We start from the raw sequence: 127,936 nt of genomic DNA on the forward strand, positions 1-127,936 counted from the left end.
CATTAGCTGATATCAAATACAAGAAGTTCCACTACCCCACTACCGGAGTAAGTTTTAACAATAAGAGAGAAGAATTGAAAGAATTAAAAATTGAGACCGCATCACAAAATTTGCATGCAAATGTCCAAACAATTACCTTTTTACCTGAATATTAGTGTCATGGCTATAAAATCTGCATTCTTCTTCACACAGCTATGCAAATTCACATGCAAGGCCATGACAAATAAAATCATTGAATCCTTGAACTATAATTTGCAGAATTTTTGTTCTTTTTTCACAAGTACTAGCAGTGTTTCCAACTTCTCAACCATATCACAGAATTCATTAATTGATATCAAATACAAGAAGTTCCACTACCTCACTACCGGGGTAAGTTTTAACTCGACCTGTAAGACGTAACATTAAGAGAGAAGAATTAAAAATTGAGGCCACATCACAAAATTTACATGCACATGTCCAAACAATTACTTTTTTACCTGAATATTAGTGTTTTGGCTATAAAATCTGTGTTCATCTTCACACAGCTATGCAAATTCACATGCAAGGTCAGGAAGAATGAGAACAACCATGAAATGGATCACATGATTCTCAGGTCGTCCCTTATTGGTGAAAGCGATGCTGTTGCAGCCATCCCCGATCTCTCCATGGAGAACTGTTTCAGAAAGTTATTGCAGTGGGAAAAAAGGGGGTCTGCATTCCCCCAAATATTTGATATGCAGTACAATATCATTTTCCCATATGTGGAGAGAATTCATTTCCGACACTTTCAGGTGTGGTTTCCCCAGCTTCAGTCCCATGCGTGTTACATTTCCCTCGACCGGGCCAAGAATGCCAAAGTCTGGAAAAACAAGCTGCACAGAGCTAAACAGATAGATAGATAGATGTTGTGTCACAGCAGCAGGTTGTCAAGAAACTGCACAAGAGCAATAGTGGACTAAAAAAAGTATAACTATCAACATTAGAAGAGAAAAAATTATATTTTAGAAAAATATAACACAACAAATAACACAAATTACAATACAAGTACAATACAAATAATATAAGTATACAAGTATGCAAAATTTGCAAAGAGAAACAAACCAGCAGTGGATGGTGTTGTAGTACCAAACCAGTCCACTAGGTGTCACATTTAGGCCACTTTGACCATGTGAACGTCTCTTTCAACATCATGCTTTACCACATTTATTCAAATGTTTGTTGAACCCACTCAGTCCAACACTCACAAGCCCCCTCCAGCTCCTCTCCAGCACACCTGAGCCACAGGTGAGGGCTTCATGCTGACTGGCTGAAACAGATCTACATGACACAAAGGAAGAGCAAGTAAGTAAGTAAGTAAAATTTATTTATATAGCGTTTTTCCTCACAATGTGCTTCACAAAATGACCATAAAAAACAAAGGAAACCAGTAAAACCTATAAAAACACAGAAGACAAATAAAAACAGGAATAAAAAAAAAAAAAAAAAAAACACAAAGCAAAGTTATCAAAAGACAGTGACAGCCAGAACATGGTTGGTTTACGACCTTTCAGGAAAAGCTTGCCTGTACAAGTATGTTTTTGGTTCCTTTTTAAACATGTCCACAGTAGCAGAGACTCTCAGGTCCTGTGGAAGAGCGTTCCACAGCCTGGGAGCAACACACTGAAAGGCTCTGTCACCCCTGGTTTTTAGCCTAGGACGAGGCACAACCAACAGACTCCGGTCTACAGACCTAAGAGACCTGTTGGGTACATGAGGATGAAGCAGGTCACACACATACTCTGGTGCCTGACTATGGAGAGCTCTATAAACCAAAACAAGGACTTTAAAATGGATTCTATAACTGACAGGAAGCCAGTGCAACAAGGCCAAAATAGGGGTGATAGAGGCGGGTCATTGACAGGCTATACTTCCATCAGTAAATTAAGAATGCCTTTATACTGAAATGTAATGGGGTTGGATGTATTTTTCCTTCTACCAGCAAAAATGGTCTCAGGCGGTACGCGCTCTACTCGGTTCTCGCCCCGTCACTGTCGGTTGCAGAGTATAAAATATGGACCGCATGCTTCACTTTAAAATGTCACATCCACAGCTGTAGTGTCTAAAAACTGGCCTGTGATCCAACTCGAGTCCTGATGCGAGAGTTTAAGAGACAGGCAGTTCACTGATGTTGATGATGAGGAGCAACGAGGAAGAATGAGGAGTTCAGTTGGTCCTGCAGGCCGCCGTACGTACCGCAGCTTCTCTTACCTCCTTGTTTGTCCGTATGTCTGTACGCAAGATAACTCAAAAACTAATGAACGAATTTAGATGAAACTTTTTAGAGGGAATGGCAATGAGTGATGAATGAGCTGATTTAATTTTGGAGTATCTGGGTCAAAGGTCAAAGTCAAGGTTTCTCATTTTGGGCAGTGTGTTTGGGCATCAAAGCAGGACGCAGCTGGGGTGTGTGTGTTGTGTTGATGTGGTTTTGCAGCATGGTGGACATGGTGGCTAAGTCTGACTGCTCCTGTTTGTCATGTTTTACATTTACTGTTAAATCAAGAGAACAAACAAACAAACAAAAAAAAATAGTGCTGATGTCTTGAGATATTCTGGACCTGCTCATGCTGCTGGAGTTACTGAGCCTGAAATGTCTGAAAGTTGAAATTCAAACTATAAAATAATGGTTAATTACATGTAAGAATAGAAAATAATCAAATAGAAAATTGCAATTCAGCATGGATCCACCTGGAGCCAACACCACAAACAGTATTTTTTGTTTCTTTCTTTCTTTTCCCTTTCCTTTTTTTTTTGTGTTGAGTAACAAGTTGTTTAAAAGTCCATGCCAGTCACATCTGAGGGAACCGGCTCCCTCCCTCACTCCCAAACTCCTGTGCTCTCTCACAGCTTCTCTCCCCCCCAGGAATGGAGGGATTGTCCCGTAAACGTGGCAGCAGAGGGCGGAGGAGGAGGAGGACAGGAGCGACGGCAGGAACTCACTCTGCTTTTGTTTGGTTTCTGTCGTGCGGGGCGGCTCTTTGTTTTTAGGGCAGCGCTGACAGAGGGATTACTCTCTGGATCTTTAAATATCAGCGTACACCCTCCCTGTTCTCCTCTCCTCTCCTCCTCACTCCTCTCCTCCTCCTGTCTCCTGCCTCCCACCCCTTCCTCTCCTCCCATTTCATCTCCTCTGCTATCACCGTCCCTCCTCTCTCATCCTCTTGTCTCAGCTTCCTTCCATCTTTTCATCTCCTCTAATCTCTTTGCCTCTCCTATCCTGTCTTGCCTCCTCCTTTCCTCTCCTCCTCCTCCTCCTTTGCTATCCCCTCATTTTTTTACTCTCCTTTCACCCGTTTCTCCTCTTCTTCCCCACTTTCCCACTCTCCAAATGCCACCCCACCTCCATTCATTCTCTCCTCCTCTTAAACTCTTTATACTAGACTCTTAATCGAGAGAGTGTGTTTGAAGCAGACGGCATTTACTGTCATTACCAAGGCCTCTGAGTCAGTGCAGTGTGTGTGTGTGTGTGTGTGTGTGTGTGTGTGTTGTCTGAGCTGATGGGGGTAGCGTGGTATAAAGTTGCCACGTAGCATAAAGGGCTTTATGATGCCTTTTTTTTTTAATGCACGGGAGTGGAACAGATGACACATGTAAAACATTTCCCTATATATATATATATATATAGATATAGATATAGATATAGATATAGATATAGATATATAGATATTGTGACGGCCTCCTGCCTGGCAGGGCCTGCTGGGTGTGGTTATGTGTTTCCCCCTGTCTGTTGTTGTGTGTGTTTCTCCCTGTTGCAGGCTGCTGGTGGGCGGAGACTAGTCTCCCCAATTGGGAGCACCTGGCCAGGCTCCCAGGGGTTAAAAGGCCCCCTCTCCTTCCCTCATTCTCCCTCTTATCCACCCTGATGGCACCACGTTCTGCATTTGGTTGGCTTTGGCCTGTTTTGGTTTTGTTCTTCTCACACAACACCCCGCACTCACCATTTGTTCACACATCCATCGGCAGACACACTGACATTACAGATTCTCACACTTCATCACTTTAAAATGGTTTTGGTTAATTTATATTAATAAATCTTTAATTCTTTACGTTAAACACTGTGTACCTCCACTTTTTGTCACGGCTCATGAGCCGGGTCGTGACAAATTGGGGGCTCGTCTTTTCCCGGTTTGTATAGAGACTTTGGTAATGTGGTTGAATTGTGAATTAGATCACGCATGTCTCTTGGTTTGTTGTTGCGAGTGTGCGCTGATTACTGGTTTTGGTCCTGGTGTGCGCAGCCAGGTACGCGATCGGTAAGTAGTGATTTGTGAATGGGCTCCGAAGTTGTGAATGAGCTGACGTCATCGGGGTTCCCACAGCGCAGCTGTTGTAGAGCGTAATTTGGAAACCTTGAGTGGTTGTTTACGCACTCTGTTGGAGTTAAACAGTGTTTGGTAAGTTGTTTAATGTTTAAAAGTTGGTTGCTTTTGTTGTTTTGCATGGTGCTGGGGTATTAGTGAGAGTCGGCTGGTGCTGAAGGTTTTTTTTCGGGTGTGTAATCCCCTAGATAGGTATAGCGGCGTTACCCCTTTGGGTGCGTCGAGTTTATTGTTTTCACTAGTGTTGCAGTGAACGTGGTTGGAGCAATTGCTCGGGAGCACGGCCGTGGTTTCGGGGGAGTTGCCATTCATTGGTCGCTTTTCCGTGCCAGCGGTATTTAGTGCATAAGTACCCGCCGCGGGACTGTATGAAGACTAGGGATGAGTGGAGCCAGGTAAGTTTACAGTAGGCAGGTAAGATAGAGGGGATTGTGCGCTCTTTTGTGGTTGTAGGCACCGTGCTGACACTTGCTTTTGCCTCCTTTGTTTGTGCAGGGTGGTTTGGATTTAATTCTCTGGTTTGGTGTAAAATGGCGGAGATTGTAGATTTTGTTAAAGCTCCATCGGAGGAGTTTTTGGATAAATGCACCAAAGATCAGCTGTTAAAAATAGCAGAGCATTATGAGGTGGATGTGCCTGACAAAAGGTTAAAGGACAACATTAAATGTATTGAGGGCAACCTTGTTTGATGCGGGGGTTTTGGCCGTAAGTGAGGAGCAACCTCCCAGTGGTCCTCCCAGTCCGGTTGAGACCGCTGGTTTGCCTCCACCGGCTGCCGCCGGTGGGTTAACATTTGAGCAACAGAAGGAGATGCTCACGTTGCAATTGGAACACGATCGATTGAAGCAGAAGGCGGAAATTGAGAAAGAACTGGCAGTTGAAAAACTACGCTTTCAGTCTGAACAGTCAAAACTGAATTTGGAGCAGTACAAGCTTGATTTGATTAAATGTGGTAAGTTGCCTGTTGACAGTGTTGCGGAGCGGGAGAGTTTCTCCGGTAGCTCTGGGACGGACAATGGTTTTGACATTTTGGGTAACTTGCGTCTGTTGCCAAAATTCAATGACAAGGATCCGGAGACGTTTTTCGCTCTGTTTGAACGGGTGGCGGACACGCTGAAGTGGCCGGAGTCGGCTCGCACGTTAATGCTTCAGTGCGCATTGACTGGGAGAGCGCAGGAGGCCTACTCCTCGTTGTCTTCTGTTGACTGTCAAAGCTATGTTGTTGTAAAATCAGCTGTCTTGAAAGCTTATGAGCTTGTTCCCGAAGCTTATCGCCAGCGTTTTCGGACGTGGGTAAAAGGAGATAAGCAGACTCATTTGGAATTTGCACGTGACCTGACCGCGCACTTTACGCGCTGGTGTTCTGCTTTGAAGGTAGAGAACTTTGACCAACTGTGTGATTTAATTGTGCTGGAGCAGTTTAAGAACTCAATTCCTGAGAGTATTGCCACGTACATCGGCGATCAGAAAGTGAAAACTGCTGCTGCAGCGGCTGCTCTAGCCGACGACTACGTTTTAACTCACCGGCGTAATCCAAGGGAGTTACGCGCGCACAGTGTTGGTTTTGTGGAGGACGCAGGCGGCCCGTTTTCTTCTGCCCACACAGGTAGACCTGACATGAGAGACCGTGGCATGAGAAATTCTGATAAAGTCTGTAATTTTTGCCATAAAAAAGGGCACTGGAAGGCCGACTGTTTTGCCCTTAAGAACAAGTCTAAACAGACTGGTCCTGTGGGACAGGCAAAGGGTGCTTGTTTGGCTGTGTCTAAGCCTACGTTGTCTGCTGTGCATGTGGTAAGTGCTGAGAAGCAAGCGAAAGCCTTACCTGATGAACTTGATTCGTTCCTCCCTTTTGTGTCTGATGGTTTTGTTTCCTTGGTAGGTAGTGCTGTTAAAGTCCCAGTGAAAATCCTGCGGGATACTGCCGCTTTTGATTCTTTCATCCAGGCCTCAGTGTTGCCATTCTCAGAAGAGAGCGACACTGGGTGCTCCGTTCCTGTCTTGGGAATGGGCATGAAAGTGTTGCAGGTGCCGCTGCATAACGTCATGCTGCATTCGGATCTCTTTGAGGGCCAGGTGGCTGTTGGTGTGCGTCCGGCGCTGCCTATCCAGGGCATCACACTGATTTTGGGGAATGGTGTGGCAGGAGATCGTGTGTGGGCTGATGCTCCGCCGCCACCGCCTCTGGTGGTGTCATCTGTTCCGCTAGTGAGGAAGCAGCCTGATGACAGTGAAGTGAACTTCCCAGACGTTTTTACTGCTTGTGCGGTAACGCGCTCTATGACGAGTGGCAATTCAGATGTGTCTGGTGTTGAGAAGTTGGAGGCTGATGTCTCAGAGTTGTGTGCATTTTCTTTGTCTGGTGTTCCTCTGGAGATTTCACAGGAGGACCTGAAGGCTGAGCAGCGAGCTGATCTCTCTCTGGGAGAGTTGTTTGAACAAGTGCTATCTGCAGAGGAGGTAAAAAATAACTCACGGTGTTATTTTATGCATGGTGGATTGTTAGTCCGGAAGTGGGTGCCCCACGGGGACAGGTTCATTGGAGACCCCATCATTCAGATTGTGTTGCCTCGTAAGTATCGTGAGTCTGTGCTGAAGCTGGCCCACGATGATGCTGGGCACTGGGGTGTCCGGAAAACCTACGACCGGTTGCTGCGGCATTTCTTTTGGCCGCGTGTGAAAAAGGATGTTGCCGCTTATATTAAAACTTGTCACACCTGCCAACTCACTGGTAAGCCCAACCAGGGTATAGCACCTGCTCCTCTGTTTCCAATTCCAGCTGTAGCGCAGCCTTTTGAACATGTAAAAATTGATTGTGTGGGTCCACTCCCTCGCTCTCGTCCTGGCGCAGTTTACCTTCTCACAGTGAGGTGTCAGTCCACCAGATACCCAGCTGCTTACCCGCTGCACACGATTTCTGCTCCTCACTCTGCGGCAGCAGAGGTCGAGGATGGGTTGCCTGGGCTTGATTCTGACAGAAGTTGTTGCAGAAATTTTTCTGAAGTGGTAGCGCCACTTACTGATTTGCTGAAGGGTAAAGTAACTTTTGTGTTGTCCCCTGTTTGCCAACAGGCTTTTGAGCATGTAAAAGCGCTTTTGACTAATGCTCCAGTTTTGGCGGCCCCGCGGTTTGACCGTCCGTTCTCACTCCAAGTGGACGCTAGTCACGTGGGAGCGGGCGCAGTCCTCTTGCAAGCTGACGATCTTGGTTTTGAGAAACCCGTGAGCTTCTTTTCAAAGAGATCCAACTCCTACCAGTTAAACTATTCCACGGTAGAGAAAGAAGCGCTTGCACTCATTTGGGCCCTGAAACATTTTGATGTCTATGTGGGATGTGGTGTTGTACTTGTTGTTTACACCAACCACAATCCCTTAACCTTCCTTAATTCTCTGCAATGTCCAAACCAGAGTTTAAGAAGATGGTCTTTACTCCTGCAGTCCTACTGGCTAGACATTAAGTTCATCAAGGGTTCTGACAACGTGGTGGCAGACGCGCTGTCCAGAGCTCCTCAGTAGGACTGTAATAACTGTGTAGCAACCTGCATGTCCTCAGTGTAACTTTTCCTTGTGCGTAACTTTCCCTTTCTTAAACTGCTTCTTACTGGTACCAGGTTGCTGGGGGGGGGGGGGGGGGGGGGTACAAGTGCTGAGTTGCACCCACGGATGAAAAATGTCAGGTTAGTAGTTCGTTTGAAAGAAAAAAAAAATGTATATATGTGATAATTTATGTCTAGCTTGCAAGAACTTATTTAACGGTTAAAGGTACTTTGATTATTTGTGGTTCCGGGGTTGGGACCCCTTTCTTATGGAGGGGGGTGTGACGGCCTCCTGCCTGGCAGGGCCTGCTGGGTGTGGTTATGTGTTTCCCCCTGTCTGTTGTTGTGTGTGTTTCTCCCTGTTGCAGGCTGCTGGTGGGCGGAGACTAGTCTCCCCAATTGGGAGCACCTGGCCAGGCTCCCAGGGGTTAAAAGGCCCCCTCTCCTTCCCTCATTCTCCCTCTTATCCACCCTGATGGCACCACGTTCTGCATTTGGTTGGCTTTGGCCTGTTTTGGTTTTGTTCTTCTGACACAACACCCCGCACTCACCATTTGTTCACACATCCATCGGCAGACACACTGACATTACAGATTCTCACACTTCATCACTTTAAAATGGTTTTGGTTAATTTATATTAATAAATCTTTAATTCTTTACGTTAAACACTGTGTACCTCCACTTTTTGTCACGGCTCATGAGCCGGGTCGTGACAATATAGATATAGATATCTATATAATGTTTCTGTAAAGAACTTTGAATTACCTTGTCTTGAATTGTGCTTTATAAATAAACTTGCCTTGCCTTGCCTTGCCTATATATAGATATGCAAAAATCAAAAAAGGAAAAAAAACGAAAAATATATCATATTTCACAGTCTCAAGACTATAATATAACCTAATATACATGAATAGTGAGAACCTGCTTATAATTAGACTTGTTGAGATGAGATTATGTGCTTTCTGCAAAATAAATGAATAAATGCCAGAACAGAATTTTGAAAGGTTACTATATATATAGAAACTTTTTAACTCACTGTTTAAATATCTGTTCTGACATTAATTCCTTATATACCTTATTAGTGCATATCAAATCAGATAATGTGTGATATGCATGTGTAAACAGAATAATTCAAAGAACTGGTAATTGACTTTTTTTTCTTGTCTTTGTGTGTTTAATCAACTTGTGAATTTTTATAGTGATATCTGAAAGAAAAATGTTGAACCCCTTTCCCCTGTGTGTTAAAAACAGTGTTTTTTGGTATCATATGGTGATATAGAGGTGATTTTCAAAACTTTCCAATGGGATTCCTTGGGACTTTTTCCCCTCACTCAGGACAAACTGAGGATACAAAATCAGTTGAGTTTGCTTCTCTTGCACTTTGTCCTAGGGTTTTTTTCCTAAAATGACTGGACTATAAGAGAATGCCTTCAAACTGTGCTTTTTTTTTTTTTTTTCAAATGTGTCACAAAGCTCTTCATATCAAGTCTTTTCCCTCTAAGCGATGCTTCACAGAGCGTGTCGAAAACCAGGGTTTATGTGGAAATTAAAGTGAATGCATGGAAACTTTCCAAAGCGGCATACAGAGCCCTTTCACCGGAGGAGCTGCTATCGCTTGCATCAGAGATATGAAGCTCGGCCGCGCTGCGTTTTTTTTTTTCGACTCTCGGTGTCTCTGGAGTTTCACAGCGGCTGTGTGCTCAGCGTCCGCCCTGCTGGACGAACACAGGAACTGCAGCACGCATTTTCCTCTTTCACCTATTTTGGGAAAGTGTTATATACAGTGAAAGGTCAAATATTTGCGTAAGTTGTGTTCACAAAGAGAGTCTGCTGTAGCGCACACACACACACACACACATACTCAAACTCACATCCACACACACACATTGTATCCAGCGAGTGTGTCTGAGATCGTTTTTCTCTCTCTCTCAGTGTGTGTGTGTGTGTGTGAGAATCCAAGCAAAGCCAGCAAAGCGTCATGTCTGCCTGTCCAAGTTTCATCACCAGTTTCTTGTTTTTGAGCGAGAGAGAGAGAGCGAGAGCGAGAGAGAAGAAAAACTGCTGGGTTCAAACCCTGGCTTCGGTGCTGCTGCCCTACTTCTCTTCATCATTGTACTCACTCAGTCTACTTTCTGGATAAATGCACAAAGAGCAGGAAGAAGAAGAAAACAAAACAAAACAAAAAAAGTCTGAAATTGGTTCACAATGTCAGCACTTTGTTTATTGTTTCAGAAAGGACATAAAAAAAACTCTTGCAAGGACAGACAGGAATTAATTATTAGAGAATATTTGTGAGTGTTTCTGGTGTGTGACTGAGTTGTCATTCTCATGTCTGTGTTTATTGACTAGAAATACAAAAAAAAAAGCAATCAGTGGAGGAGGAGGTTTAAATGACACTTTTGCACAATATTAAGAATTTGAATATACAAACATTATAATGACTTATTATATTTACGCGCCTGTCCAGTCAATCAGTTAACAATTATCCACCAAGATGCCTGTTACAATAAAAAAACAAACAAACAAAAAAACAGTAACTATAAATCACAAATCAGCCAAACATGTTCTCAACACTTTCAGGTCAGAGTTTGTTTCTGAGAAACTGGCAGCTCAACCACAAGAGAAGAACCAGGTGACCACAAACCAAACGCAGGGAGGAGCGGCTCAGTGAAGGTGGAGCTGAAGGTGTGCAGGAGTCTCAGTCTGTCAGAAGAGACTCTGTAGAAGGACAGAGTCCCAGCAGAGCGGTCCAGATACACTGCTACTCTGTGAGATCCACGGGGACGGACAGAGATGCTGGTGGACTTCCTGTTGTGTCTGACAGTGTAGCTGTAATCACGGCACCTCAGACTCCAGGACTGTTCATTGTTTCCAAGCCGAGAGTCAGCACCACTTCTTGTGATTCCTCTGTAAGTCACTGCTATAGAAACCCATCCACTCCACTGGACCTCCCAGTAACATCGCCCAGTCAGACCTTCTCTACACAGAACCTGAGGCCTCCAGTTAAATCTGTCTGGGTGACGAGGATACGACTGCTTCTCTCTCTCCATCGTCACCTTCCTGTTGTCCTCAGACAGATGGAGCTCTCTGTTCGCTGTGTTTGGATCCAGTGTGAGATCACAGGCATCTGATGGGGAGAAGACACACAACACACCTCAGAAAGCATCATTCACTCACACTCTCTTGGCTCTCATAAGGTTATTATAGTTTTGCATTTTTCATTAAAAATCAAAACTAATGTCATTTTACACTTTGTCTTTTCAATTTTTTTCTCCTTTTTCTCATTCAGGTTTTTTTTTCTCTTATGTCTCCCTCTCTTTTTCTCTACCTCTCTCTGTCCTTACCTGCCCCCTACCCTCTTCATACACCCCCCCTACACACACACACACACACAGACACACGCACGCAAATGCACATGCACACGCACACACACACACACACACACACACACACACACACACACACACACACACACACAACAAAAGTAAACTACAATTGATTTGCTTTCTTAATTTTTGTTTCTCCTTATTTTCTGTGTTGTTTTGTTTGAGTTCCTGTCTGGTTCTTTCTTTCTTTCCACATCTGTTCAGTCCTGTCTTCTCCTTTTCTAAAATGTTTTCTAATGTTGTCACTCTCTGCACTCGACTTGTTCACCTTTCTTTCACTAATAAAGGAACAAAAAAATACCAGGCTTATGATACAGTGGTGGAAAAAAGTTTTCAGACACCCCATGCATTTGTGAAATATTGCATTAAGAATCACTCTTAGGTCTTCAAGTGCAATTTCTTTTAGTCCAGTCACAACCAAAATACTGAACAAATCCTAAAAAAGCCATTAAAAACTTCAAATTGATTGGTTCCTGGGTCATTTTGGTACCAGTGATGAAGGACGTTCTTTTTATTAAAAGACACAATTTTTGTTGCCAAGCTTGGTGTCTATATAAAGCAGCACATCTGAAAGTTCTTCAGACACTAAAATGGCTAAAACAAGGAACCTAACGCAGGAAACACGCCTGAAGAGAAAGATTCCACTGTCAAGAATTTAGTTTGGTTAGTTTTTCTGGTAAACAATAAACAAAAAAATATAATTTGTATTTGTTTGTATCTGTCTAATGCAGCCACACCTTTTGAAACACAAAAAAGATTTTTCCACAAATATTTCATGATAATATTTGAGATTGTGAGATTGTGTCAAATTTTAAGGGTGTCCCAAAACCTTTTCCACCACTGTGTGAGACAAATCGAACAGAGGAAAACTCATTTTTCTCTGTAATTTGAAAGTTGTTTTTAGTCATTGTAGCTTTGATTGGACACAGCAGAGAGAGACAGGAAAGGCCGGGGAGAGAGACGGGCTGCCCTGCAGCAAAGGGCCTGAGGTGGGATTCAAACCCACGACTCAGCCTGGACAAGCTGGAGCTCTGCAGCACATGAGCTACCAGGGCGCCCAGGTTTCTGTCATGTCAGCTGATTTTAGCTGCTGTTGGAAACACACACACACACACACACACACACACATATAGTTTCAGCTCGCTCACATTTTCTGTATTTGTAGTTAATGTGTATGTAATTTTACTATATACATAATTTTATTCAATATACACTATATTACCAAAAGTATTCGCTCACCCATTCAAATGATCAGAATCAGGTGTCCTAATCACTTGGCCTGGCCACAGGTGTATAAAATCAAGCACTCAGGCATGCAGACTGTGAAACAAGACATTTGTGAAAGAATGGGCCGCTCTCAGGAGCTCAGTGAATTCCAGCGTGGAACTGTCATAGGATGCCACCTATGCAACAAATCCAGTCGTGAAATTTCCTCGCTCCTAAATATTCCACAGTCAACTGTCAGCTCTATTATAACAAAATGGAAGCGTTTGGGAACAACAGCAACTCAGCCACGAAGTGGTAGGCCACGTAAAGTGACGGAGAGGGGTCAGCGGATGCTGAAGCGCATAGTGCAAAGAGGTCGCCGACTTTCTGCACAGTCAATTGCTACAGAGCTACAAACTTCATGTGACCTTCAGATTAGCCCAAGTACAGTACGCAGAGAGCTTCATGGAATGGGTTTCCATGGCCGAGCAGCTGCAGCCAAGCCACACATCACCAAGTGCAATGCAAAGCGTCGGATGCAATGGTGTAAAGCACGCCGCCACTGGCCTCTAGAGCAGTGGAGACGCGTTCTGTGGAGTGATGAATCACGCTTTTCCATCTGGCAATCTGATGGACGAGTCTGGGTTTGGAGGTTGCCAGGAGAACGGTACATTTCAGACTGCATTGTGCCGACTGTGAAATTTGGTGGAGGAGGAATTATGGTGTGGGGTTGTTTTTCAGGAGCTGGGCTTGGCCCCTTAGTTCCAGTGAAAGGAACTTTGAATGCTTCAGGATACCAAAACATTTTGGACAATTCCATGCTCCCAACCTTGTGGGAACAGTTTGGAGCGGGCCCCTTCCTCTTCCAACATGACTGTGCACCAGTGCACAAAGCAAGGTCCATAAAGACATGGATGACAGAGTCTGGTGTGGATGAACTTGACTGGCCTGCACAGAGTCCTGACCTGAACCCGATAGAACACCTTTGGGATGAATTAGAGCGGAGACTGAGAGCCAGGCCTTCTCGACCAACATCAGTGTGTGACCTCACCAATGCGCTTTTGGAAGAATGGTCAAAAATTCCTATAAACACTCTCCTCAACCTTGTGGACAGTCTTCCCAGAAGAGTTGAAGCTGTAATAGCTGCAAAAGGTGGACCGACATCATATTGAACTCTATGGGTTAGGAATGGGATGGCACTTAGTATGAGTATGAGTAAATAGTATGAGTAAAGGCAGGTGAGCGAATACTTTTGGTAATATAGTGTATATTTTCTAAAATCCCTTTCTGTGTGTGTGTGTGTGTGTGTGTGTGTGTGTGTGTGTCTCAGTACTCACATCCTCTCAGGCTGCCAGCTGGAGTCCAGTCTTCTACATGTTCCAGCCTGTAGGGATGAACACAAAACCATCATCCTCTTCATCATCATCATCATCATCTGCAGGTCAACTCGAGCACATGACCCCAACACACCTGTGGCTGCTCTGATTGGCTGATCTCTCTCTGTCTTTCTGTCCAGTCCTGAGGCCACTGAGCACTTTGGATTTTTCCCAGGAAATGCTGCCTGCACTGACTGTGTCCAGCACAAGAACCAAGCAACCAAGCTGCTCCGCCTGGACTGACTCCACCCCTCTAGGACTGACTCCACCCCTCTAGGACTGACTCCACCCCTCTGCTGACCTCAGAGGACTGACTCCACCCCTCTAGTGACCTCAGAGGACTGACTCCACCCCTCTACTGACCTCAGAGGACTGACTCCACCCCTCTACTGACCTGAGAGTCTTCAGTCTGCAGTTTGGACTCTCCACCAGAGCAGACAGCAGCTCCACTCCTGAATCCTGCAGCCCGTTGTCACTCAGGTCCAGCTCTGTCAGATGGGGGTTGGACTTCAGAGCCGAGGCCAGAGAAGCACAGCTGCTCTCTGTCAAGCTGCAGTCTCTCAGTCTGAATGAAGAATAAAAAATAAACTATAAGACAGGAAGAGTGCAGAAGTGTCACTCCTCAGTGAACTGGCTCCTTGTGCTCTGAGAGCTTTTTCTACTTCAGTATCTAGTTATTATTATGGATTAGCCATGTTGTCCAGCAGCCTGCTCACACTGATACAGGTATTCATTTTGTAAGAAAGTGAAAATACTAAACAATAATAGGCTAATTATTCCTAAATAAATGAATATGTTGTTATTTGAAAGTCTGGTCCCCACAGTGTCTGCCTAAAAAAAACCCTTTTGGACAAATGGAGTTGATGAGCCCTGATGTGTTTTATTTTCTTCCTCACATCACAGCAGAGATCTGGAACCGATGGCTCACCAGGGGCCTCATGTAAAGGGTGCATACGCACAAAAACGTGGTGTACGTCCTTTTCCACGGCTAAGTTCAGATGTATGAAGAGTGAAATGAGCGTGGAAATGTGAGCCAACTTCATGGCTGGCATATGCATGTTTCTACAGCTATTGGTCCTTTGACTTAGAGGTGATGCTGGGAAACTGTTGATAATGTGAAAACAATTAGTCCTCTGATGGGCACATCTGAGACACATGAACAATTAGCACTGATGAATAATTAACACACACGCATGTCTAAGATTAGATTTGTGGATATAAAAACACGCCTAATATTAATCTCCCTTGAGTATTGAGGATATGCGCCCCCAAATATGATCCTGTCTTCACAGCATCAGTACCAGTCTGTGGTTCAAGTTAGTGACTTGCTGTTTTTTGCTGGTTAAACTAAACTTCAGAGCTTTCTGACCGGCCCCTGATTGTCTCTGTGTGTAAAGTACTCATGTCAATAAACCCGTGTGTCGGGCGTCCCGGTGGCTCACTGGCTAAGAGCGAGCACCATGCAGTAGTGGTTTTGGTAGGAGTAGAAACATGGAAGGGCGCAAGGGAGTAATTTCGCCTAGGGCGCCAACATGGGCAGAGCCGCCACTGGAACCAGGGCTCAGTCCTGATCGCAGAGACCAGGGCTCAAATCCGACCTCTGGTCCTTTGCTGCATATCATCCCCTTTCTCTCCCCTGTCTATCTCTACTGTGACTATCAAATAAAGCAGAAATGCCAAATAAATAAATAAATAAATAAGCCTGTACAGAATATTACATGTTCACACATCATTAAAAAGTGCAGTCTGACCTGAGAGTCTTCAGTCTGCAGTTTGGACTCTCCAGTCCAGCAGACAGCAGCTTCACTCCTGAATCCTGCAGCTTGTTCTCACTCAGGTCCAGCTCTGTCAGATGGGGGTTGGACTTCAGAGCCGAGGCCAGAGAAGCACAGCTGCTCTCTGACAACCTGCAGCTCCGCAATCTGAATAAAGAATAAAATATGTAGCTATAATTTCCAGTGTTTGGGATATTTATCAGTCAGAGATTTTTCAAAATATTTAAAAAGGAAAGACAAACCAATGAAATAGTTATTATAACAACTATATTAATAATAATAATGATAATACTAATTTATATTTACATTACACCTTTGAAGCAAAGTTCCAAAGTGCTTTACAAAACCATCAGAGTAAATGAAAAGATAAAGATAACACCTGAAATGACAAGACATCAAAATATGAAAAACACAAATAAACAGACAATGAAAGCAAGAAATGATAAAAGGTCCAAAATGATTCAAATTCAGTGCTAAATATGGTAGATGTGAAAACAGCCATAGGTACGTCCATAAATACCAAATGAATGGCTCAGTGAAAAGTCCTCAGATGCCTTCAGTCTACCATCTTCTCAGAGTAAAACTGGAGAACAAGAGCTTCTGCATCACATGACACCAGCACCCAGTCTCTTGACCAATCAAGGCCAAAGTTATGAGCATTTCAACAGACTGACCAGGTGATGGCAGTAGAGGTGGGCCCATCAATATATTGATATAATATGGATACAGTGATATGAGATCAGATATCATGTGGGATTTGGGATATGGTAATATCTTGTGGCATCAGTGTTGTCCTCTCCTGCTTTTAAAGGCTGCATTACAGTAAAGGGATGCAGTTTTCTCAACTTATTAGACGCTCCTCGCTGCTCTGTTATTGGCCTCAGCCTGCTCGCTCATCATATCCATATTACTAATGACTGTTTAGCACTAATTTACACTTTCATGAAAGCACCAACCAGTCATCCTAACAATATCCTCACAATATGGATATCACAGTATTCAGTCAAAAACATGGTGACAGTCGACTGTGTTCATATGGCTCAGTCTGAGGGACTAGAGACAGAAAATATCCTGAAATATACCAAATGTTCATTTGGCGTGGTCGTCTGTCAGCCTGCAGAGTTTAAACAAAGTTTTGCATGGGAAGGAGGTGAGCTGTGAAAAAGGGTGTGAAGATACGGTGGCCGAGAAGTGCAAACCAATATTACAAAATGTGAAACACTTTTACAAAGTTTGAGACAAATTTACATTTTGGAAAACATGTTTACATATCACAAAACAAAATTTCATTACCAAAACACTTTTACCAGTCCTGAAACACATTTATGTTTCGGAAAACAAATTAACAAGACGCGAAACACTTTTACAAGTGCTGAAACAAATTTACAAATTACACAAACCGGAAAGGGAATGTACCAAAGCCCTGATTGACACGGACTTGACACGGAAGTGAAAAAGTGCCCGGTCAATTTTGGTTTTTGTCGTCAGTTGTTGTGTTGGTGACCGAAGATGGGCATAGGAGAGTTTGTTAGCGACACAGAGCAGGCAGGGGAGCCAAATATGCTGCAACAGTGCATCCAGTATTTTAACGAGGGGCACTCGTATGCGGTTATTGTGAACTTAATGTCTAGTGTGCATGGTGTACACATCAGCTTGAGGTCCCTGAAAACCAAGCTGAATGAAGCCGGGTACTACCGCAGGAAGCAAACTGTAAACTCCGTAATTAGGGCCATCAGATTGGAACTTCGTGGACCAGAGGCCTGTATCACGAGCAAGCTTAGTTTTCCCTGGATCTCTCAGACCTATCCGGCTACACTAATTGAGATCATGGTGTTCAGGGATAACCGGTATCACGACGCTGGTTATCAACTCGCTCATTCGATCCAGGTTTGCCTCATAAAGAGCCGTGAACGCGCACGTCTAAGGGGCGACAAGGAAAAACGCACAGCGTATGTCACGGCGGAGGTGCAGCGTATCATAATGGAAAAGGATGAGGAGCAAAAACAACATCTACACACTAAATCGAACACCGCGGCTGCCGCGAAGAGAAGGCGGAATGCTTGGCAACGAATTGCCGATGGTGTAAATGCGCAAGTTACACAACAGCTCAAGTCCACATCTGACGCTGAAACCCATGAACTCACTGCACTGCACAGATGTGTGTATGACAGATATAGTTGAATTCCCCCAGGTGTAATTCCCCTCAGCTGTCAATCAGGCCCATTCTCTCACACAGGAATAATTTGCCCCCCCAAAATATTTAGAGCTAATTAATTGTGCCATTTTAAATGTCCCTAAAATGTTGTTAAATGCCTCTAAAAATACTTTTAATTATTAAATTCCCTTTAATGATCTCTCATTTCTGTTTTCCTCTCCTACAGAGTGTCAGCTCTGTATAGCAGGCAGCTGTTAGCCAGGCTGAAGCTGCTTCACATTACATCACATTACATCACAGCCTTTCTCTCATACAGAGAGTCGTCGGCAAAATCTAACGGATATGACCGGTCCAGGAAAATCCTTTCAGGCCGTAATTCTCTCCTCATTTGGACTCATCATTCAGGGGGATCCTCAATGATTGGGCAGGCCACAGTTTGGCAAACAGCTGATTGGCCAGGGGGCGGTGCTTTATGTAGGATTCAATCCTAGGATAACGCCTTAATCCCACTGCGTGATACAGGCCTTTGGACAACTGTTTGGCTACCGCAGTAAACCCCGTCCACATGAAAAACAAAACTGACTCCACTGACTCACGTATTGTTCACAATACGGACAAAAGAGCACCCGGTTGCTGTCCATATTGGGTGGCCATGAAATCCACTGCCACTGACGACAAAAACCAAAATTGACCAGGCTCTTTTTCACTTCCGTGTCAGGTCCGTGTCAATCAGGGCTTTGGTACATTCCCTTTCCGGTTTGTGTAATTTGTAAATTTGTTTCAGCACTTGTAAAAGTGTTTTGCGTCTTGTTAATTTGTTTTCCGAAACGTAAATTTGTTCGGGACTGGTAAAAGTGTTCTGGTAATGTAATTTTGTTTTGTGATATGTAAATACTGTATGTTTTCCAAAATGTAAATTTGTCTCAAACTTTGTAAAAGTGTTTCACATTTTGTAATGTTGGTTTGCACTTCTCGGCCACCGTATGAAGATGATCAAAATAATAATCAATGAAAAACAAGAGGTCCTAAAGGTTTAGTTGAGGTTCAGAACAGTTACAAGACAACAGTTACCATGAGGGAATGTGATCAGGATGGTAAAAGTTGGACATATCAACTCCATCCCATCATGCCTAATCTGTGAAAGATACCAGAATGCAATGATATGCCCACATGGGATTTTTGTCCTTGATGATAAATCAAAGAAAATATTGGAATCCTTTGTGAATCCATAGTTGGACCAAGACCTCCATGATGGTGTCCTCTATACGTTCTGTGGAATTACCACAATAAATATCAGATTCCTACAGACGAAGGCCATTTGGACCCCTGCATGTTGAAATAATGTACAATATCATCACTCAAGTTCACAGTTTTTCACTTCAACACACAAGGATTGTGTGAAAATACACTTTGAGATGTTAGCCTGTAAAACTCCTGTTCAGCTAACAGAATATTACATGTTCACACATCATCAAAAAGTGCAGTCTGACCTGAGAGTCTTCAGTCTGCAGTTTGGACTCTCCAGTACAGCAAACAGCAGCTTCACTCCTGAATCCTGCAGCAGGTTCTCACTCAGGTCCAGCTCTGACAGATGGGGGTTGGACTTCAGAGCCAAGGCCACGATTTCCCAATGAGTCTCTGAGAGTCCACAGCCAGAAAGTCTGTAATTACAGATTTAATGTCAAATCTGTGATTTTCTTGTGTTTATATAGGGTTATATTATAGTAATATTAAACTGTATTACAGGATACAATTTTTTTTAAAGGTGCTTCATGTATAATATCAGAAGAAACCGAGCAGTAGAAACCTGATGCTCAAGTTCAATTATACAGCAAAAACTCTGATTTTGAAGTATTGTCGGGGTGAGCTGCTATTAGGGCCCTATAAAATCCGTTTTATTTTTTCCCAAATTCCGTTTTATTTCTTTCCAAATTCCATTTTTTCCGTTTTAATTTTTGGAATTTCCATTTTTTCTGTTTTAATTTTTGGGAATTTCGTTTTTTTACCTTTTACTCTTATTTTACTACCAAAAAAGTGTGTGTTTTTAATGTTAATGACTAAAATGTTAATGACTAAAATGCACACAAATGAAATAGAAATTTCCTTAAATTAACTGAGGCAACAAATAAACAACACTTTATTCATTTATTTAACAATTACGTTGTTCTAGCAATAAAAGGTGAAAATGTTATGTTATTAATGATTGAACAAAAATCACAAGAGGATCCATCAGTAATTATTTAACCTGAGGGTTGATGTTGGGTCAATGCATGCACACATTTAACTTAAAAGATTGTCAACCGAGTGTTGACCATTGTACGTACAGGCTATTCACATGAACTTACGAATGACGATGTTTAGGACCCTGCAGTCTCTTACATCAGTGGTCTGTTACGTTAAATTATTTGTTTTAAAAATGTAAATTACTTATCAAACAGACCTAACAATTCAACTAAAGATGAATGAGCAGTAGTATGCATGTGATAACATAGATTGAAAAAAAAGCCGAAGTGAAACCTCTTCTCTGAATAGACAAGCTAAGCCAGTGTGCTGCTGTTAGCCAGTGAAAATAGAGCAGATCTGAGCAATCTGCATCTGACCAATCAGTGGTCAGATGCACCAACACTGCTGCAGGTGAGGAGAGAGATGGCTTCTAAGAGGCATTTTGAATCTGGAGCTAAGAGGAAAAAAAATCAAGAGGAAGCTTGTGCTTCACTTGAAGTGGGTATGTTGTTGAAATACATGTAAAACTTTGTGGTGCTGCATAAACACCTCAGCTGCTCCTCATGATGAGATAGAAGGGAGATTACTGTCAGTCATTTGTCTGCATATGCATTCACCTCTGTGAAAAAGGAGTGGTAAATTGACCAGCTGGTGGTCATATATTAGGTTAAGTTTAGAGCCTATCAATAAAGAAGATCAATTTAAGGCTATCTGAATTGAATTTATTTAATTTGTAACACACATGCTTGTTTAGTTCACTGACCTGTTTTCAGATATTTGCCAGTTGAAGTTCCTTTTTTTTTTTTTTTTTTTTTTTTTTAGGAAAACATCTTTTGTTAAAATATTTTTTTGAAATTGATGACTATTTGAGACTCATATCTATTTATTTATTCTAGTTTGAAGTTATTTTTTTAGTTGACTCATACAGTGCTGCTTATTCCACTTACAGTACTTTCTTCTTACTAATAGAGCTTGTCAAGTTTAATGGAATATCGTTATGCCGTCATTTTATTCCTATTATACATCTGGGATTGCGTGGTCGGCGGGAAGTGTGTGTGTGTGTGTGTGTGTGTGTGTGTGTGTGTGTGTGCGTGTCGGTGTGTGTCTCCAAAAAAAATGCCACTTAGGGCCCCAATTTGGCCAGGGGTGGCCCTGATCTGAATATTTAGAGCACTACATATCTTTATTGTATTTCTGATGGTGTCAGGTATGGAAGCAGCTCTACACTGTTTGTATAATGTTGATTTCACATCAGGACTAACCGAGCCTTCCTGCAGTTCCTCACAGCTGGGATCAGTCTCAGTCGTCCCTCCAATGATGTGTCATACACCTTCAGGTCCAACTCATCCAGAACCTCCTCTGACATCTGCAGCATGTAGGCCAGAGCTGAGCACTGGATCTCAGAGAGTTCCTTCTCTGATCTGTTCTCTGACTTCAGGAACTTTTGGATGTCCTGATGCACTGAGAGGTCGTTCATCTCCATCAAACAGTGGAAGATGTTGATGCTTCTGTCAGGAGAGGCACTGTAGGTGTTCTTCTCCTTCAGGTTGTAGATGACTCTCCTGATGTCTTCTGGTCTTCTCTCTGTCTGACCCAGCAGGCCTCCTAAGAGCCTTTGGTTGGACTCCAGTGAGAGGCCATGAAGGAAACGGACAAAGAGGTCCAGGTGACCGTTTCTGCTCTGCAGGGCTTGAGACATGACTTTCTTCAGGAAGATATCCAACGACGGCTCACTGTCAACTCCTTTATTCTTGTGTGTTCTCATGACTCTGGCCAGTACCTCTATGTTCCTGTTGGTGTAGCAGTGGAAGATGTAGACTGCAGCGAGAAACTCCTGAATGCTCAGATGAACAAAGCAGTAGACTTTTCTCCGGTGGAGCACACACTCTGTTTTGAAGATCTCTGTGCACACTCCTGAGTACACCGAGGCCTCTCTGACATCAAGACCACACTCCTCCAGGTCTTCTTGGTAGAACATCAGGTTGCCTTTCTCCAGATGTTCAAACGCCAGCCTGCCCAGCTTCAGAAGAACTTCCCTGTCAGTCTCCATCAGCTTCTGCTGACTCCTGTCATGTCTCTCATCGTACTTGTTCTTCTTCCTCTGTGTCTGAACCAGCAGGAGGTGTGAGTACATCTCAGTCAGGCTCTTGGGCAGCTCTCCTCTCTGGTCTGTAGTCAACATGTGCTCCAGAACTGTAGCAGTGATCCAGCAGAAGACTGGGATGTGGCACATGATGTGGAGGCTCCTGGACGCCTTGATGTGTGAGATGATTCTGCCGCACAGGTCCTCATCACTGGATCTCCTCCTGAAGTACTCCTCCTTCTGGAGGTCAGTGAACCCTCGGACTTCTGTTACCCTGTCGACACATTTAGGAGGGATCTGATTGGCCGCCGCAGGTCTGGAAGTTATCCAGAGGAGAGCCAAGGGAAGCAGATTCCCCTTGATGAGGTTTGTCAACAGCACGTCTACTGATGATGTCTGTGTGACATCAGACAAGACCTCTTTGTTCTGGAAATCCAATAAAAACCTGCTTTCATCCAGGCCGTCAAAGATGAACACGACTTTACAGACGGCGAGCTTCTCTGCTGTGACCGTCTGTAATGTTGGATGGAAATCACAGAGCAGCTGGAGAAGACTGTAGCGCTTATCTTTGATCAAGTTCAGCTCCCGGAACGAAAGCAGAACCACAAGACTGACATGTTGGTTTTCCAAGCCCTCCGCCCAGTCCAGAGTGAACTTCTGCACTGAGAAGGTTTTTCCAATGCCAGCAACGCCCTGCGTCACAACTACTCTGATGTGTGTGTCCTGGCCAGGTAAGGGTTTAAAGATGTCCTGGCACTTGATTGGAGTGTCACTGAGGGTCTCCATCTTGGATGTTGTCTCCAGCTGCCACACCTCATGTTGGGTATTAACCTCTTCACTCCGTCCCTGTGTGATGTAGAGCTCAGTGTAGATCCTGTTGAGGGGGGTTCCACTTCCTGCTGCAGCAGTTCCTTCTGTCACAAATTCACATCTCCTCCTCAGACTGATCTTATGCTCGTCTAAAACCTCCTGCAGACCGCCGTCCACTGTGCTGGTTTGACTGGGTGTCTGCAGTCCAGGTCTTGTTCTGGATCTTTTTCCACACTGGGGACAGGCAGGATCTCCTGATGGATCAGACTGGTCCCAGTCTGAAGTGATGCACCGTCTGCAGAACCAGTGTCCACAGCTGGTGGAGACTGGATCCCTCAGGAGCTCCTGACACAAAGCACAGCAGGACAGCTGCTCCTTCACATCACCTCGACTCCTCTTCCTGTCCCTGTGGAGATGAAAGCAGTTTGTTTATGTTTAGACAACATTACATTTTAACTGAAATCTTAAAATCTTTTATAAAATCTCATAAGCGGACTCATGTCACTTTCTGTGACTACATTTACATGGATTGCAATATTCTAATATTAATGCAATTAAGATAGTATTTAGAAGAAGAAATGTCCATGTAAGCAGCATGACATCCACTTTGAGTTTTTGCAGCAGATTATGACAAATACAGCAATCCAAGAGCTTGACAGCTCGTTTTTTTGATTTTTTATTGTCAATCCATAAAAGAAAAGTTGACCAACAACAAAAGCAAAAAATCTCCACAATACAGCGTGAGGAGGAAACTCGCTGCAACAAGTTTTCAACAAGCAAAAGAGGACGACACCCCTTTGACTTCACCCTGAGATTAGTCAACATTGGTACAACTTCAGTGAAGACCCTATTAGGGCTGAACGATTTATTGTTTTCTGATCGAAATCGCAATCATTTTTTTTTTCAGCACTCCTGACTGACTTGTGTCAACTATTTCACACATACATGCCGTCTCCCTACCATCCCGCCGTCATGCCCTGTCAAGCTCACCAATCAGAAGCGGCATGCTACGCGTGGAGAGGTCACGCTAACCAATCAGAAGCTGCCATTGTCCAGGCGACGGCATACACACTCAGGGCTCTATTTTCGCAGACCAGGTGAGGCGGAGGCGCAGCGCAGCTGTGCTGCGCCAACTGGGTGTGGCCAAGTGGATTTTGCAATTTTGGCACGTGAGCCTTGGCGCAACTACTGCGCCGTTCCTCTTACCGGCGCAAGAGAGGAGAGAAGGCGTGGAGTGGGTTTGACACAGCCGATTCACTTTTAACCAATCAAATGAGCCCCTGTCCTCGCCTTTAAAATGCGCTGCGCGAAGGCGTAATGAAAGTTTACTCAATTGACATGGAGGGAGAGAGCCGCCGCAACACACACTCGGGACATGTTGCTGGAGCTACCTGCCATGCATCTAACCACCCATCCATCCATCCATCCATCCATCCATCCATCCATCCATCCATCCATCCATCCATCCATCCATCCATCTATCCTTACATTCGTCATCCTGAGTCCCCCTGTCTTTCCATTACCTGCCTGCCTCGCATCTTTTTTTCCAGCTCTGTCACCGTCTGTTAAAGTTATTGATTTTTACGAGCAAATATAAATTTTACTGTGAAGCCCCCATTTTTAATGAATGTTTTTACCTCAAAGGATAATCCTCGCCATATTCATATAAATAGCCTACATGTTTGTTTTGCAACTTTCGACTCCATCACTTACTGATGCAGCAACACACTAGAGATTAAAACAAAATCCGGTTCATGAAAGCTTTTACATTCGCTGTTCTAAACGCCCAGTGTCTGGCAAAGAACCGATGCATTTTACATTTTCGATTTGTGTGGAATCAGGGTTTCCCCTAAACAAAAAATTGGCACCGGGCAACGTGACCGGCAGGTTTTCAATTTACCGGACAAATGTTTGAAATTCCGGTCAAATATTATCTGAATTTATTGAGCTTAAAATTATATGCAGGCTATATAGGAATGATATCAAGGCATGTCAATTTATAGCGTAATCTTTTTATTGAAAAGCAGGCTGTATCAAATAAAATTCGTGCCGTCAATTGACTCACGTGCGTAACTTCTAAAATAAATAAATAAATATTGCACAACCCTGTGCTCTTTTAACATGAACATTGCATACAATTGCAAACAATTGCAACTACAATTTGCAAACAAAAAAACGGGCTCATATCATTTTAATAACGCGGCGTGCTGCCAACTTGAAATCAATTAGATCAATAAAAACTTAATTCAGCAGCTGAATTAAAATAGAAAGTCTCAAGTGTCTCTCCACAACTTGCAATGCGCATCAGTCTTGTGACCTTGTTCTCCCCTAGGCGACTTCACTGCGCTGTTTTGATCCGGTTCTGCAGAAAAAAAACCCTCTCTCTCTCCCTCTGGTACACCGGAGCAGTGGCGGTTCTGCCTATGTTGCCGCTCTAGGCGAAATTACTGGCTTGCGCCCTTTCATGTTACTACTCCAACCGGGGCAGCATCAGTCAGCATCAGGCGAGCCGGCATTGGGCGGCATTAAGCCCCTCACCTGTCAGATCCGGCAGACCAGACTGGGTGGGCGCGGTACCGGCCGGTGCCGCGGCCGGCCCGCCTGATGCCGACTGATGGTACTGATGGCATGTGCGGGTCAATACGGTAGTCTAGAAAACTGGCGATTTTTTTTTTCTCGTGCGCCCCCAAGTAGATTGGCGCCCTGGGCGGTTGCCCACACTGCCCATAGCAAAAACCGTCCCTGCACCGGAGACAGGGATCACGCAGTCTATTTTTTTTTTAAAATTATAAATAAAATTACGTGGAAATTGACTGTTTTAATAAAATTCAAATTGTGAATATTTTCACCGGACATTTAAAAATTACCGGACTTTGGCAGATTTTACCAGTCATAGTCCGGTGATTACTGGATAATGAAAACCCAGAGTGGAATATTTATATATATGAAAGAAGAACTGTGTAGTTAACACGAGCAGCGCCAGACACCATGACTGGAAAAAAGACATCACCGTACTGGATACAGTGTTTGACTGACAGGTGATCAGGTTGGGTTTCCATTACGCTGCCAAACGGTGCCAATCTCCTTTGATCTGACATCAGTTGTGACGGGACAGTCGATATGGAGATACATTTATGTGCTGATTGAGATAGTAGCATTGAATAGTGGTTTTTGTGGTTATTTATTGCATTTTTACTGTGCCTGACAATCTGTGAGGTTGTGGTGACGTGTGCGCACTGCCCGCCTGACAGCCAAAATTCCACTGCGCCGGCTCCGCTGCGCCTTGCGCCGAAAGTAGACGTGGTTTCAGGAGGCGAGCTTTTGGCGCACCTCGGCGAAGCCTTTTGGCACGAAAATGTCACTGCGCCAAGCTGAATCTGTTGACACCTCCCCCTGCTGCGCCGCCACTCCCATCTCGGCGCACCTCGGTCTGGGAAAATATGAAACTGTGCGCCCCACGGGTTGCGCTGGTCGAAAATGGCTTTGCGCGGGGTGCGCCTCACTGCGCCCCCCTGCGCTGCGCCGGGAAAATAGAGCCCTCAGTAACAATAAGATGGTGTCCCTAAATAACGTGTTTTGAAATGGCTTCAGCTGAACCAGAAGCGGAGTTAGGGGATTTAATCCCAAAAAAGCAGCACATCGGTCATATGGGAGTATTTCATGTTTGGGACTGCAGACGTGCACCAGAAACAGGTACTGTGCAAAGCCTGTCGAGCAAAAGTCGCAACATCCAGCGACAACACAACCAACTTAGACTGGCCCTTGAAAAATGACCACAGCATTTACATGACGAGTGCGTGACCAAAAGGTCCGGGGAAAAGTCGAGTTAAAGTGATGCTCAAGCCCACTGCAGCAAACACACTACAATTACAGCGTTGTTTGCTGTGTAACTCCGTATGAAAAGAGGAGCCGCACACACCGGGAGGTAACGACTGCCGTAACACACTACATTGATAAATACATGGTGTCTGTTAACACGGTCAGCAGAGACGGATTTCAAAACCTCCCCCGCACGCTGGATGGAAGATATGATTCCCTCCCGCACCTCCTTCAGCCAGGCTGCCATCCCACAGCTGTACGCCAAGTGTGAGGAAAAAGTTGTAACAGAGCTGAAAAATGTGGAGTGTTATTACTTATTTAACATCGTTTTTTTTTAATTGTTTTGTATTTTATTACATTTTTTAACTATACACAATTAAGGATTTTTTGCACTACTTAAAATAAGACAGTCAAATGTGGCTCTTTTAGTTCTTCAGTTGTAATAAATGCTGTTAGTCAAGGAATTTAAACAATGCATGTTTCTTGGCAATAAATACATGTTGGAAGCAATTCTTACCTTTCTATTATTCATCCTTGCATTAGAGTAAATAGCATTTAATTTTTTGATGGTATAATGTATTTTATTTTCTGTCATGTTTTAAATTTGTTACTGTACATGGTGAATATTGCACTGAAGCTTGATTTGAAGAAATATCGCAAATAAAATCAAAATCGCAATATCTGCCAGAAAAATCGCAATTAGATCTTTTCCTAAAATCGTTCAGCCCTAGACCCCATAACAAATGTCTGAATCCCCTCCACATCCAAGTGGGTTTTCATGCTGGGTTCAGTGCTCCTGTCTGCTTCCAGGACCAGAAGTCAGGTATTAAAACACTCAGGGCCCTATCTTGCGGCAGACTCCCTAAACCCGTTATTTGCGGATTTAGGATTTAGGAAGAGGCGTTCCCCCGTAAAAGTTGCTATCTTGTGCACCTCCCGCTATCCGCAAAACACCTGCGCTACCCGCTATATTATGCATAGGCGTGTTTTGGGCATTAGCCAGTTAAACCAATCAGTGTGCCAGGTGCCATTGCCTTTAAGGGCAGGCTGCGCTATCCTAAATCCTAAACCCTAAACCCGCGATGGAGAGAGGGAGGTAGATTTTCTCAGGGGTTCTGCTGAGGCTAAAGCAAGTTGGCTTTATATATATATATTATATATTATATTATAGGCGAGTTAATTCGGGAGGTGGAGCCACATGTGTCCAAGTGGACGTGTCACAAGGTTGTACTGACTGAGTAAAATCCCCGGGTCACACCACACACACACAAGAGGCAGAGGTGGAACTATGTGTAAACTAATTTATTGACAAGGTAGATTGGGCAAATAAAATATTAAAAATAAAAATATAGCACAGCTGCTGGCTTATGATAAAACAATAAGACGTGCTGGCGTAAGTGTCCAATTAAAACCGTCTTTCCTCTAAACAGTCTATATGAGTAATATACGCAGTCCATTCCGGCGGCGTCCCGGTATCAGTCCGACCGTGTGCGTGGCGAGGCTCCATCAGGGCGCGCACTGAAGCCGCCTGGGCGCGCTCTCCTAACAGCCCAAACTTTAGGGAAAGCGGATAGCAGGTGGTCCAGACCACCCGCTATCCGCTATCCCTAAAGTGTGTGCGCAAGATAGCAACTTTAGGGATAGCGCATGAAACACGCCCACGGACACACCTCCAGGCGCAAATGACGGAGTCGGCATAACGGATAGCGGGTAGCGTGGGCACAAGATACCGTTTAGGGATAGCGGAAGTTCTTAAATCCGCAATTTGCAGGTAGCGGGTAGTGGCAGCGGTTAGCGGGTGGCACAAGATAGGGCCCTCAGGCTGGGACAATATGCTTATCTCCTGATCGATACTATCATGACACCTGGGAGCCGATCGATACATATTGCGATTCTGAAGTATCCTCTTATCCTCGTTGTGGAAATGTGTCAGAAACTGGCCCTTCCTGTCAGTCCAGCTGGAGAAGCAGAGCTCCTCTGAATGGCCTCGCTCTCTAGTTTGTGTCTGTAAAGTTTGATGAGGCTGTGATTCTCCTAGAGGTCACTAGAGGTCATTTTCTCCAGAGACGTCCAGTTTGACAAAATGCTCTGCCTGCAGTGAAACGGCTGCTATGGGGGCCAACATCATCACACAGGAATCAAATGTGGCTCATTGAATCCACAAGAGTCTCAGCTTTCCAGTCAAAGCCAACTGATGCAGCTCCAAGACTGTTTAGGCCCCAGTCTGCACACACACACCATTTTACAACAGGCCACAAGAACACATGTGGACTGCAGGCTTTGGGGCCCAAACTGCATGGGATTAGCAGAAGGTGGGCGTGTCTGCAAAGGGGAGAGCCGTGGCTGCCCAGAGAACCCATTTTCATTCACACATCTGGAGGTCAGAGGTTAAAAAAAGCTAACATTTAGCCAAAGTTAGAAACAATATTTTTTTCAGAGAGTTCTCAGGTTCTGTAAATGCATTGTGAAAATAATACAGCAATATGTTGAACTTTGTGTTTTTTACCTTGAACCTTGATGTTGAAATGAAAATGTACTTTTGAATAATTAAGTATTTTTAAAAGAGGAAAAAGGAGTACAATCCAGGCACTCAAGTGAATTAATAGGTTTAAAAGGCCTTTAATTAATAGGGCTTAAACATTAAAACCACCGACATGTTTCGGCCATGCGGCCTTTCTCAAGGTGTCCGGCATCAAGTTGATGCCTGAGTGCCTGGATTGTACTCCTTTTTCCTCTTTTCATAACTTTCCCCACATACTCCATGAGCACCAGTGAAGGGGATTCCAGTAGCGCTCTATCCCCTTTTTTCTTTTTTCTTTTCCTTTATTTTTAAAAGAGATTAGATCTGTCAGTCAATGTGAATCTAAACTTGAGACACAGGTGTGTGAAGAACTTGTGAGTGCAGGTGCAAGTGGAAATGTTCTCAGGTGTTTTGGTGCAAAACATCAAACAGCATCATAGTTTGTGGAAAACAGCACAGACCCAGATGTGTTTTGGTTGAACAGCTGGATTGCAGAGCAGGGAGCAGTCATTTCTCTCTTTGCAGTCTCTTTTCTTGATATCCTCACTACTTGCTCTGCTATATAATCTCATGTCATCATATTCCATCAGGCTCACAGTCTGACAGCTGTCTTACTTTGTGTCTGAAGGTCCAGCTAAAAGAGCGGATGTGGCTCATGACCTGAAGCATCAGTTTCGGGGTCACGTCTACTTTCTCCATGAGCCACAAACAGATTTCACAAGACAACAGTGAACACACTGCACTCTAAAGGCCGATTTATGCTTCTGCGTTCGCGAGGCGTACGGGGGTTGTGCGGAGCTGACGGAGGTTGTGTGACCGCCGCAGAGCCTTGCCGCGCACCTCCGAAAAATAGTAACTACGCAGACCGCCCGTAGCCCCCAACGCAGGCCCCCCACTGACAACAAGAGCTATGATTGGTCCGCCAAACTACATCATGTCTGTCATTTCGCCCCTCCGGCGTCACGTCCAGTTGTTGTGCCGGCAGCATCATTTTTAAAAGAACTGCTGTTGTGATCACATCTTCTCATCAGTTAATTTCAAATTGTTTGGAAAGTTTGGATCATGCTGGATCTGGATCTACTGCTGCTCCTTTTAAAATAGCGCTGCCGGCACCACAACAGGTAGACGAGCGACCGTACGTCACAGGGTGTACGTAGGTCTGCAGAAAGAAAAAAAAACGTGTCAAATACCATTTTGGCGGAGAATTGCTCAGCGTGTTTTGCAGAAGTATGTGGGACACACACGCCCTGCGTGGCAACTGGATGCATGTTGTGTCGAGTGTCCGCAGAAACATAAACTGGCCTTAACAGCTGTCTTACTTTGTGTCTGAAGGTCCAGGTTCAGCACTGAAGTTTAGAGGATGATGTTTAGACCAGTCGCTCTTCATGGACAGACAGCTGGACACTGCAGACTCTGCTCTGTGGCAGGAACCTCTGGAAACACAAATGTTTGAAACATGTTATTAGTTCTTGTAAATCAGGGCTCCAGACTAACTTTTCCACTGGCAGCACTGGTGCTCCCAGCTTTCCCAGTCGCTCACAGCAGCTCATGACTTGGTCGCACCCTTTTTTTGTGAGGGGGGGGTCCAGCTAAAAGAGCGGATGTGGCTCATGACCTGAAGCATCAGTTTTGGTGTCACGTCTACTTTCTCCATGAGCAACAAACAGATTTCACAAGAAAACAGTGAGCACACACTGCACTCTAACAGCTGTCTTACTTTGTGTCTGAAGGTCCAGGTTCAGCACTGAAGAATGGAGGTTCAGGTTTAGACCGGTCACTCTTCATGGACAGACAGCTGGACACTGCAGACTCTGCTCTGCCCTCCTCTTCCTCCACACAGTCACTCATCTTCTGATTTAAGTCAGTCTAAGAGGTGCAAACACACACACACACACACACACACACACACACACACACACACACCAAAGGGATGATATATGGGTTAATGTTCTAGTTTCCTAATGGACAACATTAACTGTATTAAATGGGGTCAGTGCAGCTGCACATAAATATTGTGTGTTTCAACATATTTTGTGGAAATGTCAGTTATTTTGTTGCTATTTTATATTTAGTGTATATTTATAATAAGGTTTTTGTTGTTTTTTGCTTCTTCATTTCAAATACTGTTATTTTGCAAATGTATGTACTTTTAATTTATTATTATTATTTTTTGGTCATTCTTTATATGGATCTCATGTAATTTTTTGTTATTAATGTCTTGCTAATTATTTGCTGTATTATTTTTTCCCCCATGTCTCAGAAAGTAATATAATGAACTTACGCAGGTGATAGAGGGTTAATACTAAACACACTGAAACACACACACACACTGAGTCCCGAATCTTACAGTGAAATTTGACATTTTAATTTGAATTTGTCATGGCGACCAGTTTCATGCATGCAGCGTTTGGTCTTTGTAAAGGAGCCGGGAGCCGCTGATGATCTGCACAAATAAATGCAGATTCACAAATAATGTCTGAAGCACAAATTCCCTTTAGGAATGCACAAATGAAAGAGTGTGAATGCAGCAAAGCTCATGGACATGCTTCCCTGTTTCTGTCCAATCCAGAGGCTGCGTTCCAGACGCTGCGCTCACCAGCAAATCCTGGTGTCGTCATGAAACCTGCAAATCTTTCTTTCAGTGGTTTTGGTGGCGCACCGTGTTCCCTTCATGTCTTTTTCTTGTTGTTTTCAGAGAACAGAGCCTCAGCACAAAAACACAAACTCCTTTCCATCAAATCTTCAAAGCAGATGATGCTTTCTTGTTAAGGAGCCACAGGTTTGGCCCTTATTCTCTTTTCTGTGTTGAGGGACCAGAGGCCTGTTCTCACCCTGACCAACAGGAAACACTTTGCTGTCTGTTCAGGCTGAAAAAAAAGCCACAGGCCTATTCAGGGCCCTGGGAACACAGCCCAGTTTGAAAACTATTAATAGATTTGCATTTTTTTTTATTGATTAATTTATTCATTTGTCCATTTCCAGTGGCGGGTTTCATACATACAGATCAGTCTGTATTTCCTGTGGAATAAACGGAATTAAACGGCTTTAAAAACGTGCTGTCTGACGTATAGAACTGGCTCACATTAGTTTTTACCGCCTGATGAGATTTTTTTTTTACATCCCCACAAAGAAAATGATCACTGCTTTACTTTTTAAATTTACTGCTAAGAGATGAACTCAACAGCGAAAAAATGGCGACAGACAAAAGTAGCGACTCACAGCATAAGTGGAAGTTTCTTTCTTCCTCCCTTTCTTTCTTTGTTTCTTTCTTTCTTCTTGGACTTGAAGTCAAAGATGAAACAGAAATCCTCTCCTGACGTCCGAACGTGTGCAGCTCTTCTAGATCATGACACTGAGACACAAGTCCAACATTAATGATGATGATGAGCCTCCTGGTCGCGGCTCGTCCAAACATTCAACCAAAGTTTCACTTTCACTGGTGCTGCGTTCACGTCCTCATCGGGCTCATGGGAAAATTCAGCAGCTCCCGCATGCATCCCTGTGCTACTACTCGCCCCCGGCAGTCCCCGTGCCGGCGAAAAAGTTTTAAAATTTTTAAATCTATCTATCTATCTATCTATCTATCTATGTGTCTGTCTGTCTGTCTGTCTGTCTGTAAAGAAAGAAAGATAGATAGATAGATAGATAGATAGATAGATAGATAGATAGATAGATAGATAGATAGATAGATAGATAGATAGAAATGTGCGGTGGGGTTCTTGGCATGGCCAAGGGTCAGTTAACGCAGCAGGACTCAAATTGCATAGCGCCTGCGTATGAAAAATCGGTAACACGAATCTGAAGTCCTGGGTGGTATACCATGTTATAACTACCAGTTATAAAAAAAAACATGAACTGCTGTAACACATCATAAGAAATAATAAATGCTCAAATTCTGAAATAGAATAATACCTTATAAACATCAATAATGTTAGAGGATGACTTTGTGAGCTCAAAGTTAAGTGTCAGCACTTCTGGAATAATGTCTAATAAACATCAATAATGTGCTATAGGATGACTTTGTGAGCTCTAAGTAAAGTGACAGCATTGTGTAAGGTTATTAGCAATTATATGATACTATAATACAATTATGAGGTCTTATGAACAGTATTTGATTACTGTAAGTAAAATGTCGGTCAAAAAAAAGAGGATCAACTCAAAGTATGTCAACTCTTTATTTTCACAAATCAATCAAACCACGGAAAAGAAAAACACTTTTTGACCTGAGGGGATCTTTAAACCTATTTACATCCCTGTAGAAGTCAAAACTAAAAATAAATACTGTTAATATTAACAGCTAGGAAACTGAAGTAACCTGGGAAAGCCCAGCTTCAAATACTGCTACATGTAACGCAATTCTTGTGTGACTGATCAAATATGTAAGTCACTTAAGGGCAACCAACAACAGGCTACCAACAACTAAGTGGAACAGGCTGGCATTTAATTAACTTTACCACTTAATGAGCGATGGGAAGTAATTCCCCACTTTCTTTCATTTGTGTAATACGGGTTTTTATTTCTGCGGTAATCGCTGCCCGACATTTATCAACGTAGGCAGGGAGTCAGTTGATGAGTCTGACAGTGGCGAATCAACTGGTATGGCAGGACTTGCAGAATCAGAGTCCTCATCCGATACGTAGACCCTTTTGAACCGAGCAGACATTTTCGATGACTCTCCTGCAATATATAAGAAAGGTGCACACAATATTAAAAGTCGCATTGTAGGAGCCATACTGTAGTGGCTGTTTACTGTTTACCGCCACTGGATGGCTGTACCACTGTAGAATGTGGTTAAGTATGATCATTTCAACTACACCAGAAATGTAATTTACTCTACATATTCAGTGAGCGCCTGCCCATTATGTTCTACTTGTCCTATGTTAGGGTCTACTTGCCAGAAAAACTTAATGTCCACTATAAATAATGTGTAAATTCTTAAAGACCCATATTTACAACAGCTCTGCACTCTATTCAACTTATGTTAGGTGGTATGCTTTAGGTAGATAATGATGGGTAGGACACTGAGAATAAAAGAGCAGCAAACAGACAGAAGTAGAGTGAAGAGGGGACACAGCCTGTACAGCTGGCTGTGGACTAGAGATATAATTGATCACCTGAACTGGATGAAGCCCCGGATGAGGAAGGCTCCACCAATCTTTTCTGCATGAATTCTTGCATCAGTTGCTGTAGGTAATCCTTGTCGCTTTTCAGGGAGGATATGGTCTCTTCCCTCAGTTTTGCTCGCTCCTTCTCTGCCTCCAGCTGTAATTTGGTCATTGCCAATTCCTGGATGACATTAGGTGCTGCACACAAGATAGTATTTAAGTATTTAATAACTGAGAAAGGAGAGAAGAAAAACACTGGAAAATGCAAACAGCTCAAAGACTATCAATTAAGTCTAGGTTGAGCAATGCAATCTGGACAATTACAAGTAACAGAAGCAAACTCAATTCAATGGTACTACATACCAACTTTCGCATCATCTCCGCCAGGGGAGGAGGCATCACTGTGCTTGGATGGTGTGTTAGGCATGTTGGCTATTGAGAGAGCAGAGTAAACCTAACGTCAGCAGCATTTGGATTTGGCTGACATTAGTTTGAAATAACCTGAGTTTTAGAGGTTCAGGCTTACACTAACATTACCTCTCTAAGACTTTTCCTGCATAACGTTAGAGATTTGGAAGACGGGCACATCTGCCAAATTTTGTCCCACCTACTAACACTCAACATGTTTTCTCATGATTGACAATGCAAATGAAGCAATGCCTTATTGCCATATTTAACCATAAAAATTAAGAAAACTTTCAATAAGAAAGGTTATCCTAATAAAATTAATCAACTGGGTAAATTTCGTCAAGATATTAAATGGCTACATTTTAGGGAATATATATAGCCATTTTTTTTTTCTTTACCATAAAAAGAAAATGAAATCATTCTCTGCTATTAAAAAGGGAATTAATATTTCATATAGAATCTGATCACACTGAACAAATCAAATTGCTTCCGATTTTTGTCATGATTGTTTTTCAGAAGACCTTAAAAGGTCGAGGCCCTATTAACTGTTAAGAGGATCACAAAAAGCTTCGCCTAAATTGCTAACGTTAACAAAGACTAGTAAAACATTAACCCAAAACACAAAACAATAGCGTTATAATTTACTGGTTTCACAATCTGTATCAAAAAAATATTACCTGAGACTTTGGTAGTAGTTGGGCGTTGGTCGACGGCTTGCAGGTGGAGTGAAGAAAGAGGGTGAGCGAAATGGGTCTCCAATGGCCTCTTGATGCTGCGTTCAAGGTAAACTGGAAGGCTGAGTTCAGAGATTCCGGATTTTCCGAGATCACTTAAGTTTAGGCTGTAAATAATCATAGAGCTGAATAGTGGGAATAATAAATGGGTAAATAACCTGCTTAATCTAAGAAGAGGGCTGAAGCCAGGCCAGGCGACGCCATTGGATACCCGTCCTCATTTATAACTCATAAAGTCTCCTGTCTCCCCACCCCGCGTTCCGATTCTCTTGAATGCAGCATAAGTTCGGGCTTCCTCGGTCCTCGTACCGCAAGGCCTTCTTGGGTAAATATCTCCCGCGCACCTCGGCGCCCCAGTCCATGTTGGGCAAACGACCTCTCACATTTTGATTACTTTTGATCGATATCATGGCCAATCAGATAAGTAATGAAGTTCGTAAACTTCTACGACAGGAGGACAACACTCGCAATCGAAGAAAACTTCCTTGGTTTGATTTGATTTGTGAAAATAAAGAGTTGACATACTTTGAGTTGATCCTCTTTTTTTGACCGACATTTTACTTACAGTAATCAAATACTGTTCATAAGACCTCATAATTGTATTATAGTAGGCCTATCATATAATTGCTAATAACCTTACACAATGCTGTCACTTTACTTAGAGCTCACAAAGTCATCCTATAGCACATTATTGATGTTTATTAGACATTATTCCAGAAGTGCTGACACTTTACTTTAAGCTCACAAAGTCATCCTCGAACACATTATTGATGTTTATAAGGTATTATTCTATTTCAAAATTTGAGCATTTATTATTTCTTATGATGTGTTACAGCAGTTCATATTATTTTTTTTATAACTGGTAGTTATAATATGGTATACCACCCAGGACTTCAGATTCTTCCATAAAACACTGTTGTCACTTTGCCATGAAGGTATAAAGCATTATGAATGATGAGCTTATAACACATTATATCCACCACTTATAATCATTTATAAACCTTGTTATAAGTTGTCATACACGATTATGAACATTTATAACATGTTTTATAACGCATTATAAATGCATTATAATGCCTTATGAATGCGCTCATAATGCATTATACAATAGACCTTCATAGAAAGTGTTACCGAAATATCTATCATACAGCACAACGACCGAGCAATGTGATTGGTCAATGAGACATTTAGAATGGACTCAAATGAGCATGACAGCACGTCTAACCACCTCAAATAAAAAAAAAAAAAAAAAAAAAAAAAAATACCTCATCACTGAAAATATTACTCCGCCTATATCTTATTGCCCGAGTCTGTGTGGTTTCCATGGCAACACGAAACGTTTCACTGAAACCCGCATCAAAAGCCGCTGTCAACTTTGTTAGCCTGCAGGATGGACCGTTTTGTTGTTAATTTTGATTTATTTGGCGACCTAAGTTTGGATAAACGGCTGAACGAGGAAGACAAGCCAGATGAGAAAAAGGAGAGATACGCGACAGTGACGAGTGAAGAGCTGGATCAGCTGGAGAGGTCAGGAAATGAAGCCGGTATGGCCCGGTCAACGTCTTGGGCCGTCAAATGTCTACAAGACTACCTGACAAACACCGGGCAAACAGCTGATTTCTCATCTGTAAGGAGAGAAGAGCTAAACAAGATCCTCCAAGAATTTTATGGAGCTTTAATTTCTATAATAAAGAAACTAGAAAAGTGCAGTTTCTGTGGAAACTGCGTGGGCAAGCTGGAAGAGTGACAGCGGTGCTTGGGAAAGAATCTCCTGAAAGTAGTGGTCAAACAAATGCTTTTTCCTCAATGACAGTAAGTCCGAGCAGAAAATAAAATGTATCATGAGAAAGGTAAGGCTTTGGGCTTTGTTTCTCCTCCCCCCAGATTCTGGGTTCCAGATATAATGGGAGTCTATGGGGAGAGAGCTGGCACTCCTGCCTCGTTAAGTGTCACCGTTTAAAAAGTTGAAGCTACTTTGCTTTTGTATTCACATTTTTCAAAGCACAACTAGTTTTCCTACTACTTTACCCGAATTTATGCATGTGGAGTGAAAATTCCAACGTCAAACTGGAATTGCGGAAAAACGTAAAGTCTTGCCTTGAAAATCGCCGCAACACTTCTTCTCCACAAGACGCACGTTTTTCGTATTTGGTGCGTGGACGCAGGTCAAGTAATGAATGCACACTTTTTGTCTCTTCTGCACTGCTTGCAACTTTTAAACACTTAAGTTTTATTTTATGAGTATACTTTTATTTCACAATTAAAAATCTTACCATTGTTATCTAAGGGTAGATGTTAAAGGTAATACAGATATTAAATTCCTGGAATACATCCATTATTTATTGTTGTATTTTTCAACTTTTGGATTTCTCTCATGTACCTCCTGTAGTACCTCTGCATACCATGAGGGGTATGTGTACCCCTATTTGAGAAATGGGGAAATAAATGATAAAATAAAACCAAACCAGACTGAAAATCTTTATTTATTGTGTAATACAATTTGATTTGGCATTTTTTTGTTTATTAAAGCAAGCCCTTCAGTTTATATTTGGGAGTTTAAGCTCATCTGACCTAGTGGTTCTCAAACTTTTTTCAATAATGTACCCCCTCTGAAATATTTTTTTCAGCCAAGTAAAAAAATCCAGCTCCATCAGTGACTTCTTCTTGCATATGTCTTTATACTCAGTTCTGTTGTAGCAAGCCATTCCAGCGTCTCGTCGTCCGTCCAGGTTCATTAGGCCCAGGTCGCCATTTGGTGGCCGGTCACGGACCCCATCAGTGGCTGAGGAGATTTTATTGGCTCTTCTTCTTTTCTTCCTCCTTGTTTCCAGCTGTATCGCTGCTACGTTTCAACCACTGATCCATTTTCTGCATTTTTGTCTGGTCAAGGTTATCAAACTTACATTTACATTTACATATTATAACATAGGCTTGTTATTTTGGGAATTATGCATGACTGATATTTTTTAAAGCAATATTTATAACAGAAAAAATTTCTCGTACCTCCTGCAGAACTCCCCCCATTTGAGAACCGCTGGCTTACTTCAAAAAGTATTTAAAACAAGTAGTGTTGTAGTCAAGACCGCACCAACCGAGACCAAGACATTACCGAGACTAGAGAGTATCGAGACCAAGACAAGACCAAGACATTTGGAGGTCGAGACTAAGACGAGACCAAGACATTTGGAGGTCGCGTCCGAGACAAGACCAAGACCATATATATTAAAGAAAAGAAGAAAATGACAGGTATCTCTTTGAAACTAAATTTGCTTTTAAACAAATGCAACAGCAACAGAAACAAAATGCTGTTGTTTTCTAACCAGCACAATGAAACAAATCTCAAATCTGAGGAAATTTGTTGTTTGACTTCTTGTAAAAAGTACGCCATCATACTTTTTAAAACTGCATTGACCTGACAAGCAATGATAAATATGTCATTTCATAAAGAAAGATTAAAAGAAAAAGGAATTAGACCTAAATTAAACGAACTAAGTTAAACAAAACAAAACAAAACAACAACAACAACAACAACAACAACAACAAAAAGCATTTCAGCAAGGTTTCTTTAACATGGGTCTTGAACTTAAGCAATTTTAGAACATTTTGCATTTTGGTGCTTTCACAGGTATAGTTTGACTCATTTCAGGATGATGAAATTGAATACGGAATATAAAATTCCAGTTATGAACTTCCATTTATTTTTCAATGAATATTTATTAGGCTAAATGATGATTTTTAAGGAACCTTGCATGGATGCTATTTTTTTTAAACATATATTTAAGCATTATTATACTGTGAAGTTACAATAATGACGGTCAAGCACACCCTCGAATGTATTAATGCGATTATACAACTAGCCTATTACCAACAAAATAAAATGTATAATCAAAATGTATTCATACTGTCATCATTTCGCTCCCAAAATATAAAAGTTTTTTGCTTGTATTCTCTCCGTTTCAGCGGAAATACATGAAAGCTGACTAGTCCTTGTCCATGGTGCTGAATCTGTCTCAGCAGGTACTATACTGTCCGTGGTGCTGAATCCGCCTCAGCGGGTACTTTCCATGGTGCTGAATCTGCCTCAGCAGGTACTATACTGTCCGTGGTGCTGAATCCGCCTCACCGGTTACTTTCCATGGTGCTGAATCTGCCTCAGCAGGTACTATACTGTCCGTGGTGCTGAATCCGCCTCACCGGTTACTTTCCATGGTGCTGAATCTGCCTCAGCAGGTACTATACTGTCCGTGGTGCTGAATCCGCCTCGGCGGGTACTATCCATGGTGCTGAATCTGCCTCAGCAGGTACTATACTGTTCGTGGTGCTGAATCCGCCTCGGCGGGTACTATCCATGGTGCTGAATCTGCCTCAGCAGGTACTATACTGTCCGTGGTGCTGAATCCGCCTCGGCGGGTACTATCCATGGTGCTGAATCTGCCTCAGCAGGTACTATACTGTTCGTGGTGCTGAATCCATAGACATAATATACGTAGACGCCTCATAGGCTGCCGCTGCCTATTGGATCTTTCTCTCTCTCACTCACTCACTCACTCACTCACACACACAGAGGACATCACTGAAGCCTGACAGTCTGACCCGTCCTGCTTACTACAGAACTTTGACGACTCGGTCGCAACAAAACCCTCCCGTCTTATAGCAACTTCCCACTGCCTCCTCAAGCCTGTATCACTGGAAAACCTTTAAAAAGAAAAAGAAAAAGAAAAAAAAAACAGCAAGAGTCAACGAGAGAGAGTACCAGTTCCTGCTGTAATAACGTTACACCTAAGTAACGATGATATAATATTATAAATGGTAAAATAACCAAAATTATTGTTCAGTCTTACTTCTGAAAGGTAATCCCACGCGATCTGGTTTAAATCCTGTGCCGGTTATTGCAATCATAAGCTGCACAAAATATCGGCATTTTTGCTAGCTCTCCATTGACTCTGGTTGACTCTGGTGCTAGCCTAGAGTGAAGAGACCCATCCAATATGGCGGCGACGCAGCTCACGTTCCAGCACGTCATGAGGCGTCTACGTATATGATGTTTATGGCTGAATCCGCCTCAGCGGGTACTGTCCGTGGTGCTGAATCTGCACCGGAGGGTACTGTCCGTGGTGCTGAATCTGCCTCTCAGATACTGCCTGTGGTACTGACTCTGTCTCAGCGGGTACTGTCCGTGGTGCTGAATCTGCACCGGAAGGTACTGTCCGTGGTGCTGAATCTGCCTCGGCAGATACTGTCTGTGGTGCTGAATCTGCCTCCGCGGGTACTGTCCGTGGTGTTGAATCCGCCTCAGCAGGTACTGTCTGTGCATTTCATTCTCTTTATTATAGAAATTAAAGCTCCATAAAATTCACGGAGGATCTTGTTTAACTCTTCTTTACTTACACCTGAGAAATCAACTGTTTTCCTGGTGTTTTTCAGGTAGTCTTGTAGACATTTGACGGCCCAAGACGTTGACCGGGCCATACTGGCTTCATTTCTTGACTTTTCCAGCTGATCCAGCTCTTCACTCATCACTCTTGCGTATCGGCTTTATCTGTTCTGTCTTGTCTTCCTCGTTCGGCCATTTATCCAAACTTGGTCGCCAGATAAATCAAAATTGACAACAAAACGGTCCATTATGCAGATTAACAAAGTTGACAGCGGCTTTTGATGCGGGTTTCAGTGAAACGTTCCGTGTTGGAAACCACACAGACTCGGGTAATAAGATATAGGCGGAGTAATATTTTCAGTGATGGGGTATTTTTCATTTGAGCAAGCCGTCACACACAGCATGGGCCCCTTTTTGGGGGCAGCACGGCTAGCCGTGCTGCCATGCTCATTTGAGCCCATTCTAAACATCTGATTGACCAGTCAGATTGCTCGATCGGATCTACCTGTTGTATAATTTTTAAAAAATCTCACATACCCCACGGAGTTCCTCCACGTGCCCCCAGGAGTACGCACCCCCATTTGAGAAATTGTGCTGTAGGGTATATGCCCACATCAGCATAAGCACTGACATCTTCTGCAAAATACACAACCATATAGGAAATCAAATTGATCATATAATGATGTCCCTTACTCCCTTACTGCCGTGACAGCTATGAAAAACTGTGACACTGCCATTTGGTTCCTGTCCGTTCTCATGTTTATTCTATGTTCCCCCTTCTGCATGTTGCCGCACATCAGCCAGTCCACCATGAGCCACAGAAAACACTCGCCGACACGTTTTGCAATTTGCCTTGTACTCCGTTGCCACTGACGCTGTCAGGCCACAAGTTCGCCTCTTCCCATTCTCGTCTGTACTTTTGCAAATGTTTTTGCTTTTTGGGATGTGGTGGAGTGTCGGGTGTAGCCGACATCTTTAAAACACGCGGGTGCCCTGGTGCGCGCAGTGCGCAGCGTCGCTGTGTGTGACTAGGCAACCCGTGACAGAAGCGGGCAGGCATTCAGACAGTCACACAGAGAGAGACGCAGCCACAGGAGGTGGAGGTCTATCCGCTGTACCTCGCGTTAGCTCCTCGCTATGCGGGTCCTGCCACGGTTGAATTAGCTGCCTTTAACATTTCCTGTGTTTTATTTTGTTCATTATTCAGTGTTGATGTGTGTGTGACAGACGTGTATGGGGCATTTATGAAAATACGGGACAAATTGCGCAACATTTCATTGTCAGTTTAAAGACGATTCTGTATTTTACGGGACGGGAGGCTACCCTATGCATACCCATGAGGAACTTATGCAACAAGAGAGAAAGCCAGTCAGAGTTTGTCGACATTTATGGCGATTTCCCGGGGATGCCAAACATAAGCACCGCTTCACCAGCCGTCTTTATCCACTCTGCGTGTTCAGGGGGCGTGTCACTCAAGGTGTCACAAAGGTGTGACACCGGGAAGGCAGCAGCTGCACTTTTCTTTTTTCTCTTATCAAAGTAGTGAGAGTCTGGTCTCGAGCGGTCTTGATCAAAAATCCCGAGTCCGCCCAGTCCGAGACCGAGACAAGACCGAGTGAAAATGCCGAGACAAGACCGAGACCCTCAAAAAGTGGTCTCGAGACCAAGACCGATCTCGAGTACAACAACACTAAAAACAAGTTCATTTTTAGTTTAATTAAGTGAAGAGGCGTCAGTCTGGTTCAGAGTGTGATGGACCGAGACGCCACATCAGTGAGGCAGACTCGACCGGCCACAGCCTCCTCTTCATCACCAAAACTACAGCCACCTCTTCATCTGCTCCTCTGGTTTTATTGACTCGCTCTCGCTGTCTTTTACATCTGGAAATCATCTGTCTTTTCATTATTCAGTGTGGATTTTACGGCTCATTGTGTCTTGATTTTGTCATTGGTGTCAGTGCCGGCTTTATTTGTGTTGGCGCTCTAGACGAAATTACTCCCTTGCGCCCCTTTTGTGTTTGAGCCCTAAAATTTCCACACTAAGTACCCTTATTTGTGTACTATAAATAGCAGTTTTCAACTATAACACAGAATTGTATAAGAAGAGGTCTGATGTAGGTAGCAACAGGGGGGAAACAAGATGGCTAACGTGAACAACTCATGCTTATCATGTGAAAGAGTAGGTTTTTGTCACCACCGTCAGACGTCACCACCGTCAGGTTTTCTGTCTGACGGTGTAATGGCAATTTGTCCTTTTCCTTCAAACATTTTCACTCTTGCCATTACATACACAGGAGGAGCATTAGTGATCTTTATGCAGACCCAAAAGACAGAAGGTCCAGTCAATCCTCGTATCTTTTACTTGTTTTATTGAAGAGACAAAATTATGACATATCAGCTCTTGTCCATCCTCCCTGCCTCAGGTCTGGTGAAAACTTGTGTGCCCTCCACCTTCCGGTGCCAACCCCTTCCTGTTACCTATGCCCAACATATATCCTGTCTCTAATCACTGCCACCATGTGTTAGAAATAATAGTGAGTGCTAAGTCTAAAGATAAAAAATAATAAAAAAAAAAAACAATAATATGCCAACACTAAATTAAACTGCTCCTACAGACGGTGATGACTGAAGTCTGAAAAATGCTTATAACAGTGCTCAGGATTCTTATTTATTGTGCCAAATAGTTAAATAAAGTTGTTAAGCAAGAAGCCACTGACTTGAGTGGTATAAATTTTGGAAATGTATGTTTTAATGAGGCCACTGTCACCACCGTCAGATTAGTGTCACCACCGTCAGAGGCAGTTATATTGGTTTTAAATGAATATGCTTACAATATGTTTCTTTGGTGCTGTTGAGTTATTGAAGTAATAGTCTCTTTTAATGCAAAAATATGTTTTTCAAATAATAAAAAAAAAAAACATTATGGTGACGGTGTTAACAAAAACAAAGTAGCCTAATAACTGGAAAAACGCCTTTTTTTATGAAAAAAAAATGCAAAATGAGGAGGTTGGACCGGTACATTGCTGAACAGCCAAGACCTTGGCCTATAATGATATACCTTCAAATTTTGTAATTTAACTCACTTTTTTTTTTTTTTTTTTTTGTTCCAAAATTAAAACCTGTTTTATCCAAAATGCAAGGTTTTGCAGAATTTTTGTTCTTTTTCCACAAGTTCCCTTATTTGTGTATTATAAATAACAGTGTTTCCAACTTCTCAACCATATCACAGAATTCATTTATTGATATCAAATACAAGAAGTTCCCCTACCTCACTACCGGGGTAAGTTTTAACTGGACCTGTAAGATGTAGCAATAAGAGAGAAGAATTAAAAATTGAGACCACATCACAAAATTTACATGCAAATGTCCAAACAATTACTTTTTTACCTGAATATTAGTGTCTTGGCTATAAAAATCTGTGTTCTTCTTCACACAGCTATGCAAATTCACATGCAAGGTCAAGAAGAAGGAGGTCAACCATGAAATGGATCACATGATTCTCAGGTCGTCCCTTATTGGTGAAAGCGATGCTGTTGCAGCCATCCCCGTTCTTTCCATGGAGAACTGTTTCAGAAAGTTATTGCTGTGGGAAAAAAGGGGGTCTGCATTCCCCCAAATATTTGATATGCAGGACAATCTCATTTTACCAGGGGTGGTGGTAGTGATGTTGTTCATGTTGAACCTTACATTTATGTGGAGAGAATTCATTTCCGACACTTTCAGGTGTAGTTTCCCCTGCTTCAGTCCCATGCATGTTACATTTCCCTCGACCAGGCCAAGAATGCCAAAGTCTGGAAAAACAAGCTGCACAGAGCTAAACAGATAGATAGATGGATGTTGTGCTCCAGCAGCAGGTTGTCCAGAAACTGCACAAGAGCAATAGTGGACTAAAAAAAGTATAACTATCAACATTAGAAGAGAAGAATTTATATTTTAGAGAAAAATAACAAACAAATAACACAAATTACAATACAAGTACAATACAAATAATATAAGTATACAAGAATGCAAAATTTGCAAAGAGAAACAAGCCAGCAGTGGATGGTGTTGTAGTACCAAACCAGTCCACTAGGTGTCACATTTAGGCCACTTTGACCATGTGAACGTCTCTTTCAACATCATGCTTTACCACATTTATTCAAATGTTTGTTGAACCCACTCAGTCCAACACTGACAAGCCCCCTCCAGCTCCTCTCCAGCACACCTGAGCCACAGGTGAGGGCTTCATGCTGACTGGCTGAAACAGATCTACATGACACAAAGGAAGAGCAAGTAAGTAAGTAAGTAAAATTTATTTATATAGCGTTTTTCCCAGAGAAAGGCTCGCAATGTGCTTCACAAAATGACAGTAAAAAACAAAGGAAACCAGTAAAACCTATAAAAACACAGAAGACAAATAAAAACAGGAAAAAAAACACAAAGCAAAGTTATCAAAAGACAGTGACAGTCAGAACATGGTTGGTTTATGACCTTTCAGGAAAAGCTTGCCTGTACAAGTATGTTTTTAGTTCCTTTTTAAACATGTCCACAGTAGCAGAGACTCTCAGGTCCTGTGGAAGAGCGTTCCACAGCCCGGGAGCAACACACTGAAAGGCTCTGTCACCCCTGGTTTTTAGCCTAGGACGAGGCACAACCAACAGACTCCGGTCTACAGACCTAAGAGACCTGTTGGGTACATGAGGATGAAGCAGGTCACACACGTACTCTGGTGCCTGACCATGGAGAGCTCTATAAACCAAAACAAGGACTTTAAAATGGATTCTATAACTGACAGGAAGCCAGTGCAACAAGGCCAAAATAGGGGTGATAGAGGCGGGTCATTGACAGGCTATACTTCCATCAGTAAATTAAGAATGCCTTTATATTGAAATGTAATGGGGGTGGATGTATTTTTCCTTCTACCAGCAAAAATGGTCTCAGGCGGTACGCGCTCTACTCGGTTCTCGCCCCGTCACTGTCGGTTTCAGAGTATAAAATATGGACTGCATGCTTCACTTTAAAGTGTCACATAAAAACTGGCCTGTGATCCAACTCGAGTCCTGATGCGAGAGTTCAAGAAACAGGCAGTTCACTGATGTTGATGATGAGGAGCAACGAGGAAGAATGAGGAGTTCAGTTGGTCCTGCAGGCCACCGGACGTACCGCAGCTTCTCTTACCTCCTTGTTTGTCCGTATGTCTGTACGCAAGATAACTCAAAAAGTAATTAACGAATTCAGATGAAACTTTATAGAGGGAATGGCAATGAGTGATGAATGAGCTGTTTTAATTCTGGAGTATCTGGGTCAAAGGTCAAAGTTAAGGTTTCTCATTTTGGGCAGTGTGTTTGGGCATCAAAGCAGGACGCAGCTGGGGTGTGTGTGTTGTGTTGATGTGGTTTTGCAGCATGGTGGACATGGTGGCTAAGTCTGACTGCTCCTGTTTGTCATGTTTTACATTTTACTGTTAAATCAAGAGAACAAACAAAAAAAAAAATAGTTCTGATGTCTTGAAATATTCTGGACCTGCTCATGCTGCTGGAGTTACTGAGCCTGAAATGTCTGAAAGTTCAAATTTGGCTCTTTGTTTTTAGGGCAGCGCTGACAGAGGGATTATTCTGGATCTTTAAATATCAGCGTACACCCTCCCTGTTCTCCTCTCCTCTCCTCCTCACTCCTCTCCTCCTCCTGTCTCCTGCCTTCCCTCCCCTTCCTCTCCTCCCATTTCATCTCCTCTGCTATCACCGTCCATCTGCTCTCATCCTCTTGTCTCAGCTTCCTCCCATTCCTTCCATCTTTTCATCTCCTCTAATCTCTTTGCCTCTCCTATCCTGTCTTGACTCCTCCTTTCCTCTCCTCCTCCTCCTCTGCTATCCCCTCATTTTTTTACACTCCTTTCTCCCATTTTCTCCTCTTCTTCCCCAGTTTCCCACCCTCCAAATGCCACCCCACCTCCATTCATTCTCTCCTCCTCTTAAACTCTTTACTAGACTCTTAATCGAGAGAGTGTGTTTGAAGCAGACGGCATTTACTGTCATTACCAAGGCCTCTGAGTCAGTGCGGTGTGTGTGTGTGTGTGTATGTGTGTGTGTGTGTTGTCTGAGCTGATGGGGGTAGTGTGGTATAAAGTTGCCATGTAGCATACAGGCTTTATGATGGCTTTTTTTATTTTTTTAATGGGTTCAAACCCTGGCTTCGGTGCCGCTGCCCTACTTCTCTCCATCATTGTACTCACTCCGTCTACTTTCTGGATAAATGCACAAAGAGCAGGAAGAAGAAGGAAACAAAACAAAACAAAAACAAAAAAAGTCTGAAATTGGTTCACAATGTCAGCACTTTGTTTATTGTTTCAGAAAGGACAAAAAAAAAAACTCTTGCAAGGACAGACAGGAATTAATTATTAGAGAATATTTGTGAGTGTTTCTGGTGTGTGACTGAGTTGTAATTGATACTTCATTGTGTTTAACACTGATTTAATGTGTAATAATGGAAAAAACGAGGGTCAGTGAATGTATCGATATTTTGATTGAGGCTGTGGTCAACATCAATGAGACAGTAAGACCAGTAAATATGAATAAACATGAGTACAGACCACAATAGCAACAGCCTTTACCTCTCTCTCATATCTCTGTGTAGTAATGCTGTACAGAGAGGCTGTGTGTGTGTGTGTGTGTGTGTGTGTGTGTGTGTGTGTGTGTGTGTGTGTGTGTGTGTGTGTGTGTGTGTGTGTTTGTCCACGATGACAACTAGTGGCGAAGCCCGGAGACGGCAGGGAAGCTCCTCGGCTCCCTCGGCCTCGGGGTTTGGAGCAGAGGAGTGTGTGTTCATGCTCCTGCAAGGACGGCCTGCCCCCTGGTGGACAAATGAGCAAATGACAGGAGGATATCTGCCTCGGCTGCAGACCCATATCAAGAAAGAAATGACGGTGTGTGTGTGTGTGTGCGTGTGTGTGTGTGTGTAATCGGTGGAGGAGGAGGTTTAAATGACACTTTTGCACAACATTAGGAATTTGAATATATAAACATCATCATGACTCATTATATTTACAAACCTGTCCAATCAATCAATTAACAATTATCCACCAAGATGCCTGATACAATTAAAAAAAAAAAAAAAAAAAAAAAAACAGTAACTATAAATCACAAATCAGCCAAACATGTTCTAAACTTTTTCAGGTCAGTGTTTGTTTCTGAAATACTGGCAGCTCAACCTCACTAGAACCAGAATACCACAAACCAAACGCAGGGAGGAGCGGCTCAGTGAAGGTGGAGCTGAAGGTGTGCAGGAGTCTCAGTCTGTCAGAAGAGACTCTGTAGAAGGACAGAGTCCCAGCAGAGCAGTCCAGATACACTGCTACTCTGTCAGATCCACTGGGACGGACAGAGATGCTGGTGGACTTCCTGTTGTGACTGACAGAGTAGCTGTCATCATGGCACCTCAGACTCCAGGACTGTTTATTGTTTCCAAGCCAAGAGTCATCACCACTTCTTGTGATTCCTCTGTAAGTCACTGCTATAGAAACCCAACCACTCCACTGGACCTCCCAGTAACATCGCCCAGTCAGACCTTCTCTACACAGAACCTGAGGCCACTGGTCAAATCTGTCTGGGTGATCAGGATACGGCTGCTGCTCAAACACCGTCGTCACCTTCCTGTTGTCCTCAGACAGACGGAGCTCTCTGTTCGCTGTGTTTGGATCCAGTGTGAGATCACAGGCATCTGATGGGGAGAAGACACACAACACACCTCAGAAAGCATCATTCACTCACTCTCTCTTGGCTCTTATAAGGTTATTATAGTTTTGCATTTTTCATTAAAAATCAAAACTAATGTCATTTTACACTTTGTGTTTTCAATTTGAGTTTGGTTTTCATTCATTTTTAAAGAGGATTTGCTTGTTTAGTTTATTGTTTTTAATGCTCATTTTTGGTTCAGTTTGTGAAGCAGATTTCATATCCACCCAGAATACCAGAGAAAAACAAATCAAAAATTAAACAAATGAGACAATTTTTTCTACTTTTTCTCCTTCAGGTTTTTTTCTCTTTCTTTTTCTCTCTTTTTCTCTACCTCTCTCTGTCCTTGCCTGCCCCCTACCCTTCATACACCCCCCCTTACACACACACACACACACACACACACACACACACCAAAAGTAAACTACAATTGATTTGCTTTCTTAATTTTTTTTTGTTCTTTGTATTTTCTGTGTTGTTTTGTTTGAGTTCCTGTCTGGTTCTTTCTTTCTTTCCACATCTGTTCAGTCCTGTCTTCTCCTTTTCTAAAATGTTTTCTAATGTTGTCACTCTCTGCACTCGACTTGTTCACCTTTCTTTCACTAATAAAGGAACAAAAAATACCAGGCTTATGTGTGAGATAAATCGACACAGAGGAAAGGTCGGTTTCTGTCATGTCAGCTGATTAGGGCCCGAGCACTGGAACAGTGCGAAGCCCTATTGTTATTGTAGTGTTTTTTCTTCTCCTTTCTCCTTTCTTCTTCTTATTATTATTACGTCAAAATAAACCTTAATTTGACCCCCTAAACATGCTCCAAAACTCACCAAATTCGGCACGCAGGCCAGGTCTGGCGAAAAATTTGATAAAATGGACAAACGGACCCCCTAAGTGCAAAAATGGGCTCGGTAGCGCCACCTAGGCACACAAAGGCAGCCACTGCGGCCCACAGGAATGTGATAGAAACACCAAACCAACGCCGAAATGTAGATCTCATCAAGCCCTACAAATTACGTGCTGACACCCCCCCTCTAAAACCAACAGGAAGTCCGCAATTTGCGTTGGAATGTTCACGTTCATGCACAAAATTCCGCTTTGAACAAAATCTCTCTCCTCTCAGGGCGTAAATGTCAGCGGCTTGAAAATTTAACAGATGACAGAGGACACAGTGCTGAACAAAAGTTGCTAAAGATTCCGTCATTACTCGATTCGTTTGGATTTTATAAGCCCTCAAAGTCGGAGTGGCCAGAGCCAAAACCTCATTTTTTCCCATGGAGTTTGGTGTACACAGGCTGACACTTGGCACTAATTAAGCCCCTGGAGTCTAAAGTAAAAGCCTGACGGCTTTGAAAACTATGCAGATGGAAAGAGGACAAAAATTCCTACAAAACTATGTAGTTTTGATGTGGATTGGACCAAGTTTGTGGGAGCTGTGAAGAGTTTTCAAACATTTTTGACTCTGGTGTGCTCTGCTCTGCACTCTGCCTGGACATGTGACTCACTCTAGCTGCCTCAGGAATGCGCAATACACACCCATTGTAAGAGCTCAGAGGGAGCAGAAAACACTCTCAAACTAAAACTGCCATAACTCAAAAACGGTAAAAGATAGCAAAATCATGTAAATGGGAGATTTATAGATCCGAGTCTCGTGACTCGTTTAAACTTTGAATCAAGTCTGTAACTCAAACGGTGACCGAGCTGTGACACCTCAAACAGGGGTGGGTTTTCTGGATTTCTCCACTGGATTGAATGAGGATTTCTCTGTCTGCCTGCATTTTGGTGTGATCATGCCACAGCTGCCAGTACTCAAGTCAGTCACACACTTGGACATGCTAAGGGCGCCATCTGCTGGAGGGGCGCTGCTAGTGGCCGGAGGGGCACCAGCAGCGAATGTACTACCAGTGGGTTTTTGTTGGCGTTGTGTGTGTGTGTGTGTGTGTGTGTGTGTGTGTGTGTGTGTGCACGTGCGTATGTGTGTGTGTGTGTGTGTGTGTGTTTGTGTGAGTGAGTGAGTGAGTGAGTGAGTGAGTGAGTGTGTGTGCCTGCATTTTGGTGTGATCATGCAGCAGCTGCCAGTAGTCCTGTCGGTCACACACTAGGTCTTCCGCGGCCTTTCAAAATAAAAGCCCAAAACTCTTTCAAAATAAAAGCACCGAAAAATACCCTTAAAACTGGCACACACGGACGAATTGTCTGCACTTCGACACGCGCGCCGTCCCCGACGTGCACGGGGGGGGCGAGGGCCCGTCCAACGCTGCTTGCAGCTTTAATTTTAGCTGCTTTTGGAAACACACACACACACACACACACACACACATATAGTTTCAGCTCGCTCACACTTTCTGTAGAGCCTTGTTTGTTTTTGTACTTCGTGCGTGTGTGTGTGTGTGTGTGTGTGTGTGTGTGTGTGTGTGTGTGTCTCAGTACTCACATCCTCTCAGGCTGCCAGCTGGAGTCCAGTCTTCTACATGTTCCAGCCTGTAGGGATGAACACAAAACCATCATCCTCTTCATCATCATCATCATCACCTGCAGGTCACATGACCCCAACACACCTGTGGCTGCTCTGATTGGCTGATCTCTCTCTGTCTTTCTGTCCAGTCCTGAGGCCACTGAGCACTTTGGACATTTCCCAGGAAATGCTGCCTGCACTGACTGTGTCCAGCACAAGAACCAAGCAACCAAGCTGCTCCGCCTGGACTGACTCCACCCCTCTAGGACTGACTCCACCCCTCTACTGACCTCAGAGGGCTGACTCCACCCCTCTAGGACTGACTCCACCCCTCTACTGACCTCAGAGGACTGACTCCACCCCTCTACTGACCTGAGAGTCTTCAGTCTGCAGTTTGGACTCTCCACCAGAGCAGACAGCAGCTCCACTCCTGAATCCTGCAGCAGGTTCTCACTCAGGTCCAGCTCTGTCAGATGGGGGTTGGACTTCAGAGCCGAGGCCAGAGAAGCACAGCTGCTCTCTGTCAAGCTGCAGTCCCTCAGTCTGAATGAAGAATAAAAAATAAACTATAAGACAGGAAGAGTGCAGAAGCATCAGTCCTCAGTGAACTGGCTCCTTGAGCTCTGAGAGCTTTTTCTACTTCAGTATCTAGTTATTATTATGGATTTGCCATGTTGTCCAGCAGCCTGCTCACACTGATACAGCTATTCATTTTGTAAGAAAGTGAAAATACTAAACAATAATAGGCTAATTATTCCTAAATAAATGAAAATGTTGTTATTTGAAAGTCTGCTCCCCACAGTGTCTGCCTAAAAAAACCCTTTTGGACAAATGGAGTTGATGAGCCCTGATGTGTTTGATTTTCTTCCTCACATCACAGCAGAGATCTGGAACCGACGGCTCACCAGGGGCCTCATCTAAAGGGTGCGTACGCACAAAAACGTGGCGTACACCAACTTCATGGCTGGGGTACGCACGTTTCTACAGCTATGGATCCTTTGGCGACACCTAGAGGTGATGCTGGGAAACTGTTGATAATGTGAAGACAACTAGTCCTCAGAGTGATGTGCACATCTGAGACACATGAACAATTAGCACTGATGAATAATTAACACACCCGCGTGTCTGGGATTAGATTAGCGGATATAAAAGCACGCCTAATATTAATCCCCCTGTGCGCCCCCAAACATGATCCTGTCTTCACAGCATCAGTACCAGTCTGTGGTTCAAGTTAGTGACTTGCTGTTTGTTGCTGGTTAAACTAAACTTCAGAGCTTTCTGACCGGCCCCTGATTGTCTCTGTGTGTAAAGTACTCATGTCAATAAACCTGTGTGTCGGGCGCCCCGGTGGCTCACTGGCTAAGAGCGAGCACCATGCAGTAGTGGTTTTGGTAGGAGTAGTAACATGGAAGGGCGCAAGGGAGTAATTTGGCCTAGGGCGCCAACATAGGCAGAGCCGCCACTGGAACCAGGGCTCAGTCCTGATCACAGAGACGGGGGTTTGAATCCGACCTCAGGTCCTTTGCTGCATATCATCCCCTCTCTCCCCCCTGTCTATCTCTACTGTGTCTATCAAATAAAGCAGAAATGCCAAATAAATCAGGGTTTCCGCTACATGTAATTGATCGTGGCGCACCGCCACGGCTAAATAAAAGCCGCCACGGCTTGGGAATGATGATTTTTTTTTTTTTTTTTTTTCGGGTGTTAACAATTTAAAGTATATTGTATGAATGACCTGTGAAAACGACCCTACATACACACATAGCATATATTTGCGCACATATACTTACTATAATCAGAGTTTTAAATGATAAATTAAATATCACGACATGTTACACTACGCCGCAATTAATTTTTTTTTCAAAACGCACCGGAGTTATCACCCACCTGCTTTGTGCTGCTGCTGCGCGCTCAAGAGTGGAGGCGGTAAAAAGCAGAGGGAGAGAAAAGGGCGAGAGCAAGGTACCTAAGCAAGATTAAGTTTAATCCATTTTTTGTTCAAGCCTGTGAAAACGACCCTAATGTTATTAATGTTAACATTGCATTGCGACCGACAGTAGGGCTGGGCGATATGGACCAAAAGTCATATCCCGATATATTTTGGCTGAATATAGATATACGATATACACTATATTACCAAAAGTATTCGCTCACCTGCCTTTACTCATACTATGAACTGAAGTGCCATCCCATTCCTAACCCATAGAGTTCAATATGATGTCGGTCCACTTTTGCAGCTATTACAGCTTCAACTCTTCTGGGAAGACTGTCCACAAGGTTGAGGAGAGTGTTTATAGGAATTTTTGACCATTCTTCCAAAAGCGCATTGGTGAGGTCACACACTGATGTTGGTCGAGAAGGCCTGGCTCTCAGTCTCCGCTCTAATTCATCCCAAAGGTGTTCTATCGGGTTCAGGTCAGGACTCTGTGCAGGCCAGTCAAGTTCATCCACACCAGACTCTGTCATCCATGTCTTTATGGACCTTGCTTTGTGCACTGGTGCACAGTCATGTTGGAAGAGGAAGGGGCCCGCTCCAAACTGTTCCCACAAGGTTGGGAGCATGGAATTGTCCAAAATGTTTTGGTATCCTGAAGCATTCAAAGTTCCTTTCACTGGAACTAAGGGGCCAAGCCCAGCTCCTGAAAAACAACCCCACACCATAATTCCTCCTCCACCAAATTTCACAGTCGGCACAATGCAGTCTGAAATGTACCGTTCTCCTGGCAACCTCCAAACCCAGACTCGTCCATCAGATTGCCAGATGGAAAAGCATGATTCATCACTCCAGAGAACGCGTCTCCACTGCTCTAGAGGCCAGTGGCGGCGTGCTTTACACCATTGCATGCGACGCTTTGCATTGCACTTGGTGATGTGTGGCTTGACTGCAGCTGCTCGGCCATGGAAACCCATTCCATGAAGCTCTCTGCGTACTGTACTTGGGCTAATCTGAAGGTCACATGAAGTTTGTAGCTCTGTAGCAATTGACTGTGCAGAAAGTCGGCGACCTCTTTGCACTATGCGCTTCAGCATCCGCTGATCCCTCTCCGTCACTTTACGTGGCCTACCACTTCGTGGCTGAGTTGCTGTTGTTCCCAAACGCTTCCATTTTGTTATAATAGAGCTGACAGTTGACTGTGGAATATTTAGGAGCGAGGAAATTTCACGACTGGATTTGTTGCACAGGTGGCATCCTATGACAGTTCCACGCTGGAATTCACTGAGCTCCTGAGAGCGGCCCATTCTTTCACAAATGTCTTGTTTCACAGTCTGCATGCCTGAGTGCTTGATTTTATACACCTGTGGCCAGGCCAAGTGATTAGGACACCTGATTCTGATCATTTGAATGGGTGAGCGAATACTTTTGGTAATATAGTGTATATCCCGAATTTTTTTCCTTAAAGTGAGAGCAAATGTTCAGTTAAGTCAAAGCCCAATATGACATGACAGGGCTGGAGCTTTTTTGGGTTGTGGATGGCTTGTGGCTGGGGCTTCTGCAGTGTTCCTGGTAGTATCTGGGGGGCAGGAGCTGCTACAGGAACGTCCTCTCGCTCGGCCCTCTCACCTGCCGTGTCTCCACTGAGAGGCCGAGTGAGAGGACGTTCCTGTAAAGTTACCGGGAGGCTGAGCGACCATGACCGGGGCATCAAAATGCGTGTTGTTAAAAAAGCCTGTTGTTAGCGTTAGCTAACGTTCCCTAAAGCAAACGTTAGCGTCCCTAAAAATGCCGACTAAAAAGTGTGTTGTTACTGTTAGCTAACGTTAGCTAGCACGTTAGCGTTAGCTTGGTAGTGTTGGCCGTGTTGCTAGGGACGCCTAGCGCCCGGCTGTTTGCTTTCTGTTGACGCCACATCGCACCGAGAGTAAATCCAGTCAGCACCAGGTAAACCCCAAGCCGCTGCTCCACCCGGGAGTTTTTGGGGCCGCTCCGAGTCCCTACCTCGAGGCAGGGCCGTTTTTAGCCATTTGGTTAATAGTAAACTGTAAGTCAGAGATGGTTTGGTTTTTCTCAATTTACCAAGTTCCACTCACTTTAAATTGCATTTATGTGTAGGTGAAGACAGACCTGAGGAACAGGCTGCAGGGGGACCATCTGGCAGCATGCATGCTGCTCAGCATCAATGGGCCACCTCTGGCTGAGTTGAACTACAATAGAGCCTTAGAGCTCTTTTTCAAAAAAAAAAAAAGAAAGATGAAGTGCTCTCAGCCAGGCTGCACACTGCCAATAATACAGTCTTGCAATATGTAGCAATGTAAATAAAGTGTGTATGGGTCCGAACCAAACTCTGTGTTTCTGTTACATTCTAACACATTTGGTCCCGTTGGCCGGGACCAAATGTCCCGGCCAACGGGACATTTGGTCGTAAAAATCCTGGGGGAAACCCTGTAAATAAATAAATAAACCTATACAGAATATTACATGTTCACACATCATTAAAAAGTGCAGTCTGACCTGAGAGTCTTCAGTCTGCAGTTTGGACTCTCCAGTCCAGCAGACAGCAGCTGCACTCCTGAATCCTGCAGCTGGTTCTCACTCAGGTCCAGCTCTGTCAGATGGGGGTTGGACTTCAGAGCCGAGGCCAGAGAATCACAGCTGCTCTCTGACAACCTGCAGCGCCTCAATCTGAATAAAGAATAAAATATGTAGCTATAATTTCCAGTGTTTTGGATATTTATCAGTCAGAGATTTTTCAAAATATTGAAAAAGGAAAGACAAACCAATGAAATAGTTAATATATCTATTATATTAATAATAATAATATTGATAGTACTAAGTAGTACTTTGTATTGCATCTTTAAAGCAAAGTTCCAAAGTGCTTTACAAAACCATCAGAGTCAATGAAAAGATAAATATAACACCTGGAATGAAAAGACTTCAAAATATTAAAAACACAAATAAACAGACAATGAAAGCAGGAAATGATAAAAGATCCAAAATAATTCAAATTCAGTGCTAAATACGGGAGACATGAAAACAGCCATAGGTACGTCCATAAATAACAAATGAATGGCTCAGTGAAAAGTCCTCAGATGCCTTCAGTCTACCATCTTCTCAGAGTAAAACTGGAGAACAAGAGCTTCTGCATCACATGACACCAGCACCCAGTCTCTTGACCAATCAGGGCCAAAGTTATGAGCATTTCAACAGACTGACCAGGTGATGGCAGTAGAGGTGGGCCCATCAATATATTGATATAATATGGATACTGTGATTTGACATTAGATATGATGTGGGATTTGGGATATGGTAATATCTTAAGGCATCAGTGTTGTCCTCTCCTGCTTTTAAAGGCTGCATTACAGTAAAGGGATGCAGTTTTCTCAACTTATTAGACGCTCCTCGCTGCTCTGTTATTGGCCTCAGCCTGCTCGCTCATCATATCCATATTACTAATGACTGTTTAGCACTAATTTACACTTTCATGAAAGCACCAACCAGTTATCCTAACAATATCCTCACAATATGGATATCATGATATTCAGTCAAAAACATGGTGACAGTCGACTGTGTTCATTAATTACCACAATAAATATCAGATTCCCACAGACGGAGGCCATTTGGACCCCTGCATCTTGGAATAATGTACACTGTCATCACTGACGTTCACAGTTTTTCACTTCAACACACAAGGATTTTGTGAAAATACAGTTTGACAACAATTTGAGATGTAAGCCTGTAAAACTCCTGTTCAGCTAACAGAATATTACATGTTCACACATCATTAAAAAGTGCAGTCTGACCTGAGAGTCTTCAGTCTGCAGTTTGGACTCTCCAGTCCAGCAGACAGCAGCTTCACTCCTGAATCCTGCAGCTGGTTCTCACTCAGGTCCAGCTCTGTCAGATGGGGGTTGGACTTCAGAGCCGAGGCCACGGTTTCCCAGTGAGTCTCTGAGAGTTGACAGCCAGAAAATCTGTAATTTCAGATTAAATGTCAAGTCTGTGATTTTCTTGTGTTTATATAGTGTTATATTATAGTAATATTAAATTGTATTACAGGATACAAATTTTTGAAAGGTGCTTCATGTATAATATCAGAAGAAACCAAGCAGTAGAAACCTGATGCTCAAGTTCAATTACACAGCAAAAAGTCTGATTTTGAAGTATTTTAGGGGTGAGCTGCTATTAGGGCCCTATAAAATCCGTTTTATTTTTTTTGCCGTTTTAATTTTTGGAATTTCCCTTTTTTACGTTTTAATTTTTGGGAATTCCGTTTTTTTTTACCTTTCACTCTTATTTTACTACCAAAAAATAGTGTGTTCTTAATGTTAATGACTAAAATGCATACAAATGAAATAGAAATTACCTTAAATTAACTGAGGTAACAAATAAACAACACTTTATTTATTTATTTAACGATTACGTTGTTCTAGCAATAAAAGGTGAAAATGATATGTTATTAATGATTGAACAAAAATGACAAGAGGATGCATCAGTAATTATTTCACCTGAGGGTTGATGTTGGGTCAATGCATGCACACATTTAACTTAAAAGATTGTTGACCGAGTGTTGACCATTGTACGTACAGGCTATTCACATGAACTTACGAATGACGATGTTTAGGACCATGCAGTCTCTTACATCAGTGGTCTGTTACGTTAAATTATTATTTGTTTTAAAAATGTAAATTACTTATCAAACAGACCTAACAATTCAACTACCAATGAATGAGCAGTAGTATGCCTGTGATAACATAGATTGAAAAATAAGCCAAAGTGAAACCTCTTCTCTGAATAGACAAGCTAAGCCAGTGTGCTGCTGTTAGCCAGTGAAAATAGAGCAGAGTGGCACCTCTTCGCTTTGTTACACAAGCTATGTCAGTGCACTGCTGTAGCTGGAAAGTTTCTTTGCCTTTTGGACTCGTAAGGTGCCGGTGCAGGTGTTGTAATGTTTTTTTCTTGGTGGTGCAGGTGCAGATAAAAACCACTGGAGGGACTGTGTGACTCAGATTTGCTTCTCTCCATGTGATTTTCCCCAGACATACTGTACGTTCACCTCTGTGAAAAAGGAGTGGTAAATTGACCAGCTGGTGGTCATATATTAGCTTAAGTTTATAGCCTATCAATCTATGCATCAATAAAGAAGATCAATTTAAGGCTATCTGAATTGAATTTATTTAATTTGTAACACACATGCTTGTTTATTTCACTGACCTGTTTTCAGATATTTGCCAGGTTGAAGTTCCTTTTTTTTTTTTTTTTTTTTTAGGAAAACATCTTTTGTTAAAATATTTTTTTTTGAAATTGATGACTATTTGAGACTCATATCTATTTATTTATTCTAGTTTGAAGTTATTTTTTTAGTTGACTCATACAGTGCTGCGTATTCCACTTACAGTACTTTGTTCTTACTAATAGAGCTTGTCAAGTTTAATGGAATATCGTTATGCCGTCATTTTATTCCTATTATACATCTGGGATTGCGTGGTCAGCGGGAAGTGTGTGTGTGTGTGTGTGTGTGTGTGTGTGTGTGTCGGTGTGTGTGTGTGTCGGTGTGTGTCTCCAAAAAAAATGCCACTTAGGGCCCCAATTTGGCCAGGGGCGGCCCTGATCTGAATATTTAGAGAACTACATATCTTTATTGTATTTCTGATGGTGTCAGGTATGGAAGCAGCTCTACACTGTTTGTATAATGTTGATTTCACATCAGGACTAACCGAGCCTTCCTGCAGTTCCTCACAGCTGGGATCAGTCTCCGTCGTCCCTCATATGATGTGTTGTATGCCTTCAGGTCCAACTCATCCAGAACCTCCTCTGACATCTGCAGCATGTAGGCCAGAGCTGAGCAGTGGATCTTAGAGAGTTTCTTCTCTGATCTGTTCTCTGACTTCAGGAACTCTTGGATATCCTGATGTACTGAGAGGTCGTTCATCTCCATCAAACAGTGGAAGATGTTGATGCTTCTGTCAGGTGAGACACTGTAGGTGCTCTTCTCCTTCAGGTTGTTGATGGCTGTCTGGATGTCTTCTGGTCTGCTCTCTGTCTGACCCAGCAGGCCTCCTAAGAGCCTCTGGTTGCATTCCAGTGAGAGGCCATGAAGGAAACGGACAAAGAGGTCCAGGTGACCATTTTCGCTCTTCAGGGCTTCAGACATGACTGTCTTCAGGAAGATATCCAACGATGGCTCAATGTCAACTCCTTTATTGTTGCGTGTTCTCATGACTCTGGCCAGTACCTCTGTGTTGCTGTTGGTGTAGCAGTGGAAGATGTAGACTGCAGCCAGAAACTCCTGAATGCTCAGATGAACAAAGCAGTAGACTTTTTTCTGGAAGAGCACACACTCGGTTTTGAAGATCTCTGTGCACACTCCTGAGTACACCGAGGCCTCTGTGACATCAAGATCACACTCCTCCAGGTCTTCTTGGTAGAACATCAGGTTGCCTTTCTCCAGATGTTCAAACGCCAGCCTGCCCAGCTTCAGAAGAACTTCCCTGTCAGTCTTCATCAGTTCCTGCTGACTCCTCCTCCACCTGTCATGTCTCTCATGGTACTTGTGCTTCTTCCTCTGTGTCTGAACCAGCAGGAAGTGTGAGTACATGTCAGTCAGGCTCTTGGGCGGCTCTCCTGTCTGGTCTGTAGTCAACATGTGCTCCAGAACTGTAGCAGTGATCCAGCAGAAGACTGGGATGTGGCACATGATGTGGAGGCTCCTGGACTCCTTGATGTGTGAGATGATTCTGCTGCACAGCTCCTCATCACTGGATCTCTTCCTGAAGTACTCCTCCTTCTGGGGGTCAGTGAACCCTCGCACTTCTGTTACCCTGTCAACACATGTAGGAGGGATCTGATTGGCCGCCGCAGGTCTGGAAGTTATCCAGAGGAGAGCCGAGGGAAGCAGATTCCCCTTGATGAGGTTTGTCAACAGCACGTCTACTGATGATGTCTGTGTGACATCAGACACGACCTCATTGTTCTGGAAATCCAATAAAAACCTGCTTTCATCCAGGCCGTCAAAGATGAACACGACTTTACAGACGGCGAGCTTCTCTGCTGTGACCGTCTGAAATGTTGGATGGAAAACACGGAGCAGCTGGAGAAGACTGTAGCGCTCATCTTTGATCAAGTTCAGCTCCCGGAACGAAAGCAGAACCACAACACTGACATGTTGGTTTTCCAAGCCCTCTGCCCAGTCCAAAGTGAACTTCTGCACTGAGAAGGTTTTTCCAATGCCAGCAACGCCCTGCATCACAACTACTCTGATGTGTGTGTCCTGGCCAGGTAAGGGTTTAAAGATGTCGTGGCACTTGATTGGAGTGTCACTGAGGGTCTCCATCTTGGATGTTGTCTCCAGCTGCCACACCTCATGTTGGGTATTAACCTCTTCACTCTGTCCCTCTGTGATGTAGAGCTCAGTGTAGATCCTGTTGAGGGGGGTTCCACTTCCTGCTGCAGCAGTTCCTTCTGTCACAAATTCACATCTCCTCCTCAGACTGATCTTATGCTCGTCTAAAACCTCCTGTAGACTGTCGTCAGCTGTGCTGGTTTGACTGGGTGTCTGCAGTCCAGGTCTTGTTCTGGATCTTTTTCCACACTGAGGACAGGCAGGATCTCCTGATGGATCTGACTGGTCCCAGTCTGAGGTGATGCACCGTCTGCAGAACCAGTGTCCACAGCTGGTGGAGACTGGATCCCTCAGGAGCTCCTGACACAAAGCACAGCAGGACAGCTGCTCCTTCACATCACCTCGACTGCTCTTCCTGTCCCTGCGGAGATGAAAGCAGTTTGTTTATGTTTAGACAACATTATGTTTTAACTGAAATCTTAAAATCTTTTTTAAAATCTCATAAACGGACTCATGTCATTTTCTGTGACTACATTTACATGGATTGCAATATTCTAATATTAATGCAATTAAGATAGTATTTACAAGACTAAATGTCCATGTAAGCAGCATGACATCCACTTTGAGTTTTTACAGCAGATTATGACAAATACAGCAATCCAAGAGCTTGACAGCTCATGTTTTTTTATTTATTTTTTTTTTGAAAGCAAAAAATCTCCACAATACAGCATGAGGAGGAAACTCGCTGCAACAAGTTTTCAACAAGCTAAAGAGGACGACACCCCCTTGACTTAACCCTGAGATTAGTCACCATTGGTACAACTCCAGTGAAGACCCCATTAGGGCTGAACGATTTAACGTTTTCTGATCGAAATCACGATTTCAGACAGTGCGATCTTGAACTGCGTTTTTTTTTCAACGCTCCTGACTGACTTGTGTCAACTATTTCACACATACATGCCGTCTCCCTACCATCCCGCCGTCATGCCCTGTCAAGCTCACCAATCAGAAGCGGCATGCTACGCGTGGACAGGTCACGCTAACCAATCAGAAGCGGCCATTGTCCAGGCGACAGTATACACACTCTAACAATAAGATGGTGTCCCTAAATAACGTGTTTTGAAATGGCTTCAGCGGAACCAGAAGTGGAGTTAGGGGATTTAATTCCAAAAAAGCAGCACATCGGTCATATGGGAGTATTTCAGGTTTGGGACTGCAGATGTGCACCAGAAACAGGTACTGTGCAAAGCCTGTCGAGCAACATCCAGCGACAACACAACCAACTTAGACTGGCCCTTGGAAATGACCACAGGCATTTACATGACGAATGCGTGACCAAAAAGTCCGGGGAAAAGTCGAGTTAAAGTGATGCTCAAGCCCACTGTAGCAAATAGACTACAATTACAGCACTGTTTACTCTGTAACTCCGTATGTAAAGAGCAGCCGAAGGCACCGGGAGATAATGACTGCTGTAACGCACTACATTGCTAAATACATGGTGTCTGTTAACACGGTCAGCAGAGACGGATTTCAAAACCTCCTCTGCACGCTGGACAGAAGTTATGATTCCCTCCAACACCTCCTTCAGCCAGGCTGCCATCCCACAGCTGTACGCCGAGTGTGAGGAAAAAGTTGTAACAGAACTGAAAAATGTGGAGTGTTATTACTTATTTAACATCGTTTTTTAAAATTGTTTTGTATTTTATTACATTTTTTAACGATACACAATTACGGATTTTTTGCACTACTTTTTAAAAATAAGACAGTCAAATGTGGCTCTTTTAGTTCTTCAGTTGTAACAGCTGCTGTTAGTCAAGGACTTTAAACAATGTAAATGCATGTTTCTTGGCCATATATACATGTTGGAAGCAATTCTTACCTTTTTATTATTCCTCTTTACATTAGAGTAAACAGCATTTAATTTTTTGATGGTATAATGTAATTTATTTTCTGTCATGTTTTAAATTGTACATGGTGAATATTGCACTGAAGCTTGATTTGAACAAATATCGCAAATAAAATCGAAATCGCAATATCGGCCAGAAAAATCGCAATTAGATCTTTTCCTAAAATCGTTCAGCCTTAGACCCCATAACAAATGTCTGAATCCCCTCCACATCCAAGTGGGTTTTTATGCTGGGTTCCAGTGCTCCTGTCTGCTTCCAGGACCAGAAGTCAGGTATTAAAACACTCAGGGCCCTATCTTGCGGCAGACTCCCTAAACCCGTTATTTGCGGATTTAGGATTTAGGAAGAGGCGTTCCCCCGTAAAAAGTTGCTATCTTGTGCACCTCCCGCTATCCGCAAAACACCTGCGCTACCCGCTATATTATGCATAGGCGTGTTTTGGGCGTTCCGCCAGTTACACCAATCAGTGTGCCAGGTGCCATTGCCTTTAAGGGCAGGCTGCGCTATCCTAAATCCTAAATCCTAAACCCGCGATGGAGAGAGGGAGGTAGATTTTCTCAGGGGTTCAACTGAGGCTAAAGCAAGTTGGCTTTATATACATATTATATATTATATTATAGGCGAGTTAATTCGGGAGGTGGAGCCACATGTGTCCAAGTGGACGTGTCACAAGGTTGTACTGATTGAGTAAAATCCCCGGGTCACACCACACACACACAAGAGGCAGAGGTGGAACTATGTGTAAACTAATTTACTGACAAGGTAGATTTAATAAAATATTAAAAATAAAAATATAGCACAGCTGCTGGCTTATGATAAAACAATAAAACGTGCTGGCGTAAGTGTCCAATTAAAACAGTCTTTCCTCTAAACAGTCTATATGAGTAATATACTCAGTCCATTCCGGCGGCGTCCCGGTATCAGTCCGACCGTGTGCGTGGCGAGGCTCCGTCGGGGCGTGCATTGAAGCCGCCTGGGCGCGCTCTCCTAACAGCCCAAACTTTAGGGATAGCGGATAGCGGGTGATCAGGACCGCCCGCTATCCGCTATCCCTAAAGTGTGTGCGCAAGATAGCAACTTTAGGGATAGCGCATGAAACACGCCCACGGACACACCTCCAGGCGCAAATGACGGAGTCGGCATAACGGATAGCGGGTAGCGGGTGGCGCAAGATACCGTTTAGGGATAGCGGAAGTTCCTAAATCCGCAATTTGCGGGTAGCGGGTAGTGGCAGCGGATAGCGGGTGGCACAAGATAGGGCCCTCAGGCTGGGACAATATGCTTATCTCCTGATCGATACTATCATGACACCTGGGAGCCGATCGATACATATTGCGATTCTGAAGTATCCTCTTATCCTCGTTGTGGAAATGTGTCAGAAACTGGCCCTCACTGTCAGTCCAGCTGGAGAAGCAGAGCTCCTCTGAATGGCCTCGCTCTCTAGTTTGTGTCTGTAAAGTTTGATGAGGCTGTGATTCTCCTAGAGGTCACTAAAGGTCATTTTCTCCAGCGACGTCCAGTTTGACAAAAGTCTCTGCCTGCAGTGAAATGGCTGCTATGGGGGCCAACATCATCACACAGGAATCAAATGTGGCTCATTGAATCCACAAGAGTCTCAGCTTTCCAGTCAAAGCCAACTGATGCAGCTTCAAGACTGTTTAGGCCCCAGTCTGCACACACACACCATTTTACAACAGGCCACAAGAACACATGTGGACTGCAGGCTTTGGGGCCCAAACTGCATGGGATTAGCAGAAGGTGGGCGTGTCTGCAAAGGGGAGAGCCGTGGCTGCCCAGAGAACCCATTTTCATTCACACATCTGGAGGTCAGAGGTGAAAAAAAAGCTAAAAATTTAGCCAAAGTTAGAAACAATATTTTTTTCCAGAGAGTTGTCAGGTTCTGTAAATGCTGTGGCATCGCCAGGGGACATGTAGTGGAGGGACACTACATTCCCATCCAGGATCAGCAGCGACATCCCAAAATGGCCGCCAGACCACAAACTACATTCCCCACAATGCCTCACCACTCCGACAGGTGCAGGTGTTTAAGCCACCTGATTGAGAGAGGACAAAGAGCCCTGAGGTGGAGCAGAACAGGGGGGAGAGAGAGCAGGAGGACAGAGAGCAGCCGGCTGGAAGGAGTTTGGCAGCCAGGCCTGGAGGAAACTACAGAACAAAGGAAACTGTTGCAAAGCCCACCAATACAGGAAAGTGGACACTTTAAGTTGGATTGTTGTGACAATTAGAAGAAAGATTTGATTACTGTTTTACCCCATAGGGGCACTTTATGTTGGAGTTTGGATATTGTTTGGAGCTACCAGCTTTACCTGAGTCACCTGTATTACCTGGAATATGAGAAATAAATAACCACTGTGGGTTTGTAACGGACTTTGCCTTGTGTATCCAGTTTTGTTGCACTGCCTCATCCTAAGCCTGCCCTGGTAACCTCTCATGACCTTACAGATGGTGGAGAATGCGGGCACTGAGGCTTAAGTGCGTATGACCGGGGGTGAAGATATTGAAAGCCTGACTCAACTGTTTTCGGCCCTTCACACAAACGACCATCAAACCGGGATGGAGCAAATGATGCAGGTGCTGTTGGAGACTCAGAGGGCGCAGCAAGAAACCAATGCCGCCCTATTACAGCAACAAATAAAGGCTAACCAACTGAAGGAACAGGAGCTTCGACAGTCAGCCAGGGTGAAGCCCAAAGCAGGGGATTTCATCCCTAAATTTGGAGGGACAGATGACGTGGAGGCTTACCTCCATGCCTTTGAAGCTACAGCCGCTCGCGAGGGGTGGCCGAAGGCACAATGGGTTGGACTCTTGGCTCCTTTCCTCTCTGGTGAGGCCCTCAACGCATTTCAAGATTTAGAGGCCGACATTGCTCAAGATTATGATATACTCAAAGATGAGATTTGAGCCGACATGGCCTTACCAAATTTAGTATGGCTCAACGCTATCATAATTGGTCCTTCCAAAATGGGCAAACGCCCCGTTCCCAAATGCATGAATTGATTCGAGTAACCAAAAAATGGCTCGAACCAGACAAGAAAAGCCCCGCTGCCATTGTAGAAACCCTGGTCATGGACCGTTATCTAAGAGCTCTGCCTTACGAGGCCAAAAAGATAATAAGTCACCAGAAATTAACGACAGCCATGGAATTAGTAGAAGCCGTAGAGCAGTATCAAGCTGCATCAGATATGCTTCGCCCTTCCCGTAAAGAGCCTGTTGTCCCTGCCCAAGCTCGACCCAGTGGGCTTCGCCAAAAATGTACTAAACCAGACACCCCTCAGTCTAGCCCGCCAAAAAGGGGGGGTAGCCAGACAGGCCAGCCAAGAGGGTCCCCGAACTCAGCGTCCCGACAGTGTTACCGGTGTGGAGAGTTGGGCCATATCTCATGGCAGTGTGAGAAGCCTGATGAGCCGATGCCCACAGCGGAGTCCACCAGTGGCCCACAGGTCCACTTCGCTGCCTTCCTGGGAGAAAGTGAAGACCGTCGGCCGACGTGCCCAGTAACCATTAATCAGCGGGATGTGGAGGCACTGCTGGATTCTGGAAGCGCCAAGACCTTGGTTCAGGAGTCCATGTTGGAGGACTCCTTCCCCGCCCAGGGTCATACAGTTCCAGTGGTTTGCGTCCATGGAGACACCCGGGAGTATCCCACTGCCATGGTGAAGCTAACCACAACTAAGGGCTCCTTTAATGTCAAGGTGGGAGTAATCAAGACCCTTCCAGTTCCAGTCTTGATTGGTCGTGACTGTCCTGCCTTCGATAAGCTGTGGAGGGAAGCCCAGAAGAGACGCCAGAGGGAACCCCGGAGGCGAAGGCTCCACAGCCGAAAAACGGGTAATGCCTTGGTTAATGTTGCCAAGTCTGGTCCTGGCACACAGGTGTTAGCAGAGGGATTGGCAGTGGACTCTAGTGGGACGGAGGCAGCACCCGGAGAATCGGGGGACTCCGAACACCTTCCAGGCGCCAGTGACGAGGACCTAGGGGGACCGGGAGAGCTGCCCCTGCTCAAAGGTCAGTACGGAACAGCTCAGTTACAGGACCCCACTCTTAGTAATGCATTAAGAAATGTCCAGGTCCTAGAGGGGAAGTTGGTGGGAACCAGGTTAGCTCCGTCATACCCCCACTTGGCAGTAAAGAATGGCCTCTTGTATCAAATAGTAAAAAGTAATGATACAGTCACTGAGCAACTCCTGGTCCCCAGGCCACATCGCTCCACAGTTCTACGTTTAGCCCACACCCACTTACTGGGGGCCCACTTGGGGGTCGAGAAAACAAAGGAGAGAGTACTGCAGAGGTTCTTTTGGCCAGGAGTTCACAAGGAAGTAGAGAATTATTGCCGCAGTTGCCCAGAGTGCCAGATTAAAGCCCCCAAACAGACTTACAGGAGTCCCCTCATTCCTTTGCCAATAATAGAAACTCCCTTTGAGAGGGTGGGAATGGATATTGTGGGTCCCCTCCCCAAGAGTGCCCGAGGCCATCAGTACATCTTAGTCATAGTAGACTATGCTACCCGGTATCCAGAAGCCATACCTTTACGAAAAGCCAATGCTAAACAAATTGCCAAAGAACTGTTCCTCTTCAGCAGCCGGGTAGGGATACCAAAAGAGATTCTCACTGACCAAGGGACCCCTTTTATGTCCAAAGTCATCAGGGACTTATGTGTTTTTTTGCAAGTGAAGCAGGTGAGGACCTCGGTGTACCACCCTCAGACGGATGGGCTAGTGGAGAGATTTAACAAAACTCTCAAAGCCATGCTGAGGAAGGCTATTGACAAAGATGGACGGAATTGGGACCAGCTCCTCCCCTATCTCCTGTTTGCGGTAAGAAGTTCCTCAGTCATCCACTGGGTTCTCACCCTTTGACTTGCTATATTCCCACAGACCCCGGGGTCTTCTGGACATAGCCAAGGAGGCTTGGGAGGAGCAACCTTGTCCCCATCGTACCATGATTGAACATGTAAGTGCGATGCGGGATAGGATGGCTGCAGTGATCCCCATCGTGAAGGAGCACATGGAGAAGGCGCAACGGGATCAGAGTGCAGCTTACAACAGAGGAGCCCAGCCCCGAGAGTTCCAACCAGGAGATAGAGTCCTAGTGTTGGTCCCCACGGTGGAATGCAAGTTCTTAGCTACCTGGCAGGGACCCTTTGAAGTAATTGAGAAGGTGGGAGAAGTCAACTACAAAATACGGCAACCGGGGAAGAGGAAAGGTGAGCAAATTTACCATGTAAACCTCCTAAAGAAATGGCATGACAGAGAGGCCTTGTTCAGTTGTCTTTCCCCTAGAGAGCCCGAAGAACCGGCGCAGGACAAAGTGCAGTTTGGCCCAGACCTCTCCCCTCATCAACTGCAGCAAGCAAAGGAGCTAGTGGATGGTAACCAAGACGTCTTTTCATCCCTCCCAGGCTGCACACACCTGGTGGAACATGAGATTCGCACTCAGCCAGGCAAAACAGTGAACCAGAAACCATATCGGGTCCCTGAGGCCCGCAAGAAGCTGATTGCGGAGGAGGTAAGGAAGATGTTGGAATTGAAGGTAATCGAGGAATCCAAAAGTGCCTGGGCAAGCCCCATCGTCCTGACAGACAAACCGGACAACACGGTACGTTTCTGTAATGACTTCAGAAAAGTAAATGAAGTATCTGAATTTGATGTTTATCCCATGCCTAGGGTGGATGAGCTAATTGAGAGCCTTGGCAATGCACGGTTTATAACCACCCTCGACCTCACAAAGGGGTACTGGCAGGTTCCCTTGTCTGCAGAATCGAAGGAGAAGACTGCCTTTGCCACAACTGGGGGCCTGTGGCAGTACCGAGTGATGCCCTTTGGTCTGTCGGGAGCTCCGGCCACCTTCCAGCGCTTGATGGATCAGGTACTGAAACCACATAAAGACTATGCTTCCGCCTATTTAGATGATGATGTCATTCAGAGCCCAGACTGGGAGAGCCACTTGCCTCGAGTACAAAAGGTCCTGGAGTCAATCCGACAAGCGGGCTTGACGGCGAACCCCAAGAAGTGCAAGGTGGCCTTCAGTGAAACAAACTACTTGGGGTACACCATTGGACGAGGCCTGGTCAAACCCCAGGAGGCAAAACTATATGCCATCCAAGACTGGCCAAAACCATCAACTAAGAAGCAGGTGAGATCCTTTTTGGGCCTGGCTAATTATTACAGACGGTTCATCCCTGATTTTTCTATGATAGCTGCCCCCCTCACAGAGCTAACTACCAAAAAACACTCTCGGATGGTGAAGTGGACCTCAGCAGCAGAAGAAGCCTTTGGCAACCTGAAGAGAGCCTTGTGTTCCAAACCAGTCCTTACCGCTCCTGATTTCAGCAGGGAGTTTGTGGTCCAGGCGGACGCCTCTGAGGTGGGTCTGGGCGCTGTGCTGTCCCAGCTCAAGGAAGGTGAGGAACACCCAGTCTTATACTTGAGTCGAAAACTGCTGCCTAGGGAGAGAAACTACGCCACTGTTGAAAAAGAGTGTTTGGCCTTAAAATGGGCCCTAGAAACTCTGAAATACTACCTGCTGGGACGAAGGTTCACTCTGGTGACGGATCATTCCCCTTTACAGTGGATGGCTAAAAACAAGGAGACAAATAGCCGAGTGACTAGGTGGTTTCTAAGCCTCCAGCCTTATAACTTCTCTGTCATTCACAGACCCGGACGGAGCCATGGAAATGCTGATGCCCTGTCCCGACGTGAGGCCTTCTGGTCCTCATTTACCCTGCCGAGGACGGCAGGCCTGGGGAGAGGGATGTGTGGCATCGCCAGGGGACATGTAGTGGAGGGACACTACATTCCCATCCAGGATCAGCAGCGACATCCCAAAATGGCCGCCAGACCACAAACTACATTCCCCACAATGCCTCACCACTCCGACAGGTGCAGGTGTTTAAGCCACCTGATTGAGAGAGGACAAAGAGCCCTGAGGTGGAGCAGAACAGGGGGGAGAGAGAGCAGGAGGACAGAGAGCAGCCGGCTGGAAGGAGTTTGGCAGCCAGGCCTGGAGGAAACTACAGAACAAAGGAAACTGTTGCAAAGCCCACCAATACAGGAAAGTGGACACTTTAAGTTGGATTGTTGTGACAATTAGAAGAAAGATTTGATTACTGTTTTACCCCATAGGAGCACTTTATGTTGGAGTTTGGATAATGTTTGGAGCTACCAGCTTTACCTGAGTCACCTATATTACCTGGAATATGAGAAATAAATAACCACTGTGGGTTTGTAACGGACTTTGCCTTGTGTATCCAGTTTTGTTGCACTGCCTCATCCTAAGCCTGCCCTGGTAACCTCTCATGACCTTACAATGCATTGTGAAAATAATACAGCAATGTGTTGAACCTTGTTTTTTTTTTTTTTTTTACCTTGAACCTTGATGTTGAAATGAAAATGTACTTTTGAATAATGAAGTATTTTTACAAGAGATTAGATCTGTCAGTCAATGTGAATCTAAACTTCAGACTCAGGTGTGTGAAGAACTTGTGAGTGCAGGTGCACGTGGAAATGTTCTCAGGTGTTTTGGTGCAAAACATCAAACAGCATCATAGTTTGTGGAAAACAGCACAGACCCAGATGTGTTTTGGTTGAACAGCTGGATTGCAGAGCAGGGAGCAGTCATTTCTCTCTTTGCAGTCTCTTGTCTTGATCTCCTCACTACTTGCTCTGCTATATAATCTCATGTCATCATATTCCATCAGGCTCACAGTCTGACAGCTGTCTTACTTTGTGTCTGAAGGTCCAGGTCCAGTACTGAATCTTAGAGGTTCATCTTTAGACCAGTCGCTCTTCATGGACAGACAGCTGGACACTGCAGACTCTGCTCTGTGGCAGGAACCTCTGGAAACACAAATGTTTGAAACATGTTATTAGTTCTTGTAAATCGGGGCTCCAGACTAACTTTTCCACTGGCAGCACTGGTGCTCCCAGCTTTCCCAGTCGCTCACAGAAGCTCATGACTTGGTCACAGCCTTTTTTTGTGAGGGGGGGGTCCAGCTAAAAGAGCGGATGTGGCTCATGACCTGAAGCATCAGTTTTGGGGTCACGTCTACTTTCTCCATGCACCACAAACAGATTTCACAAGAAAACAGTGAACACACACTGCACTCTAAAGGCCGATTTATGCTTCTGCGTTTGCAAGGCATATGGGGGTTGTGCGGAGCTGACGGAGGTTGTGTGACTGCCGCAGAGCCCTGCCGCGCACCTCCGAAAAATAGTAACTACGCAGACCGCCCGTAGCCCCAAACGCAGGCCCCCCCCTGACAACAAGAGCTATGATTGGTCCGCCAAACTACATCATGTCTGTCATTTCGCCCCTCCGGCGTCACGTCCAGTTGTTGTGCCGGCAGCGTCATTTTTAAAAGAACTGCTGTTGTGATCACATCTTCTCATCAGTTCATTTCAAATTGTTTGGAAAGTTTGGATCATGCTGGATCTGGATCTACTGCTGCTCCTTTTAAAACACCACAACAGGTAGACGAGCGACCGTACGTCACAGGGTGTACGTAGGTCTGCAGAAAAAAAAAACGCGTCCCATAATCTCATGTCATCATATTCCATCAGGCTCACAGTCTGACAGCTGTCTTACTTTGTGTCTGAAGGTCCAGGTCCAGTACTGAATCTTAGAGGTTCATCTTTAGACCAGTCGCTCTTCATGGACAGACAGCTGGACACTGCAGACTCTGCTCTGTGGTAGGAACCTCTGGAAACACAAATGTTTGAAACATGTTATTAGTTCTTGTAAATCAGGGCTCCAGACTAACTTTTCCACTGGCAGCACTGGTGCTCCCAGCTTTCCCAGTCGCTCACAGAAGCTCATGATTTGGTCGCACATTTTTTTGTGAGGGGGGGTCCAGCTAAAAGAGCGGATGTGGCTCATGATCTGAAGCATCAGTTTTGGTGTCACGTCTACTTTCTCCATGTGCCACAAAGACATTTCACAGGAAAACAGTGAACACACACTGCACTCTAACAGCTGTCTTACTTTGTGTCTGAAGGTCCAGGTTCAGCACTGAATCTTAGAGGTTCATCTTTAGACCAGTCACTCTTCATGGACAGACAGCTGGACACTGCAGACGCCGCTCTGCCCTCCTCTTCCTCCACACAGTCACTCATCTTCTGCTTTAAGTCAGTCTAAGAGGTGCAAACACACACACACACACACACACACACACACACACACACACACACACACACACCAAAGGGATGATATATGAGTTAATGTTCTAGTTTCCTAATGGACAACAGGCATTAACTGTATGAGTCACATAAATAATGTGTGTTTCAACATATTTTTGTTGAAACATCAGTTTTGTTGTTGCTATTTTATATTAAGTGTATATTTATAATAAGGTTTTTGTTGTTTTTTTCTTCTTCATTTCAAATACTGTTATTTTGCATATGTATGTACTTTTTATTTTAATATTATTATTATTTTTTGGTCATTCTTTATATGGATCTCATGTAATTTTATTACATGTTATTAACATCTTGCTAATTATTTGCTGTATTATTTCCCCCCCATGTCTCAGAAAGTAATACAGTGAATTTATGCAGGTGATAGAGGGTTAATACTACACACACTGAAACACACACACACACAGTGAGGCCCAAACCTTACAGTGAAATTTGACATTTTAATTTGAATTTGTCATGGCGACCAGTTTCATGCCTGCAGCGTTTGGTCTTTGTAAAGGAGCCGGGAGCCGCTGATGATCTGCACAAATAAATGCAGATTCACAAATAATCTGTGAAGCACAAATTCACTTTAGGAAAGCACAAATGAAAGAGTGTGAATGCAGCAAAGCTCATGGACATGTTTCCTGTTTCTGTTCCAATCCAGAGGCTGCGTTCCAGACGCTGCGCTCACCAGCAAATCCTGGTGTCGTCATGAAACCTGCAAATCTTTCTTTCAGTAGTTTTGGAGGCGCACCGTGTTCCCTTCATGTCTTTTTCTTGTTGTTTTCAGAGAACAGAGCCTCAGCACAAAAACACAAACTCCTTTCCATCAAATCTTCAAAGCAGATGATGCTTTCCTGTTAAGGCGCCACAGGTTTGGCCCTTATTCTCTTTTCTGTGTTGAGGGACCAGAGGCCTGTTCTCCCCCTGACAAACAGGAAACACTTTGCTTTCTGTTCAGGCTGGGAAAAAAAAAGCTACAGGCCTGTTCAGGGCCCTGGGAACACAGGGGGGCCTCCTCACTTTGAAAACTATTAATAGATTTGCATTTTTTTTATTAATTAATTTATTCATTTGTCCATTTCCAGTGGCGGGTTTCATACATATAGATCAGTCTGTATTTCCTGTGGAATAAACGGAATTAAACGGCTTTAAAAACGTGCTGTCTGACGTATAGAACTGGCTAACATTAGTTTTTACCGCCTGATGAGATTTTTTTTTTCATCATCACAAAGAAAATGATCACTGCTTTACTTTTTAAATTTATTTCTAACAGATGAACTCAACAGCGAAAAATGTTGCTCGAAAATGGCGTCAGAGACTCACAGCAGAAGCGGAAGTTTCTTTCTTTATTCCTCTCTTTCTTTGCTTCATTCTTTCTTCTTGGACTTGAAGTCAGATATGAAACAGAAATCCTCTCCTGACGTCCGAACGTGTGCAGCTCTTCTAGATCAGGACACTGAGACACAAGTCCAACATTAATGATGATGATGAGCCTCCTGGTCGCGGCTCGTCTCGTCCAAACCTTCAACCAAACTTTCACTTTCACTGGTGCTGCGTTCACGTCCTCATCGGAATCATGGGAAAATTCAGCAGCTCCCGCCTGCATCCCTGTGCTACTACTCGCCCCCGGCAGTCCCCGTGCCGGCGAAAAAGTTTAAAATTTTTTTAAATCTATCTATCTATCTATCTATCTATCTATCTATCTATCTATCTATCTATCTATCTATCTATTTGTACAGACAGACAGGCAGACAGACAGACAGATAGTAATGTGCGGTGAGGTCCTTGGCGTGGCCAAGGGTCAGTTAACGCAGCAGAAATTGCATCGCGCGTACATATGAAATATCTATTATACAACACAACGACCGAGCAATCTGATTGGTCAATCAGACGTTTAGAATGGACTCAAATGAGCATGACAGCTCGGCTAACCGTGCTCAAATGAAAAATATGTTCATCATGCTCATCACTGAAAATATTACTTCGCCTATATCTTATTACTGGAGTCTGTGTGGTTTCCATGGCAACACGAAATGTTTCACTTGCCTTGAAAATGGACGCACCGCTTCTTCTCCACAAGACGCACGTTTTTCGTATTTGGGGCGTGGACGCAGGTCAAGTAATGAATGCACACTTTTTGTCTCTTCTGCGCTGCTTGCAACTTTTAAACACTTCAGTTTTATTTTATGAGTATAGTTTTATTTCACAATTAAAAATCTTACCATTGTTATCTAAGTTTGGATATTAAAGGTAATAAAAATACTGGAATACGTCCATTATTTATTGTTATATTTTTCAGCTTTTGGATTTCTCTCATGTACCTCCTGTAGTACCTCTGCATACCATGAGGGGTATGTGTACCCCTTTTTGAGAAATGGGGAAATACATGATAAAATAAAACCAAACCAGACTGAAAATCTTTATTTATTGTGTAACACAATTTGATTTGACAATTTTTTGTTTATTGAAGCAAGCCTTTCAGTTTATATTTGGGAGTTTAAGCTCATCTGACCTAGTGGTTCTCAAACCTTTTTCAATAATGTACCACCTTTGAAATATTTTTTCAGCCAAGTAAAACAATCCAGCTCCGTCAGTGACTGAGGAGATTTTATTGGCTCTTCTTCTCTTCTTCCTCCTCGTTTCCAGCTGTATCGCTGCATTTTTGTCTGGTCAAGGTTATCAAACTTACATTTAAATTTACTCATTATAGCATAGGCTTGTTATTTTGGGAATTATGCATGACTGATATTTTTTAAAGCAATATTTATAACAGAAAAAATCTCATGTACCTCCTGCAGAACTTCCCCCATTTGAGAACCGCTGGCTTACTTCAAAAAGTATTTAAAACAAGTTCATTTTTAGTTTCAGTGAAGAGGCGTCAGTCTGGTTCAGAGTGTGACGGACTGAGACGCCACATCAGTGAGGCAGACTCGACCGGCCACAGCCTCCTCTTCATCACCAAAACTACACCCACCTCTTCATCTGCTCCTCTGGTTTTATTGACTCGCTCTCGCTGTCTTTTAAATCTGGAAATCATCTGTCTGTTCATTATTCAGTGTGGATTTTACGGCTCATTGTGTCTTGATTTTGTCATTGGTGTTCTCAACATTGATTTAATGGGCATTTGTTTGTTGTTCATGGTCACAAAGACTTTGCTTTTCTGTCAAAAACAAAAGGAAAATAACACATTTTATTTTCTCAGATGCCTGATTTGACCTCCAGTAAACTGTGCAGAGATTCTTGTCACTGCTGTATCCCTGAACGTTGCTGACATCTGCTGTCGACTCGAGGCAAAGACAGGAAGCAGCCCGACACACGGGGAGCGGTCCTGAAGCCGTGAGGTGATGTCAGCGTCCCTGAGCGAGGCCTCCACCCGGCGGAGAGCTGTGTCAGTGACCGGAAAGTTCCTGAACAAACTCCACTTCCTGGAGACCGATTACAACATGCACAAGAGGACTGCACACACACACACACACACACACACACACACACACACACACACACACACACACACACAGTTTGGGATGGCTGTAACACGTTTTGTCTCAGTAGCTATAACTTGCAGAATTTTTGTGTTTGAGCCCTACAATTTCCACACTAAGTACCCTTATTTGTGTACTATAAATAACAGTTTTCAACTATAACACTGAATTCATTAGCTGATATCAAATACAAGAAGTTCCACTACCCCACCACCGGGGTAAGTTTTAACAATAAGAGAGAAGAATTAAAAGAATTAAAAACTGAGACCGCATCACAAAATTTGCATGCAAATGTCCAAACAATTACCTTTTTAACTGAATATTAGTGTCATGGCTATAAAATTTGCATTCTTCTTCACACAGCTATGCAAATTCACATGCAAGGTCATGACAAATAAAATCATTGAATCCTTGAACTATAATTTGCAGAATTTTTGTTCTTTTTCCACAAGTTCCCTTATTTGTGTACTATAAATAGCAGTGTTTCCAACTTCTCAACCATATCACAGAATTCATTTATTGATATCAAATACAAGAAGTTCCACTACCTCACTACCGGGGTAAGTTTTAACTCGACCTGTAAGACGTCGCATTAAGAGAGAAGAATTAAAAATTGAGACCACATCACAAAATTTACATACAAATGTCCAAACAATTACTCTTTTTTTACCTGAATATTAGTGTTTTGGCTATAAAAATCTGTGTTCATCTTCACACAGCTATGCAAATTCACATGCAAGGTCAGGAAGAACGAGGTCAACCATGGAATGGATCACATGAGTCCCAGGTCATCTCTTATTGGTGAAAGCAATGCTGTTTTTTCGGATGCTTTTTTGGAAAGTTATTGCAGCGCATTCCCCCAAATATCTGATATGCAGGACAATATCATTTTCCCGGGGGTGGTGGCAGTGATGTTGTTCATGTTTAACCTTACATTTATGTGGAGAGAATTCATTTCCGACACTTTCAGGTGTGGTTTCCCCTGCTTCAGTCCCATGCGTGTTACATTTCCCTCGACCAGGCCAAGAATGCCAGAGTCTGGACAAACAAGCTGCCCAGAGCTAAACAGATAGATAGATGGATGTTGTGTCATAGCAGCAGGTTGTTGAGAAACTGCACAAGAGCTAAAAACTAAAAAAAAGTATAACTATCAACATTAGAAGAGAAAAAATCATATTTTAGAAAAAAATAACACAACAAATAACACAAGTTACAATACAAGTACAATACAAATAATATAAGTATACAAGTATGCAAAATTTGCAAAGAGAAACAAGCCAGCAGTGGATGGTGTTGTAGTACCAAACCAGTCCACTAGGTGTCACATTTAAGCCACTTTGACCATGTGAGCGTCTCTTTCAACATCATGCTTTACCACATTTATTCAAATGTTTGTTGAACCCACTCAGTCCAACACTCACAAGCCCCCTCCAGCTCCTCTCCAGCACACCTGAGCCACAGGTGAGGGCTTCATGCTGACTGGCTGAAACAGATCTACAAGACACAAAGGAAGAGCAAGTAAGTAAGTAAGTAAAATTTATTTATGTAGCGTTTTTCCCAGAGAAAGGCTCGCAATGTGCTTCACAAAATGACAGTAAAAAACAAAGGAAACCAGTAAAACCTATAAAAACACAGAAGACAAATAAAAACAGGGAAAAAAAAAAACACAAAGCAAAGTTATCAAAAGACAGTGACAGTCAGAACATGGTTGGTTTACGACCTTTCAGGAAAAGCTTGCCTGTACAAGTATGTTTTTGGTTCCTTTTTAAACATGTCCACAGTAGCAGAGACTCTCAGGTCCTGTGGAAGAGCATTCCACAGCCCGGGAGCAACACACTGAAAGGCTCTGTCACCCTTGGTTTTTAGCCTATAAGACGAGGCACAACCAATAGACTCCGGTCTACAGACCTAAGAGACCTGTTGGGTACATGAGGATGAAGCAGGTCACACACGTACTCTGGTGCCTGACTATGGAGAGCTCTATAAACCAAAACAAGGACTTTAAAATGGATTCTATAACTGACAGGAAGCCAGTGCAACAAGGCCAAAATAGGGGTGATAGAGGCGGGTCATTGACAGGCTATACTTCCATCAGTAAATTAAGAATGCCTTCATACTGAAATGTAATGGGGTTGGATGTATTTTTCCTTCTACCAGCAAAAATGGTCTCAGGCGGTACGCGCTCTACTCGGTTCTCGCCCCGTCACTGTCGGTTTCAGAGTATAAAATATGGACCGCATGCTTCACTTTAAAGTGTCACATAAAAACTGGCCTGTGATCCAACTCGAGTCCTGATGCGAGAGTTTAAAAAACAGGCAGTTCACTGATGTTGATGATGAGGAGCAACGAGGAAGAATGAGGAGTTCAGTTGGTCCTGCAGGCCGCCGTACGTACCGCAGCTTCTCTTACCTCCTTGTTTGTCCGTATGTCTGTACGCAAGATAACTCAAAAACTAATGAACGAATTCAGATGAAACTTGACAGAGGAACTGGTAATGAGCGATGAATGAGCTGATTTAATTTTGGAGTATCTGGGTCAAAGGTCAAAGTCAAGGTTTCTCATTTTGGGCAGTGTGTTTGGGCATCAAAGCAGGACGCAGCTGGGGTGTGTGTGTTGTGTTGATGTGGTTTTGCAGCATGGTGGCTAAGTCGGACTGCTCCTGTTTGTCATGTTTTACATTTTACTGTTAAATCAACAGAACAAACAAACAAAAAAAAAACCAAAAAAAAATAGTGCTGATGTCTTGAGATATTCTGGACCTGCTCATGCTGCTGGAGTTACTGAGCCTGAAATGTCTGAAAGTTGAAATTCAAACTATAAAATAATGGTTCATTACATGTAAGAATAGAAAATAATCAAATAGAAAATTGCAATTCAGGATGGATCCACCTGGAGCCAACACCACAAACAGTATTTTTTGTTTCTTTCTTTCTTTTCCCTTTCCTTTTTTTTGTGTTGAGTAACAAGTTGTTTAAAAGTCCATGCCAGTCACATCTGAGGGAACCGGCTCCCTCCCTCACTCCCAAACTCCTGTGCTCTCTCACGGCTTCTCTCCCCCAGGAATGGAGGGATTGTCCCGTAAACGTGGCAGCAGAGGGCGGAGGAGGAGCAGACCAGGAGCGACGGCAGGAACTCACTCTGCTTTTGTTTGGTTTCTGTCGTGCGGGGCGGCTCTTTGTTTTTAGGGCAGCGCTGACAGAGGGATGACTCTCTGGATCTTTAAATATCAGCGTACACCCTCCCTGTTCTCCTCTCCTGTCCTCCTCACTCCTCTCCTCCTCCTGTCTCCTGCCTTCCCACCCCTTCCTCTCCTCCCATTTCATCTCCTCTGCTATCACCGTCCATCTGCTCTCATCCTCTTGTCTCAGCTTCCTCCCATTCCTTCCATCTTTTCATCTCCTCTAATCTCTTTGCCTCTCCTATCCTGTCTTGCCTCCTCCTTTCCTCTCCTCCTCCTCCTCTGCTATCCCCTCATTTTTTTACCCTCCTTTCTCCCATTTTCTCCTCTTCTTCCCCACTTTCCCACCCTCCAAATGCCACCCCACCTCCATTCATTCTCTCCTCCTCTTAAACTCTTTACTAGACTCTTAATCGGGAGAGTGTGTTTGAAGCAGACGGCATTTACTGTCATTACCAAGGCCTCTGAGTCAGTGCAGTGTGTGTGTGTGTGTGTGTGTGTGTGTGTGGGTGTGTGTGTTGTCTGAGCTGATGGGGGTAGCGTGGTATAAAGTTTCCACGTAGCATTCAGGCTTTATGATGCCTTTTTATTTTTTAATGCACGGGAGTGGAACAAATGACACATGTAAAACATTTCGAGCAGACCAAGACGCTCTCAGGCAGCGTGCACTCATCTGACACATTTATCACCTCATTAGCATGGAAAAGCAAAGTTTTTTTTTTATGGGTATTGTTATTGTTTCTTTTTGTTTCTGTACTGTTGTTGCTCTGTCTCACATCTGTAGTTTTTTATTTTTATTATCTATTTATTGTCCTTTGTCCATTGTTGTCTTGTCTTGTAGGTGCACAGCCTCTAAAAATGTATAAATGTAGCAGGATGAATTACATAATTAATGTAAGCAGTAATTGATAATGTGAAAACCTGCAAAAAAATAGTAAAAAAAAAAAAAAAAAAAAAAAAAGTTTACTGGATTTTTTTAAATATAAAATCAGCACTTAAGACCCTGTGCACATCCAGACACATGCACACATCCATCCATGCAGCAAAATCGCACAAGTTTTAACACACTGCCTTCATAGAAAATCCTTAATTTTAAAAGAATATTGAAAAATCATGACTTTCAGGCTTACTTTGTATCAATGTAGACAGAAAAAGGAAAAAAAAATATAGATAGATACAGATATAGATACACTATATTACCAAAAGTATTCACTCACCTGCCTTTACTCATACTATGAACTGAAGTGCCATCCCATTCCTAACCCATAGAGTTCAATATGATGTCGGTCCACCTTTTGCAGCTATTACAGCTTCAACTCTTCTGGGAAGACTGTCCACAAGGTTGAGGAGAGTGTTTATAGGAATTTTTGACCATTCTTCCAAAAGCGCATTGGTGAGGTCACACACTGATGTTGGTCGAGAAGGCCTGGCTCTCAGTCTCCGCTCTAATTCATCCCAAAGGTGTTCTATCGGGTTCAGGTCAGGACTCTGTGCAGGCCAGTCAAGTTCATCCACACAAGACTCTGTCATGCATGTCTTTATGGACCTTGCTTTGTGCACTGGTGCACAGTCATGTTGGAAGAGGAAGGGGCCCGCTCCAAACTGTTCCCACAAGGTTGGGAGCATGGAATTGTCCAAAATGTTTTGGTATCCTGAAGCATTCAAAGTTCCTTTCACTGGAACTAAGGGGCCAAGCCCAGCTCCTGAAAAACAACCCCACACCATAATTCCTCCTCCACCAAATTTCACAGTCGGCACAATGCAGTCTGAAATGTACCGTTCTCCTGGCAACCTCCAAACCCAGACTCGTCCATCAGATTGCCAGATGGAAAAGCGTGATTCATCACTCCAGAGAACGCGTCTCCACTGCTCTAGAGGCCAGTGGCGGCGTGCTTTACACCATTGCATCCGACGCTTTGCATTGCACTTGGTGATGTGTGGCTTGGCTGCAGCTGCTCGGCCATGGAAACCCATTCCATGAAGCTCTCTGCGTACTGTACTTGGGCTAATCTGAAGGTCACATGAAGTTTGTAGCTCTGTAGCAATTGACTGTGCAGAAAGTCGGCGACCTCTTTGCACTATGCGCTTCAGCATCCGCTGATCCCTCTCCGTCACTTTACGTGGCCTACCACTTTGTGGCTGAGTTGCTGTTGTTCCCAAACGCTTCCATTTTGTTATAATAGAGCTGACAGTTGACTGTGGAATATTTAGGAGCGAGGAAATTTCACGACTGGATTTGTTGCACAGGTGGCATCCTATGACAGTTCCACGCTGGAATTCACTGAGCTCCTGAGAGCGGCCCATTCTTTCACAAATGTCTTGTTTCACAGTCTGCATGCCTGAGTGCTTGATTTTATACACCTGTGGCCAGGCCAAGTGATTAGGACACCTGATTCTGATCATTTGAATGGGTGAGCGAATACTTTTGGTAATATAGTGTATATATCTGTATCTATCTATATAGATATCTATATAATGTTTCTGTAAAGCACTCTGAATTACCTTGTGTTGAATTGTGCTATATAAATAAACTTGCCTTGCCTTGTCTATATATAGATAGATATGCAAAAATCAAAAAAGGGAAAAAAAAAGAAAAATATATCATATTTCACAGTCTCAAGACTATAATATAACCTAATATACATGAATAGTGAGAACCTGCATATAATTAGACTTGTTGAGATGAGATTATGTGCTTTCTGCAAAATAAATGAATAAATGCCAGAACAGAATTTTGAAAGGTTACTATACATATAGTAACCTTTTAATTCACTGTTTAAATATCTGTTCTGGCGTTTATTCCTTATATCCCTTATTAGCGCATATCAAATCAGATAATGTGTGATATGCATGTGTAAACAGAATAATTCAAAGAACTGGTAATTGACTTTTTTTCTTGTCTTTGTGTGTGTAATCAACTTGTGAATTTTTATAGTGATATCTGAGAGTAAAATGTTGAACCCCTTTCCCCTGTGTGTTAAAAACAGTGTTTTTTGGTAATATGTGGTCATATAGAGGTGATTTTCAAATCTTTCCACCAATGGGATTCCTTTTTTCCCCTCACTCAGGACAAACTGAGGATACAAAATCAGTTGAGTTTGCTTCTCTTGCAATTTGTCCTAGGGTTTTTTCCTAAAATGACTGGACTATAAGAGAATGCCTTCAAACTATGCTTTTTTTTTTTTTTTTCAAATGTGTCACAAAGCTCTTCATATCAAGTCTTTTCCCTCTAAGCGATGCTTCACAGAGCGTGTCGAAAACCAGGGTTTATGTGGAAATTAAAGTGAATGCCACCAAAGTGGCATACAGAGCCCTTTCACCGGAGGAGCTGCTATCGCTTGCATCAGAGATATGAAGCTCGGCCGCTCTGCGTTTTTTTTTTTCGACTCTCGGAGTCTCTGGAGTTTCACAGCGGCTGTTTGCTCAGCGTCCGCCCTGCTGGACGAACACAGGAACTGCAGCACGCATTTTCCTCTTTCACCTATTTTGGGAAAGTGTTATATACAGTGAAAGGTCAAATATTTGCGTAAGTTGTGTTCACAAAGAGAGTCTGCTGTAGCGCACACACACACACACACACACATACTCAAACTCACATCCACACACACACATTGTATCCAGCGAGTGTGTGTCTGAGATCGTTTTTCTCTCTCTCTCAGTGTGTGTGTGTGTGTGTGAGAATCCAAGCAAAGCCAGCAAAGCGTCATGTCTGCCTGTCCAAGTTTCATCACCAGTTTCTTGTTTTTGAGCGAGAGAGAGAGAGAGAGAGAGAGAGAGAGAGAGAGAGAGAGAGAGAGAGAGAGAGAGAGAGAGAGAGAGAGAGAGAGAGAGAGAGAGAGAGAGCGAGAGAGAAGAAAAACTGCGGGTTCAAACCCTGGCTTCGGTGCTGCTGCCCTACTTCTCTTCATCATTGTACTCACTCCGTCTACTTTCTGGATAAATGCACAAAGAGCAGGAAGAAGAAGAAAACAAAACAAAACAAAAAAAGTCTGAAATTGATTCACAATGTCAGTACTTTGTTTATTGTTTCAGAAAGGACATAAAAAAAACTCTTGCAAGGACAGACAGGAATTAATTATTAGAGAATATTTGTGAGTGTTTCTGGTGTGTGACTGAGTTGTTATTCTCATGTCTGTGTTTATTGACTAGAAATACAAAAAAAAAAAGCAATCAGTGGAGGAGGAGGTTTAAATGACACTTTTGCACAATATTAAGAATTTGAATATACAAACATTATAATGACTTATTATATTTACGCGCCTGTCCAGTCAATCAGTTAACAATTATCCACCAAGATGCCTGTTACAATAAAAAAAAAACAAAAAAAAAAAAACAGTAACTATAAATCACAAATCAGCCAAACATGTTCTCAACACTTTCAGGTCAGAGTTTGTTTCTGAGAAACTGGCAGCTCAACCACAAGAGAAGAACCAGGTGACCACAAACCAAACGCAGGGAGGAGCGGCTCAGTGAAGGTGGAGCTGAAGGTGTGCAGGAGTCTCAGCCTGTCAGGAGAGACTCTGTAGAAGGACAGAGTCCCAGCAGAGCGGTCCAGATACACTGCTACTCTGTGAGATCCACGGGGACGGACAGAGATGCTGGTGGACTTCCTGTTGTGACTGACAGTGTAGCTGTAATCACGGCACCTCAGACTCCAGGACTGTTCATTGTTTCCAAGCCGAGAGTCAGCACCACTTCTTGTGATTCCTCTGTAAGTCACTGCTATAGAAACCCATCCACTCCACTGGACCTCCCAGTAACATCGCCCAGTCAGACCTTCTCTACACAGAACCTGAGGCCTCCAGTTAAATCTGTCTGGGTGACGAGGATACGACTGCTTCTCTCTCTCCATCGTCACCTTCCTGCTGTCCTCAGACAGATGGAGCTCTCTGTTCGCTGTGTTTGGATCCAGTGTGAGATCACAGGCATCTGATGGGGAGAAGACACACAACACACCTCAGAAAGCATCATTCACTCACACTCTCTTGGCTCTCATAAGGTTATTATAGTTTTGCATTTTTCATTAAAAATCAAAACTAATGTCATTTTACACTTTGTCTTTTCAATTTTTTTCTCCTTTTTCTCATTCAGGTTTTTTTTTCTCTTATGTCTCCCTCTCTTTTTCTCTACCTCTCTCTGTCCTTACCTGCCCCCTACCCTCTTCATACACCCCCCCTACACACACACACACACACACAGACACACGCACGCAAATGCACATGCACATGCACACGCACACACACACACACACACACACACACACACACACACACAACAAAAGTAAACTACAATTGATTTGCTTTCTTAATTTTTGTTTCTCCTTATTTTCTGTGTTGTTTTGTTTGAGTTCCTGTCTGGTTCTTTCTTTATTTCCACATCTGTTCAGTCCTGTCTTCTCCTTTTCTAAAATGTTTTCTAATGTTGTCACTCTCTGCACTCGACTTGTTCACCTTTCTTTCACTAATAAAGGAAAAAAAAATACCAGGCTTATGTACAGTGGTGAAAAAAAGTTTTCAGACACCCCATGCATTTGTGAAATATTGCATTAAGAATCACTCTTAGGTCTTCAAGTGCAATTTCTTTTAGTCCAGTCACAGCAAAATACTAAACAAATCCTAAAAAAGCCATTAAAAACTTCAAATTGATTGGTTCCTGGGTCATTTTGGTACCAGTGATGAAGGACGTTCTTTTTATTAAAAGACACAATTTTTGTTGCCAAGCTTGGTGTCTATATAAAGCAGCACATGTGAAAGTTCTTCAGACACTAAAATGGCTAAAACAAGGAACCTAACGCAGGAAACACGCCTGAAGAGAAACATTACACTGTCAAGAGTTTAGTTTCGTTAGTTTTTCTGGTAAACAATAAACAAAAAAATATAATTTGTATTTGTTTGTATCTGTCTAATGCAGCCACACCTTTTGAAACACAAAAAAGATTTTCCCACAAATATTTCATGATAATATTTGAGATTGTGAGATTGTGTCAAATTTTAAGGGTGTCCCAAAACCTTTTCCACCACTGTGTGAGATAAATCTGACAGAGGAAAACTCATTTTTCTCTGTAATTTTAAAGTTGTTTTTAGTCATTGTAGCTTTGATTGGACTCAGCAGAGAGAGACAGGAAAGGCCGGGGAGAGAGACGGGCTGCCCTGCAGCAAAGGGCCTGAGGTGGGATTCAAACCCACGACTCAGCCTGGACAAGCTGGAGCTCTGCAGCACGTGAGCTACCAGGGCGCCCAGGTTTCTGTCATGTCAGCTGATTTTAGCTGCTTTTGGAAACACACACACACACACACACACACACACACACACACACACACACACACACACACACATATAGTTTCAGCTCGCTCACATTTTCTGTAAAGCCTTGTTTGTATTTGTAGTTAATGTGTATGTAACTTTACTATATACATAATTTTATTCAATATATATTTTCTAAAATCCCTTTCTGTGTGTGTGTGTGTGTGTGTGTGTGTGTGTGTGTGTGTCTCAGTACTCACATCCTCTCAGGCTGCCAGCTGGAGTCCAGTCTTCTACATGTTCCAGCCTGTAGGGATGAACACAAAACCATCATCCTCTTCATCATCATCATCATCACCTGCAGGTCACATGACCCCAACACACCTGTGGCTGCTCTGATTGGCTGATCTCTCTCTGTCTGTCTGTCCAGTCCTGAGGCCACTGAGCACTTTGGACATTTCCCAGGAAATGCTGCCTGCACTGACTGTGTCCAGCACAAGAACCAAGCAACCAAGCTGCTCCGCCTGGACTGACTCCACCCCTCTAGGACTGACTCCACCCCTCTAGGACTGACTCCACCCCTCTGCTGACCTGAGAGGACTGACTCCACCCCTCTAGGACTGACTCCACCCCTCTGCTGACCTCAGAGGACTGACTCCACCCCTCTAGGACTGACTCCACCCCTCTGCTGACCTCAGAGGACTGACTCCACCCCTCTAGTGACCTCAGAGGACTGACTCCACCCCTCTACTGACCTCAGAGGACTGACTCCACCCCTCTACTGACCTGAGAGTCTTCAGTCTGCAGTGTGGACTCTCCACCAGAGCAGACAGCAGCTCCACTCCTGAATCCTGCAGCCCGTTGTCACTCAGGTCCAGCTCTGTCAGATGGGGGTTGGACTTCAGAGCCGAGGCCAGAGAAGCACAGCTGCTCTCTGTCAAGCTGCAGTCCCTCAGTCTGAATGAAGAATAAAAAATAAACTATAAGACAGGAAGAGTGCAGAAGCGTCACTCCTCAGTGAACTGGCTCCTTGTGCTCTGAGAGCTTTTTCTACTTCAGTATCTAGTTATTATTATGGATTTGCCATGTTTTCTAGCAGCCTGCTCACACTGATACAGCTATTCATTTTGTAAGAAAGTGAAAATACTAAACAATAATAGGCTAATTATTCCTAAATAAATGAATATGTTGTTATTTGAAAGTCTGGTCCCCACAGTGCCTAAAAAAAACCCTTTTGGACAAATGGAGTTGATGAGCCCTGATGTGTTTTATTTTCTTCCTCACATCACAGCAGAGATCTAGAACCGACGGCTCACCAGGGGCCTCATGTAAAGGGTGCGTACACACAAAAACGTGGTGTACGCCCTTTTCCACGGCAAAGTTCAGATGTATAAACAGTGGAATGACCATGAAAATGTGGGCCAACTTCATGGCTGGTGTACGCAAGTTTCTACAGCTGTGGATGCTTTGGCGACACTTAGAGGTGATGCTGGGAAACTGTTGATAATGTGAAGACAGTTAGTCCTCAGAGTGATGTGCACATCTGAGACACATGAACAATTAGCACTGATGAATAATTAACACACACGCATGTCTAAGATTAGATTTGTGGATATAAAAACACGCATAATATTAATCTCCCTTGAGTATTGAGGATGTGCGCCCCCAAATATGATCCTGTCTTCACAGCATCAGTACCAGTCTGTGGTTCAAGTTAGTGACTTGCTGTTTGTTGCTGGTTAAACTAAACTTCAGAGCTTTGTGACCGGCCCCTGATTGTCTCTGTGTGTAAAGTACTCATGTCAATAAACCCGTGTGTCATGCGCCCCGGTGGCTCACCGGCTAAGAGCGCACCATGCAGTAGGTTTTGGTAGGAGTAGAAACATGGAAGGGCGCAAGGGAGTAATTTGGCCTAGGGCGCCAACATGGGCAGAGCCGCCACTGGAACCAGGGCTCAGTCCTGATCACAGAGACCGGGGCTCGAATCCGACCTCTGGTCCTTTGCTGCATATCATCCCCTTTCTCTCCCCTGTCTATCTCTACTGTGACTATCAAATAAAGCAGAAATGCCAAATAAATAAATAAATAAATAAGCCTGTACAGAATATTACATGTTCACACATCATTAAAAAGTGCAGTCTGACCTGAGAGTCTTCAGTCTGCAGTTTGGACTCTCCAGTCCAGCAGACAGCAGCTTCACTCCTGAATCCTGCAGCTTGTTCTCACTCAGGTCCAGCTCTGTCAGATGGGGGTTGGACTTCAGAGCCGAGGCCAGAGAAGCACAGCTGCTCTCTGTCAACCTGCAGTCACTCAGTCTGAATAAAGAATAAAATATGTAGCTATAATTTCCAGTGTTTGGGATATTTATCAGTCAGAGATTTTTCAAAATATTTAAAAAGGAAAGACAAACCAATGAAATAGTTATTATAACAACTATATTAATAATAATGATAATACTAATTTATATTTACATTACACCTTTGAAGCAAAGTTCCAAAGTGCTTTACAAAACCATCAGAGTAAATGAAAGATAAAGATAACACCTGAAATGACAAGACATCAAAATATGAAAAACACAAATAAACAGACAATGAAAGCAAGAAATGATAAAAGGTCCAAAATGATTCAAATTCAGTGCTAAATACAGTAGACGTGAAAACAGCCATAGGTCCGTCCATAAATAACAAATGAATGGCTCAGTGAAAAGTCCTCAGATGCCTTCAGTCTACCATCTTCTCAGAGTAAAACTGGAGAACAAGAGCTTCTGCATCACATGACACCAGCAGCCAGTCTCTTGACCAATCAGGGCCAAAGTTATGAGCATTTCAACAGACTGACCAGGTGGTGGCAGTAGAGGTGGGTCCATCAATATATTGATATAATATGGATACTGTGATATGAGATCAGATATCATGTGGGATTTGGGATATGGTAATATCTTGTGGCATCAGTGTTGTCCTCTCCTGCTTTTAAAGGCTGCATTACAGTAAAGGGATGCAGTTTTCTCAACTTATTAGACGTCCTCGCTGCTCTGTTATTGGCCTCAGCCTGCTCGCTCATCATATCCATATTACTAATGACTGTTCAGCACTAATTTACACTTTGATGAAAGCACCAACCAGTCATCCTAGCAATATCCTCACAATATCGACATCACGGTATTCAGTCAAAAACATGGTGACAGTCGACTGTGTTCATATGGCTCAGTCTGAAGGACTAGAGACAGAAAATATCCTGAAATATACAAAATGTTCATTTGGCGTGGTCGTCTGTCAGCCTGCAGAGTTTAAACAAAGTTTTGCATGGGAAGTAGGTGAGCTGTGAAAAAGGGTGTGAAGATACGGTGGCCGAGAAGTGCAAACCAACATTACAAAATGTGAAACACTTTTACAAAGTTTGAGACAAATTTACATTTTGGAAAACATGTTTACATATCATAAAACAAAATTTCATTACCAAAACACTTTTACCAGTCCTGAAACACATTTACGTTTCAGAAAACAAATTAACAAGACGCGAAACACTTTTACAAGTGCTGAAACAAATTTACAAATTACACAAACCGGAAAGGGAATGTACCAAAGCCCTGATTGACACCGACTTGACACGGAAGTGAAAAAGTGCCCGGTCAATTTTGGTTTTTGTCGTCAGTTGTTGTGTTGGTGACCGAAGATGGGCATAGGAGAGTTTGTTAGCGACACAGAGCAGGCAGAGGAGCCAAATATGCTGCAACAGTGCATCCAGTATTTTAACGAGGGACACTCGTTTGCGGTTATTGTGAACTTAATGTCTAGTGTGCATGGTGTACACATCAGCTTGAGGTCTGTGAAAACCAACCTGAATGAAGCTGGGTAGCCCACTACCGCATGAAGCATTACTCCCCCATAAACTCCGTAATTAGGGCCATCAGATTGGAACTTCGTGGACCAGAGGCCTGTATCACAAAGCAAGTTTAGTTTCCCCTGGATTTCTCAGACCTATCCGGCTACACTAATTGAGATCATGGTGTTCAGTGATAACCGGTATCACGACACTGGTTATCAACTCGCTCATTCGATCCAGGTTTGCCTCATAAAGAGCCGTGAACGCGCACGTATAAGGGGCGACAAGGAAAAACGCAGTGTATGTCACGGCAGAGGTGCAGCGTATTATACTGGAAAAGGATGAGGAGCAAAAACTAAATTTACACACTAAATCGAACACCGCGGCTGCCGCTAAGAGAAGGCAGAATGCTTGGCAACGAATTGCCGACGGTGTAAATGCGCAAGTTACACATCAACAGCTCAAGTCCACATCTGACGCTGAAACCTATGAACTATGTCAGTGCGCTGCTGTAGCTGGAAAGTTTCTTTGCCTTTTGGACTCGTAAGGTGCCGGTGCAGGTGTTGTAATGTTTTTTTCTTGGTGGTGCAGGTGCAGATAAAAACCACTGGAGGGACTGTGCGACTCAGATTTGCTTCTCTCCATGTGATTTTCCCCAGACATACTGTACGTTCACCTCTGTGAAAAAGGAGTGGTAAATTGACCAGCTGGTGGTCATATATTAGCTTAAGTTTATAGCCTATCAATCTATGCATCAATAAAGAAGATCAATTTAAGGCTATCTGAATTGAATTTATTTAATTTGTAACACACATGCTTGTTTATTTCACTGACCTGTTTTCAGATATTTGCCAGGTTGAAGTTCCTTTTTTTTTTTTTTTTTTTTTTAGGAAAACATCTTTTGTTAAAATATTTTTTTTGAACTTGATGACTATTTGAGACTCATATCTATTTATTTATTCTAGTTTGAAGTTATTTTTTTAGTTGACTCATACAGTGCTGCGTATTCCACTTACAGTACTTTGTTCTTACTAATAGAGCTTGTCAAGTTTAATGGAATATCGTTATGCCGTCATTTTATTCCTATTATACATCTGGGATTGCGTGGTCAGCGGGAAGTCTGTGTGTGTGTGTGTGTGTGTGTGTGTGTGTGTGTGTGTGTGTGTGTGTCGGTGTGTGTCTCCAAAAAAAATGCCACTTAGGGCCCCAGTTTGGCCAGGGGTGGCCCTGATCTGAATATTTAGAGCACTACATATCTTTATTGTATTTCTGACGGTGTCAGGTATGGAAGCAGCTCTACACTGTTTGTATAATGTTGATTTGACATCAGGACTAACCGAGCCTTCCTGCAGTTCCTCACAGCTGGGATCAGTCTCTTTCGTCCCTCCTCTGATGTGTTGTACGCCTGCAGGTCAAACTCATCCAGAACCTCCTCTGACATCTGCAGCATGTAGGCCAGAGCTGAGCACTGGATCTCAGAGAGTTTCTTCTTTGATCTGTTCTCTGACTTCAGGAACTCTTGGATGTCCTGATGTACTGAGAGGTCGTTCATCTCCATCAAACAGTGGAAGATGTTGATGCTTCTGTCAGGTGAGACAAAGTAGGTGTTCATCCCCTTCAGGTTGTTGATGACTCTCTGGATGTGTTCTGGTCTGCTCTTTTTCCAACCCAGCAGGCCTCCTAAGAGCCTCAGGTTGGACCTCAGCAGGCCTCCAAAGAGCCTCTTGTTGGACCCCAGCAGGCCTCCTAAGAGCCTCTGGTTGGACTCCAGTGAGAGGCCATGAAGGAAACGGACAAAGAGGTCCAGGTGACCATTTTTGCTCCGCAGGGCTTCAGACATGACTTTCTCCAGGAAGATATCCAACGATGGCTCATTGTCAACTCCTTTATTCTTGTGTGTTCTCATGACTCTGGCCAGTACCTCTGTGTTCCTGTTGGTGTAGCAGTGGAAGATGTAGACTGCAGCCAGAAACTCCTGAATGCTCAGATGAACAAAGCAGTAGACTTTTCTCTGGAAGAGCACACACTCGGTTTTGAAGATCTCTGTGCACACTCCTGAGTACACCGAGGCCTCTCTGACATCAAGACCACACTCCTCCAGGTCTTCTTGGTAGAACATCAGGTTGCCTTTCTCCAGATGTTCAAACGCCAGCCAGCCCAGCTTCAGAAGAACTTCCCTGTCAGTCTCCATCAGCTCCTGCTGACTCCTGTCTTGTCTCTCATCATACTTGTGCTTCTTCCTCTGTGTCTGAACCAGCAGGAAGTGTGAGTACATGTCAGTCAGGCTCTTGGGCAGCTCTCCTCTCTGGTCTGTAGTCAACATGTGCTCCAGAACTGTAGCAGTGATCCAGCAGAAGACTGGGATGTGGCACATGATGTGGAGGCTCCTGGACTCCTTGATGTGTGAGATGATTCTGCTGGACAGCTTCTCATCACTGGATCTCCTCCTGAAGTACTCCGTCTTCTGGAGGTCAGTGAACCCTCGCACTTCTGTTACCCTGTCCACACATGTAGGAGGGATCTGATAGGCTGCCGCAGGTCTGGACGTTATCCAGAGGAGAGCCGAGGGAAGCAGATTCCCCTTGATGAGGTTTGTCAACAGCACGTCTACTGATGACGTCTGTGTGACATCAGACACGACCTCATTGTTCTGGAAATCCAATAAAAACCTGCTTTCATCCAGGCCGTCAAAGATGAACACGACTTTACAGACGGCGAGCTTCTCTGCTGTGACCGTCTGTAATGTTGGATGGAAAACACGGAGCAGCTGGAGAAGACTGTAGCGCTCATCTTTGATCAAGTTCAGTTCCCGGAACGAAAGCAGAACCACAAGACTGACATGTTGGTTTTCCAAGCCCTCTGCCCAGTCCAGTGTGAACTTCTGCACTGAGAAGGTTTTTCCAATGCCAGCAACGCCCTGCGTCACAACTACTCTGATGTGTGTGTCTTGGCCAGCTAAGGGTTTAAAGATGTCGTGGCACTTGATTGGAGTGTCACTGAGGGTCTCCATCTTGGATGTTGTCTCCAGCTGCCACACCTCATGTTGGGTATTAACCTCTTCCCTCCGTCCCTGTGTGATGTAGAGCTCAGTGTAGATCCTGTTGAGGGGGGTTCCACTTCCTGCTGCAGCAGTTCCTTCTGTCACAAATTCACATCTCCTCCTCAGACTGATCTTATGCTCGTCTAAAACCTCCTGCAGACCGCCGTCCACTGGACTGGTTTGACTGGGTGTCTGCAGTCCAGGTCTTGTTCTGGATCTTTTTCCACACTGGGGACAGGCAGGATCTCCTGATGGATCAGACTGGTCCCAGTATGAGATGATGCACCGTCTGCAGAACCAGTGTCCACAGCTGGTGGAGACTGGATCCCTCAGGAGCTCCTGACACAAAGCACAGCAGGACAGCTGCTCCTTCACATCACCTCGACTCCTCTTCCTGTCCCTGCGGAGATGAAAACACTTTGTTTATGTTTAGACAACATTACGTTTTAACCGAAATCTTAAAATCTTTTTTTAAAATCTCATAAGCGGACTCATGTCACTTTCTGTGACTACATTTACATGGATTGCAATATTCTAATATTAATGCAATTAAGACAGTATTTACAAGACTAAATGTCCATGTAAGCAGCAAGACATCCACTTTGAGTTTTTACAGCAGATTGTTTTTTTTTTTTTTTTTTTTAAAGCAAAAAATCTCCACAATACAGCGTGAGGAGGAAACTCGCTGCAACAAGTTTTCAACAAGCTAAAGAGGACGACACCCCCTTGACTTAACCCTGAGATTAGTCACCGTTGGTACGACTCCAGTGAAGACCCCATTAGGGCTGAACGATTTATCGTTTTCTGATCGAAATCACGATTTCAGACAGTGCGATCTTGAGCTGCGTTTTTTTTTTTCAGCGCTCCTGACTGACTTGTGTCAATTATTTCACACATACATGCCGTCTCCCTACCATCCCGCGGTCATGCCCTGTCAAGCTCACCAATCAGAAGTGGCATGCTAGGCGAGGACAGGTCACGCTAACCAATCAGAAGCGGACATTGTCCAGGCGACAGTATACACACTCTAAAAATAAGATGGTGTCCCTAAATAACGTGTTCTGAAATGGCTTCAGCTGAACCAGAAGTGGAGTTAGGGAATTTAATCCCAAAAAAGCAGCACATCGGTCATATGGGAGTATTTCAGGTTTGGGACTGCAGATGTGCACCAGAAACAGGTCCTGTGCAAAGCCTGTCGAACATCCAGCAGCAACACAACCAACTTAGACCGGCCCTTGAAAAATGACCACAGACATTTACATGACGAGTGCATGACCAAAAAGTCCAGTGAAAAGTCGAGTTAAAGTGATGCTCAAGCCCACTGTAGCAAACAGACTACAATTACAGCGCCGTTTACTCTGTAACTCCGTATGAAAAGAGGAGCTGCACACACCGGGAGATAATGACTGCTGTAACGCACTACATTGCTGAATACATGGTGTCTGTTAACACGGTCACCAGAGAAAGATTTCAAAACCTCCTCTGCACGCTGGACAGAAGATATGATTCCCTCCCGCACCTCCTTCAGCCAGGCTGCCATCCCACAGCTGTATGCCGAGTGTGAGGAAAAAGTTGTAACAGAGCTGAAAAATGTGGAGTGTTATTACTTATTTAACATCGTTTTTTTTTAAATTGTTTTGTATTTTATTACATTTTTTAATGATACAGAATTAAGGATTTTTTGCACTACTTAAAACAAGACAGTCAAATGTGTCTCTTTTAGTTCTTCAGTTGTAATAACTGCTGTTAGTCGAGGACTTTAAACAATGTACATGCATGTTTCTTGCCTTTGTATGCAATTCTTACCTTTTTATTATTCATCCTTGCATTACAGTAAATAGCATTTAATGTTTTGATGGTATGATGTAATTTTCTGTCATGTTTTAAATTTGTTACTGTACATGGTGAATATTGCACCGAAGCTTGATTTGAAGAAATATCACAAATAAAATCGAAATCGCAATATCGGCCAGAAAAATCGCAATTAGATCTTTTCCTAAAATCGTTCAGCCCTAGACCCCATAACAAATGTCTGAATCCCCTCCACATCCAAGTGGGTTTTCATGCTGGATTCCAGTGCTCCTGTCTGCTTCCAGGACCAGAAGTCAGGTATTACAACACTCAGGCTGGGACAATATGCTTATCTCCTGATCGATATTATCATGACACCTGGGAGCCGATCGATAGATATTGCGATTCTGAAGTATCCTCTTATCCTCGTTGTGTAAATGTGTCAGAAACTGGCCCTCACTGTCAGTCCAGCTGGAGAAGCAGAGCTCCTCTGAACGGCCTCGCTCTCTAGTTTGTGTCTTTAAAGTTTGATGAGGCTGTGATTCTCCTAGAGGTCACTAGAGGTCATTTTCTACAGCTTGGTCCAGTTTGACAAAAGTCTCTGCCTGCAGTGAAATGGCTGCTATGGGGGCCAACGTCATCACACAGGAATCAAATGTGGCTCATTGAATCCACAAGAGTCTCAGCTCTCCAGTCAAAGCCAACTGATGCAGCTCCAAGACTGTTTAGGCCCCAGTCTGCACAAACACACCATTTTACAACAGGCCACAAGAACACATGTGGACTGCAGGCTTTGGGGCCCAAACTGCATGGGATTAGCAGAAGGTGGGCGTGTCTGCAAAGGGGAGAGCCGTGGCTGCCCAGAGAACCCATTTTCATTCACACATCTGGAGGTCAGAGGTGAAAAAAAAGCTAAAAATTTAGCCAAAGTTAGAAACAATATTTTTTTCAGAGTTGTCAGGTTCTGTAAATGCATTGTGAAAATAATACAGCAATGTGTTGAACCTTGTGTTTTTCACCTTGAACCTTGATGTTGAAATGAAAATGTACTTTTGAATAATTAAGTATTTTTACAAGAGATTAGATCTGTCAGTCAACGTGAATCTAAACTTCAGACACAGGTGTGTGAAGAACTTGTGAGTGCAGGTGCACGTGGAAATGTTCTCAGGTGTTTTGGTGCAAAACATCAAACAGCATCATAGTTTGTGGAAAACAGCACAGACCCAGATGTGTTTTGGTTGAACAGCTGGATTGCAGAGCAGGGAGCAGTCATTTCTCTCTTTGCAGTCTCTTGTCTTGATCTCCTCACTACTTGCTCTGCTATATAATCTCATGTCATCATATTCCATCAGGCTCACAGTCTGACAGCTGTCTTACTTTGTGTCTGAAGGTCCAGGTCCAGCACTGAAGTCTGGAGGATAACCTTTAGACCGGTCACTCTTCATGGACAGACAGCTGGACACTGCAGACTCTGCTCTGTGGCAGGAACCTCTGGAAACACAAATGTTTGAAACATGTTATTAGTTCTTGTAAATCAGGGCTCCAGACTAACTTTTCCACTGGCAGCACTGGTGCTCCCAGCTTTCCCAGTCGCTCACAGCAGCTCATGATTTGGTCGCAGCCTTTTTTTGTGAGGGGGGGTCCAGCTAAAAGAGCAGATGTGGCTCATGATCTGAAGCATCAGTTTTGGGGTCACGTCTACTTTCTCCATGCACCACAAACAGATTTCACAAGAAAACAGTGAACACACACTGCACTCTAGCAGCTGTCTTACTTTGTGTCTGAAGGTTCAGGTTCAGCACTGAAGAGTGGAGGATATGCTTTAGACCGGTCACTCTTCATGGACAGACAGCTGGACACTGCAGACTCTGCTCTGCCCTCCTCTTCCTCCACACAGTCACTCATCTTCAGATTTAAGTCAGTCTAAGAGGTGCACACACACACACACACACACACACACACACACACACACACACACACACGCACACACCAAAGGGATGATATATGGGTTAATGTTCTAGTTTCCTAATGGACAACAGGCATTAACTGTATTAAATGGAGTCAGTGCAGCTGCACATAAATAATGTGTGTTTCAACATATTTTTGTGGAAGTGTCAGTTATTTTGTTGCTATTTTATATTTAGTGTATATTTATAATAAGATTTTTGTTGTTTTTTCCTTCTTCATTTTAAATACTGTTATTTTGCAAATGTATGTACTTTTTTTATTATTATTATTATTTTTTGGTCATTCTTTATATGGATCTCATGTAATTTTTTGTTATTAATGTCTTGCTAATTATTTGCTGTATTTTTTCCCCCATGTCTCAGAAAGTAATATAATGAACGCAGATGATAGAGGGTTAATACTAAACACACTGAAACACACACACACACACTGAGGCCCAAACCTTACAGTGAAATTTGACATTTTAATTTTAATTTGTCATGGCGACCAGTTTCATGCATGCAGCGTTTGGTCTTTGTAAAGGAGCCGGGAGCCGCTGATGATCTGCACAAATAAATGCAGATTCACAAATAATTTGTGAAGCACAAATTCACTTTAGGAAAGCACAAATGAAAGAGTGTGAATGCAGCAAAGCTCATGGACATGTTTCCCTGTTTCTGTTCCAATCCAGAGGCTGCGTTCCAGACGCTGCGCTCACCAGCAAATCCTGGTGTCGTCATGAAACCTGCAAATCTTTCTTTCAGTAGTTTTGGTGGCGCACCGTGTTCCCTTCATGTCTTTTTCTTGTTGTTGTTTTCAGAGAACAGAGCCTCAGCAGAAAAACACAAACTCCTTTCCATCAAACCTTCAAAGCAGATGAGGCTTTCCTGTTAAGGAGCCACAGGTTTGGCCCTTATTCTCTTTTCTGTGTTGAGGGACCAGAGGCCTGTTCTCACCCTGACAAACAGGAAACACTTTGCTTTCTGTTCAGGCTGGAAAAAGAAAAAAACACAGGCCTGTTCAGGGCCCTGGGAACACAAGGGGCCTGCTCAGTTTGAAAACTATTAATAGATTTGCATTTTTTTATTGATTAATTTATTCATTTGTCCATTTCCAGTGGCGGGTTTCATACATACAGATCAGTCTGTATTTCCTGTGGAATAAAGGGAATTAAACGGCTTTAAAAACGTGCTGTCTGACGTATAGAACTGCCTAACATTAGTTTTTACCGCCTGATGAGTTTTTTTTTCATCATCACAAAGAAAATGATCACTGCTTTACTTTTTAAATTTATTTCTTACAGATGAACTCAACAGTGAAAAATGCTGCTCGAAAATGGCGACAGACAAAAGTAGCGACTCACAGCAGAAGCAGAAGTTTCTTTCATTCTTTCTTTCTTTGTTCCATTCTTTCTTCTTGGACTTGAACGCAAAGATGAAACAGAAATCCTCTCCTGACGTCCGAACGTGTGCAGCTTTTCTAGATCATGACAGTGAGACAGTCCAACATTAATGATGCGGCCTCGTGGCCGCGGCTCGTCCAAACCTTCAACCAAACTTTCACTTTCACTTGTGCTGCGTTCACGTCCTCATCGGACTCATGGGAAAATTCAGCAGCTCCCGTCTGCATCCCTGTGCTACTACTCGCCCACTATGAGGGACGAAAAATGACAAAACAATAAATAAATGAATAAATAAATACATACGCATATAAATATATAAATGCATAAATAATTAAATTAATAAATATTTCTACATTTATTTATTTATTTATGTTTTTATTCATGCATTTATTTATTTATTTATTTATTTGTGTATTTATACATTTATTTGTGTATTTATTTATTTATTTTTACATTCATTTATTTATTTATTCCTACATTTATTTATTCATTTGTGTATTTATATATTTATTTTTACATTTATTTATTTATACTTTTATTTATTTAAGTGAAGAGGCGTCAGTCTGGTTCAGAGTGTGACGGACCGAGACGCCACATCAGTGAGACAGACTCGACCGGCCACAGCCTCCTCTTCATCACCAAAACTACACCCACCTCTTCATCTGCTCCTCTGGTTTTACTGACTCGTTCTCTCTGCTGCTTAAATCTGGAAAACATCTGTCTGTTCATTATTCAGTGTGGATTTTACGGCTCATTGTGTCTTGATTTTGTCCTTGGTGTTCTCAAAATTCATTCATTTGCATTTGTTTGTTGTTCATGGTCACAAAGACTTTGCTTTTCTATCAAAAACAAAAGGAAAATAACACATTTTATTTTCTCAGATGCCTGATTTGACCTCCAGTAAACTTTGTAGAGATTCTTGTCACTGCTGTATCCCTGAACGTTGCTGACATCTGCTGTCGACTCGAGGCAAAGACAGGAAGCAGCCCGACACACGGGGAGCGGTCCTGAAGCCGTGAGGTGATGTCAGCGTCCCTGAGCGAGGCCTCCACCCGGCGGAGAGCTGTGTCAGTGACCGGAAAGTTCCTGAACACACTCCACTTCCTGGGGACCGATTACAACATGCACAAGAGGACTGCACACACACACACACACACACACACACACACACACACACACACACACACACACAGTTTGGGATGGCTGTAACACGTTTTGTCTCAGTAGCTATAACTTGCAGAATTTTTGTGTTTGAGCCCTAAAATTTCCACACTAAGTACCCTTATTTGTGTACTATAAATAACAGTTTTCAACTATAACACTGAATTCATTAGCTGATATCAAATACAAGAAGTTCCACTACCCCACCACCGGGGTACGTTTTAACAATAAGAGAGAAGAATTAAAAGAATTAAAAACTGAGACCGCATCACATAATTTGCATGCAAATGTCCAAACAATTACCTTTTTAACTGAATATTAGTGTCATGGCTATAAAATTTGCATTCTTCTTCACACAGCTATTTAAATTCACATGCAAGGTCATGACAAATAAAATCATTGAATCCTTGAACTATAATTTGCAGAATTTTTGTTCTTTTTCCACAAGTTCCCTTATTTGTGTACTATAAATAGCAGTGTTTCCAACTTCTCAACCATATCACAGAATTCATTTATTGATATCAAATACAAGAAGTTCCACTACCTCACTACCGGGGTAAGTTTTAACTCAACCTGTAAGACGTAACATTAGGAGAGAAGAATTAAAAATTGAGACCACATCACAAAATTTACATACAAATGTCCAAACAATTACTCTTTTTTTACCTGAATATTAGTGTTTTGGCTATAAAATCTGTGTTCATCTTCACACAGCTATGCAAATTCACATGGAAGGTCAGGAAGAACGAGGTCAACCATGAAATGGATCACATGAGTCCCAGGTCATCTCTTATTGGTGAAAGCAATGCTGTTTTTTCGGATGCTTTTTTGGAAAGTTATTGCAGCGCATTCCCCCAAATATCTGATATGCAGGACAATATCATTTTCCCGGGGGTGGTGGCAGTGATGTTGTTCATGTTTAACCTTACATTTATGTGGAGAGAATTCATTTCCGACACTTTCAGGTGTGGTTTCCCCTGCTTCAGTCCCATGCGTGTTACATTTCCCTCGACCAGGCCAAGAATGCCAGAGTCTGGAAAAACAAGCTGCACAGAGCTAAACAGATAGATAGACGGATGTTGTGCTCCAGCAGCAGGTTTTCGAGAAACTGCACAAGAGCTAAAAACTAAAAAAAAAAAAGTATAACTATCAACATTAGAAGAGAAAAATTTATATTTTAGAAAAAAATAACACAACAAATAACACAAATTACAATACAAGTACAATACAAATAATATAAGTATACAAGTATGCAAAATTTGCAAAGAGAAACAAACCGGCAGTGGATGGTGTTGTAGTACCAAACCAGTCCACTAGGTGTCACATTTAGGCCACTTTGACCATGTGAGCGTCTCTTTCAACATCATGCTTTGCCACATTTATTCAAATGTTTGTTGAACCCACTCAGTCCAACACTCACAAGCCCCCTCCAGCTCCTCTCCAGCACACCTGAGCCACAGGTGAGGGCTTCATGCTGACTGGCTGAAACAGATCTACAAGACACAAAGGAAGAGCAAGTAAGTAAGTAAGTAAAATTTATTTATATAGCGTTTTTCCCAGAGAAAGGCTCGCAATGTGCTTCACAAAATGACAGTAAAAAACAAAGGAAACCAGTAAAACCTATAAAAACACAGAAGACAAATAAAAACAGGAAAAAAAAACACAAAGCAAAGTTATCAAAAGACAGTGACAGTCAGAACATGGTTGGTTTACGACCTTTCAGGAAAAGCTTGCCTGTACAAGTATGTTTTTGGTTCCTTTTTAAACATGTCCACAGTAGCAGAGACTCTCAGGTCCTGTGGAAGAGCATTCCACAGCCCGGGAGCAACACACTGAAAGGCTCTGTCACCCCTGGTTTTTAGCCTAGGACGAGGCACAACCAACAGACTCCGGTCTACAGACCTAAGAGACCTGTTGGGTACATGAGGATGAAGCAGGTCACACACGTACTCTGGTGCCTGACCATGGAGAGCTCTATAAACCAAAACAAGGACTTTAAAATGGATTCTATAACTGACAGGAAGCCAGTGCAACAAGGCCAAAATAGGGGTGATAGAGGCGGGTCAGTGACAGATTTTACTTCTATCAGTAAATTATGAATGCCTTCATACTGAAATGTAATGGGGTTGGATGTATTTTTCCTTCTACCAGCAAAAATGGTCTCAGGCGGTACGCGCTCTACTCGGTTCTCGCCCCGTCACTGTCGGTTTCAGAGTATAAAATATGGACCGCATGCTTCACTTTAAAGTGTCACATAAAAACTGGCCTGTGATCCAACTCAAGTCCTGATGCGAGAGTTTAAGAGACAGGCAGTTCGCTGATGTTGATGATGAGGAGCAACGAGGAAGAATGAGGAGTTCAGTTGGTCCTGCAGGCCACCGTACGTACCGCAGCTTCTCTTACCTCCTTGTTTGTCTGTATGTCTGTACGCAAGAAAACTCAAAAACTAATGAACGAATTCAGATGAAACTTTTTAGAGGGAATGGCAATGAGTGATGAATGAGCTGATTTAATTTTGGAGTATCTGGGTCAAAGGTCAGAGTCAAGGTTTCTCATTTTGGGCAGTGTGTTTGGGCATCAAAGCAGGACGCAGCTGGGGTGTGTGTGTTGTGTTGATGTGGTTTTGCAGCATGGAGGCTAAGTCTGACTGTTTTACATTTTACTGTTAAATCAAGAGAACAAACAAACAAACAAACAAAATAGTGCTGATCATGGGCGTTTCTTGGACCTCAGGACATTGGGGGCTGAGCCCACTGCCTTGTAGGGGGGTGCGGGGGTATTCTCCCCCGGAAAAAAATTGATAAACAAGCTCTATTTTTATGCTTTCTCATGCATTTTGGCACCTTTTTTTTTACTTGCAAAAAAACTGCAACATGTACTTTAAAAACACCCATTTATTTTCAGAATTAACAATGAACAATATACAAATGTCTCTCCAAACTTCTGCTCTCTCTCAATCTCACTCTCCATCTCCTCCTCTCCATCTTCTGTGCTCTCTCTCTCTCTCTCTCTCTCTCTCTCTCTCTCTCTCTCTCTCTCTCTCTCCACCTTCTGCTCTCTCTCAATCTTACGCGCTAGCTGTAATGATCTGCTTAAATGCAATAATTAAGCATTATAAAATGGGTGGTTCCCATGTGATTGGCTGAGCCGCGTTCCATGCCATTGTAAAATCAGGGTAACCCACTGGCAGACCGCAGCACAAAATATCTCCGCGCCACTGTAAACGGACATGGCGTTGCCTAGCAACCAACTACTCTGCGCTCAACTTCCTCGTTAGGTTACATTTGTTTCAAGACTTTGTAAACAAAATGTCAGACTTTGTGGTGAATTTTGATTTGCTGGGTGGCCTGAGCCTGGATGAGTGGTTGGTGTCTGTTAAAGGATGCTGAATTCACCACCAGCAACAATGTTTTCGCTGGTTTGATAAAGAAACTCCGCCGAGAAGGACGTGACAAATCTTCCCACCACCAAGCCATAACCGAGGCAGACTTCCAGAAGATGAAGCACTTTTAGGCACCAAGCTCAGACACACCTTGGAGGCTTGTCTGTAAAGTCTGGTTTGACGTGCAGCTTCATATGGGACGCAGGGCGAACGAGGGCAACCGCAAATTAAAGCCCGACTGCTACAGCATTCGCCACGACGAAAATGGCCTAAATTATGTCACCCTGTCTTTCAACGAATGCACAAAAAATCACAAAGATGCTGCCGGAAAAAAAAACATAGAAAGCATGCGGGGATTCATATATGAGCAGCCGGGTAACCCACTGTGTCCGGTGGCCTCCCTGGAGAAATAGCCTACCTCTCCCTGCTGCCTCCTGATCCACCTGCCTTTTATCTCCACCCAGAGCGGACACAGTAGGCTACGACAGCGCCGATGTATGGTAAATTAACAGTATAACTTTATTAATGTTGTTATTGTTACATCCGACGTTAGGCATACGTCTGCGCAAAAACGCACCTGCCGCGAATGCCGCTTGAATAGCGCACAGTGATATGATATTCCTACTCCATAGTAAACCGCAGAGAGGAGGAAAAATTATCCGGGGCTAAAGAAAAAACATTCGGGGCTAGAGCCCCAGATGCCCAGGCCAGGCGACGCCACTGGTGCTGATGTCTTGAGATATTCTGGACCTGCTCATGCTGCTGGAGTTACTGAGCCTGAAATGTCTGAAAGTTGAAATTCAGACTATAAAATAATGGTTAATTACATGTAAGAATAGAAAATAATCAAATAGAAAATTGCAATTCAGCATGGATCCACCTGGAGCCAACACCACAAACAGTATTTTTTGTTTCTTTCTTTTCCCTTTCCTTTTTTTTTTTGTGTTGAGTAACAAGTTGTTTAAAAGTCCATGCCAGTCACATCTGAGGGAACCGGCTCCCTCCCTCACTCCCAAACTCCTGTGCTCTCTCACAGCTTCTCTCCCCCCCAGGAATGGAGGGATTGTCCCGTAAACGTGGCAGCAGAGGGCGGAGGAGGAGGAGGACAGGAGCGACGGCAGGAACTCACTCTGCTTTTGTTTGGTTTCTGTCGTGCGGGGCGGCTCTTTGTTTTTAGGGCAGCGCTGACAGAGGGATGACTCTCTGGATCTTTAAATATCAGCGTACACCCTCCCTGTTCTCCTCTCCTCTCCTCCTCACTCCTCTCCTCCTCCTGTCTCCTGCCTTCCCACCCCTTCCTCTCCTCCCATTTCATCTCCTCTGCTATCACCGTCCATCTGCTCTCATCCTCTTGTCTCAGCTTCCTCCCATTCCTTCCATCTTTTCATCTCCTCTAATCTCTTTGCCTCTCCTATCCTGTCTTGCCTCCTCCTTTCCACTCCTCCTCCTCCTCCACTACTATCCCCTCATTTTTTACCCTCCTTTCTCCCATTTTCCCCTCTTCTTCCCCACTTTCCCACCCTCCAAATGCCACCCCACCTCCATTCATTCTCTCCTCCTCTTAAACTCTTTACTAGACTCTTAATCGGGAGAGTGTGTTTGAAGCAGACGGCATTTACTGTCATTACCAAGGCCTCTGAGTCAGTGCAGTGTGTGTGTGTGTGTGTGTGTTGTCTGAGCTGATGGGGGTAGCGTGGTATAAAGTTGCCACGTAGCATAAAGGGCTTTATGATGCCTTTTTTTTTTAATGCACGGGAGTGGAACAGATGACACATGTAAAACATTTCGAGCAGACCAAGACGCTCTCAGGCAGCGTGCACTCATCTGACACATTTATCACCTCATTAGCATGGAAAGGCAAAGTTTACTGGCATTTTTTTTAATATATATATATATAAAATGAGCACACCCAGACATGCACACATACATAAGCTACATCAATCAATCAATCAAACTTTATTTATAGAGCACCTTTCATACAAAAGGAGCAGCCCAAAGTGCTTTACATTAAAACAACACAACAAACAATAGACACAAGAGATATCCCCCCCCCCCCTTCTCCCACACATACATAGACACACACACACACACACACACACACACACTGAGGAAACGCTCTCCTACACTCACCACTTTGAAGTGAGGAAACACCAGAGAGAAGATAATCGATACTATAGAGGCATAATATGACTGTATAGATTAAAATTCAGTAAACATCTAAAAAATAAAAGTAATACAATAAATAAAAACTTTTTAAAGGCCAGACTAAAATGGTAAAAATAATCAAATAAATAAAATTCAATTAAAAACCGGTCTAAAAAGGTAAAAATAAACAAATAAATAAATAAATAATAAAATAAATAAAATTCAGTTAAGAACCAGACTAAATGGTTAAAAATAATAAATAAATAAATAAAATTTAGTAAAATAAAATTTAGTTAAAAGCACACACTGCCTCCATAGAATATTCTTAATTTTAAAAGAATATTGATAAAACATGACTTTCAGGCTTAAAGGGTTAACTTATCTTGTATCGGTGTAGACAGAAAAATATGAGGGACAAAAAATGACAAAACAATAAATAAATGAATAAATAAATAAATACGCATATAAATATATAAATGCATAAATAATTAAATTAATAAATATTTCTACATTTATTTATTTATTTATTTCTGTTTTTATTCATGCATTTATTTATTTATTTGTGTATTTATACATTTATGCATGTATTTATTTATTTATTTTTACATTTATTTATTTATTTATTTCTACATTTATTTATTCATTTATTTATTTATATATTTATTTTTACATTTATTTATTTATACTTTTATTTATTTCTACATTTATTCATTTATTTATTCCTTCTTTTATTTCTACATTTATTTATTTATTTCTACATTTATTTATTTATTTCTACATTTATTTATTTATTCCTACATTTATTTCTGTATTTCTACATTTCCACATTTATTTATTTCTGTATTTCTGTGTCGTATGTTAATAAGGTGGGCGGTTCTTACATTAGTCTTAAGCACGATTGGTTTGTGGCTGTGATCCTATCCACTGCTGCTGCCTGGACTGGCAGTAGCAGTGGATACCAGTGGACTAGCTAGCTACTAGGGCATTAACAACGCCAGACTTTTCCACGTCGTCGACCAGTCAACACCGGGAGATTTTTGGGGGGGCTAGCGGGGCTCCAACCGGAGGGAGGGAGGGGTTGTAGTGGAGCGCCGACCGGGCGACCGGGGGGGTGAGGAGGCTGTAGTGGAGCGCCGACCGTGTGTGGGGGTGTGTGTGTGGGTGTGTGTGTGTTTCTTCGACTTTCGACGGGTTGATGTTTACATTAATGCCCTACTAGCTACTGTGTAAAACGCAATGGAAAGCGTTTTGAGAGCCATCGTCAGTGATTTAAGGTCACTGGCGAATGATGTGGTAAATCATGCACCCACCGACTACTTCCAGTAGTCCGATTACACACACGGTCGGCGCTCCACTACAACCCCTCCCTCCCTCCGGTTGGAGCCCCGCTAGCCCCCCCAAAAATCTCCCGGTGTTGACCGGTCGACGTAACGTCGACGACGTGGAAAAGTCTGGCGTTGTTAATGCCCTAGTAGCTAGCTAGTCCACTGCTATCCACGGCTACTGCCAGTCCAGGCAGTAGCAGTGGATAGGATCACACCCACAAACCAATCGTGCTTAAGACTAATGTAAGAACCGCCCACCTTATTAACATACGACACAGAAATACAGAAATAAATAAATGTGGAAATGTAGAAATACAGAAATAAATGTAGGAATAAATAAATAAATGTAGAAATAAATAAATAAATGTAGAAATAAAAGAAGGAATAAATAAATGAATAAATGTAGAAATAAATAAAAGAATAAATAAATAAATGTAAAAATAAATATATAAATAAATAAATGAATAAATAAATGTAGAAATAAATAAATAAATAAATGTAAAAATAAATAAATACATGCATAAATGTATAAATACACAAATAAATAAATAAATGCATGAATAAAAACAGAAATAAATAAATAAATAAATGTAGAAATATTTATTAATTTAATTATTTATGCATTTATATATTTATATGCGTATTTATTTATTTATTCATTTATTTATTGTTTTGTCATTTTTCGTCCCTCATAGATGGGCACCTTGCATGGTCCAAGGAATCCCATTGGTGGATTGTGTTTAAAACAGAAAAACACTGTTTTTAACACACAGGGGAAAGGGGTTCAAAATTTTACTTTCAGATATCACTATAAAAATTCACAAGTTGATTACACACACAAAGACAAGAAAAAAAGTCAATTACAAGTTCTTTGAATTATTCTGTTTACACATGCATATCACACATTATCTGATTTGATATGCGCTAATAAGGAATATAAGGAATAAATGCCAGAACAGATATTTAAACAGTGAATTAAAAGGTTACTATATATATAGTAGCCTTTTAATTAAGAGGTTTTTTATTTTTTATTTTATTTATTCCAATTAGTGCATATCAAATCAGATAATGTGTGATATGCATGTGTAAACAGAATAATTCAAAGAACTTGTAAATGACTTTTTTTCTTGTCTTTGTGTGTGTAATCAACTTGTGAATTTTTATAGTGATATCTGAAAGTCAAATTTTGAACCCCTTTCCCGTGTGTTAAAAAGGCTGTTTTTTTTTTTATTATTATTGGTATCATATGGTCATATATAGGTGATTTTCAAATCTTTCCACCAATGGGATTCCTTGGGACTTTTTCCCCTCACTCAGGACAAACTGAGGATACAAAATCAGTTGAGTTTGCGTCTCTTGCAATTTGTCCTAGGGTTTTTTTTATAAAATGACTGGACTATAAGAGAATGCCTTCAAACTGTGCTTTTTTTCTTTTTTTTTTTCAAATGTGTCACAAAGCTCTTCATATCAAGACTTTTCCCTCTAAGCGATGCTTCACAGAGCGTGTCGAAAACCAGGGTTTATGTGGAAATTAAAGTGAATGCATGGAAACTTTCCAGACCGGCATACAGAGCCCTTTCACCGGAGGAGCTGCTATCGCTTGCATCAGAGATATGAAGCTCGGCCGCTCTGCGTTTTTTTTTTTTTCGACTCTCTGTCCCTGCGTTCCAAATCGCATACTTATACTTTTTACTTTTAGTATGTACTGCAGCTGCCCTTACAAAGTATGTAGTTTAGTATGTATTGGGACATACTAATTATTTTTTTCCCTACTAAATAGTATGGTAGTATGAGTATTGGAACGCAGGGTGTGTCTCTGGAGTTTCACAACGGCTGTTTGCTCAGCGTCCGCCCTGCTGGACGAACATGGGAACTGCAGCACGCATTTTCCTCTTTCACCTATTTTGGGAAAGTGTTATATACAGTGAAAGGTCAAATATTTGCGTAAGTTGTCTTCACAAAGAGAGGCTTCTGTAGTGCACACACACACACACACACACACACACACACACACACACACACATACACACTCAAACTCACATCCACACACACACATTGTATCCAGTGAGTGTGTCTAAGATCATTTTTCTCTCTCTGTGTGTGTGTGTGTGTGTGTGTGTGTGAATCCAAGCAAAGCCAGCAAAGCGTCATGTCTGCCTGTCCAAGTTTCATCATCAGTTTCTTGTTTTTGAGCGAGAGAGAGAGAGAGAGAGAGAGAGAGAGAGAGAGAGAGAGAGAGAGAGAGAGAGAGAGAGAGAGAGAGAGAAGAAAAACTGCGGGTTCAAACCCTGGCTTCGGTGCTGCTGCCCTACTTCTCTCCATCATTGTACTCACTCCGTCTACTTTCTGGATAAATGCACAAAGAGCAGGAAGAAGAAGGAAACAAAACAAAACAAAACAAAACAAAAAAAAAGTCTGAAATTGGTTCACAATGTCAGCACTTTGTTTATTGTTTCAGAAAGGACAACAACAAAAAAAAAATCTTGCAAGGACAGGTAGGAATGAATAATTAGAGAATATTTGTGAGTGTTTCTGGTGTGTGACTGAGTTGTAATTGATACTTCATTGTGTTTAACACTGATTTAATGTGTAATAATGGAAAAAAACAGGGTCAGTGAATGTATCGATATTTTGACTGAGGCTGTGGTCAACATCAATGAGACAGTAAGACCAGCAAATATGAATAAACATGAGTACAGACCACAATAGCAACAGCCTTTACCTCTCTCTCATATCTCTGTGTAGTAATGCTGTACAGAGAGGCTGTGCGTGAGTGTGTGTGTGTGCGTGTGTGTGTGTGTGTGTGTGTGTGTGTGTGTGTGTGTGTGTGTTTGTCCACGATGATGACAACTAGTGGCGAAGCCCGGAGACGGCAGGGAAGCTCCTCGGCTCCCTCGGCCTCGGGGTTTGGAGCAGAGGAGTGTGTGTTCATGCTCCTGCAAGGACGGCCTGCCCCCTGGTGGACAAATGAGCAAATGACAGGAGGATATCTGCCTCGGCTGCAGACCCATATCAAGAAAGAAATGACGGGGTGTGTGTGCGTGTGTGTGTGTGTGTGTGTGTGTGTAATCGGTGGAGGAGGTTTAAATGACACTTTTGCACAATATTAAGAATTTGAATATACAAACATTATAATGACTTATTATATTTACGCGCCTGTCCAGTCAATCAGTTAATAATTATCCACCAAGATGCCTGATACAATAATAATAAAAAAAAAAAAAAACAGTAACCATAAACCACAAATCAGCCAAACATGTTCTAAACACTTTCAGGTCAGAGTTTGTTTCTGAAATACTGGCAGCTTAACCACAATAGAAGAACCAGATGACCACAAACCAAACGCAGGGTGGAGCGGCTCAGTGAAGGTGGAGCTGAAGGTGTGCAGGAGTGTCAGTCTGTCAGGAGAGACTCTGTAGAAGGACAGAGTCCCAGCAGAGCAGTCCAGATTCACTGCTACTCTGTGAGATCCACGGGGACGGACAGAGATGTCGGTGTCCTCACTGTTGTGTCTGACAGAGTAGCTGTAATCACGATCAGAGCACCTCAGACTCCAGGACTGTTTATTGTTTCCGAGCACAGAGTCTTCACCACTTCTTGTGATTCCTCTGTAAGTCACTGCTATAGAAACCAGTCCACTCCACTGGACCTCCCAGTAACATCGCCCAGTCAGACCTTCTTTACACAGAACCTGAGGCCACAGGTCAAATCTGACTGGGTGACGAGGATACGACTGCAGCTTGCTCTCCCTCGTCACCTTCCTGTTGTCCTCAGACAGACGGAGGTTTCTGTTCGCTGTGTTTGGATCCAGTGTGAGATCACAGGGATCTGATGGGGAGAAGACACACAACACACCTCAGAAAGCATCATTCACTCACACTCTCTTGGCTCTTATAAGGTTATTATAGTTTTGCATTTTTCATTAAAAATCAAAACTAATGTCATTTTACACTTTGTCTTTTCAATTTTTTTTCTCCATTTTCTCATTCAGGTTTTTTTTTTCTCTTATGTCTCCCTCTCTTTTTTCTCTACCTCTCTCTGTCCTTACCTGCCCCCTACCCTCTTCATACACCCCCCCTACACACACACACACACACAGACACACGCACGCAAACGCACATGCACACGCACACGCACGCACACGCACACACACACACACACACACACACACACACAACAAAAGTAAACTACAATTGATTTGCTTTCTTAATTTTTGTTTCTCCTTATTTTCTGTTGTTTTGTTTGAGTTCTGGTTCTTTCTTTCTTTCCACATCTGTTCAGTCCTGTCTTCTCCTTTTCTAATATGTTGTCTAATGTTGTCACTCTCTGCACTCGACTTATTCACCTTTCTTTCACTAATAAAGGAACAAAAAATACCAAAAAATACCAGGCTTATGTACAGTGGTGGAAAAAAGTTTTCAGACCCCCCATGCATTTGTGAAATATTGCATTAAGAATCACTCTTAGGTCTTCAAGTGCAATTTCTTTTAGTACAGTCACAACCAAAATACTAAACAAATCCTAAAAAAAGCCATTAAAAACTTCAAATTGATTGGTTCCTGGGTCATTTTGGCACCAGTGATGAAGGTCGTTCTTTTTATTAAAAGACACAGTTTTTGTTGCCAAGCTTGGTGTCTATATAAAGCAGCACATCTGAAAGTTCTTCAGACACAAAAATGGCTAAAACAAGGAACCTAACGCAGGAAACACGCCTGAAGATAAAGATTACACTGTCAACTGTTTAGTTTGGTTAGTTTTTCTGGTAAACAATAAACAAAAAAATATCATTTGTATTTGTTTGTATCTGTCTCATGCAGCCACACCTTTTGAAACACAAAAAAGATTTTTCCACAAATATTTCATGATAATATTTGAGATTGTGAGATTGTGTCAAATTTTAAGGGTGTCCCAAAACTTTTTCCACCACTGTGTGAGGTAAATCGAACAGAGGAAAACTCATTTTTCTCTGTAATTTTAAAGTTGTTTTTAGTATGTTGTAGCTTTGATTGTTCACAGCAGAGAGAGACAGGAAAGGCCGGGGAGAGAGAGGGGCCGCCCTGCAGCAAAGGGCCTGAGGTGGGATTCAAACCCACGACTCAGCCTGGACAGGCTGGAGCTCTGCAGCACGTGAGCTACCAGGGCGCCCAGGTTTCTGTCATGTCAGCTGATTTTAGCTGCTTTTGGAAACACACACACACACACACACACACACACATATAGTTTCAGCTCGCTCACATTTTCTGTAAAGCCTTGTTTGTTTTTGTAGTTAATGTGTATGTAATTTGACTATATACATAATTTTATTCAATATATATTTTCTAAAATCCCTTTCTGTGTGTGTGTGTGTGTGTGTGTGTGTGTGTGTGTGTGTGTGTGTGTGTGTCTCTCAGTACTCACATCCTCTCAGGCTGTCAGCTGGAGTCCAGTCTTCTACATGTTCCAGCCTGTAGGGATGAACACAAAACCATCATCGTCTTCATCATCATCATCATCACTTGCAGATCAACTCGAGCACATGATCCCAACACACTGTGGCTGCTCTGATTGGCTGATCTCTCTCTGTCTTTCTGTCCAGTCCTGAGGCCACTGAGCACTTTGGACATTTCCCAGGAAATGCTGCCTGCACTGACTGTGTCCAGCACAAGAACCAAGCAACCAAGCTGCTCCGCCTGGACTGACTCCACCCCTCTAGGACTGACTCCACCCCTCTGCTGACCTCAGAGGACTGACTCCACCCCTCTACTGACCTGAGAGGACTGACTCCACCTCTCTACTGACCTCAGAGGACTGACTCCACCCCTCTACTGACCTCAGAGGACTGACTCCACCCCTCTAGGACTGACTCCACCCCTCTACTGACCTCAGAGGACTGACTCCACCCCTCTGCTGACCTCAGAGGACTGACTCCACCCCTCTACTGACCTCAGAGGACTGACTCCACCCCTCTACTGACCTCAGAGTCTTCAGGCTGCAGTGTGGACTCTCCACCAGAGCAGACAGCAGCTTCACTCCTGAATCCTGCAGCTGGTTGTAGCTCAGGTCCAGCTCTGTCAGATGGGGGTTGGACTTCAGAGCCGAGGCCAGAGAAGCACAGCTGCTCTCTGTCAAGCTGCAGCTCCTCAGTCTGAATAAAGAATAAAAAATAAACTATAAGGCAGGAAGAGTGCAGAAGCGTCACTCCTCAGTGAACTGGCTCCTTGCGCTCTGAGAGCTTTTTCTACTTCAGTGTCTAGTTATTGTTATGGATTTGCCATGTTGTCCAGCAGCCTGCTCACACTGATACAGCTATTCATTTTGTAAGAAAGTGAAAATACTAAACAATAATAGGCTAATTATTCCTAAATAAATGAATATGTTGTTATTTGAAGGTCTGGTCTCCACAGTGTCTGCCAACAAAAACCCTTTTGGACAAATGGAGCTGATGAGCCCTGATGTGTTTGATTTTCTTCCTCACATCACAGCAGAGATCTGGAACCGATGGCTCACCAGGGGCCTCATGTAAAGGGTGCGTACGCACAAAAACATGGTGTACGTCCTTTTCCACGGCTAAGTTCAGATGTATGAAGAGTGAAATCAGCGTGGAAATGTGAGCCAACTTCATGGCTGGTGTACGCAAGTTTCTACAGCTATTGGTCCTTTGACTTAGAGGTGATGCTGGAAAACTGTTGATAATGTGAAGACAATTAGTCCTCTGATGTGCACATCTGAGACACATGAACAATTAGCACTGATGAATAATTAACACACACGCATGTCTAAGATTAGATTAGTGGATATAAAAACATGCCTAATATTAATCCCCCTTGAGCATTGAGCATGTGCACCCCCAAATATGATCCTGTCTTCACAGCATCAGTACCAGTCTGTGGTTCAAGTTAGTGACTTGCTGTTTTTTGCTGGTTAAACTAAACTTCAGAGCTTTCTGACCGGCCCCTGATTGTCTCTGTGTGTAAAGTACTCATGTCAATAAACCTGTGTGTCAGGCGCCCCGGTGGCTCACCGGCTAAGAGCGCACCATGCAGTAGTGGTTTTGGTAGGAGTAGAAACATGGAAGGGCGCAAGGGAGTAATTTGGCCTAGGGCGCCAACATAGGCAGAGCCGCCACTGACACCAGGGCTCAGTCCTGATCACAGAGACCGGGGTTTGAATCCGACCTCTGGTCCTTTGCTGCATATCATCACCTTTCTCTCCCCTGTCTATCTCTACTGTGACTATCAAATAAAGCAGGAATGCCAAATAAATAAATAAATAAATAAGCCTGTACAGAATATTACATGTTCACACATCACTAAAAAGTGCAGTCTGACCTGAGAGTCTCCAGTCTGCAGTTTGGACTCTCCAGTCCAGCAGACAGCAGCTTCACTCCTGAATCCTGCAGCAGGTTCTCACTCAGGTCCAGCTCTGTCAGATGGGGGTTGGACTTCAGAGCCGAGGCCAGAGAAGCACAGCTGCTCTCTGACAACCTGCAGCTCCTCAATCTGAATAAAGAATAAAATATGTAGCTATAATTTCCAGTGTTTGGGACATTTATCAGTCAGAGATTTTTCAAAATATTTAAAAAGGAAAGACAAACCAATGAAATAGTTATTATAACAACTATATTAATAATAATAATGATAATACTAATTTATATTTACATTACACCTTTGAAGCAAAGTTCCAAAGTGCTTTACAAAACCATCAGAGTAAATGAAAAGATAAAGATAACACCTGAAATGACAAGACATCAAAATATGAAAAACACAAATAAACAGACAATGAAAGCAAGAAATGATAAAAGGTCCAAATAATTCAAATTCAGTGCTAAATACAGTAGACGTGAAAACAGCCATAGGTCCGTCCATAAATAACAAATGAATGGCTCAGTGAAAAGTCCTCAGATGCCTTCAGTCTACCATCTTCTCAGAGTAAAACTGGAGAACAAGAGCTTCTGCATCACATGACACCAGCACCCAGTCTCTTGACCAATCAGGGCCAAAGTTATGAGCATTTCAACAGACTGACCAGGTGGTGGCAGTAGAGGTGGGCCCATCAATATATTGATATAATATGGATACTGTGATATGAGATCAGATATCATGTGGGATTTGGGATATGGTAATATCTTGTGGCATCAGTGTTGTCCTCTCCTGCTTTTAAAGGCTGCATTACAGTAAAGGGATGCAGTTTTCTCAACTTATTAGACGCTCCTCGCTGCTCTGTTATTGGCCTCAGCCTGCTCGCTCATCATATCCATATTACTAATGACTGTTTAGCACTAATTTACACTTTCATGAAAGCACCAACCAGTCATCCTAACAATATCCTCACAATATGGATATCACGGTATTCAGTCAAAAACATGGTGACAGTCGACTGTGTTCATATGGCTCAGTCTGAGGGACTAGAGACAGAAAATATCCTGAAATATACAAAATGTGCATTTGGTGTGGTCGTCTGTCAGCCTGCAGAGTTTAAACAAAGTTTTGCATGGGAAGTAGGTGAGCTGTGAAAAAGGGTGTGAAGATACGGTGGCCGAGAAGTGCAAACCAACATTACAAAATGTGAAACACTTTTACAAAGTTTGAGACAAATTTACATTTTGGAAAACATGTTTACATATCACAAAACAAAATTTCATTACCAAAACACTTTTACCAGTCCTGAAACACATTTACGTTTCAGAAAACAAATTAACAAGACGCGAAACACTTTTACAAGTGCTGAAACAAATTTACATATTACACAAACCGGAAAGGGAATGTACCAAAGCCCTGATTGACACGGACTTGACACGGAAGTGAAAAATGCCCGGTCAATTTTGGTTTTTGTCGTCAGTTGTTGTGTTGGTGACCGAAGATGGGCATAGGAGAGTTTGTTAGCGACACAGAGCAGGCAGAGGAGCCAAATATGCTGCAACAGCGCATCCAGTATTTTAACGAGGGACACTCGTATGCGGTTATTGTGAACTTAATGTCTAGTGTGCATGGTGTACACATCAGCTTGAGGTCCCTGAAAACCAAGCTGAATGAAGCCGGGTACTACCGCAGGGAGCATTACTCCCCCATAAACTCCGTAATTAGGGCCATCAGATTGGAACTTCGTGGACCAGAGGCCTGTATCACAAAGCAAGCTTAGTTTCCCCTGGATTTCTCAGACCTATCCGGCTACACTAATTGAGATCATGGTGTTCAGGGATAACCGGTATCACGACACTGGTTATCAACTCGCTCATTCGATCCAGGTTTGCCTCATAAAGAGCCGTGAACGCGCACGTCTAAGGGGCGACAAGGAAAAACGCACAGCGTATGTCATGGCAGAGGTGCAGCGTATTATACTGGAAAAGGATGAGGAGCAAAAACAACATCTACACACTAAATCGAACACCGCGGCTGCCGCGAAGAGAAGGCAGAATGCTTGGCAACGAATTGCCGACGGTGTAAATGCGCAAGTTACACATCAACAGCTCAAGTCCACATCTGACGCTGAAACCTATGAACTATGTCAGTGCGCTGCTGTAGCTGGAAAGTTTCTTTGCCTTTTGGACTCGTAAGGTGCTGGTGCAGGTGTTGTAATGTTTTTTTCTTGGTGGTGCAGGTGCAGATAAAAACCACTGGAGGGACTGTGCGACTCAGATTTGCTTCTCTCCATGTGATTTTCCCCAGACATACTGTACGTTCACCTCTGTGAAAAAGGAGTGGTAAATTGACCAGCTGGTGGTCATATATTAGCTTAAGTTTATAGCCTATGAATAAAGACGATCAATTTAAGGCTATCTGAATTGAATTTATTTAATTTGTAACACACATGCTTGTTTATTTCACTGACCTGTTTTCAGATATTTGCCAGGTTGAAGTTCCTTTTTTCTTTTTTAGGAAAACATCTAGGATTGTGTGGTCGGCGGGAAGTGTGTGTGTGTGTGTGTGTGTGTGTGTGTGTGTGTGTGTCGGTGTGTGTCTCCAAAAAAAATGCCACTTAGGGCCCCAGTTTGGCCAGGGGCGGCCCTGATCTGAATATTTAGAGCACTACATATATTTAATGTATTTCTGATGGTGTCAGGTATGGAAGCAGCTCTACACTGTTTGTATAATGTTGATTTCACATCAGGACTAACCGAGCCTTCCTGCAGTTCCTCACAGCTGGGATCAGTCTCCATCGTCCCTCATCTGATGTGTTGTACGCCTTCAGGTCCAACTCATCCAGAACCTCCTCTGACATCTGCAGCATGTAGGCCAGAGCTGAGCAGTGGATCTCAGAGAGTTCCTTCTTTGATCTGTTCTCTGACTTCAGGAACTCCTGGATATCCTGATGTACTGAGAGGTCGTTCATCTCCATCAAACAGTGGAAGATGTTGATGCTTCTGTCAGGAGAGACACTGTAGGTGTTCATCTCCTTCAGGTTGTTGATGACTCTCTGGATGTCTTCTGGTCTTCTCTCTGTCTGACCCAGCAGGCCTCCTAAGAGCCTCTGGTTGGACCCCAGCAGGCCTCTTAAGAGCCTCTGGTTGGACCCCAGCAGGCCTCCTAAGAGCCTCTTGTTGGACTCCAGTGAGAGGCCATGAAGGAAACGGACAAAGAGGTCCAGGTGACCGTTTTTGCTCTGCAGGGCTTCAGACATGACTGTCTTCAGGAAGACATCCAACGATGGCTTTTTGTAATCACATCCAGTCCTCATGACTCTGGCCAGTACCACTGTGTTGCTGTTGGTGTAGCAGTGGAAGATGTAGACTGCAGCGAGAAACTCCTGAATGCTCAGATGAACAAAGCAGTAGACTTTTCTCTGGAAGAGCACACACTCTGTTTTGAAGATCTCTGTGCACACTCCTGAGTACACCGAGGCCTCTGTGACATCAAGATCACACTCCTCCAGGTCTTCTTGGTAGAACATCAGGTTGCCTTTCTCCAGATGTTCAAACGCAAGCCTGCCCAGCTTCAGAAGAACTTTCCTGTCAGTCTTCATCAGTTTCTGCTGACTCCTGTCATGACTCTCATCGTACTTGTGCTTCTTCCTCTGTGTCTGAACCAGCAGGAAGTGTGAGTACATGTCAGTCAGGCTCTTGGGCAGCTCTCCTCTCTGGTCTGTAGTCAACATGTCCTCCAGAACTGTAGCAGTGATCCAGCAGAAGACTGGGATGTGGCACATGATGTGGAGGCTCCTGGACGCCTTGATGTGTGAGATGATTCTGCGGCACAGCTTCTTATCACTGGATCTCCTCCTGAAGTACTCCTCCTTCTGGAGGTCAGTGAACCCTCGCACTTCTGTTACCCTGTCGACATATGTAGGAGGGATCTGATTGGCCGCCGCAGGTCTGGAAGTTATCCAGAGGAGAGCCGAGGGAAGCAGATTCCCCTTGATGAGGTTTGTCAACAGCACGTCTACTGATGATGTGTGTGTGACATCAGACACGACCTCATTGTTCTGGAAATCCAATGAAAACCTGCTTTCATCCAGGCCGTCAAAGATGAACACGACTTCACAGACGGCGAGCTTCTCTGCTGTGACCGTCTGCAATGTTGGATGGAAAACACGGAGCAGCTGGAGAAGACTGTAGCGCTCATCTTTGATCAAGTTCAGCTCCCGGAACGAAAACAGAACCACAAGACTGACATTTTGGTTTTCCAAGCCCTCTGCCCAGTCCAGAGTGAACTTCTGCACTGAGAAGGTTTTTCCAATGCCAGCAACGCCCTGCGTCACAACTACTCTGATGTGTGTGTCTTGTTTAGGTAAGGGTTTAAAGATGTCCTGGCACTTGATTGGAGTGTCACTGAGGGTCTCCATCTTGGATGTTGTCTCCAGCTGCCACACCTCATGTTGGGTATTAACCTCTTCACTCTGTCCCTCTGTGATGTAGAGCTCAGTGTAGATCGTGTTGAGGGGGGTTCCAGTTTCTGCTGCAGCAGTTCCTTGTGTCACAAATTCACATCTCCTCCTCAGACTGATCTTATGCTCGTCTAAAACCTCCTGCAGACCGCCGTCCACTGGGCTGGTTTGACTGGGTGTCCACAGTCCAGGTCTTGTTCTTGATCTTTTTCCACACTGGGGACAGGCAGGATCTCCTGATGGATCAGACTGGTCCCAGTATGAGATGATGCACCGTCTGCAGAACCAGTGTCCACAGTTGGTGGAGACTGGATCCCTCAGGAGCTCCTGACACAAAGCACAGCAGGACAGCTGCTCCTTCACATCACCTCGACTCCTCTTCCTGTCCCTGTGGAGATGAAAGCAGTTTGTTTATGTTTAGACAACATTACGTTTTAACTGAAATCTTAAAATCTTTTTTTAAAATCTCATAAGCGGACTCATGTCACTTTCTGTGACTACATTTACATGGATTGCAATATTCTAATATTAATGCAATCAAGATAGTATTTACAAGACTAAATGTCCATGTAAGCAGCATGACATCCACTTTGAGTTTTTACAGCAGATTATGACAAATACAGCAATCCAAGAGCTTGACAGCTCATGTTTTTTTTTTTCATTTTTTTTTTAAAGCAAAAAATCTCCACAATAGCATGAGGAGGAAACTCGCTGCAACAAGCTTTCAACAAGCTAAAGAGGACGACACCCCCTTGACTTAACCCTGAGATTAGTCACCATTGGTACGACTCCAGTGAAGACCCCATTAGGGCTGAACGATTTAACGTTTTCTGATCGAAATCACGATTTCAGACAGTGCGATCTTGAGCTGCGTTTTTTTTCAGCGCTCCTGACTTGTGTCGACTATTTCACACATGTCGTCTTCCTACCATCCCGCCGTGAAGCTCACCAATCAGAAGCGGCATGCTACGCGTGGACAGGTCACGCTAACCAATCAGAAGCGGCCATTGTCCAGGCGACAGTATACACACTCTAAAAATAAGATGGTGTCCCTAAATAACGTGTTTTGAAATGGCTTCAGCTGAACCAGAAGGGGAGTTAGGGGATTTAATCCCAAAAAAGCAGCACGTCGGTCATATGGGAGTATTTCAGGTTTGGGACTGCAGACGTGCACCAGAAACAGGTACTGTGCAAAGCCTGTCGAACATCCAGCAGCAACACAACCAACTTAGACCGGCCCTTGAAAAATGACCACAGCATTTACATGACGAGTGCATGACCAAAAAGTCCAGTGAAAAGTCGAGTTAAAGTGATGCTCAAGCCCACTGCAGCAAACAGACTACAATTACAGCGCCGTTTGCTGTGTAACTCCGTATGAAAAGAGCAGCTGCACACACCGGGAGGTAACGACTGCTGTAACACACTACATTGCTAAATACATGGTGTCTGTTAACAGGGTCACCAGAGAAAGATTTCAAAACCTCCTCCGCACGCTGGACAGAAGATATGATTCCCTCCCGCACCTCCTTCAGCCAGGCTGTCATCCCACAGCTGTACGCCGAGTGTGAGGAAAAAGTTGTAACAGAGCTGAAAAATGTGGAGTGTTATTACTTATTTAACATCGTTTTTTTAAAATTGTTTTGTATTTTATTACATTTTTTAACGATACAGAATTAAGGATTTTTTGCACTACTTAAAACAAGACAGTCAAATGTGTCTCTTTTAGTTCTTCAGTTGTAATAACTGCTGTTAGTCAAGGACTTTAAACAATGTACATGCATGTTTCTTGCCTTTGTATGCAATTCTTACCTTTTTATTATTCATCCTTGCATTAGAGTAAACAGCATTTAATGTTTTGATGGTATGATGTAATTTTCTGTCATGTTTTAAATTTGTTACTGTACATGGTGAATATTGCACCGAAGCTTGATTTGAAGAAATATCACAAACAAAATCGAAATCGCAATATCGGCCAGAAAAATCGCAATTAGATCTTTTCCTAAAATCGTTCAGCCCTAGACCCAATAACAAATGTCTGAATCCCCTCCACATCCAAGTGGGTTTTCATGCTGGATTCCAGTGCTCCTGTCTGGTTCCAGGACCAGAAGTCAGGTATTACAACACTCAGGCTGGGACAATATGCTATTCTCCTGATCCGATACTATCATGACACCTGGGAGCCGATCAATAGATATTGTGATTCTTAAGTATCCTCTTATCCTTGTTGTGTAAATGTGTCAGAAACTGGCCCTCACTGTCAGTCCAGCTGGAGAAGCAGAGCTCCTCTGAACGGCCTCGCTCTCTAGTTTGTGTCTGTAAAGTTTGATGAGGCTGTGATTCTCCTAGAGGTCACTAGAGGTCATTTCCTACAGCGACGTCCAGTTTGACAAAAGTCTCTGCCTGCAGTGAAATGGCTGCTATGGGGGCCAACATCATCACACAGGAATCAAATGTGGCTCATTGAATCCACAAGAGTCTCAGCTTTCCAGTCAAAGCCAACTGATGCAGCTCCAAGACTGTTTAGGCCCCAGTCTGCACACACACACCATTTTACAACAGGCCACAAGAACACATGTGGACTGCAGGCTTTGGGGCCCAAACTGCATGGGATTAGCAGAAGGTGGGCGTGTCTGCAAAGGGGAGAGCCGTGGCTGCCCAGAAAACCCATTTTCATTCACACATCTGGAGGTCAGAGGTGACAAAAAAGCTGAAATTTAGCCAAAGTTAGAAACAATATTTTTTTCAGAGAGTTGTCAAGTTCTGTAAATGCATTGTGAAAATAATTCAGCAATGTGTTGAACCTTGTGTTTTTTACCTTGAACCTTGATGTTGAAATTAAAATGTACTTTTGAATAATTAAGTATTTTTAAAAGAGATTAGATCTGTCAGTCAACGTGAATCTAAACTTCAGACACAGGTGTGTGAAGAACTTGTGAGTGCAGGTGCAAGTGGAAATGTTCTCAGGTGTTTTGGTGCAAAACATCAAACAGCACAGACCCAGATGTGTTTTGGTGGATTGCAGAGCAGGGAGCAGTCATTTCTCTCTCTGCAGTCTCTTTTCTTGATATCCTCACTACTTGCTCTGCTATATAATCTCATGTCATCATATTCCATCAGGCTCACAGTCTGACAGCTGTCTTACTTTGTGTCTGAAGGTCCAGGTTCAGCACTGAACTCTGGAGGTTCATCTTTAGACCAGTCACTCTTCATGGACAGACAGCTGGACACTGCAGACTCTGCTCTGTGGCAGGAACCTCTGGAAACACAAATGTTTGAAACATGTTATTAGTTCTTGTAAATCAGGGCTCCAGACTAACTTTTCCACTGGCAGCACTGGTGCTCCCAGCTTTCCCAGTCGCTCCCAGCAGCTCATGATTTGATCGCAGCCTTTTTTTGTGAGGGGGGGTCCAGCTAAAAGAGCGGATGTGGCTCATGATCTGAAGCATCAGTTTTGGGGTCACATCTACTTTCTCCATGAGCAACACACAGATTTCACAAGAAAACAGTGAACACACACTGCACTCTAACAGCTGTCTTACTTTGTGTGTGAAGGTCCAGGTTCAGCACTGAAGACTGGAGGTTTTCTTCTAGACCGGTCACTCTTCATGGACAGACAGCTGGACACTGCAGACTCTGCTCTGCCCTCCTCTTCCTCCACACAGTCACTCATCTTCTGCTTTAAGTCAGTCTAAGAGGTGCAAACACACACACACACACACACACACACACACACACACACACCAAAGGGATGATATATGAGTTAATGTTCTAGTTTCCTAATGGACAACAGGCATTAACTGTATGAGTCACATAAATAATGTGTGTTTCAACATATTTTTGTTGAAACATCAGTTTTGTTGTTGCTATTTTATATTTAGTGTATATTTATAATAAGGTTTTTGTTGTTTTTTTCTTCTTCATTTCAAATACTGTTATTTTGCATATGTATGTACTTTTTATTTTAATATTATTATTTTTTGGTCATTCTTTATATGGATCTCATGTAATTTTATTACATGTTATTAACATCTTGCTAATTATTTGCTGTATTATTTCCCCCCCATGTCTCAGAAAGTAATACAGTGAATTTATGCAGGTGATAGAGGGTTAATACTACACACACTGAAACACACACACACACAGTGAGGCCCAAACCTTACAGTGAAATTTGACGTTTTAATTTGAATTTGTCATGGCGACCAGTTTCATGCATGCAGCGTTTGGTCTTTGTAAAGGAGCCGGGAGCCGCTGATGATCTGCACAAATAAATGCAGATTCACAAATAATGTCTGAAGCACAAATTCACTTTAGGAAAGCACAAATGAAAGAGTGTGAATGCAGCAAAGCTCATGGACATGTTTCCCTGTTTCTGGTCCAATCCAGAGGCTGCGCTCCAGACGCTGCGCTCACCAGCAAATCCTGGTGTCGTCATGAAACCTGCAAATCTTTCTTTCAGTAGTTTTGGTGGCGCACCGTGTTCCCTTCATGTCTTTTTCTTGTTGTTTTCAGAGAACAGAGCCTCAGCAGAAAAACACAAACTCCTTTCCATCAAATCTTCAAAGCAGATGATGCTTTCCTGTTAAGGAGCCACAGGTTTGGCCCTTATTCTCTTTTCTGTGTTGAGGGACCAGAGGCCTGTTCTCACCCTGACAAACAGGAAACACTTTGCTTCCTGTTCAAGCTGAAAAAAGAAAACGCCACAGGCCTGTTCAGGGCCCTGGGAACACAGGAGACCCTGCTCGGTTTGAAAACTATTAATAGATTTGCATTTTTTATTAATTAATTTATTCATTTGTCCATTTCCAGTGGCGGGTTTCATACATACAGATCAGTCTGTATTTCCTGTGGAATAAACGGAATTAAACGGCTTTAAAAACGTGCTGTCCGACGGATAGAACTGGCTCACATTTGTTTTTACCGCCTGATGAGATTTTTTTTCATCACAAAAAAATGATCACTGCTTTACATTTTAATTTTATTTCTAACAGATGAACTCAACAGGGAAAAATGCTGCTCGAAAATGGCGTCAGACAAAAGTAGCGACTCACAGCAGAAGCGGTTTGTCCCATGATAACGAGTTTCTTTCTTTCTTCTTGGACTTGAACTCAAAGATGAAACAGAAATCCTCTCCTGACGTCTGAACGTGTGCAGCTCTTCTAGATCATGACAGTGAGACACAAGTCCAACATTAATGATGACGATGAGCCTCGTGGTCGCGGCTCGTCTCGTCCAAACCTTCAACCAAACTTTCACTTTCACTGGTGCTGCGTTCACGTCCTCATCGGAATCATGGGAAAATTCAGCAGCTCCCGCCTGCATCCCTGTGCTACTACTCGCCCCCGGCAGTCCCCGTGCCGGCGAAAAAGTTTAAAAATTTTTAAATCTATCTATCTATCTATCTATCTATCTATCTATCTATCTATCTATCTATCTATCTATCTATCTATCTATCTATCTGTACAGACAGACAGACAGACAGACAGATAGTAATGTGCGGTGAGGTCCTTGGCGTGGCCAAGGGTCAGTTAACGCAGCAGAAATTGCATAGCGCATACATATGAAATATCTATTATACAACACAACGACCGAGCAATCTGATTGGTCAATCAGACGTTTAGAATGGGCTCAAATGAGAATGACAGCACGGCTCAAATGAAAAATATGTTCATCATGCTCATCACTGAAAATATTACTCCGCCTATATCTTATTACTGGAGTCTGTGTGGTTTCCATGGCAACGCGAAATGTTTAACTTGCCTTGAAAATGGACGCACCGCTTCTTCTCCACAAGACGCACGTTTTTCGTATTTGGTGCGTGGACGCAGGTCAAGTAATGAATGCACACTTTTTGTCTCAGTTTTATTTTATGAGTATAGTTTTATTTCACAATTAAAAATCTTACCATTGTTATCTAAGGGTAGATATTAAAGGTAATAAAAATACTGGAATACGTCCATTATTTATTGTTGTATTTTTCAACTTTTGGATTTCTCTCATGTACCTCCTGTAGTACCTCTGCATACCATGAGGGGTACGTGTGCCCCTATTTGAGAAATGGGGAAATAAATGATAAAATAAAACCAAACCACACTGAAAATCTTTATTTATTGTATGATACAATTTGATTTGACAATTTTTTTGTGTATTGAAGCAAGCCTTTCAGTTTATATTTGGGAGTTTAAGCTCATCTGACCTAGTGGTTCTCAAACCTTTTTCAGTTATGTACCCCCTTTCAAATATTTTTTCAGCCAAGTAAAAAAATCCAGCTCCATCAGTGACTGAGGAGATTTTTTTTGGCTCTTCTTCTCTTCCTCCTCCTCGTTTCCAGCTGTATCGCTGCTACGTTTCAACCACTGATCCATTTTCTGCATTTTTGTCTGGTCAAGGTTATCAAACTTACATTTACATTTACTAATTATAGCATAAGGTTGTTATTTTGGGAATTATGCATGACTGATATTTTTTAAAGCAACATTTATAACAGAAAAAATCTCATGTACCTCCTGCAGAACTTCCCCCATTTGAGAACCGCTGGCTTACTTCAAAAAGTATTTAAAACAAGTTCATTTTGAGTTTAAGTGAAGAGGCGTCAGTCGGGTTCAGAGTGTGACGGACTGAGACGCCACATCAGTGAGGCAGACTCGACCGGCCACAGCCTCCTCTTCATCACCAAAACTACACCCACCTCTTCATCTGCTCCTCTGGTTTTACTGACTCGCTCTTGCTGTCTTTTAAATCTGGAAATCATTTGCCTTTTCATCATTCAGTGTGGATTTTACGGCTCATTGTGTCTTGATTTTGTCATTGGTGTTCTCAAAATTCATTCATTTGCATTTGTTTGTTGTTCATGGTCTTTTTTTAGCCAAAGACCTTGCTTTGCTATCAAAAACAAAAATAAAATAACACGTTTTATTTTCTCAGATGCCTGATTTGACCTCCAGTAAACTGTGCAGAGATTCTTGTCACTGCTGTATCCCTGAACGTTGATGACATCTGCTGTCGACTCGAGGCAAAGACAGGAAGCAGCCCGACACGTGGGGAGCGGTCCTGAAGCCGTGAGGTGATGTCAGCGTCCCTGAGCGAGGCCTCCACCCGGCGGAGAGCTGTGTCAGTGAGCGGAAAGTTCCTGAACAAACTCCACTTCCTGGAGACGGATTGCAACATGCACAAGAGGACTACACACACAGACACACACACACACACACACACAGCTCCAAAAAAAAATCACTGATTCTTGGGAATTTGGATAAATCATGTCCCACTAAGAAAAATGCTATTTCTGTTGGAAATTTACAACATTTTAATGAATTAAAAAAAATCAAGGGCATAATCAGGGGGTCCTTTGCACATTTGTAAGGTTTTTTCATAGGTTTATTTTTAATTTGTATTAATTTAATGATTATATGTTGGGCCATGGCCTACAAAACCAGTTGTCCTCGGATAGGAGATAATCATTTCAACTTGATTAAAACAACAAAAAGTAATAATTTCATTGAATTATATATTTACCACATGAAAGAGTACATCATAATATGTATTAAAAACTACAAATGATGAGTTTTGAACAACATTTACTATTATTTCGTGGTTGCTCAAAATGTGTCCCACATATTCGTCACCACCGTCAGATATTTATTTAAAAAATAATAATAATAAACTACAAGGTCAATTACATTCCTGAGGATCTCTTTTCAAACCTTCAGCTCTACTGCATGCTTCAAGACCGCTCAGGCTCCTGGAAGTTTTCTATTTTCTCTTAAATCTCTTCATATTTTTGGACATTGCTTCTATCACAACCATAACATGTCAACACCGTCACTTTTGTATAAAAAATATTACATTAGATTATGGAATAAATGTATACTTTTTAAGAAGAGGTCTGATGCAGGTACCAACAGGGTGAAAACAAGCTGGCTAATGTGAACAATTCATGCTTATCATGTGAAAGAGCAGGTTTTTGTCTCCACCGTCAGACGTCACCACCGTCAGGTTGGTGACTGAAGACTGAAAAATGCTTATAACAGAGCTCAGGATTCTTATATTTGTACCAAATATTTAAATAAAGTTGTTAAGCAAGAAGCCATTGACTTGAGTGGTATAAATTTTGGAATTGTTTGTTGTAATGAGGCCACTGTCACCACCGTCAGATTAGTGTCACCACGGTCAGAGGCAGTTATATTTGTTTTAAATGAATATGCTTACAATATGTTTCTTTGGTGCTGTTGAGTTATTGAAGTAATAGTCTCTTTTAATACAAAAATATTTTTTTAAAATTAAAAAAAAAAAAAAACATTTCGGTGATGGTGTTGACAAAAACAAAGTAGCCTAATAACTGGAAAAACACCTTTTTTATGAAGAAAATGCAAAATGAGGAGGTTGGACCGGTACATTGCTGAACAGCCAAGACCTTGGCCTATAATGATATACCTTCAGATTTTGTAATTTAACTCACTTTTTTTTTTTTTTTTCAAAATTAAAACCTGTTTTATCCAAATTCCCAAGAATCAGTGACATGCAAGGTCATGACAAATAAAATCATTGAATTCTTGAACTATAATTTGCAGAATTTTTGTTCTTTTTTCACAAGTACTAGCAGTGTTTCCAACTTCTCAACCATATCACAGAATTCATTTATTGATATCAAATACAAGAAGTTCCACTACCTCACTACCAGGGTAAGTTTTAACTCGACCTGTAAGATGTAGCATTAAGAGAGAAGAATTAAAAATTGAGACCACATCACAAAATTTACATGCAAATGTCCAAACAATTACTTTTTTACCTGAATATTAGTGTCTTGGCTATAAAAATCTGCGTTCTTCTTCACACAGCTATGCAAATTCACATGCAAGGTCAGGAAGAAAGAGGTCATACATGAAATGGATCACATGATTCTCAGGTCGTCCCTTATTGGTGAAAGCGATGCTGTTGCAGCCATCCCCGATCTCTCCATGGAGAACTGTTTCAGAAAGTTATTGCAGTGGGAAAAATGGGGGTCTGCATTCCCCCAAATATTTGATATGCAGTACAATATCATTTTCCCGGGGGTGGTGGCAGTGATGTTGTTCATGTTTAACCTTACATTTATGTGGAGAGAATTCATTTCCGACACTTTCAGGCATGGTTTCCCCAGCTTCAGTCCCATGCGTGTTACATTTCCCTCGACCAGGCCAAGAATGCCAAAGTCTGGAAAAACAAGCTGCACAGAGCTAAACAGATAGATAGATGGATGTTGTGCTCCAGCAGCAGGTTGTCAAGAAACTGCACAAGAGCAATAGTGAACTAAAAAAAACTATCAACATTAGAAGAGAGAATTTTAGAAAAAAAAATAACACAACAAATAACACAAATTACAATACAAGTACATTACAAATAATATAAGTATACAAGTATGCAAAATTTGCAAAAAGAAACAAGCCAGCAGTGGATGGTGTTGTAGTACCAAACCAGTCCACTAGGTGTCACATTTAAGCCACTTTGACCATGTGAACGTCTCTTTCAACATCATGCTTTGCCACATTTATTCAAATGTTTGTTGAACCCACTCAGTCCAACACTCACAAGCCCCCTCCAGCTCCTCTCCAGCACACCTGAGCCACAGGTGAGGGCTTCATGCTGATTGGCTGAAACAGATCTACATGAACAAAGTGCAGTGACACAAAGGAAGAGCAAATAAGTTAGTAAGTAAGTAAAATTTATTTATATAGCGTTTTTCCTCACAATGTGCTTCACAAAATGACCGTAAAAAACAAAGGAAACCAGTAAAACCTATAAAAACACAGAAGGCAAATAAAAACAGAAAAAAAAAACACAAAGCAAAGTTATCAAAAGACAGTGACAGTCAGAACATGGTTGGTTTACGACCTTTCAGGAAAAGCTTGCCTGTACAAGTATGTTTTTGGTTCCTTTTTAAACATGTCCACAGTAGCAGAGACTCTCAGGTCCTGTGGAAGAGCATTCCACAGCCTGGGAGCAACACACTGAAAGGCTCTGTCACCCCTGGTTTTTAGCCTAGGACGAGGCACAACCAATAGACTCCGGTCTACAGACCTAAGAGACCTGTTGGGTACATGAGGATGAAGCAGGTCACACACGTACTCTGGTGCCTGACTATGGAGAGCTCTATAAACCAAAACAAGGACTTTAAAATGGATTCTATAACTGACAGGAAGCCAGAGCAACAAGGCCAAAATAGGGGTGATAGAGGCGGGTCATTGACAGGCTATACTTCCATCAGTAAATTAAGAATGCCTTCATACTGAAATGTAATGGGGTTGGATGTATTTTTCCTTCTACCAGCAAAAATGGTCTCAGGCGGTACGCGCTCTACTCGGTTCTCGCCCCGTCACTGTCGGTTGCAGAGTATAAAATATGGACCGCATGCTTCACTTTAAATGTCACATCCACAGCTGTAGTGTCTAAAAACTGGCCTGTGATCCAACTCGAGTCCTGATGCGAGAGTTTAAGAGACAGGCAGTTCACTGATGTTGATGATGAGGAGCAACGAGGAAGAATGAGGAGTTCAGTTGGTCCTGCAGGCCACCGTACGTACCGCAGCTTCTCTTACCTCCTTGTTTGTCTGTATGTCTGTAGACAAGATAACTCAAAAACTAATGAACGAATTCAGATGAAACTTCACAGAGGAACTGGTAATGAGCGATGAATGAGCTGTTTTAATTTTGGAGTATCTGGGTCAAAGGTCAAAGTCAAGGTTTCTCATTTTGGGCAGTGTGTTTGGGCATCAAAGCAGGACGCAGCTGGGGTGTGTGTGTTGTGTTGATGTGGTTTTGCAGCATGGTGGCTAAGTCTGACTGCTCCTGTTTGTCATGTTTTACATTTTACTGTTAAATCAAGAGAACAAACAAACAAAAAAAAAAAAATAGTGCTGATGTCTTGAGATATTCTGGACCTGCTCATGCTGCTGGAGTTACTGAGCCTGAAATGTCTGAAAGTTGAAATTCAAACTATAAAATAATGGTTAATTACATGTAAGAACAGAAAATAATCAAATAGAAAATTACAATTCAGCATGGATCCACCTGGAGCCAAAACCACAAACAAGATTTTTTGTTTGTTTGTTTCTTTTCACTTTCCTTTTTTTTTGTGTTGAGTAACAAGTTGTTTAAAAGTCCATGCCAGTCACATCTGAGGGAACCAGCTCCCTCCCTCACTCCCAAACTCCTGTGCTCTCTCACGGCTTCTCTCCCACAGGAATGGAGGGATTGTCCCATAAACGTGGCAGCAGAGGGCGGAGGAGGAGGAGGACAGGAGCGACGGCAGGAACTCACTCTGCTTTTGTTTGTTTTCTGTCGTGCGGGGCGGCTCTTTGTTTTTCGGGCAGCGCTGACAGAGGGATTACTCTCTGGATCTTTAAATATCAGCGTACACCCTCCCTGTTCTCCTCTCCTGTCCTCCTCACTCCTCTCCTCCTCCTGTCTCCTGCCTCCCACCCCTTCCTCTCCTCCCATTTCATCTCCTCTGCTATCACCGTCCCTCCTCTCTCATCCTCTTGTCTCAGCTTCCTCCCATTCCTTGCATCTTTTCATCTCCTCTAATCTCTTTGCCTCTCCTATCCTGTCTTGCTTCCTCCTTTCCACTCCTCCTCCTCCTCCACTACTATCCCCTCATTTTTTACCCTCCTTTCTCCCATTTTCCCCTCTTCTTCCCCACTTTCCCACCCTCCAAATGCCACCCCACCTCCATTCATTCTCTCCTCCTCTTAAACTCTTTACTAGACTCTTAATCGGGAGAGTGTGTTTGAAGCAGACGGCATTTACTGTCATTACCAAGGCCTCTGAGTCAGTGCAGTGTGTGTGTGTGTGTGTGTGTTG

At 43.1% G+C, this 127,936-nt stretch overlaps 2 protein-coding genes and 1 long non-coding RNA gene across 3 annotated transcripts; all 3 read right to left on the reverse strand.

The window, feature by feature from the left end:
- Positions 1-14,249: 14,249 nt before the first annotated feature.
- On the reverse strand, positions 14,250-34,759 carry LOC115369202 (NLR family CARD domain-containing protein 3-like; the record flags this gene model as incomplete). The annotated part of the gene is made up of 6 exons (XM_030065769.1): positions 34,696-34,759; positions 34,342-34,530; positions 33,840-33,904; positions 21,257-23,256; positions 15,593-15,763; positions 14,250-14,406 (listed from the first exon to the last, which is right to left on the reverse strand). Coding segments are annotated over exons 1-6 (2,646 nt in total), but the record flags the coding sequence as incomplete, so codon positions are not given.
- Positions 34,760-51,446: 16,687 nt separating this feature from the next.
- On the reverse strand, positions 51,447-110,804 carry LOC115369203 (NACHT, LRR and PYD domains-containing protein 14-like; the record flags this gene model as incomplete). Its single annotated transcript, XM_030065770.1, has 13 exons — positions 110,761-110,804; positions 109,704-109,750; positions 107,781-108,134; positions 98,875-98,947; positions 97,245-97,397; positions 94,322-94,429; positions 89,868-91,553; positions 89,451-89,801; positions 86,436-86,606; positions 85,078-85,248; positions 56,746-56,916; positions 55,457-55,627; positions 51,447-51,549 (listed from the first exon to the last, which is right to left on the reverse strand). Coding segments are annotated over exons 1-13 (3,603 nt in total), but the record flags the coding sequence as incomplete, so codon positions are not given.
- LOC115368780 (uncharacterized) lies at positions 60,671-71,207 on the reverse strand. The gene is made up of 4 exons (XR_003929079.1): positions 71,192-71,207; positions 70,796-70,909; positions 69,934-70,047; positions 60,671-60,705 (listed from the first exon to the last, which is right to left on the reverse strand). It is a non-coding gene; the product is annotated as an uncharacterized LOC115368780 (long non-coding RNA).
- Positions 110,805-127,936: the final 17,132 nt, after the last annotated feature.

The sequence above is a fragment of the Myripristis murdjan genome, chromosome 12, assembly GCF_902150065.1.
Source record: "Myripristis murdjan chromosome 12, fMyrMur1.1, whole genome shotgun sequence".
NCBI lineage: Eukaryota > Metazoa > Chordata > Actinopteri > Holocentriformes > Holocentridae > Myripristis > Myripristis murdjan.